Source organism: Porcisia hertigi, chromosome 26 (genome assembly GCF_017918235.1).
Source record: "Porcisia hertigi strain C119 chromosome 26, whole genome shotgun sequence".
In the NCBI taxonomy this organism is placed as follows: Eukaryota; Euglenozoa; class Kinetoplastea; order Trypanosomatida; family Trypanosomatidae; genus Porcisia; species Porcisia hertigi.
Genome location: NC_090585.1, coordinates 906,627 through 1,041,516, shown reverse-complemented (window position 1 = coordinate 1,041,516; position 134,890 = coordinate 906,627). Strand labels below are relative to the sequence as shown.

The 134,890-nt window shown below is 57.4% G+C and overlaps 36 protein-coding genes across 36 annotated transcripts in view; all 36 read right to left on the bottom strand.

Annotated features, from left to right (window-relative positions):
* The window catches only part of JKF63_04309 (uncharacterized protein), a gene marked incomplete at both ends in the record, with an annotated part of 1,536 nt that extends 1,055 nt beyond the window's left edge, over positions 1 to 481 (bottom strand). Inside the window, one exon of the mRNA XM_067900295.1 lies at positions 1 to 481. This exon is cut by the window's left edge and continues 1,055 nt beyond it. Within this exon, the coding sequence (XP_067756479.1) occupies positions 1 to 481 (481 nt within the window).
* A 1,979-nt stretch (positions 482 to 2,460) lies between these two features.
* JKF63_04308 (uncharacterized protein) lies at positions 2,461 to 3,933 on the bottom strand (the record flags this gene model as incomplete). Its single annotated transcript, XM_067900294.1, has 1 exon — positions 2,461 to 3,933. One exon carries the CDS (start codon positions 3,931 to 3,933, stop codon positions 2,461 to 2,463), a length of 1,473 nt encoding a protein of 490 aa, XP_067756478.1.
* A 1,896-nt stretch (positions 3,934 to 5,829) lies between these two features.
* Positions 5,830 to 7,287, bottom strand: JKF63_04307 (uncharacterized protein; the record flags this gene model as incomplete). The annotated part of the gene is made up of 1 exon (XM_067900293.1): positions 5,830 to 7,287. One exon carries the CDS (start codon positions 7,285 to 7,287, stop codon positions 5,830 to 5,832), a length of 1,458 nt encoding a protein of 485 aa, XP_067756477.1.
* Positions 7,288 to 8,466: 1,179 nt separating this feature from the next.
* On the bottom strand, positions 8,467 to 8,898 carry JKF63_04306 (uncharacterized protein; the record flags this gene model as incomplete). The annotated part of the gene is made up of 1 exon (XM_067900292.1): positions 8,467 to 8,898. One exon carries the CDS (start codon positions 8,896 to 8,898, stop codon positions 8,467 to 8,469), a length of 432 nt encoding a protein of 143 aa, XP_067756476.1.
* Positions 8,899 to 10,421: 1,523 nt separating this feature from the next.
* JKF63_04305 (uncharacterized protein) lies at positions 10,422 to 14,972 on the bottom strand (the record flags this gene model as incomplete). The annotated part of the gene is made up of 1 exon (XM_067900291.1): positions 10,422 to 14,972. One exon carries the CDS (start codon positions 14,970 to 14,972, stop codon positions 10,422 to 10,424), a length of 4,551 nt encoding a protein of 1,516 aa, XP_067756475.1.
* Positions 14,973 to 17,582: 2,610 nt separating this feature from the next.
* On the bottom strand, positions 17,583 to 18,263 carry JKF63_04304 (uncharacterized protein; the record flags this gene model as incomplete). Its single annotated transcript, XM_067900290.1, has 1 exon — positions 17,583 to 18,263. One exon carries the CDS (start codon positions 18,261 to 18,263, stop codon positions 17,583 to 17,585), a length of 681 nt encoding a protein of 226 aa, XP_067756474.1.
* Positions 18,264 to 20,522: 2,259 nt separating this feature from the next.
* JKF63_04303 (uncharacterized protein) lies at positions 20,523 to 21,203 on the bottom strand (the record flags this gene model as incomplete). The annotated part of the gene is made up of 1 exon (XM_067900289.1): positions 20,523 to 21,203. The coding sequence occupies one exon, from the start codon at positions 21,201 to 21,203 to the stop codon at positions 20,523 to 20,525; it is 681 nt and encodes a 226-aa protein (XP_067756473.1).
* An 827-nt stretch (positions 21,204 to 22,030) lies between these two features.
* On the bottom strand, positions 22,031 to 22,429 carry JKF63_04302 (uncharacterized protein; the record flags this gene model as incomplete). Its single annotated transcript, XM_067900288.1, has 1 exon — positions 22,031 to 22,429. One exon carries the CDS (start codon positions 22,427 to 22,429, stop codon positions 22,031 to 22,033), a length of 399 nt encoding a protein of 132 aa, XP_067756472.1.
* Positions 22,430 to 23,346: 917 nt separating this feature from the next.
* On the bottom strand, positions 23,347 to 24,642 carry JKF63_04301 (uncharacterized protein; the record flags this gene model as incomplete). The annotated part of the gene is made up of 1 exon (XM_067900287.1): positions 23,347 to 24,642. One exon carries the CDS (start codon positions 24,640 to 24,642, stop codon positions 23,347 to 23,349), a length of 1,296 nt encoding a protein of 431 aa, XP_067756471.1.
* Positions 24,643 to 25,487: 845 nt separating this feature from the next.
* On the bottom strand, positions 25,488 to 26,153 carry JKF63_04300 (uncharacterized protein; the record flags this gene model as incomplete). Its single annotated transcript, XM_067900286.1, has 1 exon — positions 25,488 to 26,153. One exon carries the CDS (start codon positions 26,151 to 26,153, stop codon positions 25,488 to 25,490), a length of 666 nt encoding a protein of 221 aa, XP_067756470.1.
* Positions 26,154 to 27,170: 1,017 nt separating this feature from the next.
* Positions 27,171 to 30,788, bottom strand: JKF63_04299 (uncharacterized protein; the record flags this gene model as incomplete). The annotated part of the gene is made up of 1 exon (XM_067900285.1): positions 27,171 to 30,788. One exon carries the CDS (start codon positions 30,786 to 30,788, stop codon positions 27,171 to 27,173), a length of 3,618 nt encoding a protein of 1,205 aa, XP_067756469.1.
* A 2,700-nt stretch (positions 30,789 to 33,488) lies between these two features.
* On the bottom strand, positions 33,489 to 35,417 carry JKF63_04298 (uncharacterized protein; the record flags this gene model as incomplete). The annotated part of the gene is made up of 1 exon (XM_067900284.1): positions 33,489 to 35,417. One exon carries the CDS (start codon positions 35,415 to 35,417, stop codon positions 33,489 to 33,491), a length of 1,929 nt encoding a protein of 642 aa, XP_067756468.1.
* Positions 35,418 to 36,598: 1,181 nt separating this feature from the next.
* JKF63_04297 (uncharacterized protein) lies at positions 36,599 to 37,927 on the bottom strand (the record flags this gene model as incomplete). Its single annotated transcript, XM_067900283.1, has 1 exon — positions 36,599 to 37,927. The coding sequence occupies one exon, from the start codon at positions 37,925 to 37,927 to the stop codon at positions 36,599 to 36,601; it is 1,329 nt and encodes a 442-aa protein (XP_067756467.1).
* Positions 37,928 to 38,838: 911 nt separating this feature from the next.
* JKF63_04296 (uncharacterized protein) lies at positions 38,839 to 39,522 on the bottom strand (the record flags this gene model as incomplete). Its single annotated transcript, XM_067900282.1, has 1 exon — positions 38,839 to 39,522. One exon carries the CDS (start codon positions 39,520 to 39,522, stop codon positions 38,839 to 38,841), a length of 684 nt encoding a protein of 227 aa, XP_067756466.1.
* Positions 39,523 to 40,136: 614 nt separating this feature from the next.
* On the bottom strand, positions 40,137 to 42,908 carry JKF63_04295 (uncharacterized protein; the record flags this gene model as incomplete). The annotated part of the gene is made up of 1 exon (XM_067900281.1): positions 40,137 to 42,908. The coding sequence occupies one exon, from the start codon at positions 42,906 to 42,908 to the stop codon at positions 40,137 to 40,139; it is 2,772 nt and encodes a 923-aa protein (XP_067756465.1).
* Positions 42,909 to 61,980: 19,072 nt separating this feature from the next.
* JKF63_04288 (uncharacterized protein) lies at positions 61,981 to 73,983 on the bottom strand (the record flags this gene model as incomplete). Its single annotated transcript, XM_067900280.1, has 1 exon — positions 61,981 to 73,983. One exon carries the CDS (start codon positions 73,981 to 73,983, stop codon positions 61,981 to 61,983), a length of 12,003 nt encoding a protein of 4,000 aa, XP_067756464.1.
* Positions 73,984 to 76,518: 2,535 nt separating this feature from the next.
* Positions 76,519 to 78,591, bottom strand: JKF63_04287 (uncharacterized protein; the record flags this gene model as incomplete). The annotated part of the gene is made up of 1 exon (XM_067900279.1): positions 76,519 to 78,591. The coding sequence occupies one exon, from the start codon at positions 78,589 to 78,591 to the stop codon at positions 76,519 to 76,521; it is 2,073 nt and encodes a 690-aa protein (XP_067756463.1).
* Positions 78,592 to 79,316: 725 nt separating this feature from the next.
* On the bottom strand, positions 79,317 to 81,938 carry JKF63_04286 (uncharacterized protein; the record flags this gene model as incomplete). The annotated part of the gene is made up of 1 exon (XM_067900278.1): positions 79,317 to 81,938. The coding sequence occupies one exon, from the start codon at positions 81,936 to 81,938 to the stop codon at positions 79,317 to 79,319; it is 2,622 nt and encodes an 873-aa protein (XP_067756462.1).
* Positions 81,939 to 83,308: 1,370 nt separating this feature from the next.
* On the bottom strand, positions 83,309 to 83,692 carry JKF63_04285 (uncharacterized protein; the record flags this gene model as incomplete). Its single annotated transcript, XM_067900277.1, has 1 exon — positions 83,309 to 83,692. One exon carries the CDS (start codon positions 83,690 to 83,692, stop codon positions 83,309 to 83,311), a length of 384 nt encoding a protein of 127 aa, XP_067756461.1.
* A 1,443-nt stretch (positions 83,693 to 85,135) lies between these two features.
* Positions 85,136 to 85,519, bottom strand: JKF63_04284 (uncharacterized protein; the record flags this gene model as incomplete). The annotated part of the gene is made up of 1 exon (XM_067900276.1): positions 85,136 to 85,519. The coding sequence occupies one exon, from the start codon at positions 85,517 to 85,519 to the stop codon at positions 85,136 to 85,138; it is 384 nt and encodes a 127-aa protein (XP_067756460.1).
* A 1,419-nt stretch (positions 85,520 to 86,938) lies between these two features.
* Positions 86,939 to 89,200, bottom strand: JKF63_04283 (uncharacterized protein; the record flags this gene model as incomplete). The annotated part of the gene is made up of 1 exon (XM_067900275.1): positions 86,939 to 89,200. One exon carries the CDS (start codon positions 89,198 to 89,200, stop codon positions 86,939 to 86,941), a length of 2,262 nt encoding a protein of 753 aa, XP_067756459.1.
* Positions 89,201 to 90,503: 1,303 nt separating this feature from the next.
* Positions 90,504 to 91,337, bottom strand: JKF63_04282 (uncharacterized protein; the record flags this gene model as incomplete). Its single annotated transcript, XM_067900274.1, has 1 exon — positions 90,504 to 91,337. The coding sequence occupies one exon, from the start codon at positions 91,335 to 91,337 to the stop codon at positions 90,504 to 90,506; it is 834 nt and encodes a 277-aa protein (XP_067756458.1).
* Positions 91,338 to 93,164: 1,827 nt separating this feature from the next.
* Positions 93,165 to 93,521, bottom strand: JKF63_04281 (uncharacterized protein; the record flags this gene model as incomplete). Its single annotated transcript, XM_067900273.1, has 1 exon — positions 93,165 to 93,521. One exon carries the CDS (start codon positions 93,519 to 93,521, stop codon positions 93,165 to 93,167), a length of 357 nt encoding a protein of 118 aa, XP_067756457.1.
* A 1,077-nt stretch (positions 93,522 to 94,598) lies between these two features.
* On the bottom strand, positions 94,599 to 98,318 carry JKF63_04280 (uncharacterized protein; the record flags this gene model as incomplete). Its single annotated transcript, XM_067900272.1, has 1 exon — positions 94,599 to 98,318. One exon carries the CDS (start codon positions 98,316 to 98,318, stop codon positions 94,599 to 94,601), a length of 3,720 nt encoding a protein of 1,239 aa, XP_067756456.1.
* Positions 98,319 to 99,073: 755 nt separating this feature from the next.
* Positions 99,074 to 100,291, bottom strand: JKF63_04279 (uncharacterized protein; the record flags this gene model as incomplete). The annotated part of the gene is made up of 1 exon (XM_067900271.1): positions 99,074 to 100,291. One exon carries the CDS (start codon positions 100,289 to 100,291, stop codon positions 99,074 to 99,076), a length of 1,218 nt encoding a protein of 405 aa, XP_067756455.1.
* Positions 100,292 to 100,798: 507 nt separating this feature from the next.
* On the bottom strand, positions 100,799 to 101,638 carry JKF63_04278 (uncharacterized protein; the record flags this gene model as incomplete). Its single annotated transcript, XM_067900270.1, has 1 exon — positions 100,799 to 101,638. The coding sequence occupies one exon, from the start codon at positions 101,636 to 101,638 to the stop codon at positions 100,799 to 100,801; it is 840 nt and encodes a 279-aa protein (XP_067756454.1).
* Positions 101,639 to 103,461: 1,823 nt separating this feature from the next.
* JKF63_04277 (uncharacterized protein) lies at positions 103,462 to 104,265 on the bottom strand (the record flags this gene model as incomplete). The annotated part of the gene is made up of 1 exon (XM_067900269.1): positions 103,462 to 104,265. The coding sequence occupies one exon, from the start codon at positions 104,263 to 104,265 to the stop codon at positions 103,462 to 103,464; it is 804 nt and encodes a 267-aa protein (XP_067756453.1).
* A 1,768-nt stretch (positions 104,266 to 106,033) lies between these two features.
* JKF63_04276 (uncharacterized protein) lies at positions 106,034 to 108,250 on the bottom strand (the record flags this gene model as incomplete). Its single annotated transcript, XM_067900268.1, has 1 exon — positions 106,034 to 108,250. The coding sequence occupies one exon, from the start codon at positions 108,248 to 108,250 to the stop codon at positions 106,034 to 106,036; it is 2,217 nt and encodes a 738-aa protein (XP_067756452.1).
* Positions 108,251 to 109,405: 1,155 nt separating this feature from the next.
* On the bottom strand, positions 109,406 to 111,862 carry JKF63_04275 (uncharacterized protein; the record flags this gene model as incomplete). Its single annotated transcript, XM_067900267.1, has 1 exon — positions 109,406 to 111,862. The coding sequence occupies one exon, from the start codon at positions 111,860 to 111,862 to the stop codon at positions 109,406 to 109,408; it is 2,457 nt and encodes an 818-aa protein (XP_067756451.1).
* Positions 111,863 to 116,289: 4,427 nt separating this feature from the next.
* JKF63_04274 (uncharacterized protein) lies at positions 116,290 to 117,696 on the bottom strand (the record flags this gene model as incomplete). The annotated part of the gene is made up of 1 exon (XM_067900266.1): positions 116,290 to 117,696. The coding sequence occupies one exon, from the start codon at positions 117,694 to 117,696 to the stop codon at positions 116,290 to 116,292; it is 1,407 nt and encodes a 468-aa protein (XP_067756450.1).
* A 1,148-nt stretch (positions 117,697 to 118,844) lies between these two features.
* JKF63_04273 (uncharacterized protein) lies at positions 118,845 to 119,096 on the bottom strand (the record flags this gene model as incomplete). Its single annotated transcript, XM_067900265.1, has 1 exon — positions 118,845 to 119,096. One exon carries the CDS (start codon positions 119,094 to 119,096, stop codon positions 118,845 to 118,847), a length of 252 nt encoding a protein of 83 aa, XP_067756449.1.
* A 745-nt stretch (positions 119,097 to 119,841) lies between these two features.
* On the bottom strand, positions 119,842 to 122,496 carry JKF63_04272 (uncharacterized protein; the record flags this gene model as incomplete). Its single annotated transcript, XM_067900264.1, has 1 exon — positions 119,842 to 122,496. One exon carries the CDS (start codon positions 122,494 to 122,496, stop codon positions 119,842 to 119,844), a length of 2,655 nt encoding a protein of 884 aa, XP_067756448.1.
* A 1,320-nt stretch (positions 122,497 to 123,816) lies between these two features.
* On the bottom strand, positions 123,817 to 125,412 carry JKF63_04271 (uncharacterized protein; the record flags this gene model as incomplete). The annotated part of the gene is made up of 1 exon (XM_067900263.1): positions 123,817 to 125,412. One exon carries the CDS (start codon positions 125,410 to 125,412, stop codon positions 123,817 to 123,819), a length of 1,596 nt encoding a protein of 531 aa, XP_067756447.1.
* An 885-nt stretch (positions 125,413 to 126,297) lies between these two features.
* Positions 126,298 to 126,642, bottom strand: JKF63_04270 (uncharacterized protein; the record flags this gene model as incomplete). Its single annotated transcript, XM_067900262.1, has 1 exon — positions 126,298 to 126,642. One exon carries the CDS (start codon positions 126,640 to 126,642, stop codon positions 126,298 to 126,300), a length of 345 nt encoding a protein of 114 aa, XP_067756446.1.
* A 1,408-nt stretch (positions 126,643 to 128,050) lies between these two features.
* JKF63_04269 (uncharacterized protein) lies at positions 128,051 to 129,316 on the bottom strand (the record flags this gene model as incomplete). The annotated part of the gene is made up of 1 exon (XM_067900261.1): positions 128,051 to 129,316. The coding sequence occupies one exon, from the start codon at positions 129,314 to 129,316 to the stop codon at positions 128,051 to 128,053; it is 1,266 nt and encodes a 421-aa protein (XP_067756445.1).
* Positions 129,317 to 129,906: 590 nt separating this feature from the next.
* JKF63_04268 (uncharacterized protein) lies at positions 129,907 to 134,574 on the bottom strand (the record flags this gene model as incomplete). The annotated part of the gene is made up of 1 exon (XM_067900260.1): positions 129,907 to 134,574. The coding sequence occupies one exon, from the start codon at positions 134,572 to 134,574 to the stop codon at positions 129,907 to 129,909; it is 4,668 nt and encodes a 1,555-aa protein (XP_067756444.1).
* Between the last annotated feature and the right edge of the window lie 316 nt (positions 134,575 to 134,890).

Here is a 134,890-nt window from a genome sequence, read left to right as displayed (position 1 = left end):
TAAAATAGGCTGTGAGGTGGCGGGTCTCATGGTTGCCGCGGAGCATGATCATTGTAGTAGGGTAGCGGATCTTGTAGCACATCAGCAGGAGAATCACCTCGACGCCGAAGCATCCACGGTCGACGTAGTCGCCCAGAAAAATGTACTTCTGCTGAGACGGATCGCCACCGATGGAAAGGAGGTTCACTAAGTCGTAAAATTGACCGTGGATATCGCCTGCGATCACCACCGGGTCCTCGAGACACAGCACGTTTGGTTCATCCTTCCATATGAGGGCGCATTTGGTGATAATTGTCAGAACATCCGCCTCGTGCAGTATTCCCTCTTTTGCGAAGTGCGTGCGCACCACGTCCGGACGCGTTTTCCCTGTCTCGTCGAAGAGAGCAGAGGTGCTCAGCGGCTCCCAGTTCGGCGGTGGCACCGACGGATCACCGCGGTCTGTGAGCAACATGCGCTCCACCTTGCTGGTGTGCTTAGGCATGGAGCTGGCGGAGATTTCGGGACCCTCCCTTTTTGAGGTTATTGGTGGTGTCGGCAAACGCCTTGGCAGTGGCCTCCTTTGTCAGCGAACTTGCGCAATGAGTGCGATATAATTTCTTGTGACGGGCGATGGTGGTAGCGGTAAAGGTGGGGGGGGGGGGTAGGAGGTTTAAAAAAAAATACTCGAAACCCGTCGCTCGTTGATGTAGAAGTGTGATGTGTGGCCGTGCCGGTCGACAGGGTACAAAGAAAAATAGACAGAAGGGAAACGGAGGCGATGAACAGATGTGAAACCAAAACAAAACTCCTCAACAACAGTGGGCGGCAACCGAAAGGGGAAAAAAAACGTTTTTATCGACACAGAAAACGAGGAAGAACCAAAAGAAACCGTCTCCCCTCCTGATCCCCTCACTCCTCCACTTCTTCCCACAACAAAGGTCAAGTTCGATGGCCCAAGAAAAATGAGTGGAAAAGGAAGAGGGGGGGGAGGGAGGAGGAGGAGGAAGGTACCACTCGTGATAAGGGGCACGAGAAAATATGTAAAAGAACACAGCCACAAGATCAGATGCAGCCGCAGAGATATCAAAGAAAGCAAACGAGGATCAAAACCGAGGAGCAGGTGGGTGAAGGTATGTGGAAAACACAACAATAAGCAGGGAAGGAAAGGCGAATTGGGGTCCGGGGAAAGGGAACTAAGTGTCAATGGTTGACCTTTGTCACGGATGCTGTGAGAAAACCTGCTCTGCAGAGGACAGAGAAGATGCATGGGAGAAGGAGGAAGCAACGAAGAGAAACCTGAGGGCAATAGGAGACGTGAAACGCGAATACGACAGTGGTGAAGTCGAGTCTGCCATGGAAACGGCGCTCAGCGCCGACCACACCACATTTTCGGATGAGGTGGTCCGCCATTGCAATACTGCCGCACCTCTTAGTCCCAAATGTGCGCCGTGCCATCGACTTGTCCTCCTTGTCTGTCAACTGATACAGACGTTTACAAACGGAAAAAAAGGGGGTGACAAGCACCCCCACTGTCTCCGCGTGAAATAGTAGAGTTTGTCTTTCGCTTGCGTAGGCGAAGTCAACATGCATGGACAATTCCCTTCCCTCTCCCCACTGACCGTGTCTCATCGCACAGACAGGGCTGCGGTAGCACAGATGAATATGTGGATCAAAATGAGCGAGGCAAACGGGGTCTTCTGTGAAACGGGCAAATCACGCCACCGAGCGTGAGTGGAAACTCTGCACTCCACAGGGCCATGCCCCACTGACCCATCCTTGTGAGCCCGAGGGGAAGGAGGGGAGGGGGAAGGGGGAGCAGCGCTGAACACGCGTCGGGGCACGACTACCTGGGTCATCTCAGCAGAGCCTCTGCGTCGACCTCCACCCACCACCGCCCTGCAAGCTGCATCTCAGCTGCTCCCACTTTGCCGCCCTCCGCGTGGCGCATCTCTCCCTCGAGGATGCTCAGGCTTGTCCACCAGTAAGCGGTTGAGGCAGGGCGTGCGACACCCGAGTCACGCAGACACCGTGTCCATCCCAAAGACGACGCAGTCGTGTCCGCTGCCGCAGCCTGACCCGGCGCAGCGCCATCCAGGAGTTGGGCCTCGAAGTCCGTGACAAGGGGTTGTTCTTGGTTTCTCTATTTCCTAGCTACATGGACTCCCTCAGCGCCAGAAGTGGTTGGGGAGTGGGAAGAAGATGAGGGAGCCGCTTGGCTTCACGAGAGAGGGGGGTACTGCAGCCGTGATACCCCCCCCCATCCCCTCCCCTCATGAGGAGGTGTCTCCCTCTTATCAGAAAAGGTCACACAAATGAACAGAGAAGCAAAATATCAGACATGCAATCATGCAAGCAGCCACAGCAACACCCACGCATACACTTTATAGAACTACCCAAGAAAGTACACTGGTGGTGGTGGTGGTGATGAGGGAACAACGCCAGACTATGCGTTGGCCCTTGACCCTATCATAGTGCGCCATACTACTCGTCGCTGCTGTCATCGTCGTCGTCGTCGAAGGATGACTCAGAGCTGACCTCATCCTCTTCAGAGTCAGAGTCGGAGTCCTCTGACGACTCGGTGTCGTCGCGTCGTCGCTTGCGCTTCAGCGGGGCCGCCGCCTTCTTACCTTTGGTGGTGGAGGACTTCGAGACTGCGGCGCGCGCGCCAGCCGAGGCGACAGCCGCTGTCACTGACTTGACCCTTGGCTTGGGGGTCGCCTTGGCAGCCCTGGGCCCCTGTGCCTTGACAGCTTTCTTTGCCGGCGGAGTGGCCCTTGATGACTTACCGGCCACCTTTTCAGTCGATGCTGCCCGTTCCTCTGCCGTCTTAGCCTTGCACTCTTCGACGTGGCTGCGGTGCTTGCTCTTGACGCGCCTGTTGCATAATGGGCATCTCTCCTCCATGATGCAGGTGCCTACGAGCAGCTGCATCTCCTCCTCCGCAGCGCTTGCGTCGTCACTAGCGCCACCGCGACGTGCTCTCGCACGGGCCTCCCGCTCACTCGTCTTTTGTCGATCCATGCGCTCTCGCCACTCCTCCAGCGCCACCTGGTCGATGAGATGCTGATTGACGGGGTAGTAGGGAAAGCCAAACTGCTTCTTGCATCGCTGGCACGTTTGAATCACATCGTACATGGAGACGTCGTATTCGAAGGGCGCGCTGCAGTGCGGGCAGGCGTGCAGCGCTGTGGCACAGCCAAATTGGAAGAGGCACAACTGACAGTGCACCTTCTTACCCCAGTGACCCATGAAAAGCGAGTACTGAGGTCGTGAATCACTCTCCCAGAGGGAACGGCACTTGGGGCATCCCACCGTTGTAGGCTGGTAGAGCCCACCAACACGTGGCTTTCCGATTGGTGTGCGGTTTGTCGAGACCTCCGGCTCCGCGCCGGCGGCGGCCCATGCCTCCCAGCCCTCCTCGTCAGCTGCCGAAGCGTCTGAGGCATTCCCCTCGGTGTCGCTTTCTTCCTCCTCAGTTAGCTCAGGCTCGCTGTCCTCCTCCTCCTCGCTCCCGGTGGCCCTCCTTGACTTCTTCAGAGTTGACGCAGAACGAACCTTTGACTTGATCCTCTGCATCTTCTGCGACTTGGGCGAGGCCGGCGTGGTTGGAGACGGACGCGAAGTTGCCACCTTAGTGCCACGTGCAGCGGCGGTAGCGGGGACCTTTGCCTTGGCCAGCTTCTTCGCGGCGGCGGCAGCGGCATGCTTGCGCAACTTTGGATCTGCGAAGCATTCGAAGGCACGCACGAGGCACTGGAACGCTTCTGTGGCCTTGTCGAAGCTGCTCTGAAGGCGATCAGGGTGAATGACGCCGGCTAGACGCATGTAATTGCGACGCGCCTCTGGTACCGGTGTCTCAGAGGTCACGGGCGGTAGCCCCTGAGCGAGCGACAGGGTCGCGAACGGCTGCCCATCGGCAGCCAGGATACTCTTGGCAAGTTGCACAGCGGCCATATCGCGTTTGTGTGCCCCTCACTTGAGTAGAGTAAGCAGATATCGCCGAAGTGAATAAATGATTCCCGTGCACGTTTGACACAATTCAAAATGGATCACGAGGTCTACCGAGGGAGTCACAGGAGAGAGGCGTCTGGGTGGAAGGAAACGATCGTAAGGCTTAGCAGGCGCTGGAGGTGATGGGAGAGGAGGGGGGGGGCTGTGTCGGTGTGGGCTTTGGTTTCTTTGGGAGGGGGGGAGGGGAGGGGGGATGAGGAGGAGGCAGAACAGAAACGAAACAGGAGAGCACAAATAATGTAAAACAATACGACTTCCGTATTGAAAGAAGGCAAGAAGGTGTGAGGAGAGCCGGTGTGGGGTAAGGGAACCCCTCAACACACACACACATGTATGTATGTAAGCATGTACACACGTGCGGTTGGCGTATGCGATGCCGCCGGCATCGCATAAGACACCGAGTGGTCACGTAAGCACACCAGCGCACCGATGGAGAAAAGAGGAATGAGTGATGGAGGCGGGGGAAAAGAAGAGCAGCTCAGCAACCGTGTGGGGTATTCATCTGTGTATGGTGCAGGAGGAAATGTGTGCGTGGATGTGGGTGAGTGTGTCAGCCTGTCCGTCTATCTGTAAGTGTGTGTGTCTGTGTGTCTGTATGTTCAGGCGATATGCTGGCGTACGCCTGACTTGTACTCAGGGCGCCGCAGTTTTATGCTTGTGATGCGGTATGAGCACCGCTTCTTGTGTGGGCACGCGTACGTTTGTAGGTGTAGGTATGCCACCTTTAACGTGAAAATGTGCCGGCAAAGGTCTTTGCCTGTGTGTTGCTCAGTTTATGAGAGAGTTGGTTATCGTACAGGATCTGTAGAGAAACGACACAAAGTGTCGTGCGCACCCAACAGTATGAGCCCCCTATACACTGCGCAGATAACCGTGGGTACGTGGAGGTGCACTTGGGCAGTTTTCATCCATCCTCAAAGGGACTGATGCACAGAAGACACAGCCAGAGGGACCACCAGCTTCCAATGTGCATTTGTCTGTGAGTGTGGCCGTGGTGTGTTGGGGAAGGGGGGGGGGGGGGTCGATGCAGATGCAGATGCAGATGCGCTTAGGGAATTGGTTCCCCTGTTGCGTCCCTTTAAGCCCTCTTCATCTAGTTGCCGAGCCGCAGGGAAGACGGAGGAGACATGAACCCCTCAAATATGACTCGGCGGAAGCAGCCACAATCACGTAAAGCAGTGAAGTGGAATAGAGAACAACAAGCCTCGCCATAGCGGCACCACCACCGCAAACTGTACGTAGAGCACGAGGGGGGGGGGGGTGAACGTGTGTGTGTGTGTGTGTGTGTGTGTGTAGAAAAATACAGCAGGGAAAAGACGAGAGTGCATCGAGCGAGCGGGTTGACACCGCTGTTAGTCGCATCGCTACCCTGGTACAATGATGATGCACCGACGACTCACTTAGTGTTGGAAGGCACTGGAAATCTCTCCTGCTGAACTTACAGAAAGAAATGCGTTGGTGGCAGAACTCAACCCAACATGTCACTCATCTCTACGGTTAGCAAACGAAAAAATTTTCCAGCAGCCGAGGCGGCTGCAAATCCCAGACTTCAAAAAGAATACAGTGGACATGATCAGCGTCCCTGCCCCAACCCCCCCCAACCCCTTTCCATGCAGCGGCCCTCTACACCTGACAACACGCCCACCCACAAACCACCGCGCCCACGCGTAGAGCGAGGAAGTGTATTCTGTCAACAAGCCTTCCACGAAGAGCAGCGAATTCACAACAGACGGACGGACGGAAAGACACGATATTGCTTTTTTTTTTGATTTTTCACCATGGCAACGACGGAAAAGCAGCAGCAAAACAAAAAAATAATAAAAGCGGGACGGCGATCACTCACAGGCGGTGCCGGGAAAGCCGCGGCAGGTACGCTTCGTACCAGGGCTGGGGATTCGGTGGTGGGAGCAGCACCTCGCTCTCCTCCTCATTCACCACCGTCCTCATGTTCGAAGGTTCTAGCGTTACCCATTCGGTTTGGATCTTCGCCTCGTCATAGAGAAGCCGGGCGTTCCGCTTCATCTGAATCGACCTCACACCCGCAGCGCGCCCTTTGATAAAGGGGTTCTCCTTGATGGCGGCGTAGTCAGGCCGCTTATCCGGGTCAAACGACAGGAGCGCCTGCACAAGCTCCCGCGCCTCGTCGCATATGCCGTCCCAGCGGGGGCCAGAGCAAGTGACACCACGCTGCATCTCCGAGTGCGTTTTCTCATAACTTTTGCTGCGAAACGGCCAGTAGCCTGAGAGAAGGTAGTGCGCAGCGACACCGAGACTAAAGATGTCGCCCTTGTGCATCGTGACCCCGGACTCCCTCATAAAATGCTTCCCGCTCAGCAGCGCGGCGACGGACTCCGGTGAAACGTAGTTGCGTGTCCCAACTAAAAAGTACGATTTTTCCTCGTCGTCCTGAACGTACTCAGCAAAGCCGAAATCGATGATCATTGGCGTGGTGTAGTCCGCTGACAAGACAATGTTGTCCAGTTTGATATCTCGATGGATGATGTGCTTCTCTCGATAGAGGTAATCAAGACCGGCGGCGACGCCTTCAATTATGTTCGCCGTGAACGCCTCCTCAGCGGCGCGGCCGTACTCGCGCACACACTCAGCCGCCCGATGCGCCGTGCCGCCATCGCCAGCCTCCATCACAATCACTAAATCCTCGCGCGTCTGGAAGGCGCTGAGAAGGCGTGCCACGTTAGGGTGGTTCACAGACTCTAAGATATGCAATTCTGTAAGGGCCCCGACCCACCGCGTGTACGTCATGTTCGCAGCTTTACGGATGCACTTTAGAATGGCTTGCCTGTTGTCGGCTGCGGAGCGGTCTTCGCACTTGAACACCGTGCCGAAGCCGCCACGGCCAATTTGCGCACCGGGGTAAAAGGACGGGAAGCGCTCCTGAATAGACTCGTAGAACGGGTAGCCGCACACAGGAAACTCGGACATCATGGTATGACAGCTCTGGAGGAGCGCCGTGATACTGCGCGGCGTCAGATAGGAAATAATACACTCGAATGGGGTACTGTCCATCCTTTCGGTGTGCGCGTTCCACATGTGCCGGAAAATGGGCGGCAGTCGGCACCGGTTACACCTGCGCAAGAACACCTTGTTGCGCATCTTCTGTTTCGGTGCACAGGAGTCGCAGTACACGCGACCACACCACCGACAGTGGTGTTTAGGGCAGAAAAGGCGATTGAACCGTCGGCCGCAGGTACGACTACTGCAGAGAGAGACGGTGTTCTCGTCCTGCCACATTGCACCGGGTGTTAAAAGATCACCCGCGCCAACACTTGACTCCATCAGTACTGAAACGGTGCACAGTGTGGGGGGAGAGCGGCACCGCTGGTGTTTTTTTTTTGTGGGAGTGGGGGGGGGGGATGGAAGAAGGACGCGCCCGTGTATTCCGAACGTACCTCCTCAGGGGGTGGGAATAGCGGAGTTGTGCGTGCACTAAAGTGGGCTAAAGAATGTACACGGGGGGGAAGAAGAATCAAAGAGACCAAATCGAAGGACTCGTGTACACGAAAGCAGACTAGAAGCAGTGCACATCAAGAAAATCTATTTTTACCTATCGCAAGCGCGGTGTGGCCACGCTTACGGCGCTGCACCGCTGTTCCTAACTGGTTCAACCGATCGCTTGGCGATACCGTTTTCGAGTGCTCAGAGGCGAAAGCGGTGGTGCGTGAGTTTATTTTCCCGGAAATTGGGGGAGGGGTGTCCGGATTTTTCAGAGAGTATGGGCTTGTCTGTCTGTGTGTGTGTGTGTATTTCAGCGGAGGAACAGCAGTCCAGTGTTTACGTGGACACCGCTGAGAAGCCGCAATTCCCCTTTCTTGTGGTTTTGGTTGTTCCCGGCATCGCCGTGTGGAGGGGGAGGAGGGGGGAGGGGAGGGGGGCAAGGGACGAAGAAAGGAAGCAACCGGGGGATATTTTTCAGGTATTTAGGAAAGCGGGAGAGAGGCGCTAGGGGGAGGAGGGGGGAGGGGGAGAATAGGATACAACGAGACAAGGAATGGGGGAACACACCACCCTCTTCGCAACACGCGTCTCACGCATGACACCTCTCCCTTTGATATCGCGTTTCCACTCTCTTGAGCCTTTCACGGTGAGGTAGTTCTTTCGGCCCTGTAGCTGAACGAAAGAGTAGAGAACGGGAAACCAAAGTTGTTTATCAACTATGGCCTACTCGCTTGTTACACTTATCTGGTGTCTGGAGCACACTTGGGTTTCTCTGTGACACGGAGCGCCATCAGCAGGTGAGCAGCGGGCACGCCTTGTGCCTCGCCTCCTCCAACTCTCTGCTTTTCCGTACTTTCTCTCTGTGATGACAGCGACAAGTGTCACAAACTTCAAAATGGCGCACATCTCCAGCCAGCTCACTGTCGCCCCACGATACACACGTACACCCCAACCCTGCCACCAAAGGACTCGCCACACAGTGGCTTGTCGAGGCCGACGCCACCGCTGTGAGCGGGGCTACTAGAGTTTACCGATTGCCTTATACCAGAGGCGCTTCAATCCAGTTGTATCCTCAATCTCCTTTTCGAGGTCTGCAATCGCTTCGTCGCCTTGCAGATATCTGCGCACCTCCGGATCAGCCCGCGCCGCACACCTCTTCAGCACGGCCATATCCCGTTGGCAGTGGCTTACCTCGAACATGTTCATCATCATGCACTGATGCAGCTTCTCTGCCTCGTGGCCGCATGACTTGGGGAGTTCGAATTGGGTGTATGAGTACGACTTGCTCTGCGTCCGCGCCGTCCAGTCCTTGACGCAATCGTAGAACTTTGTGCGGTGCTCTTCACAGGCGCCCTTCGGTTTGTCTGGTCCGTAGTCGTACTGCTTTAGGCACTCACGCCACAGTTTCGAGGGAATGGCGCACGGCGCCTCGTCCTCGTGCGACGCATGCATCGATGCAGCACTAAAGAGAGAAAAAAAGACTTTAAGAGGAGAGGGGAGGGAGAGAGGGAGGGAGGGAGGGGGGAGGTGACGCGCGGCTGTAGTTGTCTGAAGGGTGCGGGGGGGAAGAGGGAGGAATGGGAAGGAGGTATGGCATCTAGAAGCTCATGCAACAAAGGCCATTCCTCTGTTTCTTTTTTTCAACTGGTGCCGCGTCTCTGCCACGGTGAAGACAAAAAGTTGAGGCGCCCATTGCAACGAGCCTCCTCCCCGCTCTTCCCTCTGCAGGAGCAGCGCCCAATGGAATACAGACGATCAGCAGAGACTTGAAACTTTTGCACACCCCAGGAGAGGGGGAGATGGGAATGCAATGCCATGGAGGATGTGTGAGTTTGTGTATGGGGGGGAGGGGGGGGAGGGTGGCTCGTCTGGAGAGGCATGTGTAGGTTTCCTTCATGTCTTTGCAATGAGGTTGTAGGACAAGAGAGAAGAGAAAGCACCGGCTCAAGAAGGAAGGAGTCGACGTCAGCCTGGCACAATTTCCGTGTCGATGGCCACTCCCCCCCCCCCCCCCCCGCACGATGACCTCCGCACTCTCAACCAGTAGACGACATATAGAATAGCAACGAGAAGAAATGTCCAAGCAAACAGATGTCCAGCTATCCACAACCACCGCAAACACATCGACACACGTCAAGACGAACGCAAATATACCCGTCCAAGATCAACAGGTAAAAAAAAAAGAGTGGGGGAGCACCCAGGTGGGTGTATAAAAATATAAATATATCTCTATTGACATGTAATGGGGCTACGAGGGGGAGAGAGAAGCAGAAGAACCTAAAACAGAACCGTTTACTTCATACAACCCCGGGTAGGACGAGATGCGCATGAATACAAGAAGAAAAACCCCCCGAGGGTGTAGGGGGAATATCTACCGCTGCGTACTACGCACAGCCCCCCTGCGGCGAAGGGGTGTGGTTATGAATGACACTGGTGGCTCCGTGCCAAATTCAACCTTTCTCCCCCCCCTCCTACACACACACACACACACGACACACACACACACATCCCCTGTCCACCTCAACAAGCAACAAAACTCATCCATAAACAAAAAACACGGAGAAAGCCTGTGAAAGAGAGAGAGAGGGGGGGGGAAAACTACACACGTGCGCGAGTGGTCAAGCACAGATGCGCACAGGAACACGCACGGAACAGGACGGCGCCAGGGAATACACCTCGTGACAGAAATGCCCCCCGAAAACAAACCAAAAAGACCGGCTGAGGACATCGTGATGGTGCCCTCATCACACACATGCGAAATGAGAGCAGGAAAAACGAGAAACCGACATCACATGGCCGTAGAATGCGAGACGCAGTTCATGTCCACACATGGGGAAAAGAAGGCAGCAGCGGAGCCCTCAACAACAGAAACCTAGAGGGACGGGAAAGAGAACACCGCGCAGCAGTATACAATTCGGCGGACGGTGTCATCAGCAATGGGGGAGAGGGGGAGGGAGGGTGAAGCCTGCGTTAGTTCAAAGGGCGCGGCGCCCTTTCGGCGTGCGTGGTGGTGGAGAAACGACGTCACCTTGCCCATCTGAGCGGGGTTTACGAGGCTGCTGCGCTGCCACTGCCGGGGCGGAGACTGACCGAAGATTGATCGGCAAATGGAGCGCCTTGAGTCGAAGCACCGTCGATCCCCCTAGCTCCGGTGGGAAAGGGTACTGGAGTCCCAAGCGATCCCCCATCGCCATGTACTCAGCCAGTTTCTCCTTGGCGGGGATCAGCTGATCGGCAAGTGCTCTCATCTCTGCGTCTTTTTGTCTCAGCTGCAGCTGCAACTTCCGCACATCATCGGCCGCGCTTTTCTCCGACGCCGCTTCTGCCTCCACCCCACACGACGCTGGCGGCCCTCGATGCACTTCTCCCCTCTCCAGCTTGTAGCGTAGATTTTTGTTCTCCTTCGTGAGGCGCTCCACCTCGTCCTGGCACCGCCGCATCTGCATCTCCACATTGGCAATGGAACTGTCACGGGGGGAGCGAGCGCTCTTGACAGCGCCGCCAACGCCGTTCAGGGAAAAGCTGTCATCACCTGGCTGCCTCAACAGCTGCCGCTCATGCAGACTGGGCTCCGACGAATCGTTCAGCTTCTGCAAACCGCGTCGCTCCTCATCCGCTGCGGCCTGCACCGTTTTGAGGTCCTCCTGCAGGACCTGCAGACGGTCTTCGGCGCACTTCAGCTGATTCGTGAGCTCGACTATGGTGGCCTTGAGTTCGGTGTTCTCTGACTTGAGCTGCGCCACTTCACGCTGCGCAAGCATCAACGATGTCTGCAACTGCGCTGCATCAACGTAGTTCTGTGTAGCAGCATTGACGGCGTCAGATGAAGGGGCCGCAGCGAAGATGTCGTCTCCGTCCTCCATGGCGTTGACCTGCTCCATGAGCGTCTTTTTCTTTTTGGTCTTCTTGGCTTTCCGCTTCACAGGCTTACCAAGCGAACTTGAGTCGCCATCCTTCCCGATATCACCGCCGCCTGCAGCGGTGGCGGCCGCTAATGCCTCTTCAGCATCCCGTAGTTGCGCTTCCAGCTCTTGGACGCGTGCCTCGTAGGTCTCCGCTACCCTCGCTGCTGACGCCACCGCCGAGTCGAAGGCGGCCTGTTGAGTCTGCAGCTGAGACTGCAGCTGGAGCACGTCCATTTTCTGCGCCTCCGCCATTGCAACCGACGAAGCTGAAGCAGGTACGTTGACGACCGAAGCCTGTGCCACTCCTGTCTGCCTGCGAAGGATCGCATTCTCCTCCATGAGCGCCTCGACACTCTTCCTTAGCGCCGCCGACTTGGTGAGTTCGGCTTCGTACGCGTTGCGGTCGTTCGTCGACATGCGATTCTTTATCTGCGTCTGCAGAGCAGTAATGGTGCGCTGCTTATCCGCGGAGTCGATGGTGTGCTGCGCCTGCGTGCGCTTCAGCTCATCCGCCAGGTGGTCTCTGTCGCGCTTGAGGTCCTCGATACGTTTTCGGAAGGCATCAATGCAGCTCGCCTCTGGTGCGGAGGAAGCGTGGGGTGCAGCGGCATCAGTGAAGCGATCCGACATCAACGACGACACGGCGCAATCCGTTACCTTCACCCCCGCATCCGGCTCCGCTACGGTTGCATTTTCAAGTCCTAGAGCCGGCGCCTCGAAACCAGACGCAGAGACAGGGACAACAGCCGCTGCAATCGCTGTTGGATGCCCGTCGCCGTTGCTCCTGCGACCTTCCCTGTGAAGTGCGGCGCTTTCCTCGTTCGCCTGCAGAAGAACAATTTGACCATTTAAGCGCCGGATCTCGTCGCTGAGGGCCTCCTCGCGGCGGCACTTGTCCTCGAACACGCGCTTCTGCTTCGCAGTGGTCTGTTCAAGCTCTCTGATGGTGGCAGTCTGCTTTGCCGCAGCGGCCTCCATCATGGATACCTGCTCCGTCAGGCCTTCCATATCACTGGAGAGTTGCGCAGTGCGCGCCTGTTCTTTCGCGAGGCGGTCGCTGAGGGCGGCGCGGTCGCGCTGGTAGCGATCCTGCAGTTCCTCGATCTCTCTCACGCGCTGGTCGTTTTCCTGCTCGAGGTCGGCGATCGTCTGTCGATAAAGAGAAATTTCGGACTTGCGCTTCTCCAGCTCGACGGCCATCCGGCTCTTCTCCTCCGACGCTCGGTCGCGCTCCGCGACGACGGACTGATAAAGCCCCTCCGCAACGTATTGCCCGTCGCGGGCCTGAACCTCGGCTATGGTCGCCCGCGCCTGCGCCAACTCATCGCTGAGGGTTTGGATTTGTTTCTGTGAATTAGCTTCGGCAGTGGCTTTGGCACTAGCGCGATCCTTCTCCAAGTGTTCGGCCATTGCCTTAATGCCGTCCTGCATGTCGTTCATCTGCTGCTCTAGAGACGTGTTGACCTTTGTGAGGCGGGCGTTCTCTGTCGACAACATGGAGACCTTGTCACGCAGTTTCGCTTCACTCTCGCTTAGAGCCGTCACTTGGTCCTGCCACGCACGCACATTGCTGTTTTGTGTGCACGAGATAGCCTGCTGCGCGTCTGTGACGGCCTTGAGACGATCGATCTCCTGCTTGGCTTCCTCTAGCTTGCGCTCGAGCGGCTTCATCGTATTTTGCAGCCTTTCCTTCTCCGCCTTCAGCTCGGCATACTGGCTCATGTTGATTGTGCTGCTCTGCGCCAGCTCCATGTACGCGATGGTCTCCTTCGCCTTCACCAGCCTCTCCTCGACTTTCTGCGTCGCCGCGAGACGGTCTTCGAGGGCCTTCTTCTCCTTGCTCAGCTCATCAAATTGCCTCTGCAACTCGGCCATCTTTTCCGTCTTGCGGCGCTCCTGCTTGAGCTCCAGCGATTGCTTCTCAACCCGCTCCTCGAAGCTTTCGAGCTGTGCTGCTACGCCCTGTGCCTCGGCGGTGGCGACGGAGCACTTCTTGAGTAAAAAAGACACGCGCTGCTTGTCCTCCTCGGAGCGCGCCCGCAGCTCCCGCATCTCCGTGTCGAGAGCGACGGCACTGCTCTGGGCCTGCTGCAGCTGCACAAGCAACTCACTCCGCTCAGCTTCCAGCTTCGAGATATGTTTCTTAGTTTTGCGGAGTGTCTCCAGAACCTGGGCGTCGCTCAGCGCGTTCGCATCGGCAGCGCCGCTAGTGACGTTGCGCTTAGCTTCTAAAACAGCGATGTGTTGCCTGCAGGAATTAATTTCTTGGGACAGCGACTCTCGCTCGGCACTGAGTTCGACGTAGTCGTCAGTCAAGACTGAATGATGCAGCTGCTGCTGTTCCCTGGAGAGCTGCTCGACGCTGCCTGCAATCTTCTTTTCAAACGCACTCTTTTTCCCTTCGTGCTGTACCATGACATCCAGCATGCGAGTGCACAAATCCTGCACCGTCACGGTGGATGCGCTCGCGTCACGAATGATCTCCTCCAGCTCCTGGCGCAGCGCATCGCAATGCCCACATGCCATAAGGCTGGTGGAAGATTCAGTGAGCTGCTGGCGGAACTTACTCAGCTCCTCCGTATGCCCCAACTCCATCTGCGCAAGTGTCTGCTGGAGCTGTGCCGCTTTCTCATTATGCAGCGCCAGATCTGTTTCCTTCTCATCAGCGCAGCAACGGACTTCCTCAAGCGCACTTCGGAGTTCATCGCGCTCACTGGTGACGCGTTCTAACGCCCCAGTCGCAGCATTCTCGGAGAGTGAGGGAGCGCTACCAAGAGGCCGCCGTGACCCGGACGCCGCGGCCGCTGCGGGCACAGAGATCGCAACGAGCTCATTACGCAGTCTGGCGTTCTCTGCTTTCGTCGCATGCACCTCGGCCTCTGAGCTGCGCAGCTGCCTTTCAGTGAGCTCAGCTTGCTCTCGCACCTCTTGTAGCTGTTTCTGCAACTCTCGCACAGTGGCAGCGTCGCCGATGCTCTCATCGAAGGGCACGATGCGGACATTGACAGCGAGGGAGCCGCCACTGATGAGCTCCTGTTGGTTACTCACCACAGCGGACAGCTCCTGTGCGCTCAGGTGCGCGTTATGCAGGCCCTCCACAAGCGCCTGCACCTCCTCGTTGCTAGACGTGTGCGATGCCTTGTAAGTGATGAATTCTGATTGCAGCGCGTCACTCAGTTCTTGCAGCTGGGCTTTTGCCGCAGACTTTGAGCCACCAAACCAGCCCGTCTTCTCCGGCTCAAACAACGAGTGTAAAACTGAGGTGTTTTTTAGTGGCTCCTGCGCAAGTGTGCGCACCTTCTCTTCTAGTGTGGCGATTTGTCCGGATAGGCGGCTATTCTCGTCGCACACCTTCGTTAGTGTTTTGGAGAGCAGGGCGCTCTCGCTCTCCAGCTGACGTATGCGCTTGATGAGAGCATTGCATTCCTCCTCAGTGTGAACTACTTGTACGGCCGTGGTCGCTGCTGCGGGCAAAGTAGCAGTGGCAGTGGCAGTGGCGAGAATAGCGAGCTCACCACCGCCAGCCGGCGCCCGACGCGCGGGAAACCTCTTGACTGGTGCAGATGCGTGGCTGGGTGAGATGTCCTCCATTACGTTGGCGGGGTCTGCATGGAACTCCATTGTCGATGATGGCAGAGCCACACGTTTGGCTGACAAGCGAAAGGGACAACAGATATACCTGTTAAAACACAAAAACAAAAAGGAGGGGGAGAGAAAAGGGAGAGTCACACCCTGGTGGAAGGGAGGGAAGCCCTCACCGACGCACAACACGCACACAAAACAGTGCGGCGTGTGACAACGACGACGGTGTCTGAGACGATACCGCTCCCTGCAAGTCACAACCGACCCCCTCGCGATTAACCGAAGAAACGGTGGAAACACAAAAACGAGCCGACAAAGGAGAGACGTCGCACCGGACTGAAGGGAAAACACGGAAAAGGTAGAGCCCTTCAAATGAGTGCGTAGATCAGCGGTTGTTGGCGGGTGTGTACAACTCGGCACAAAGTAAAGGATCGCTGGCGCAGAGAATCAACTCAGCGGCGAAAGGGGAGGGAAGAGAGAGTCAGAGGACGCACACACAGACGCCACAGCGATACCAATACGCGCACGGGATTAATGCAGCTACTCGGCTGTGCAGCTTAAGAGAAAAGCGGACGGAGATGACCAAAAAGAAAAAAAACAGCAGCAGCAGCAACAGCAACAGCAGCAGCAGCAGCAGCAACTCCTACACCGTCGCGAGTGGAAGTCGTGGTCTTAGCTCAGAAGAAGCGTCGCTTCGTTTCGGGTTCCCATGGGGCAGGGGTTGGGGGAGCACTCACAAACAAACGGCGATGACTTCGAGGACTTGTCAAGTACTAACAAGACGATGTGAGTGGAAAGCGGCTGTTAGCTTGCCTTTTCTGAGGGAAGGGGGAGAGGGGGGGGGGAGGGGATAAGGAACGATCAGGTGATAGCGGGCAGAGGAGGCAGACAAGCGCACAAGTAAAGCAGCAAAGGAAAATGCGTTGGATGCCGAAAAGATGCCCCTTTGTGGCAAAAACAACTTCCGTTTGTCTGTCCTTGTCGTCGTCGTTGTTGTTGCAGTGGATTGTGTGTGGGTGTGGGTGTATTTCAGGCGAGGCTATCGATTTGGGGGGGGGGGGGGGGGTACGTTGTTCGGGGGGACGCCAACAGTCTTTCACTGGATCTCTTTGCTGTTTTCGTCTACTTCGTTGACGTGACGCGGCGGGGGAGGGGGCAGAGGGGCGCATCCACCCAACACAAAACATAGAAAGAAAGACAACAGTACAAGAAGACAGGGAGACCTTGAAGTAGGGAGCACACATGTGTTGGACGAGGAGGAGGAGGAGGAGGAGTGCGTGAAACTCCATCATCGCGTGTACCGTCTATGCCTCTCAAAGGCAGGAATAAATACGCTCATCATGTGCGTCTGCTGCGCCTCAGGATTAGCCGCGAGACGAAATAGGCTACGCGAGCCGCCGCCATCCATTTATTACGGCGAGTACGCACGCCCTGTGGGTATCGAGCACCCCACACGCACATAAAAACACAAACACATTCACTATACTGCGCAGGGCACATTGTTTAATCAGCCCATGTCATCTGCCCAAAAAGCGTGTAACAGCGATGAAAATATGTGACAAATGGTAAGGTGTGTGAGGACGCATGTAGTTTTGTATGTGAAGTCTGCTGCGTGTCTGTATGCGTATGCACGATAGCCTGGGAGCGTCCTCGCGAAAAAAAGGTGTTAACTCCCTCATAACGCCCAGCACCTCCTTTTCATCGCTTCCGCAACAGTGATGCGGTACAAACAAAACAGTGTACAGGCACACAGACACACACACACACGTCCACCCGCTTGAGAGCCTTGTTGGCGTATGTGTGTGTATATGTGTGTATATATGTGTGTATGTGTGCACACATGTGAGTGTGTATATGTGTGTATATATGTGTGTATGTGTGCACACATGTGAGTGTGTATATGTGTGTATATATGTGTACATGTGTGTACACGTGTGTGTAAAGGGAGAAGGGAAAATATATGCGAAACTGCCGACACCATCCCCACTCACCATGACGAAAACCAAGAGCGCCCATTCGATGGAGAAAAAAAGCGAGAGGATCCTGACGCGAAGCACACAATGTGCAGAGGCTTACTCGCGCGTACTCAAGAATCCGTGACTTTCCTGCAATCACTTCCCTGTTCACGCAAATGAGAAGAGGAGTGTACCAGTTGGGGTAGAGGCAGGGGCATAGAGCGAAGGCACAGAGGTCGACACAAGAAAGGGGGAGGGGATAGACGGGATAAGGAGGGTGGCGGTGTGTTCGTTTTTTTTTATGTGGGTGGGGGGGGGACCCCTGGGCGATACGGAGATATGAAATGAGGGGTGTGTACCCTTTCCCATGGAGGGATAAGGCACCTGCCGCTTCCGCTTCAGATTGCTCTCAGCACCGAGGGAGAGAGACGTCACAACTCCCATGGAAAACACACAATACATTATGTATCACCGCCGAGCATCACTGCCGTCCTCACCTCGCACTGCTCTCCCTCTTCCGCCCCCCCCCCTCCTCCTCCCTCCGTCAACCACACCCGAGCCCACAATTACACACGCCCCTCTCCTTACCTCTGTTTTCATCTGCATGACTCCTTCACCGACCCCTTTATGATGATGGCGGGCGGGGGGGAGGGGGGGGGGAGAGGCACGCGCGCCAGCATCGACGACGCAGTGCTTAGGCGCTCTTGCCTTGTGCGTGACGCTCCTGCGCATCCACACAGGCGATATGATAGAGGCCATCTACCAGCTGCTGTACGTTGACAACTTGTTTCAAGAAGCACGGCACCGCGCACACCATGAAAGCGTACCACATTATATCCCCCAACACCGCAACCCTCGCGTAGTTCGCCCAGGCATAGAGAAAAATATAGGCGAACTCCTGTCCTACACAGAACGCATCCATAACGCTGCGGTTTGAGTAGTACTTGCGCAGCAGCCAGAAGATGCTGTTCGACACATCCTTGTGGCTATCCTTTCGGATGAAGAGGGAGGCGTACATGCGGCAGAAGTGCGACGCCACGTCAAGAAAAACAAGTGTCGCGAGCACAAACGTGTAGCGGTAGGGCATGGGTTGCAGCACGCTGGCAAGCACCACCAGGAATCCCGCTGTCGAGGCGCGATCAGTGAGCATGTCCAGAATTGTGCCAAAGTGCGAGCATTGATCTAAGGCGCGGGCCGCCATGCCGTCAGCCAAATCCAGAACGAAGGAGACCGCGTAGAGCACGAGGCACAGCGCTGGGTAGTCGTGCGCCACCAGGAAGGCGGTAATGGACGCAGCCATGCGGACATAGTCCATGAGGTTCGGCACAAAGTAAAACACCTTCGTGGGTCTTGGGCTTTCTGTCTTTGCGGGCATTTCTAATATGTCAAAGGGGTGGGGAAGCGGTGCTGTGTGTGTGTGTGTGTGTGTGTGTGTCGGGTAGCGTGTGTTTAGGTGTGTATGGGGAAGGGAGAGTCAGAGGACGCACACACAGACGCCACAGCGATACCAATACGCGCACGGGATTAATGCGGCTACTCGGCTGTGCAGCTTAAGAGAAAAGCGGACGGAGATGACCAAAAAGAAAAAAAAACAGCAGAAGGAGCAGCAGCAACAGCAGCAGCAGCAACTCCTACACCGTCGCGAGTGGAAGTCGTGGTCTTAGCTCAGAAGAAGTGTCGCTTCGTTTCGGGTTCCCATGGGGTAGGGGTTGGGGGAGCACTCACAAACAAACGGCGATGACTTCGAGGACTTGTCAAGTACTAACAAGACGATGTGAGTGGAAAGCGGCTGTTAGCTTGCCTTTTCTGAGGGAAGGGGGAGAGGGGGGGAGGGGATAAGGAACGATCAGGTGATAGCGGGCAGAGGAGGCAGACAAGCGCACAAGTAAAGCAGCAAAGGAAAATGCGTTGGATGCCGAAAAGATGCCCCTTTGTGGCAAAAACAACTTCCGTTTGTCTGTCCTTGTCGTCGACGACGTCGTTGTTGTTGCAGTGGATTGTGTGTGGGTGTGGGTGTATTTCAGGCGAGGCTATCGATTTGGGGGGAGGGGGGGGAGGGGGTACGTTGTTCGGGGGGACGCCAACAGTCTTTCACTGGATCTCTTTGCTGTTTTCGTCTACTTCGTTGACGTGACGCGGCGGGGGAGGGGGCAGAGGGGCGCATCCACCCAACACAAAACATAGAAAGAAAGACAACAGTACAAGAAGACAGGGAGACCTTGAAGTAGGGAGCACACATGTGTTGGACGAGGAGGAGGAGGAGGAGTGCGTGAAACTCCATCATCGCGTGTACCGTCTATGCCTCTCAAAGGCAGGAATAAATACGCTCATCATGTGCGTCTGCTGCGCCTCAGGATTAACCGCGAGACGAAACAGGCTACGCGAGCCGCCGCCATCCATTTATTAGGGCGAGTACGCACGCCCTGCGGGTATCGAGCACCCCACACGCACATAAAAACACAAACACATTCACTATACTGCGCAGGGCACATTGTTTAATCAGCCCATGTCATCTGCCCAAAAAGCGTGTAACAGCGATGAAAATATGTGACAAATGGTAAGGTGTGTGAGGACGCATGTAGTTTTGTATGTGAAGTCTGCTGCGTGTCTGTATGCGTATGCACGATAGCCTGGGAGCGTCCTCGCGAAAAAAAGGTGTTAACTCCCTCATAACGCCCAGCACCTCCTTTTCATCGCTTCCGCAACAGTGATGCGGTACAAACAAAACAGTGTACAGGCACACAGACACACACACACACGTCCACCCGCTTGAGAGCCTTGTTGGCGTATGTGTGTGTATATGTGTGTATATATGTGTGTATGTGTGCACACATGTGAGTGTGTATATGTGTGTATATATGTGTGTATGTGTGCACACATGTGAGTGTGTATATGTGTGTATATATGTGTACATGTGTGTACACGTGTGTGTAAAGGGAGAAGGGAAAATATATGCGAAACTGCCGACACCATCCCCACTCACCATGACGAAAACCAAGAGCGCCCATTCGATGGAGAAAAAAAGCGAGAGGATCCTGACGCGAAGCACACAATGTGCAGAGGCTTACTCGCGCGTACTCAAGAATCCGTGACTTTCCTGCAATCACTTCCCTGTTCACGCAAATGAGAAGAGGAGTGTACCAGTTGGGGTAGAGGCAGGGGCATAGAGCGAAGGCACAGAGGTCGACACAAGAAAGGGGGAGGGGATAGACGGGATAAGGAGGGTGGCGGTGTGTTCGTTTTTTTATGTGGGTGGGGGGACCCCTGGGCGATACGGAGATATGAAATGAGGGGTGTGTACCCTTTCCCATGGAGGGATAAGGCACCTGCCGCTTCCGCTTCAGATTGCTCTCAGCACCGAGGGAGAGAGACGTCACAACTCCCATGGAAAACACACAATACATTATGTATCACCGCCGAGCATCACTGCCGTCCTCACCTCGCACTGCTCTCCCTCTTCCGCCCCCCCCTCCTCCTCCCTCCGTCAACCACACCCGAGCCCACAATTACACACGCCCCTCTCCTTACCTCTGTTTTCATCTGCATGACTCCTTCACCGACCCCTTTATGATGATGGCGGGCGGGGGGGAGGGGGGGGGGAGAGGCACGCGCGCCAGCATCGACGACGCAGTGCTTAGGCGCTCTTGCCTTGTGCGTGACGCTCCTGCGCATCCACACAGGCGATATGATAGAGGCCATCTACCAGCTGCTGTACGTTGACAACTTGTTTCAAGAAGCACGGCACCGCGCACACCATGAAAGCGTACCACATTATATCCCCCAACACCGCAACCCTCGCGTAGTTCGCCCAGGCATAGAGAAAAATATAGGCGAACTCCTGTCCTACACAGAACGCACCCATAACGCTGCGGTTTGAGTAGTACTTGCGCAGCAGCCAGAAGATGCTGTTCGACACATCCTTGTGGCTATCCTTTCGGATGAAGAGGGAGGCGTACATGCGGCAGAAGTGCGACGCCACGTCAAGAAAAACAAGTGTCGCGAGCACAAACGTGTAGCGGTACGGCATGGGTTGCAGCACGCCGTCAAGCACCACCAGGAATCCCGCTGTCGAGGCGCGATCGGTGAGCATGTCCAGAATTGCGCCAAAGTGCGAGCATTGATCTAAGGCGCGGGCCGCCATGCCGTCAGCCGCATCCAGAACGAAGGAGACCACGTAGAGCACGAGGCACAGCGCTGGGTAGTCGTGCGCCACCAGGAAGGCGGTAATGGACGCAGCCATGCGGACATAGCCGATGAGGTTCGGCACAAAGTAAAACACCTTCGCGGGTCTTGGGCTTTCTGTCTTTGCGGGCATTTCTAATATGACAAAGGGTGGGGAAGCGGTGCTGTGTGTGTGTGTGTGTGTGTGTGTCGGGTAGCGTGTGTTTAGGTGTGTATGGGGAAGGGGAGGGGGAAGGAAAGGTGTGGTGGCGGCGGTTGTGTGCACGTGTAGAGGCAGGAAAAAAAGACGGAAATGCGAGTCGTGAGCTAAGCGATCGACTGTGAAAGTGAGCTGTGCGGGGATCTGTGACGTGCTGCGCCTGCTGTAAAATACGAATGGTGGAGAGGATGTAGCTGCAGCAGCAGGGGGGGTATACAGCAGAGCGGGAAACGGAGGAAGAGCGCGCGTTCGAGGTCGTGGTGGTGGTGGTCGTCGTGGGAGGGGGCAGAGGTGAGAGGAGAGGGGGGAGAGCTGAAGCGAAATGAGCGACAGCAGCAACACCAAACAACTGAGGAGAGGGAAGAAGGGAAGAAAACGAACAAAAAAGGGGGCGTCCATCTATCCTTTTTCATTCTTCTTCGTGTGCGTGCGTGCCTGTGTGCCAGGGGAGGCAAAGCGTCTGTGCGTATTTGTTTCCGCAGACCTTCGTGTGTGTTTACGCCGATAGTTGTGCCTTCGGGATAACCATGGCGTCGTTGGAATGTACGGTGCCCACCCCCTGAGACACACACACACACAGAGAGGCATGCATATATATATTATATATATATTATATTATGTATATATATATATATATCACCTGCTGGGGTATACGTATATGTATCTACACACATATAATAGTCACAAAACACCGGCGGATTCGGACAAGACTGGAGCATACGCTGAGGCGACACAGTGCACGGGGTCACGCACAGCTCTACTCACGACCATCGGACCCCTGAAAGAAACCCATCTCGTTGAGGGACGGGCGGGTGCTGCTGCTCTTGATTTCTTTCGTTGCGGAGCTCGTCGCGTGCCTCATCAACACTAAACGGACAAGCGCGGTATTTAAGTATTGGATAGCGGAAGTAGACGTTCTCCTTAGCCACCTGCTGTTTTGCCAGGCACCGGTCGCACGTGTTCGAGTCTGCGTCGCTAAAACTGCTGCGCGGCTGGCGCAAACCACAGCCGAAGCACATACCTTTGCAGTCCACACAGACCATTGTGTTGAGCGGACCGTTCTTTTTTAGGAAGTGCTCGGATGGGAGGAGGCGTGTGCACTGACAGCACCGCAGCCGCAGATGCCTCTTCGAGGCCGCCCAAACGGCGGTGCGAAACATCTACGCGCCACCGAGCACACCAATTTTCCTTCCCCCACACCCCCGTGCAGACAAGTGTACGCTGCACACCTGAAGATTGTACAGCTACACGCAAGCAGTCATCATCGACGCATGCACAAATGAATACATGCGCACGAACCCGCCATAAAAGTGCGGCCAAAGGCGGCGCTCGAGATCGTCGTCGTCATGGAAAAGAAAACAAGAAAGGACGAAAAAGAGGAGAGCGATGAAGTGAGCAGCAACACTGACGGCAAATGGAGAGAACACATCATGAAGAAAAAAGAACACGAATGCACAATTTTTCGTTCCTACACACCCCTTTTCTGCCAAGTCCGCACATAGGCCCATCTCCCTCCTTTTCAAAGGAGAGGAGAACACACACACACACCCCTCAAAAAAAAAACACGCGGGGAAAGCGTTGAAGCGGAATGGAACGAAAACAACTGGGCGATGGGAAGACGATCCCAACAGAACCGCCACTCTACATCTCCCCGGTGCTACACTGGAGAGAGAGAGGGGGGGGGGCGTTATGCGCTACACCCTGACACCCTACTTTTTTTTTGCTGTTGCTGCGTCTTTTCCCCCTCCCCTTCAATACTTCGGCTCCCTCAACAGTCATGCCGTTCATTTGAGTGCGCGAGAAGATCAAACCCGAAATTCGTGCCTTTGGTGAAGCGATGATGGCGGTGGTAGCCGTGCGGGGCGGAGGGGAGGAGAGGGAAGTCCGGAAAAAAAAAACAGCTGCGGTAAAGCTGAGCGACCCTTTCGCTGATCCTCTCAGGCCCCTCTTTTTCTGTCTCGTGCCGGCACTCGGGGGGTGAGGGGGCCATACGGCTGGGTCCAGGTACGCGCACTGGGGCCGTCAACACGCACTCTTCCTCTCGCTAAAGCAGTTGAGCCCTCCTGAGCCCAATACACTATTGCATCCTGGCGATGTAATCATAAACGATGACGTCGTCGCCAAAGTGTACCTTCACCTCTGAAAAGACTTCTTCAGCAAACTGATGCAGGTCAGTCACCAGCTCCGTCAACGTCACGCCGTCACCCGACAGAAGACCATTGCGAATCAACTCTTCTGCATAAATCTTACGCAGGCCGCTGTTCTTCGCTATGCCCCTCTCCAAAATACGTGCGTAGAAACGCTCTTTGATCTTTTTCTGTGCGATGTGGCGAATCAATTGCTCATAAGTGCTCATGTGGCCCTTCTGGTACCCGTTCGAGGCGTCGCGCAGACGCACACTGCTCTCGAGCAGAATGGTGGTGGGTGCCTTCGGTTCTGTTGAGACCGCCGCCGAGGACACGGCTTTGCCATCAGAATTGGTGACAAGCGGTGAAGAGGGGACGGCTGATATGTTTTCTTCTCCACCCCACCACCGTCTCTGTGATGAACCCGTGCCTACACGATCTTGGTTGCTGTCAAGCAAGAGCGTGTCCTTTCGGAGAAACCCAACCGATGGGCGAGAGTCCCTGCCGAGGCTGTTCGCGCCATCTACAAAGCGGTACGGCTGCATTTCTGCTTGCGCGTCCACCATGACGAGCGAGTTCGTTTTCTGCAGGTAAAGAAACACGCGGTGCAACAACAGGTTGATGGGCAAGCGGCACTCCACAATGGCCGGCTTCAGGCGAGCAAAGCACACCTCATCCTCTTCTCTACGGCCCTCAACATCCGGGCAGGGTGACGGAACTGCCGCCGGCACTACTTCCACGGTGCGCCGCTCGCGAGTTAGCCTGTTTTCAACGATCGCCATGTCACATGGGAAGTGAAAGAACAAAGAGTTGCGGTGAGGTGACGGATCGGTGGTCAACACGTACGTGGTGGTCGTGAAGTAATAAACGACGTAGAGAAGCGCAACCGAGACAGCAAGAATGTGGATGGTGAGGGACACCTGCACACGCTCCGGGCCCGCTCCGGGGCCAGACACGCGGAAGCGCTCAATGAAGCCAAACCCTTCCCTGCCATAGACAGCCCGCTGTCGACGCTCTTGAAGCAGCGGATTGTGCAGGTGCGGCTGAGGGGAAGCAGGAATGACCACCGCGTGCCCATCCACGGTAGCAAACGTGGAATCGAGTTGTTCAACTCGCGGCTGTGGGGACGAGCAGAAGGACTCAGCGACCGCCCCTCCGGCTGCAAAGGAGGAAGAAGAAACAGCTGAGCCAGCAGTGCGCCGCAGCGTCGCGCCCAGGAGAAGCACCGATCGTCGATGTAGCCGCATGGTTTTCTGTGCGGGAGAGCAAGAAAACGAGAAGATAACGACCTCCAGCGCGTTACATGGAATGCCCACCTACAACAACGGCCACGCAACGCGATGTGGCTATCAAAGAAACACCCAGACGTCTCTCCCGTCTATGTATGTTGGCCGCTGTACTCGCAAAAAACGCGGAGGCGAGGGGGGCAGAGGCCGGGGAGTCACCGCCACTGCAGCGCACACATACACAGACACAGACGCGGGAGAGTGGGGAAAAACCTCTGGAGTGAACGGCCCTGTGTGGTGAAACGGCGGGGGAAGAGTAGAACAAGAGGACAGTTGCAAAAGACGGCACAAGGCACAGGGGAGAGAGTCGACAAGGGTGTGTGAAACATATTTCAATGTGTACATACACGTACACACAGACACACACGCATATATATATATATACATATGTATATATATTAGACACACATACGTACGCTTGGGGGGGGGGGGGCACACATGAGAAGGTGAACACTTTTTTTTTGTTCTTTTTCCTCCAAAGGGTGTGTGTGTATATATCAAGGGAGGAGGAATAGAAAGAAAAAAAAAAGAAGGCTCCTCTTAGCTATTTTCGATCACTGCTGTGGCTGGTGTTGCTCAGGCCCTCCCCTCTCTTCCCAACGAGAGAAGGGGGAGGAGATATACGCAATGCTGCAGGCAAGCGCAGATGCCCAGTTTTCATAACCCCCGCTTTGTGGCTTGAAGCCACATCACATTTTCCATATAGTTGCGGTTATGATGCCTCAAGTAGTGTTGTATAGCGTGGTGCGCCGTGCCATTGGGGAAAGGGGGGGGGGGGGGGGGGGGTTGAGGGCCGCGGAGGACGACTACACGCGGTATCTCGCCCTCGCAGGCTCTTCATCGCCCACCACAACTGGGGCGGGCCTTTGCCTTTTGGCTCCTACCTCCTCGCCGCGAACGAGGTCTTGGAGCCGTGCGAGGTTTTCTCTTTTCTCCTCCAGCTCCGCCTTCGCGTCTCTCACAGCCGCAGCAGAAAGCACGCAAAGCGCCTTTAATTGTCTGTAACATAACTCTCTCATCTTTTCTCGCCGTCCCTCTGAAGAGGAGGTGTCGATGCAATCCGCCGTGCCTCCACTCAGGATCTTTTGCAGTGCTGCGCGACGCTCCTTCCGCAGTGTACGACGAGACTCCTCCTCCTCAGTCGATACCATCTCCACCGGTGCCGCCTCCGTGTTGGGGATGTTTCCTTGAATGGCCAGCTGCTGTGTTGCCTCCGCCGGCGGCGCGTCGGTTGCTTTCCAGACGCAGATCCTTTTCGTGAGGTCTACAAAAGACAAGCCGTGGAAGGTGAGGGCGTTACTGACACTGTTCATGCTTTGAAACACCACAGTGAGACGGCCATCGACGGCGTCCCACGCCTCGATTGCGCCGCACCTCCTTAGCAGCATGTGCATCAGGTCCTCCTGCGAATCTTCTGGACAAGCCGTGATGTACACCGTGCGGTGCAGTTTGCCAACCAAATCGAGCGGCATGTTTCTCGCTCTTCCTTGTTTTTTTTTTCTGTTGTCGAATGAGAGGTGTGTGCTGCTGCTGCTGCTGCCTCTGCCGCTGTTGTGTTTGCTACAAAACAGAGGCAGCGGATGGCGGCAAACACCTGACTCCGAGGCGCTGAGAAGAGCAGCAGAACGTGAGCAGTAAAAATTTAAAAGGTGAAGAGTCGAACCAAGAGAACGCGACAGGGGAGACATGAGCCTGAAGTCGCGCAACATGAAGCAGGTAGTTGAAGCAGAAGAGCAAAATGTGGTCCGCGCACCACATCATGTGGAGGGACGTCAGGAGCAGGGAGACGCTCGGCGGCCAATCCCCCCCCCCTTCCTACGAGAGACTAACGCCGCATGAGGGGGCCTCAGCTGGCCCTGTATTCGCATCAGGTTTTGTTCTCGGCACCACGGCGTCTTGCGTCTCGCCTGCGCTGTGCAAAAAAAAAAAAATAGGGGGAGGAAAGAAGAAAGTTACATGCAACCTCGACTCTCCATCACCACCACCACAAGGGACACACCATGAGAAGAGATCGAGAGCGCCAGACAACACCGTTCCCTCGTGACGAGAACCCTGGCGTTGATAGAGCGTCCGTGTCGCGGTACGCGAAGCTGCAAGCAGGGGGTAGGAGCCAGCGAGACATGAGGGAGGTAAAGGACAGCTTAACCTCTGAAATGGGAGTTACCTATCCGTTCGGAAGAGACTGCCATTCCCGCACCACTCACTCGCCACCTTCGTTGTTTAACCTCTCAAAGGCCAGTGGCGGCGTGCATTTTGTTCCTTTACTTGAACGTCTCCCCTCTTCCCGTAGACTTCTTCGCGCGAAACGATGCGGCAGTAACCTCGGCTGGGTCGGCAGGGGGAGGGGGGAGGGGGGAGGGCTGAGGCGGGCAGCCTCGATAGTCAAGAGGTCCGGCCGGCCCGCCAGCGGCCACCGCTCTGACTGCGAGGTGCCGGCTGGCTGTCGTCAAGAGTGCAGCATGGTCAGTGGACTGATGCCGGGGGTGCGTCTATGGCACGTAAAGGAGACCCCCTCGACGAGTCTCCCCGCGGATAGAAGACGAAAGCGCTGATGAAGCCGTCGATGATGATACCGTCACCTCTGCGCCATCGTTGGCCCACTCTGCGCACACGCCACGTGGGGGACTCGCTGTCAATGTGCTCACGGTAACAGAGCAACCCTGATGGTCTTCGCTGTTCCGACTAACACATCCACGCGAGGTGTCGTCGTCTATACACCCCACCAGAGGCTCGTGCTGTTCATGCCTCCAGCGGTGAGAGAGACGGTGCGGCTGTGGTTGAACAGCGTAGGCATTCTCCGTGTTGGTATCGCCAAAGCCTGAACTCGGCACGACATGAGCGGCAGCGGTGCCAGTGAACGCACACCACGGAGCTGGAGAGGCGCCTAGTGCGGGAGTGGATGGTGGTCGCGTTGTCGAAAGAAAACTGGCCGACGTGTCGCTCAGAGTCCTCGTCGGGCTGACACGGCCGGTGGGCCCAGCAGACCTTGAACTTGCGCCACCCAGTCGGTGACCCAACAACGTCCCTGCCTCCTCGTTGCTCGGGGCACCAGAGTGAGAGGCGGTTGACGGAGCCGCCGAGGACGGTCGTGCTATACTCTGCAGCGAGTGTGTTGGAAGCGCAAAGGACATGAAGGGGGCAAGACAGCTGGCGGACGACAGAGACCCCGTTGAAGCCACCCGATCTGTGGTGTGCCAGGTCCCGCCATCGGTGTGTTTTGAAGCTCGAGCAAGACCGCCAGTGCCGGAGAGAGACGTGGCGCTCGGAGGTGAGGATGCCGTAGTGTAGGAGCAAAGCAAAGCGGCTTCGCCGCAGTGGTGGTCTGCGGTGTCGACCGCGAGCGTAGGAAAGATGGAAATAGGGTCGCCGCAGTGAAGGGCGGTCTTTGTGCCCGTCGACAAAGCAGTCGTCACGGGGCGATGACCTCCGCTGGTGCTCCTGTCGACGTCTGTGTTGGTACGCACGGCAGCGAGCGAGAACGTGCTCAACAAGTCGCGATTCACAGGCTGCGCCTCGGCACCTACGCACGACTCTTTGGAAACGGTCCTTCTCTTCGACGACGCGCGGACAGGTGGCTCGGAAGATTGTGTGCGGCGACTTGCTGCCGCGTCGAGCACGGCGCACACCGGTGCAGTGGCGGCGGCGGTGGCAGCAGTGGCGGCCAAAAACGGGTGTGCCAAAGCCGCTGCTGCGCTGCTGCGTGCCGCCTCATCGACGCACAAGAGCGACCGCACAAATGACATGCCGGTGTGGGAAAGTGAATGGGCCGAGTAGAGGGCGGCGCCGCTGCAGATGAGCCGCTTCGTGCCTGTTGAGGAGACATGGTCGAAGGGGTGGTAACCCCATAACATCTTGAACACGAGGACACCCAAAGCCCACATGTCGGACTTGCACGACCAGCCGTGGCCGCGAACAACCTCTGGCGCTGCGTAGTCCACTGAAAACTTTTGATCAAGTGAGCTCTCCAGCTTGCCGAGCCAACGAGAATGTCCCTCGGGAAGCTGAACAGCGAACGCAAAGTCGCCAAGCTTAACGCCTGTGCTCGTCTCGCCATGGTGGAGAAGCACATTGCGCCCAGTCACAGCACGATGCACAACGCGCCGTTCGTGCAAGTACTCCAGTGCCAGCACCAACTGATAAACAATGGACCGGACCTGAGCCTCGGGCAGGCGCTGTTGCCGCTGGCGATGAAGGTAGCTGGCTAGGTCGCCGCCATCAACGTACTCCAGCGCGGTGTAGCAATGTCGTGCGTCGGTGAAAAACGCATAAAGCTTTACAATGTGCGAGCAGTGCCGCCCTGCCGCCTTCTGGAGTCGCACCCCCCGCTTGAACAAGCGAGCCCCTCCATCGTGGCGCCGTACGCTTTCCTTGTCAAAAACCTTCAACGCAACAACGACCTGGCTGCGCTTCTCCCGCGCCAGGAACGTCTTTCCAGAGTGCCCTTGACCGATGCGGCGTCCGATATCGAAGTTCAGAAGCGACCATGGGGTTGCCACAGCGGCCGGCAAGAGGGAGTGTCGTGGGGGATTCCTGACCTCTCTCTCGGAAGGCGCTGGTGAAGGCGGCCGGTCTATTTGGCGTTTAGTGTTGACCGGCTGAAGAGGTGGCGAAAGCAAAATCGAAAGACCCGGCAAAGCTGCGTCGTCAATGCCATCCGCGTCACCGTTGGGGTGGCGAGGGCACCGACTCCACGGCGATACGCCCGTGATAGAAGAGAGAGTGAGGTCGTCGACCTCATCAGCTTGCGCGTCAGCAGCTGCTCCGGCTGCTTTGTTGAGAGCACAGAGCGAAGGCGCTGGAAGCGTGTCACTACATGGACAACTAGGCGACGAAGCCTCAACCCTGGGATGTTCGGAGCCGGTGCCTCCCCACCTGTTGCCTACCACCGTCACCGTCGCTCGTTCTCGCGTACCCACGCCCTCCTGATCTTTTGTGTCAACGGCGTCGTGTTTGTCATCGGACATCCACTCGTCCTCATCATCGCTCTCCATTAGCGATGCACGAAAAAACCTTGAGAAGCGCAGAGCCTCCTCCGCGTTCAGCGACACCGGCGCCGCCTCCAACAGCGCAGTCGCTCTACCGACGTCCTCGATCATTACTGGGTCAGTCACAGTGGGGTCAGTTGTTCGAACGAGAGAAGCGCACCCTGGCCCCATCCACGTGTGCCTCGGCCTTCCACCAGTGAAAAGGCACTCCTGGACCTCTTGTACCTCCTCATAGGAGAGATCTCGAAGTAGATCCACGGCGAATAGATCTGCTGCCGAGATCGGTGGTGACGGTGTCGCAGTACATGGCGCCTCGGCAGTGTGAAGGGGAGGAGCTCCAGGCGCCTTCGGGGTGCCGATCGGCCTGTCGAACTGCACGTGCTGCTGCTCTCTGTGCTTCTGTTGCGTTCTTTCTTGCTGCCGCTGGAGCTGAGAGTGCCGGTTGCGCGTCGATGGCGAGGGGAACGGCAACGCCGCCAGTGGCGGTGGCTGCACGTCCGGCGAGCAAGCGGTGGAGGACGAAGTAAAGGATGGCTCAGGCTCTTGGAGTGGAGGAGCGGTGGAGAAAAGGGGGGACGGTGGATCTGGACAGACGGAGGAGGGGCAATCGTTGCCTGTCACGAACACCTCCTTCTCCTGCTGAGCCTCACTATGGACCGTGGACACGGATGTTGGAGAGGGGCTGGTGGCAGCGCCGCCGGCGGACGTCCTCGTCAGCCCGCCGCTGCTGCCGCTGGCGCCTCGACTCTGCGTGGTCCCACGGGAACTACAGCTCTGCGCGTTGCCACAGCTCTGAGAAGTTGATTTGGTGCTCTGTCTGAGAGTATCCGCCAGTTTTCCGTCGCACAAATCCTGTACGTTGTCGTCAGCTTGCACGGATATCGGGGGGCTGGCGTGGGGGTCCGGGCTGGGCTCGGTATGGCCAAAGCTGATGTCGGCAGAAGACGACGCGCGGGGTAGAGCGCGGTCGCTCTGAAGAAACAGTTTGGCCTGCCGCAAGGCCTCAAGTGCTTGTGTCTGCCCCGCCGCAGGGGTGGTCCATGAAAGCGCGGCGGCGCGTGAGGGGGAAGACGAGGGCGCTGAGGATGCCGCCCTCTCCGCAGCAACTCTTGCAGAATTCATCTAGCGGTTTTCCCGTGCCTCTTCCCTGGTCGCGTGACGCAAACTATCCTCCCACCCTCCCCCGCTTTCTCTCCTCTTTGTTTCTGTCTCTCGCTTCACGCGACGGGAGGGAGGGGGGAGGGCAGGCGGGAGGGCAGGCGGGCCGCAGAGGTAAGAAGATCTGTGTATGGCCTGGGTGTGATACCCAACGAACGCCAAAACAAAACGGTAGCACGACGGACATGCACCAATAAAAAAAAAGAGTCGTTACGATCTCTCTTTTCCGTTTTTCCTTGCTGGGGGAGGGAGAGAGAAGGGGCTAAAAAAAAAATTTGTCAGCTGTGTATATATTGGGTAATATGTTGTGGTATATGGTTTTGTGTGTGCAAGCTGTCTATGACTTGGTAAACATCGATCTTGGCGATGAGGTGTATGAGTGCGCTTGCATGAATGTGCGTCTATGGTGTGTAGGTGTATGGGTGCAGATACAACACCCCCTCCCTCGCTACTGTGTGTGTATATGTGTGTATGTGTATATGTGTGTGTGTATCGAGACGCATGTCTGTTGAAGCCCTTTTGGAAAATTCCACAACATCCCATGAGAGGAAAAATAAAAGTAAACGCAGTGCGCAAGAAGACAGACGATGCGGCTAAACTCTAGAAAAACGTCAAGTGGAATGAAGGGAGCAGAGGCCCTCACGGCAACGGGGACCACTGCGCCGATGCGAAGAGTACGCACTGCCAAAAACGCACACCAAGGGAAAGGGAGGGAAGTAGCTCAACTGATTGCGGCCTTGTTAGATAACCGCCAGCAAATACACACAAAGCAGTCCCTTTGCTGGTTCGCTGGCTCAAGTTCTCAGATGGTGTGCCATGCCTCCCCCACTCACCCACCCATCCACCCACCGCTCGTGCAGACTTCAAACAGTCTGGATGCTGGAAGAGGCAAAACTCCAATAGGTGGGAAGTAAATCGAGGAGAGGGGAGGGGGGGGCCAGTGGTGCACGGGTTTGACACCAACATATGACAGGCGCAGTGGGATAGTCAAAACGGTGCTCCATCCAAAACACATTTTGCAACACTTCACAGGCACACATGTATCAAACCAAGGCTGAGGTGGTGCGAATCGTGTGGACTACGCCAGCACCGTCTCCAGACGTGCCACCTCACGACGAAAGAAGGGCGATGAGCTTGTGCTCTAGCTGTTTGCGCGCCGGCTGTGGAACGAGGTAGTCCATCTGAAACAGCTACATTTTGGCTAGCCCACGTGCCGCGCACAGGGAGTGGGGTGGGGGGGTGGGGGGGACTACAACTCAGTGCAGCCGAGCAGTAGTCCCATGATCACCTGATTCTCTTTCGTGAAGGCCTGCGGCAGGCAGCTCTAGTTCACCCTGCCATTGACGTGAGCCTCCCGCAGCGGCACCCTTCCATCAGCGTGCTTGACGAACGTATCAGACATTTGTGCAGCGGTGAAGATTGGTGGGGAAAGAGGTCTCCAGATCGTCTCCATGTGGAGAACGAGCTGGGAAGAACGGGCCTCTGTGCGCCACACATAATGAGTCTGTGAGTCTGTGCGCTTGGCAAAGAATGAGGGCGCACGAACACGCGAGCATGCGCGAGTTGTAATGGGGCTGGTCTGCCCTCCCCCCTCTGGCGCACATGACGCAGAGTGTTGCAACAAATTGGTGGGCTACCAGGTGCCCATTTAGAGGAGAGGCTGATGAGAGCGGGAAGTGTGAATGGAGTGAGGCGAAAGAGAACGTGTCTAGAACAGAGTCACTGCTCAAACGAGAAAGGCAGGGTTCAGGCAGCAAGTAAAAGCAAGGCGAGCGGCCAGCTCACAAGACGAGTAAAGCGCGCCCGAGGAATGCAACTTCCTTTGAGGTGCCAGAAAAAGAGCGGGGCTGCCCGTCACCGCCACCTCATGCACGCAGACGCGTGCGTGCGCACATTCCCAAAACGCCTACTCGCTTCGCCTCGCCGAAGCGAAAGAGCACGCTTGGGGGAGGTCGGGGAAGAAGAAAGGATGAAGCCTGGCACAGTCATCACGAGCGGCGCAGGGGGGCCCCCCCCTACCGGCGGAAGCAGAACGAAAGCGTCGCGACTGCTGTGCCTTGGCATATCGCATGTCATCGCGTGGAAAGCAGAGTGGTGAGTGGGGAGGTCACTCCGATAGGTTCTAGCGCGCAATCTACGAGGAAAAACAAAAAAAAAGATGAGGGAAAAAGAAAAGAAAGCGAAAGGAAAAGATGAGTCCTTTGGGTGCGAAGAGGAGGTTGTGATGGTGGGGGGTGTAGTGGTGGTGGTAGAGGGGGGGGGGGTGGAGGGAAAGAGGGAGAGGAGGGGGGCGACCCCAATGTTGGCGTCATCACGATGACTCTCCGCAGGTTCCAGCCGCAGAAAGAGGAGGAAAACGAGCTTGGCGACAGCAGCGCCTGCGGCAACAAGAAAAAAAAAGCCGCTCTCGCACGGACCACGCGCGCCTCTCCTCCCCCCTCCCTCCCACCACCATCACCACCACCACCACCAATCACAACCTCACGGACGCGTGTATGCCTGATCATACTGGCATGCATTCAATGAAGCGGAATGTGACTCACGCTTTCTTTTTTTTTTGCCCCAGACACGCGTGAAGCCAGTCGCTCACCCTCCTCCCCTTGCGCGCCCCACCCTACCCCACACACACAGAGAAAATAAAAAATCGTGAATGCGGTAAGCTTTCTACGATGATGAGTGCTCTGTCACCGTTCGGAAAAGCGACACTACAGCGGCCTGCGGCAACTCACTGATCAACTCCCACACCTGTGGGTCACTGCGAACCATTGCGTTGAAGTTACTCGCCACGTAGCCGATGGCGCGCTCGTGTAACTCTGGTACTTGATGCTTCACTGCGAAAATGAGGAGGCGCAACGCATTTGTGTTAGTAAACGCCTCATCTGCCTCGCGCTTCAGGTGTCCGTCCATGATGAGCACTTGCTGCATCTTGAATATGATGGCGATGTCCTCCGCCGAGAAATCGCGTGCGGTGTCAAGGTGGCGACGGTATATCCCCACCAAGAGCTTATGCCAGCTGCGCAGCGAGAAGTCGAACTCATTAGTGGCAAACGACGGAAGTGGTCCTGGGCTATGTTGGTTCATTGCTTGCGAGAAGAGCACAGAGCGGCAGGCGAGTATGTAGCGGTGTGCATGCACTGCGTAGTTCTGCGGCCCCACTACCCACTCGTAGTCGCTGTACTCACCCGTCTCTGCTAGCCATGCAAGCTGCTTCCCCAGGGTGTTCTTCATGGTCGGGATCGGTGCGTTCGGCACTGGCTCTTTGCGGTAGAGAATCAGTGATAGACGGCGGAAGAGGTGGCCAGGCATCTCTTCGAACTGGCGATCTTGAATGAGAATATCGTAGTTGTCCAACAACACGTGCAAGTAAAGCGAAGTGAGCACCTCATCCGCGGCATTGTAGCGCGTCAGCACAATAGGCAGAATGTTCTCCGACGTGAGGAGCGGGCGGACGTAACGAATGCAAACCACACCGAGGTCATAGAATTCGCACGCCGCCGCGAGTAGATACAAGTCCAACAGTGACTCCGGGGGCAACACGCCCGACTCAGGGTACTCCTCCGTGTACACATACCGCAGAAAGGCTGTGAAGACGTCGAGGGGAACCGCAATGGCGACGATGCAGCCGGCTTGCAACGGTAGCATCTGCTCGGGAAGCAGCGGCTGCATGCGCGCTCCAATCACGCAGCGGTGAGCCTTGACGCGGACACCCTGAACATCAAAACTCATGTCGCACAGGCTTTCCAGGTGTTCGAACGGGTAGGTGAGCGTTGCGCGCACAACGGCACCCCCGGCGGTTCGACCACCGCCACCGCTAAGAGCGAAGGCGCTGTCTAAAGTTGCCACCTGACCTCCGTTCGGATCGTCGTAGAATACGCGAGGCTGCCTCACCGAAACACTTCCACCACGTCGGTCCACACTGCCCTCCATCGGGATGAGCACACCCGCGGCTGGTCGGCCAGGCGACGACGCTCTACTGTACAGTCCGACTGGTAGGCCACTGCCACGGCCACCAACAGGTCGGGCGCTAGGACCTCGGCTTGGCGATATCCGTTGACCATTCATCCCCACACTGCCAGCGCCAATGATGCTGCGGGTCGGAGTAACCGAACGCGTCGCGCTGCGCACTGGCGGGGCCCGATCGTTGTTGCCACTATTCTCCACCTGCAGCACTACCTCGAAGTCCACGCAGCGGGTGCCCGTCTCCTGCACCGTATACACGAATCCGTTGTCCGGATGCAACAGCTGCTCCATGACAATAAACTGATGAAGCCCCCAGGCACTTCCCGCCTTCTTGAAGGTGCAGTTGAACGTCTTGCTGCGCGACTGCAGCGGATCACGCATGCTGACGGCGGTGAGCTTAAAGTGGACAGAGATAGCACCCGGTGTGCAACTCTGCAGGTGCAGCGCCAGGAAGCGCTGGCCCTCAGCGACTCGCTCTTGGATGTGGAAGCGCCAGAACCACCCACCGACGTTGAACTGGGCGCTGTAGCGTGAACCCTCGTACTGGAGCTCGCGGAGCACGCTCACTGGAACGCGGTAGCGATAGCGTGCGCTACCTTCGGAGAAGATCTCCACTGCATCTACGGACTCCATTCTCATGCTCTAGGAAGGACAGCAGGACAGTAGTCTAGCCGATGCCGCCTGCGGTGTGAACCGTGTTCTCAAACGAGAGGAAAAGGGGGGGGGCGATGAACGCAGCGGGGGAGGGGACACAGGCCCCCTTTTCTGTGTGTCTCGCTCCCTGTGTGCGACAGCAATGGTTGCCTCTCGGGGGGATCTATTATAAGCGTAGCCAACGCACCGCTGGAAGTGATTTGGGTGTTGCAAGTCAGTGCAACGATGTGTGTGTGTGGGGGGGGGGGGGGGGTTATAATATTTTATACACGGCTTGCTATGAAAGACACGCCTATCGATGGAAAAAATGGGTGCACACGACACTCGCCGAAACCCCCAAAATCTCCTGGGCGACTTGTCGTCGTCGTAGGTGAGTACTGCGTAAAACGCAAACACTGCAGCCGAAGAATCCACAGGAAAGGAGATGAGTGGAGTAGTCGAGAAAAGTGAATAGAGAGAGGGGGGAGGGGAGGAGACAAACGAGCTGAGTGCAAGTCGACAATCGCGATGTGCGCCTGGGGGGGGGGGGGGTTAGCTGCTGTCGTATCCCTCCTTATGCCCCCCCCACCACACTCCTCTGCTTCCCGCCTTCCCGATGACAACAGCTCTGCCCATGACGTCGACACACAGACACACGCACATCTCACATACGCCCCAGGAAGGGGAAGGGGGGGACAAAAAAGGAGAACGACGTGCGCCGCCTGCCTTGAGACCCAAACCCATCACAGGCCGTGGCGCCCCTCCTCCCCCCCCCCCTCTCCCACCGTTCTGTCCGGTAGTGCGTGAAAACAGGCGCGGTGTTTGCAGCAGGATGCACGTGAGAGGGCGCTGTAGTACAGCGCCTGAGGGTGTGACGACGAACGTACACAACACAAAAATGACAGAGAAGAAATCACAAGACAGATGCGAAAGGAGTCTAACGTGGTGCTCAGAGAGAGATGACAGATAACGAGGGACAGGAGTACGGATGGTGGGGTCCGAAAAAAAAGGGGGAGGGGGCAGAGGTGTCAACACGGCATCAACTATGGGAAGGGGAAAGAGAAATCCATCACGCCGTAAATGACTGGGGCGGTTCTTCTTCAACAGCTTCTGCCTCGCAGCGCCTCTGTCCACCCACGTCATCGTCTCCTCTATACCCCTTGCAAGAGTAATCCTACCCCCTACAATGTGTCATCGGGAAACAGCACATCGGCGTGCTCCTCGATCAGAGCTTTAGTCGTCTCTAAACGCATCAGCAGGTTTTTATACGTTCCCTTCTGCGATTTGACGTCGATCCACTCCTGCAGCTCCTCCACACGACTCTTGTAGTCCGCCTGCCCAGCCGCTGAGTCATACTGCGGGAAAGTCAACACGGTCGCCGTGAGAGACGACTGCAATTCCGCGCTCAAGGCCTCGGCGTGAGGCCTCACGCAATCCTCACGCACTGTGAAGTCGGTCAAGTGTGTACACACGATATCGTGTGCATCATGCTCCTTGAGAACACTCTCGCACGTCGTCAGAAGCCGCCTGGCCTCCGGATCCCCGTTGTCATCTGCAAGAAATCCCTGCGCGAGCAAGAGTAGGCGACGAAGCTGCAGCGACATGGTTTGGGTCCACTTCGCACAGTGCTGCTCCACCGAACTGTTCGCGTGCGCTTGAGAGGCGGCGTTTTGTAGTTTACGGTAGGTCTCCAGCGCCAGCATAATCCACTCTCGGTTCACGTCCTGAAGTGCGTCCTGCACCCGCACGATGTCCATGAGTGGTTCACTCTGCTCCATCAACACAAGAAAGTTGCTATCCATCACGGGAACGTTGGAGTGAAAAGAGTCGGTGAACTCGATGAGATCCTCTAGGGTCGTCAGCTCAGCCAGAGTTTCGCGCTGCTTGCGGCACCACTCCCGCAGTTGCTGTTGGCTGTCCATGAAGCCCTCGACAAACTCCTCGTTCGAGGAGCTGCGGCGATAGCGCTCGCGGCCCACAAGCGTGCGAGCCTGTAGCTGCAAGCGGCACACCTCATCCAGTGCGTCGTAGAGGATCGCAGTCGGGGGCAGTGTGTTCGCATTTGCCGACTCCCGCTCAGGTTTTTTCAAGGCACGAACTGACGACTCGGCAGAAGCGAAAAACGTCGTCCAGGTGTCGAGCCAGCAGGAGACGGTGCTCAACTCAGCCAACTTGAAGTCCTCGGCAGAATAAGACAGGAGAAACGAGAGGATCTCCTTGCGCACGCCGAACTCCTTCAGAAGCGATGCCCACTCCCTACAGTACTGCTCCTGTTCACTCACAGAGGGATCAGAGGGCAGCGAAGAGCTCTGCCGACGCAGCTCTTCGATCTCCTCTCGCAACCGAGCCGCCTCCTGCTGCGCCGCCGTGGCGCGCTCGTCGGCCTCCAGCTTGTTGCGCAGCTGCTGCTCCACGAACACCAGCTGTCCCGATACGAGGGCATCGTAGTTCTCCTTGGTCGGCGCCTCAAGAGCCGACGCCTGTAAACGCTGCACCTCCGAGAGGAGCATGGGTGGTGCGAAAGTAAAAGCCGTGCGACAAGCACTCGCAGGGAGAAGCACGTGCTAGCAGATACGCACCCGCACACGTACAAAGCACTGCGGAAGAAGTGATTGTGCTGACGACTTACGAGGGTATAGCCACAAGTGCACTTGCAAAAATGCGAATGTTCTCTTTTTGCCGTGTGTGTGTGTGTGCGTGTGTGTGTTGCATTGGAGAGGCGCTCAGGGGCAGTGGTGTGAGGCCCGGGGGGAGGTGGAGATGTGCGAAACGCGCAATGCACACGTAGTACCACGTTCGATAGAGAATGGAGTGTATGAATACATCAAAATATACATATACATACATACGCATAGGTAAATATCGAAACGAAAGAGGGAAGGAGAGAAAGTGTGAGAGGGAGAAGGAGGGGGGGGGGGGTACCACAAGCGCACGGAGCGTAGCAGACGACAGGGGGGGAGGGAGGAGGGTGCTCTCCCTAAAAAGCGGCCCCAATATTGGTGGCAAATAATGTGAAGGTGGTGGGGGCCTTCCAGTGTGTGTGTGTGTGTGGGGGGGGGGGAGACTGAGCTCCGGCGCAGTAAGACCACATGCGCTTGTGAGTAGGGGAGGGGAGGTGGAGAGGGACTCGCAAGGCACGAGTCTGTGCGACGCGTCATGGCGGTGAACGTGTCAGGGAACTGTAGTGGCCGCACTCTGTATCCACTCTGCCTTGGCTCCTCCTCGCTCCTTGCACCCTCTTTGTGATGTCCTTCCCTCCCTCTCCCCCTACCCTAAACAAAAACAGCAGAGAAGCATCAGCCTCCTCTCGTTCTCCGTGTCCCTCCGCCGCCACCACTATCCTTTTTTTTTTGCAACCCGCTGAATGTTAAGTTTCACTTTTGCAATAATCCCAGACGGTGATACGCCGCCGATGCGCCAACTACAGTGGTGTGTCCGCAGAGTTGACCACGAGGAGGTCGTACCAGCTACTGAACCTGCCACTGTCCTTGAAAATGTACTCCAGGGACTGCATCATGGATGACTGCAGCTTGTCAGGCGAGTACATCAGGAACATGATCGCCAAAGACCACAGGCAGCCCATGTACAGGCGGTAGGCCACTGGAGGAACGGACAGGCCGTACTTTGAGACGAGCAAATGGTAGACAGCGCATATGATGCGAGCGAGCATATACATCATCATCTGTATGTGGACGCCGTTACTCGGGTCCCCCCAGAAGATAGAGCCCACCATAAACCCCGCCAAGGCGTTGTGCCACATGTGTGTCGCACCTTGAAGGCGGCGCAGGAGTCCGCGCACAATGGCGAAGGTGACCGCGCTGTACCCGAGACCGAACGCATGCATCCTGGTCACCTTAAGGATCTTGGCGGGCATCGAGCTATAGGGCGACTTGCTCCACACCAAGTTCAGTACGAGAGCGTGGGGAGCGCGGACACGTGCCCCATACACAACACCGTTGCGGAACCCCTTGAGCGCCGTAAAAAACACATCGAAGTTGCCGGAGGCAATCATGCGGTTGATATGCTCCAAAACAGCGCCGTGGGGGCCGGAGAAACACGGCACCGTGTGCCGTACCGGTGTGGATGTAGGCAGAACGGCGGTCATGGCAATGTCCACCAGAAGTAAAGAGCGGCTGCTAGACCGAAGGCGGAGAGTCGGTGGACAAGCGTCACTGCTAGTAGAAGACGCCACTCGGAGCGATAAAAAGGGGGGAGGCGCGGGGAATTACTGCGCTAGCGAAGATGAAAACTCACCTGGTAGCTGTGAAGTCGCGAGACACCAACGCAGACAAACAGACACAGTGAAGGGGGAAGCGTGCAGATGAACATCTGTCACACGCGTGTTCGTCGTGACCCATCACGAGAAATGTGTGGAAGCAGGAGCAGCAGAGGGAGCGGGTGCCATGAAGGAGGCAGGCGGTGATGATGATTAGTGGGGAGGGGGGGGGGGCGAAGAAAATCGGATTAACAGAACAGCGTTGATTTAGAAAACGAAGAGGGGGGGAGATGCAGTAGACCGCGTAAGGGCGGCAACTAGGTGAACTCGTAGTGCTGCGCCTGCCGCGGCATAGGCGGGACTTCCCCTCCAAGGAAGACATGCACCCGTGCGCGGGGAGGAGAAGGGGGGGAGGGGAGGGGAAGGAAAAACTGTCACACTTTCTGCTCAGCTGGCAGCCGCTCATGCGGTAACCCCCTTTCTCTAGTTCTTGCTCTTTCCTCTCAAGACGGCAACGACGCCTCCACCACACAAGACACCTGTAATGCAGCATCCCCGCGCACCCAAAAGGACGACTGATGGCAACGGGGGCAACAGGGGTACACCTTCCACCCTTTCGCCTCCTCGCCGCCGATGACAAACGTTTTGTAGTGGCAGTGTTCGCACTTGATGTACTTCTTCAGTGCCGTCTTCAGCTCCATGCGATGATGCTGCTCTACGCAGGTTGTTGGCGGCTGACCATACCAGCAGCGGCACGCATAGCAGTAGTGCGCCTTGATCTGCTGCTCCGTAATCGCCTCTAGCGCCTCCAGTGCCTTTTCTTTGGTGATCTGCTTGTCAACAAAGTTGAGCAAGCGCTGCCGGTCGGCTTCGCTACGCAGGTGATCTTGTGCGCTGTGAAGGCTATCCGCCACCGATCCAAGCAGCGTGAGTGCCGTCTCTGCACCCTCATCCGAGTCGCATAATCGCGCCGACGCATTCCTGGGCGCCTTTGAAATCAGCTCCGTGCAAGTGGTCGACCCCCCCGCGAGATCTCTTGCGGCCTTGGTCGCCGCACGCAATAACGCGCACTGCGACGCAGAGGCGCCGGCACCGGTGGCGGGGGCCCCTGGAATGACGACGTTGTGGCGGTAAGTTCTCTGTCGCGGCGACGCGATGACGGCGTGGGTGGCGCCATGGCTTTGAAGAGGTGTAAAAGGAGCGGATGCGCCGCGATGGAGCGGCTGGAACTGCCGCCGCAGTGCCTCCACTCGGCTACCATCCGCTCCGCCTCCCGGGGCCTCGGAGGCGTTGTGGGACATTGAGGCGATGGGCGCAGGCAACGACGTAGAGTAAGAGGCGGTGGATGTCACCAGACCTGAGAGGGGGGCCGGTGAAGAGCACAACGGCGCCTCCGCACGCGCACGCTTTAGTGCGCCAGAGGTCGACGGTGTTCTAGTGCTCTTGCCAGCTGTAGCGATTTGGGCGCTACGATTCTGGACTCCAAGAACCACATCGCGAGAGTCAGCCCTGGTACTGCCGCCAGGGTCAGTGTGCGCGTCGTTGGGCATCCCTTCCATTACAGCACTAGCGGTGTGCGCGCCACGCAGTGATGACCGCAGCAGCTTTTCCTCCTCGACGTGAACCGCCTGCTGCCGGGCGGCCTCCAACACATCACGGCCACGTGATGTGACGCCAAGTTTCTGCGCCGAGGGGTAGCTCGCGGCGGGCTGCAGACCCACCTGCTGCCGCAATGCCAAGGGTGCACCAGCCTGCACACCGCCATAGACACCGGAAGCGGCACAGTTCACGCCGCTGCGGAGAGCCGCATCCTCGACCGGAAGCCCACTGGCGCCGCGCACGGCAAAAAACGTCGTTTGTCGGAGCATCTGCTGGGAGGCAGCCAGCCTGCTGTTCACCACTGGGCCACTCAGTCGTGATGCACCACTGCCGCTGCCTGTAGGGTGATGACCTGCGCACCTGGATGCGATTCTGCCTGGAGCCAGAACGGCGAGGCGGTGCTGTGACTCAGCAAGGGTGCGGTGCGTAGTGAGGGCACCAGCCCGCATAACTGCAGGTGGCTCCGAAGATGGTGCACCCACACCACGCGTACGCTGCCTCGAGTTTTGATCCTGTCCTACAGCGCCGCCGCTGCGCGCGGACCGGCGAAGGTCTGCGACATGGTAAACACAGTGCGGCGACCGCTGGGTGTTCACCATGGCGTGGCAACGCTCCTTCGACTTGTACGACACGGACGCGCATGTGCCGAGGTCGGCTGCGAACCCCAACTGACGCACAGCCTCGCCATCTGCGACACGCAAAAAAGCCTCGTCGGTCTTCTGTTTGGGTGCAGGCCTTTTCTGTGCGCACCGTCCAACGTTGCTAAGAGCCACGACGGAGCCAGTCACCAGACGACTGTAGAGAAGATCAAATGCGCTGCCGCAGAGCAAAAAATTGAGCTCCGTTTCAGGGGATGGCGAGATACTCTCCAAATTCCACAGGGTCAATACTGCATAGCGGGAGGAGCGGGAAGCCGTCGTGCTCTGCTTCGGATCCGACCTCCGCGTCACAACACCGACGCAAGTGCGGCCCACCACCCCATCGCTGCGGCACAACATGCTTCGAAAGACGTCAAACGAAGCGAATGGAAACTCCGCCAATCGCACGCTGAATTGCTCGAAGCTGACAGTGGCACGGCGAATGCGGATGCGGCTGAGCGTCTCCGTAAACATCGCCGACGGCGGAGGTGCGGCTGTTTTCCCTGAGACCGCATCCTCTCTGGGTGCAGTGCCCATCTCTGCGCCGACTGGTAACCGCAGTCCGTCCCCCCCTCCATGCAAAGCTGTAGATATTGGGGCAGCATTGATTACCGTGATGCCGCCACTCCCACTTCCCTGTAGAGGCGAAGGGTTTGCACAGATGCTGCGTGGTACTCGAGATGCCGCGCGGTGCTCGTGGGGTGAGAATGACTGTGGCAAAGTCCCTGGTGAGACGAGAGGACCCGATGCTGTGTTCGTGGGAGGGGGCGCAGGAGATGCCGGGGACAATGTGCACGCAGACGGGAGTGGAGTTGACACCGCTAGTGCTGCAGAAGAGCGAGCACGAATGGATGGGGTGAGATCATCGCCTGTAGCAGTGAGGCGCTTCTCTGGTGTCACCGAGGCCAGCGTGTCGGTCCGCGTATCAGGGGCAATCACCGACGGAGCAGGTGGACCCCCAGACTCCGGCAAAGCCTCGACTGCCGGGGTCAAGGACGATACATCGTCGTTGAAGATGTCGAAGAGGTCTTCGCTCATCCCGTCGACGCTCAAATACAGGGCAGTTCCTCACGAGGGGTAGCGGCGAACATACAAAGAGGCGCACCCAGAGACGTGCACGCGCTCAAGGATGACGAGCCCCTCCTCCCCCCCCACTCTTTGTTTTTCGATGAGCTTTTTTTTTAGGATATTGCCCAGATGCCCTTTCTCTGTCTCTTATACATGAGCGAGTGGAAAGCGCGCTCGGCCTCTGATCCAAGGGGAATCCTATGATGGGCGTGTGTGCTTCCGTTATCTCTATAAGTCGAACGAGCAGAGGGCCCGGTCGCTTCACACCTTCGACACCACTTCTCTCTCACCGATTGATGGATGAACAAAATGTAAAAGGAGTGGGGCGTGCCGGTAGCCGGGCATGTCTTCACCCTATTCGAAGCTCTCCTCCTCCCGACGGGTAAAGAAGGGTCAAAATATGCGTGTGTGTGTGAGGGAGAACGCGTAACTGCGAAGGCGGCGAAAACACCCACAGACACCTACGCGCAGAGACACACCGTTAGGGGGGATGGGGGGGAGGACAGAGGTGAGGCTCGTCGTTTTTTTTGTTTTAAATATATATGAGAGGAGCGTGGCGGCTCTGGGGTGACGGGGATGTGAGAAGAAGTGCGTGAAGGTGCGGAAGCTGCAGGAATCAGATGTTCATTGGGGCCATAAGCGCTCGGGGGCCAGTGCGGTGCCGTTCGGAATGGAAGGCGACGGGTGCAACGACTGCAGAGACGCCGGGATAGGCGCCCCCTTATGGCCCCAGCGACCTTCCCCTCTTGAGTAGACCGATAGTTTTGAAGACAAGGCTGCAGGTCTGCACTATTGGTTGGCTGGACACACCCCTGAGGGAGGCTCGGTAGCACAGCGCGTCGCTGTAGAACCGACAGCTAGTGAAGAGTGGGAAGAGAGCTACCCCTTCTTGTCTCCTCCACAGTCACCTGCTTTATCACATACGATGCGACGATCCCCTCTCTCGCATACCAAGGGAGGGGTCGCAACGTCACTTGTAGGTTGTGTGTGTGTGTGTGTGTGTGTGTGTGTGTTTCGGTTCCACCACGCCACACCAACCCCCCTCCCCCAACACACACACACACACACAGAGATAGGGAAATCAGACTTTTCCTTTCCCCCTACCGGTAGCTGTTCTTTCCTAGAGTGTTCACGGGTGGTGACTAGTGTAATAAACAAAACGTACGCTGTACATGGAAAGAGACGACACAAAACAAATGACAGCCTCAAGAAAACAGGAAGGCCCACGATCTGTGGTGACACCAAGTGACAATATATACACATGCACACACATACATACATGCATATATATATTTATATATAGATGAGAAAGTCACGCATACACATACACATATACATACATATGCATACAAGGCTAGCTGAGGAAGCCATGTGCAGAATCGCTAAGACATACATACATGGCGCACTCGCGGTATACCACCTCCTCCTTTATCTTTCTGCGTCCCTCCACCCAACACCGAACCGCCGCCCACAAACGGCTCCTGCAGAGGCAATGAAAAGGGGAGGGAGGGAGGGGGTTAGAGGAGGAGGAGGGAGGAGAGGGGGTGAGGGGAGTCGAATCACCACCTCACCCATCATCAACGGTATTCATTGCGCACGATTGGATAGAAAAATGATGAACAACGATAGACGAGAGAGAGAGAAGGGGGAGTCTTCCGAATGGGCAAGGGGTCAATCAACACATGAGGCACAGACGCTAATCACCTCACCCCCCCCCTCCACATCGCTGCCCTACAACAGAGGCACACAAACACTCATATATATGTAGATATACACGTATATGTGTCTGTGGCCCCAGGCACCGGCACGCACACCTACACACCAAGCGCGCCGAAGCCAGGGGCCACAGACAGATACACGCACACACAAACAAAACAAAACAAATAGAACAAGAGAGAACAGAACGATGTCCTGTCTGGAATTCGATACACGAGGTGGCGTTGGTAGTGCTAAAAATCGTGGGGTGGCCGCCGTGGGTTTACATTGTACATGTCTGTGTGCACACGACAACGCGCACCTTCCCCCCCCCCCCCCAGCCACATCATCTTGCTCACCGCCTCAAATTCAGAATATTACATCATTTCAACTTTTTTGAAGACAAAGTAAAATTTAAAAAAGGGAGGAAGGGAGGGGGAAGGAGGCCCCTCAGTTCTCTTCCCCTTCTCCCCCTCCCCCTCCCCTTCTCCCCCCCGCCCCGCTTCTCTTCGAATGCAGAACGCACAGGCCTCTTGTATGAGGCGGCATGAAAGGCAAGGCGTGGCACACGACATAGAGATGAAGTGTGTTTACAATGCCAAGGACCATGCACACGCACACGAGCACGCAGACCCGCGCCCACGAATCACCTCTGCCAGAAGGTGACCCATGCGCACGGAACCCATGCACGCGAACTGCACATGCGTACACCCGGACCAGGAAGAGGCATCTGCAACCCAGGGATGCCCCCTCCCCCTTTTTACCGGGAGGGGAGGGGGGGGGGGAAGAGGGGGAAGAAAGTGAAGTGGTACAAAAAGCAAACAACACCTCTGTTTGGACGGGAAGGCACGACACCTTTAGAGACAGCGAATATCCACGCATGGTGCCACCAAGCAGTAGACCAAGAGGATGAAACACGCTCAGGCAGATACACATACCTGCGGGCTCTACTGCTGTTACACGGAGGAGGGGGGGGGGGCAGGGGAGGGTCTACAAAGTCTTCGCTAGCTGAGGGAGGAAGCTGCCTGGTGATGTTGATCCTTCACGGGCCGTCCCAGTCGCTGCCCGCTTGACCGCCGTGCTGCCTGATCGCTCACCGGAAGGGGCAGATGAAGAGCGGCTACGGTTTTTGGATTTGCGCTTTTTTGAGCCGCTTCGAGACCCCCCAGACCCGCCCCGCTTCTTCGAACGGCCTGCGCTATGGCCTTTCCGCTTTCCGCCCGATTTGCGACCCCGACCGGCCCGGCTGGTGCCAGTTGGCCGACGAGAAGTCGACGAGCGTGGTGGAGCGGGAAAGCGTGACACAGCCGTTGGGATATCAGCAAAGTCGTCACCGCCGGACGCGATGTCATCCTCGGTCAGAATGGCACGAGGGCCGTGGAACAGGACCACCTCAGCCAGTGGTGCGGCACTCTCCGCCGAGTTGGAGTTTGCATCGCCACTGTCCTCATGCCGGGAAACGGTGTGATCATCCTCCGACTTGGTTCGAAAAAGAAGAATCGGGTTGCGGAAGCTGACGCCGTCGGGGTTCTCTGCGACGACCTGCACCGTGTACGTTGTGGATGGCGTCAAGTGTGTCAGGGTGTACGAGGGTCGTTGGACCGTCGTTAGCAGCACAGGATAAGGCTGGTCTGTCGTGTTCGCCAAGTACACACGATAGATGGGGCGCGTGTAGCGTCCCGTGGCGGCCTCAGACGGCTTCGGTGGCGGAAGCCACTCAAGCGTGGCCGCATTCTGAGACAACATCACGAGATGTGGATCCACCACGCCTTCCGGGGGGGTGCCGCTGGACACCGCGACTGCCTCCGAGTAGTCGCTGTACGGTCCGAGATGACCCAATCGTATCGCAGCGCCTGCGTTGGAGTCCGCACTCGGCGCAGATGCTGGCGGTATGCGCCGTGCGCACTTCACACGACACCGCATGCGGGAAAGCAGCCCGCTGATGCGCACAGCGCAGACGTTGGTGTCCTCGACTGTGTCTATGACCTGCCAGCCAGCGCCCGTGGGGACGGTTGCGGCACCACTCGTGGCGCCTCCCCCACCAGCCTTGCGCGCACTCGCGCCACCGCCGCTGCTGCTGGTGGCGTTCCCGACCGGCACCGGCCCATCGGCATGCACAAAGCACTGCTCAACAACGTAGTGGTAACACCCACGCGGCACGGTGGCCCCGGTATCGTCAAGCGACTCCCCGGGTGTGACCCACTGTAGGGTGCAGAACTGTGCATTCACGCGCCGCAGCGTAACCTGCGCTGGGGCCACTGGCGGTGTCACAAGCCGCACCTCCACCGGCGCCCCCCAGTACCCGAATAGGTCCATTGCACGAATTCGTGCCACGTATGTCGTGTCTGGTGTCAACCCCTCAATGCGCTCGTGCATTGAGAAGGTAGACCATATCCCGGCGATGCCAGCAACGCCGTCTGCGGAGTTGTTGCCCCGATCCAGAGGATTAAGCAGCATCGCTGCGTCCGCTGCATTCGTCAGATCGTACTGCCTGCGGAAGATCGAGTTTGGCGATGAGGTGAGCGCGGCGTTGCCATCGCGGCTGGCGAGCGCTGCCATGTCCATGTCTGGGATTGTCGTCGTAACGGCGTTCGTCAGGAAGTCCACCTGGCTGCTGGTGCTGCTGTGAATCCGTCCAGGCGTGCTGCTCGCAGTCGTGTCCTGCGGCTGCCGGTTCCTCAGGGATCTTCTCCGCTGCGACGTCGCGACAAGACTTTGCTCGCCAAGACGCCCCTCCCCCCTGGGTGACGCGTGCGGGTATAAGAGCTGACTAGAGTGCCGCTGATCCATGCTGACCTCCAGCGATGACGCGGACGCTGGCAGGGTGGCCAAGTCGGCCTCACGGCCCACCACCAGCTGGTAGCGAGACACGGTGCGAGAGCCAGCAAGCGTTGAGCCAGTAATCGCGCTGCTGACATCTTCTGGTAAAGCGACTGCGGGCACCAGTGATGCGCGAGCGGTGCTCTTGTCGCGAGACACCTCTGGGGCCACCACGGGCAGCTTGACATCCTCCATAAAACCGACGGTCGGTGTGGGGCAGGAGCGGCCCCAGCTCAGTTCCACTGCATCCTTGCTCATCTTTGCATTCAACTGCACCGGGTACAGGGTGGTGAAGGTAGCCACTTGCGACCACAGACCCCAGTCGTGGCTGCCACCATAGCAAGGCTGCAGCGCGACAGCGTACTCGGTGCCTGGGTTCAGCTCAGAAAGGCAATATGAGGAGGCCAGGCACCCCTCCTGCGTCGGCATCGACGTCGCCGACACGAGACACTCCTCGGCTGATATCTCCCGCTCCAAAGTGCCGTATCGTGTAGAGCGAATGGCCATGAGATACTTGGTCGGTTGCATCGGTGTGCCGTGAGCACCACCAGCGGCCCCCACAGAGCCGCCAGCGGCGCTGCAGGAATCGTTCTCGCGCCTCTCCCACACCAGCTCGGCATATGTCTCACCGACGCTCGAGACGGTTGGCGCCAAGAGTTTTAAAGTGCGGAAGGTGCGCTCCTCGCTCCAGAGGCCCCAGTCGTTGGTAGCCTCACAGCATGCACGAACGATCACGACGTACGGTGTGTCAGCAGCCAGCCCAGCCACGCGGTAGTGTGACGCTTCCTTGCGGAATTGCTTGTCCAGCACCGCCACGGACGGCGTCTCCTCAGTGTTGAAGACGCATAAGTGAAACGCGAGAGAGCCCGGGTTGCCGAGCTGCACAGCGCTACTCGGGTGCAGCGCAGCCGCGGCTGTGGGGGAGTCTGGTGTGGTGTGGGTGCCTTCGTCGCTGACTTGCTGCGGCGGCGGAGTGGCCGCGTTTTTAAGGGCGAGCGGTGACGATGGCCCCGCTGACCCCGCCTGTTGTTCGAGCCGCATCGTGTACTCCTCCACTGTCTGGGGCGGCCGGCACCATTGCACATCGACAAACTGCTCGGTTGGCATCGACACCACCACCACAATCGGCTTCAACGTAGCAAAGCAAGCCGTGTCGCTCCACATGCTGCAAGGCTGTCCACAGTCATCGCCGGAACGCACGCGCACCGAATAAAGCGCGTCCGCCTCAAGGTGTTTAACTGTGTAGATCGTGCGAGAGGCCTTGAAGTGCTTCGAGACCTGGTAGTTGAAGCCCACGCCAGAGACCTCGAGCTGATACGAGCCATCCACATCCTCCTCGTCCCCGATAACAGCCACCTCTCCGTCAGGCAGCGTGAGGGGCTTGTAGGGTCGGTGCCACGTAAGTGTCGCACACTCTTCGCCAATGCGGCTCACATCCACCTGCAGGCACGGCTGCGTGATCACGTACACCGGGCGGCTCCACCGACCCCACGTATTTTCGATGCAGCACCGCACTTCCACTTTGTAGAGGGTGTTTGGTTTTAGCGCTTTGTTGAAGTACGAAGTCTCCGTTGGCGCCATGAGTTCATCCATGTGAAACGTGTTGCTTCCGCGGCTCGCTTCAATACCTGACCCATCGCGCAAGAGTTCATCGATGCGCAGCTGGTAGTTTTGGATGGGCTTCACCGGAATCGGGCGGCGCACCGGCAGCGCTGTCGCGCTCGGGTCACGACCCCAGCGGAGTTGGAAGTACTCCTCCCCGACTCGCTCTACCCAACTCACCATATCGCGCAGTGTCACTACGTACTCGGAGTCGCTCCAGACACCCGGAGCCGCCTTGGCCTTCTCGATCGACTCGCGCAGGTTGGCGTCCATCACAACATGCACCGTCTGCTCGTAGAGCTGCAACGCTGTTGACACGGCAGGCGACAGCGGCGACGACCCCGCCACCTCTTCCATCACCTCCTTTTCCTCTGCCGCGCCATCCTTGCCCTCCTCGCCATCCCTGTCGTCCCTCTTGCCCCCATCGATCATGTTGGGCACGGAGCTGCGCAGCGTTGAAATGGATGTCGCCTGTGGGGACACCAGTTCACCTTTGGCGAAGCCGTCGTTTGGCTGATACCAGCGGCGCACCGAAAGGCGGTAACGGTGGTTCGACAACAACTCCCGTATGATACTGTGACGCTGATTGGAGTGAAGGAAAACGCTGCGACTCTCGTTATCGCGGAGTTGTGCCGTCTCGCCTTCCTCCTCGCCGAGGGGGACGTCGGTGTAATCACGCACACGCACCTCGTAGCACACTGTCTCCTCCACCTTGCCAATGCTCAGCGATGCCATATTAAAGGAGTTCGCCTTGCGCTGCCAACTGGCCGAAACATAATCCTCGCCAACCTCCTTCACATCCATAGTCAACAGATTGTAGGTGCCGCTACGCACAACGTCGCTCCACATACCACGCTCCCCACTCTTGTACTGCGCGCAGACACGGATGAGGTAAATCGAGTCAGGCTGCAGCGCGGGCAGTGTGTGCTGACTCATGTGCCCGGGCACCTCGACCGTGTACCCCTCCGCCTCGTCAGAGAGGCACACGGAGATGCTGAAGGAATGGATTGAGGTGAAGGCGCTACAATACACGGCACCGACGTCAGCCGGCTGGTCGTAGAGTCGGAAACGACGCTCCTGCTGCCACACCCGCGACGTATCTGGCGAGTCCGGATTCAGACTGTGCGCTGAGGCCGGCCGCGTTGCGGCGTCAGCGTCTTCTGGCAAAGAAACCCTGCCGTACACCGACGCCATGTCCTCTGCATCCTCGCCGTCCGTCGGGGTCACAATGCTCACAGTGCTGCGCCTGTGGCTGCCGCCTGCAGCAGTGCTAATGGCAGTCGCTGCGCCTGCTTTGTAGTGCAGCTCCTCCGGAGCCTCTCGGGCCCACCGGAGACGAACAAAGTCTTCGCCGACGGTAGCAATGCTGGTGACTAGAGGCTTCATTGTATAGACGCAGCGACCCTCCGACCACTCGCTCCAGACGCCATCGCGGTTGATGGCACGCACGTAAAGCAGGTAAACACTGTTCGGTGCGAGCGAGTGCACCGGGAGCCTCGTCACGTTTCCGTTACGGTGCGTATCCAGGATCATATGCGGCGAAGAACGATCCGTGACGTGGTAGGCACGAACCTGATACTTGACCGCCTCGCGGTCGCCAATGCATATAAGCGGTTCACGGCGCATTGGAGATGTCTCCAACATCGCTGGCGCAGCAACAAGCGCTGCGTTCGACTCCTTGCTCACGACTGCCGTCTCTAGGCGTGCGTACGGCAGGTAGTGCCTTGGAATTTGCTCCGGGCGACCCCAGGTCATCTCGATGGTACTCTCGGTGATTTCCTGCGGCTGGACGAGCAGCTGTTTGAGCGTCACAAAGGTCAGATCAGGGGACCAGAGACTGGCCTCGCCCGCGTCGCTGAAGGAGCGAGCTCGCGCAACGTACACCGAGTCCATAGTCAACCCCGTGACGCGGAAAGACCCGCTTGCGAGAACAGGCTCGATGCGGGTGGAAAATTCGAAATCGACCCCCAATCCGCCACGCACCTCCAATTCGTAGTAAAGCACCTTCGAGGTTGACACCGTCACCACCGCGCCGGCTGTCGCCATCCCAGAGGATTGCCTCCCTTCATCGGTGCTGCCGAGGCTGAGACATCCCGGGGGGTAACCCAATGCGCCGCCGTTGCTGGCAACCCCACATCCAGTGATCTGAGCCACTAGCGGGACCAGCGGGCTCCGCCCCCAGTTCAGCGAAACGTAGTGCTCATCAATCACATCGGTGGAGAGACGCAGCCGCGGCGTGGTAATGAAGAAGTGCGGGGTTGACCACGGTCCCAGCTGCCTCCCAGTCGTCTCCGCCATCACCTGCACCTGGTACACAGTATGGGGCCTTAGATCTGCGAGATAGTACTCGACTTCCGTGCTCGACGAAACCCGCGTCACCAAGAGGTAGTGTTGCCCTTCATGGGACGGCGGCATGGCCACATCGCCGCTGTGGTCAGGGTGGTGGTCAGGGACAAGTCCGTCGTAGAGGTTTGGGGGCGCATCTGGTGGTAACGGGCCGCCGCGATGGAAGGCAAACGAAACCATGCCTTCAAGCTCGTCAGCGTCGGCGGGCCGCGTCCCCTCCTCCAAGGACGTACCCGCGATGTTTGGGGGGGAGATGATCGATATGCTGGTATCCCCCCCCAAGCCTTTCGACGCGTCTGGGCTCTTCAAGATCGAGTCGGAGACGCAGATCAAAGAAGAATGGCTGCGAGTCAAGACAGGCAACGCCGCGTTTGCCGCGGTTGGTGAAGTTTCAGAAGAGCTCGCGCGCAGCGGCACCTCCTCCACTCGTAGGTAGAACCCGGTGATCTCGGAGTTTCCCTCAAGGACATGCATGTCGTTCTCGTAGTCGATTCGCGGTACCATGCGCTGCCAGGACAGCAAAGCGCTGTTCTCCTTCACCTCCGTTACAGTTGTTTCAATGCTGGGCAGTGTGACGCACGAACACGTAGCCGACCACAAGCCCCAGTCCCCCTTTGGGTCCCACTCCCGCACGGCAATGGCGTACTTCATGTCCGGCAACAGTGCATCGATTCGCAGAACGTTGCAAGCCCGCATCGTGCGGAATTCCTCCACCTCTTCACCAGTGGTCGCGTCCTCGTGCGTGATGCGGAGCTGGTACACCTGGACCTCCTCGGTGTAGCGATTGCTCAGCAAGGTGTCCTGTTCGTCCAGCGAGGAAAGTGGCTTGTTGTCCATCCGCCACCATTGCAGATCAACGAAGATTTCGCTGATGTATGTTATTTCGAGCTGTATGGTGTTGTGGGTCATGTACTTGAGCGGCACAGTCCAGCAGCCCCACACGTCGTCGCCGTAATGCGGGCAGAGGCAACATACGTACAGGTTGTTTGGCTGGAGCCCCGTCGCAGTGAAGCTGAGCGTGGGTGGTGCGTTGGGCTCGTGGTATTGGTCGTTGGGGAGGTAGTGCTCCGAGATGGTGCCCAGCTCATCGATAACGCGCAGCTGGAAGCCCTGCACAGGGCACGAGGGATCCACCAGCAGCCCCATCTCGCCATCAGCGTCTTGCTTCGCGCGCGCTGCGGAAATTCGGCGCAGCATCCGCAGCCGACGCAGACGACTCACGAGTGACTCGTACGCCGCTGGCTCCAAGGCGCTCCGCCGCTCCTCCAAGTCGCGCTCCGACAAGTTGTGAAACTCGCGCTGGAGTTGCCGGAACTCCTCCGCCTCCTGCGCCACCGCGGCCATTGTGGCCGAGTCGCTGCGGTACCAATATAGGTTGATGTAGTGCTCCCCGAAGCGGCTCTGGTCCAGGTGAATCAAAGGCAGCGTCTCTATCTCGACAGATTGGCTCCACGGTTGCCACGAGTCCGGCACACCGCGCGCGCGGACCTGCGCGGAGAAGACGGCGTTGGGGCTCAGCCCCTGCAGGAACACCTGCGATACGGAAGAGCGCAGATGCACATCCAGCAAAGCGATGGCACCACCTGTTGACGACGCAGCAGTAGCGGGCCGACTCTCTGCGCACGTTGGGGAGCAAGTGGTTGGCGTCTTCACCGACTCGAGGCGTTTGGAGTCACGGAAGCTGCCGTTGTCAACGCCACCAATGAAACCGCGGTTGCTGTTGGTGGCTGTGAGAGCGATTTGCACGCTCCGCTTGGCAGTAGCCATCATGTCACGCAGGCCCGTCTCCTTTGACGTGATGCTTAGCCGGCGTCGCCGCAGCTTCTCGATTTCGGTGATGAAGGGCAGGCAGACCTCTCCCCTCACCAGCGTCACACAGAGCTCATAGCCTGTGCAGTCTACGTCGCCGACCACAACGCGCTCGGCCTGGTAGTGTCGTGTCGTCTCCTCCCGTAGCAAGGCATTGTGCTCCTCGCGCGCTGCCGGGTCGACCCAGCCGGCCGCCGCCGTCGTGGACTCTCCCTTGCTCTCGTATTCCTGAACCTTTCGCTTCATCTCCAGCAGCTCACGTCGCTCGCGGTCATCACACTGGTGCAGAGCGTCTCGCTGATGCCGTTCCAGAATCTCTGCGAACTTGCCCACATCCGGCGGCGGTCTAAACCACTCCAGCCGTGCGCTACACTCCGTGCGCTGCATCACATGAACCTGCACACCGGCCAACGTTAGAAATGTCACCTTCGTCGAGAAGCGCGACCAGTGCTGCCTCTCGCTGTGAGACCGGATAGAGAGACAGTACAGCTGGTCCTGTTGAAGATTCTCGATTACGGTGGACTGGGTTTCGTGTGTGAAAGTCAAGCGCCGGTGCTCCACGACGCTGATGCCCTCGAGAACGAGCTCGTACTCATGCACCGCGTCATCTGCCTGAATCACCGGCGGGCTGAGAGTCCCTTCCGTGGTCGCGTGACCCGTTTGTGGCGAATTGGTCGACCCTTCAAGCTCCTGGGGGGCCTTCTCACCCCTCAAGTCTTCTTCGTCCTCGACAGGCGCAGCCGTCGGACACCGCTCGCGCCTCTCAGCTTCGTTGTGGCACACGCCGTCAGAGAGCGCGGGGATTAAGCGAGGGCGGCACCATGAAAGATCCACCGCCACCTCCTGTACCCGATCCACACGCAATTCAAGCCGACTCTGTGTTATAAAGCGCGTCGCCAGGCTCCATAAACCCCACTGCGCGTTCTCTATCTTCGCCCGCACGCGGACCTCGTAGACTGTGCTGGGAACGAGGTTTGAGATGTGGTATGTGTTGACGCTGCTCGATACTGAGATGACGGAGTCGAAAGCGAGATTACCTGTGAACGGGCCCCCTCCACACACACTCAGGCGGCGCGTTTGGAGCTCAAACATCACAGCCTTGTAAGCAGCCGTCGCCGAGGAAGCGGCGGTCAGCATCGTCGCCGTCGCTGCCTTGCCCTCCGCTGACATGTATGCTGAGTCGTGCTCGAGGATGTCTGCAGCGGATGCCACAGCACCGCGGTGCCACTCAACCAGGCAGTAATCCTCGCCGATCTCTTGGAGATCCACCTGCAACTGCGGAACCGTCTGCGTGCAGATAACCTCTGACGGCGCGCCCCACTCCCCCTCAAGAAGACGGCACCCCTCGTCTACTTGCTGTTCCCGCACCGAAATAGCGTAGCGAGTGCCAGGCGAAAGGTTGCCGAGGCGTAGTGCCGGCTGCGTTGTCTCGTATACACGCGCACCGTCGACCAGCGGCTCGTCCGTCTCGTCAAAAGGAGGCTCCGTCGGCATTGGGCGGATGGTCACCTGAAAGTTGTGCACGTTGGAATCTGGTGGAAAGCACAGGTACGCTTCGAGCGGCCTGTTGGTGTAGTACGACAGTCCGGAATTGTCACCCTCGTCGTCGCTGCCCTCCTGAAGTAATGCGCTCACGTGGGGATCGACGGAGCTCATGGTGTGTGGCTCGCTTTCGTCGAGCTTCACCTTGTTGTGTGTGTCCTGATCTTTGCGGCGGAAGCCCCCTGACGCACCCATGCCGACTCCGTCGTTGTTGCCGTGCCCATACACTGCCTCCGTCATCTCTGAAGCGTTTCGCATCGCTGGCCGATGCCACGAAAGCTGAAGGAACGTTTCTCCAGCTACCTCGATCCCGACCTTAAGCAGCGGGCACGTGGAGACCACGACCGCAGGGCTCCAGTGACCCCACTCACCGGCGTAGTTAAGGCCGCGCACGACGATAGAGTAGGTGGCATGAGGGTGTAGACCATCAATGCGGAGCGCGTATACCCCCTCGTCAGCGTACAGGTCGCGGTAGTCGTCCGTTTTCGGCATGCCTGCAAAGACGCGATTGCACGACACACGTAAGTGCCACCGCATCACACGGTCATCAGGGTGCAGAACCCCCTCCTCATCCACCACCATCCCCGTCACGTCGCTGACATCCTCAGCGCTCTTCTGCGTGTGCACATTATGCATGGTGCGCAGCCATTGCGCGTCAACAAACGTCTCGCCCACGCAATGCACTCCCACGGTAACGGGCCTCAACGTGTAGAAGGACACCGGGTTAGTCCAGAGCCCCCACGCATCGTACGTGTCCTTCGCCCGGACTTGAATCGTGTAAAGCGCCGAAAGGCGAAGACCAGAAAGTATGGCGGTGGTTTCGCTGGAGGTCGTCGTCCTGGTGGTGGTAACCATGCCGGCGGCGTCCAGCACCCGAATCTCGTACCCGCTGACAGCTCCGTCAACCTGCCGGACCTCTGTTCCATCATTCTCATCCATGCATGCCCCCTCCCACGGCCCTCGCTTCCACTGGGCTCGGATGTAGTCCTCGCCAATATCGAGTACATCCAGCCTCAGCTTCGGCAGCGTGCGCACGCGCGACTCATCGCTCCAGAAGCCCCACACGCCCTCATACCCTTTCGCACACGCCCACACGCGGTATTCCGATGAGGGCTGCAAGTCGCGAAGTCGGAACTCACACACAGTGGGAGCGATGTTGTAGATGACGCTGTGCGCCTCGCCGACGCGTTGTACCTTGAAGCGGTAGAATTGAACAATGTCCTCGGTCTCCGCGATCGCGAACGGCTGGTGGGCCTCGGCGCCGGCGCTAGCGGCGGAGCGCCCCCCCAACGCCGCCATGACGCCATTGTTGGAGTTGGGGTGGCTCAGCGGCGCCACAGCCTGAGTCTGCGAAGAGGTTCCGGAGCCGTACGAAGCACCGGCGCTGCCGTTCACCAGAAGCAGTCGTGCCTCCGCGTCCGTCGGTTTTGGCAGGTGGCGACGCCATTCCAGCATGACAAAATGCTCGCCAATGTTTCCAAACGTGACACGAATACGTGGCTTCGTGCGGAAAGCTTGCGCCGACCACAGTCCCCAATACTCCGACTCCGCGAAGAGAGCGCGTACATAAATCGTGTACACTGCGTCTGGCATCAGCCCGCGGAAAAAAAGGCTTGTCGACTCTGTCTCCTGCGTGTAGGTGAAGCCGCCCTCCCCGACAAAGCACACCTCGTACGCACTGGCAAAAATGTTGACGTTGAAAGCCGTATTGGCATCCTCGGTCATTTTGAGGTCGGTGCGGCGTGACCACGACACCCAAAGCGCGTCTTCTGAGACGTGCTGCAAGTGAATGTCCATTCCTGGCGCCGTGCGCACCTTCTGCTCCTCGCTCCACATGCCCCACTCGTAGTTGTCGTTGAAAGTCTGCACGCACACCATGTAAGTGGTTGCTGGGTTCAGGTTGTCTATGCGCCATGAGTTCGTCGCACCCTCCAGAGTGGACGTGTGCTGTCGACCGCCACCGCTTTCACGCACCCGCACTCGGGAGGCGGTCACCGTAGGGATGCCGAGCACCACCTGCTCCGGGTTCTCGATGTGCGACGGAATGACCTGCGCATACCGTGCCCACTCCAGGCCGACAAAGCTCTCGCCAATGCTGGTGAAGGAAACTCGTATCGCTGGCACTGTGGCGAACATAAGTGAGGGGGACCACATACCCCACTCCCCGTTTTCCAACTTGGTGCGCGCCGATACACTATACACTGTGTTACACTTCAGATTTGGAACCTTGTGTTCTACTGTTTCGCAGCTGCTGAGCAGCTCTGTTTGATAAGTGAGTCGCTGATTAGCTGCATCAGGTGGGAGATTATCGTTCAGGGACGCCGTCTTCACCTCATTGGACATGACGGCAGCACTGTTGTACGGTGCCTTGGATGAGTACGACGATGTGACGCAGAGCATAATAGTCGGGCGCAGTTTGCCGTGCGCCAGAACACGATCAATTGTCTGTGGATTCCCGTCGTCCTCAGGCAGGCGTCGCTGCTGGCTCGGACGTGTGAGCCGCAGATAGCAGAATTCCTCGGAGATCAACTTGGTCTGGATGCGAATTGGCTGCATTGTCAGGCACCACAGCGGCGTGCTCCATAGACCCCACTCCTCATCATTGTAGTTCGCCTTGAGCTCGACACAGTAGTATGTGTTCGGCTTGAGCCCTGTCACGCGGTACGGGCAATCGCCGTCGCCCAGAAGAGTTTCCATGTGTACCCCATCAACATTGTAGACGCGCAGGCGGTACGAAGTAACGACGCCACGGCCGGTAGGGTAGTGGCACGGATTTTCCACCCGGCGCCGCTCCCAGCGCATCGTAATGAAGTCCTCGGCGACCTCGTCCGCCGTGACGGCAATTGTGCCACGTGTCAAGATCGGGGCCGGCGCAGACCACAAGCCCCAACTGCCCGACCGCCCACGCACTCGAATCTGGATCGTGTAGGCACAGGCCGGCAGAAGCTCGCCAACCTTTAACTCCCGCACATCTGGGTCGAGGGCGTACTGCCTCGCATATTGAGACGTCACCCCGTTGATGCGCAACTCCTGCCCGGTGACAGTCCAGTCGCCGAGTTGCACTTTTTCGTCGTCGGTGTCTTCACCCTGCGCGGCAGCCACCTGTTCGAGCAACTCCGCCTCATCACGGCTCCACGTCACCCTCACGTAGTTCTCGCCAGTTGTCAGCTGATTTGTGGGAATGCGAAACTGCGGGTTTGTGCGGAACCGCACCGGGCGACTCCATAGTCCCCACCGCCCGCTCGCTGTGGCAGCCCGAACCACGGCGACGTACTCTCGATCTGGCAGCAGCTCGCGGACCCGCAATGATGTGTGCTCGCTCGACACAACTTCAAAACGAGCAATGTCAGAGCGACCGCCGCCGGCCTCATAGTCGCTTTGGGAATGGGGCACCACCGGCATACCAGGCACTTCCCGCCCATACACTAAGACGCTGTACTTGGAGACGAACATATCGGCCACAGTGACGCCGTGCAGATCCACGTCGACCGGATCTACGCACCGCTGCCACATCAGCCGCACAAAATCCTCGCCAATCTCGTGAATGGTGGTCTTGACAGAGGCGAGCGTGCGCACCTTGACACAGCTCCACGAGCCCCACGTCTCCTGCTCGTCGCACGCGCGCACCGAAATTGTGTAAGTGGTCGAGGGTTTCAATTGAGTTACGGTGTAACTTGTCTCCAGCACGTGGCGATGCAGCAGCGTATCCTCACCGGTCTCCACGCACCCTATCACCACCTCATACTTCAAATCGTCCCACTCGGGCAGCGCATCCGCTGCGACATCGCCGCCAGCTCTCGTGGCGTCTGCCAATGCTGTGCCTGCCTCTGAAAGCCCGCGGCGCCACATTATGTGAATGAAATCCTCGCCCACGTCCCAGACGTGCAGGGCGACAGACCTTAGCGTGCGCATCCGCACCGGCGCGGATAACTCACCCCAGCCCTCGAACCCGGACAGAGGGTTACGCTCCCATATGCGGCATTGAACGTCGTAAGTCGTGTCAGACTCGAGGTGGTTGACGCGGAAGCCGCGCTGGGCAGGGTCACGTGTGACACGCTCGTTGAGCACAGCAGTCCGCTCTCCAAGACCGTCCACCTTTACTACGATGATGTTGTACACCGGCAGTGGATCAGTGGCTGTGGCGCCGGCATCGCCCTGCATCGACGTAGCTTCGAGCCCGGTAGAGGGCCAGTTCAACACCAGAAAGTCCTCGCCACGCTCAAGGTAAGTCAGAGCGAGGCTCGGTGCGGTGGTGAAGCGCAGCGGCTCCGTCCAGATTCCCCACGTGCCTTCGATCGCAATGCGGAGGGTGACGTCGTAGTCACTGCCAGACCGTAGATGCTCAACGTTCAGCAGACGTGGTGGGTGTCCCTGAGATGATGAAAGCGATGCAAGGTCGATGGTCGCGGATTGGTTGTACGCAGAGGTCATGCTCTGCACACGGTACTGCAGCTGGGACTCGTGCGGCTCCTCCCTGGACTTGCGAGACCACGCAAAGGACGCGAACGACTCCCCGATCGCAGCCACCGACACGACAGGACGACTTGCCGTGCATACTTCAAGTTGGTCAGAGCGGCTGCCCCACCTGCCACCGGTGGAAAATGTGCGCACGCAGACCGCGTACGTCGTGCTCGGGAATAAGTCTGACATGGTGTACTGGCAGACGGAAGCGGGAACCGTTATTGGGTCGAATCGGAGCCCAATGCTCTCGATACTGATCTCGTACTGATGCACGGTAATCTGTGACTGCAGGTAACCGACGTTGGCGACAATGGACTGGGCGTTCTCCTCCTCGCCTAGCATCCGATCTTCGGCAACACAAGCCGCAGTTTTCTCGTCTGCTGATGCTTTCCCGGAGGCCCCCTCGACTCCGCAGCCCCAGGAAAAAGTGAATGTGTCCTCGCCACGAGAAATGAGACGCACCTCTAGAGGGCTCGCTGTGACCAACCGCGCCACCTCCGTCCATTCTCGGATGGTATGGATTACGGTGCGGTACCGCATGAACACAATGTAGCGCGTGCTCGGCCGCAAATTGTGCACCGTGACAGACCGGCATCCCGCACAAAAGGATTCGTGGTAGTGCACCGCCATGTCGGATTCCTGGAGAAACCGTAGCTCAAATTCAGGGATACTCCGTGCCCACGCCGTCGTCTCAGCGTCTGTCTCGCGTGTGAGGCCCTCTTCATTTCGCTGCCCAACACGATCCCAGGTGCAATGCACGTAGTCAGAGCCAATCTCAACAATGCGTGTCTCAACAGGGAACATTGTAGCGGTGTGAATCGGCTCTGACCACGCACTCCAGCAGAGATCGTTGCGGCTGTAGCAGCGCACGCGTGCTGTGTAGCGGCGTCCCGCCTCCAGCTTCACTACTTTGGTCATCTTTGCAGCCGGCATCGTCTGCTGGAAGTACAAAATAGCGTCATTCGGCAGAGGACACTCATCACACACGCCCCCCTCCGTGTCGTCATCTGCTGCCCCTGACATGGCCCCCGGGCGGTGAGAACCTTCACTGACGTCCCCATCAGTGTACCGGCTTCGAGCACCAGATAACCTTGTGTCGCCCGGGCTCCTAAGAGGCCCTTCGTGTCGCAGCGCATAAATGAGAAGCTCCCAGCGAGGCACGCCTTCCACCTCGCAATTCACGGGGGATCCCAAACCAGATGCCTCTGGGCCTTCCGCCCCCGCACCCGGTGAGGTATTTATGTTGAAGAACGTATGTTCGCTCACCGCACCAGGGGCTGTGGCGGCGGCGGCGGCGGCGGCGGCACCCTCGTAGTCTCTGTCATGCTGTTGATCCGCCGAAATTCCAGTGTGTGCTGCGGCTTCCAGCAAAGATGAGGGCGCGCAGGTTCCCTTGGAAAGGGCCCGAGGCGCCGCATTCGTCCGTGACGCATTCAAGGGTGGAGTCGCGGTGCCGTGGGTATCACGGCGACCGCCAGCGCGGAACACACTGCACGCGAACTCGCCGAAAATCTCACCCATGCGCACCACCGCTGCCTGGCAGTTCAGCGATGGTGCGTTAGAGCGACAAATTTCGATCGATTCGGCGGTTGCTGCTGGAGCAGCAGCCGAGGCGGGGGGCGAGGCGCCATGCGCCATCTGTACATCGTCCACCCCGGGTGCTGTTATCTCTGCAACCGTGGAAGCGACCGCCATGTCTCCCTCGCGTGGAGCGGCCGAGGCTTCTACTGCTGTTAAGCTGTTTGAATCCATTGTGCGAGTGTGTCAGTGTGATGGTCTGCATGCAGATATTAGAAACGTACGCGCGTATGACGCTGACGGAGTGAGAGCAGCTGTAAAGTGTATGTATAAAGCCCCCAAACACCACGCAGCACAAGTGTGCAGAGACGGAGAAGTGTAAAAAAGCAATTATATATATATAGATATATATGATTGTGTATCAACGCTCCTCTCTTGACGGTTGGGCGTTGTTATGGGAAGAGGTCATGCATTAGAGGTGTGCACGTGGGCGTGCATTCGAGGTGTCCATAACCGAGAAAGAAGGGTGTGTGTGGAGGGGAAGGGGGGGGGGGGCGGGGATACAAAACGGACATGCATACATACAGTGTTGAGTCGCGCAACAGTACACAGAGAGAGAGAGAAGCAATGTGGGTAATTTTTAAAAGAAAAAAGGAGGAGAGGGACGGGAACAGAAAGAGAAGTGCGTTGATGGTTCGACAAGAGAGCAGCGGTTAGGGAGATGGAAATAGGAGGAGGCGGGCGGAGCCGGATGCTTCACGTACACTCAATGACTCCCGAATCGGGTCATGGGGATGTGTCCTGGGAGACTGTTGTGTTTTTCCCAGTTCTTGCTGTTGGGCTTCTACTCGGACAGCACAGGCACACAAGGCATTGTTCCGACGCTCACAGCGAATGTGACAGGGAAAGCAAGACCGAGGCAAACGCACATGACTGACATAATGATGGAAGGCACACATACGGACATACCGAAAGCAACCCTACGACGGGGGGGGAGAGAAGGGGGGGCGGCAGCAAATACAAAAGTCGAAACAAAAGCGAAAAGAGTCACCAACACAGTTCATGTGGCCAAGCAAACATATCACCACCCCTCTCTCGATATAAATATATATATATATATATATTTGGCAGAGGATAACACAGAGGAGACGAGAATAGGCTGGGGTATGGGGGATTTGAGGGGGGGGGACCCAATGCCAGAAAGACTCCACCCTCCATCAACCATAACGACGATGCCGCTATAACGCCTCTACACAAACCCAAACTCTGCCGCGTGAGTGAGACATGTCTCGATGCTGGTCTGCAAGTCGGCGGCTGTAGTGCATGGCTGCAGCAGGAGCGAAATCGGGGAGCAGGTGTGCGCTGTTGGCAGTCGCCCCGGCTCGTCCCCACACTCGACCAGCACCTTCTCCGGCAGCGGGATGCGGCTCTGACCGGAGCAGAAAAGCAAGAAGCGCGCCAGCTGGGACTTGGAGAAGCCATTTAGAACCTCTGTCAGCATCGCGCGCATGGACGGGGAGAGCGGCGACATGTCGAGCTCGGCTATGACATGCTCGCTCGAGGCAGCTCCGCTGCCGCACACGCGCGCACGCAGGTCCTCCCAGGGCACAGAGCGCAGCGAGGCAGCAGGGACAACAGAAGTCAGTCCAGCCCGAATCGCCAAAAACGCGGGGTCATATTGGTGAAGCAGAGCCTCCTGGGCGAGGGCACGGCGGCGGCCCACCTCCGCAGCCTCCTCGCTAGCAGCCATCTCCTCCAGCTCTTCCAGTACTAGGTGGCTCATGTCCTGCATGCTCCTCTCCGGTGTCATGCAGGCATACGGCCGCAGCGGACGTGCAGGGAGCGGCGCGGCGGCGCTGTCTATCGCACTGCTGCCGCCGCCTTGGAGACTGCGTAGAAATGCCGACCCTGCCCGCACGTGCTCAGGCAGGGAGGCGAAGAAGCCATCACTGAGCACGAACGCCTCGTCCTCAAGAGCCGCAGTGATATTGTCATCGATATCGTACGCATAGTCGGCTAAGGTTATCGTGTCCTCTTGAAACGTGAGCGTCTTCCACAGCATCTGGGGAAAGCTGAAGGGAACCTTCAGTGTCCCACAGAGCACCATGTTGCCCATCATTTTGCCAAGCCACTCAAACATGCGACGCAGCACGCTGCCCTCGACGCCGTCGCCAGCCGCCTCGCTTGCATAGAAGGCGGACATGTTCGGGACAACGGTGAAGATTGTGCTATGACTGCACAGCTGAAACAAAGGCAGCAAAGGATCGACGCGCACGCCACGGATAAAGCGGTAGCTCATCTCGTCGCCGATCATGCTCATGACGGTGCGTGTCACGCCACCGGCGTCCAGCGCAAGGGTGCCCTGCAGCTGCACCGCAAATATGCGAGCTCGCTGGTAAACCCGTGTCCTCTCCAACTGTGAAAAAAGTTGCCCTGTTACGCTGAACCGCAGACGGCGCCCCTCTGGCGATAAGAGGGAGACATCACCAAAAGTGTCACGCAGTCTGCTGCGCCAGCTGCTCTCCGCGTTGTCTGTTGGCATCGACAACACTTCCTCGTTCTCCTCGACGTCCTCGTCTTCGTTGTCGACAAACCCCACAAAGTTGTCACGGCCGTCTTCTGTGTCGTCGTTGTCGACGTCCTCGTGAACGTGGACGCCACCGGTGAAGGCTGTCGCCAACCCCTCCTCCATGGATGGCGATGGCGCCACCGCTGCTTGGGCTACCTCCCTCGTGCTGTTGAGCGATAACGGCGCGTTCTCGGAGACGGCCTTGGTAATGACGTGAGATTGCTGGTGCGAGCGTGGCAACGACGTCGAAGGTGCAGATGAAGCGGGAGGCAGAAGTACAGGGTGCTCCGCTAGCCATGCCGCATCCGCTTCGGCTCGCACCTTGTTTGCCTTCCGTAGCGAAACAAACACACGAAACGCGTGCCCGCTGTGGTACTTCGGTCGGCCGCCTTGCTGCAATTCAAAAATCGTCCAGCGACCGCTGCTGAAGAGCAGATCCGTTGCCTTGCGGTGGAACGACATGAGATACGGCGACGTCTCGATAAGCCGCAGGTGGCGAGCAACAACAATGGTCAGCTCTTGCACACTGCTTAGCTGCTCAATGTAGGGAAGCAAGCGGCGCATGTTCACCGGTTCGGCCAAGCTCTTTCTGCATTTGCCGAGAGTTGGCGAGCCAACCACCGCCATCAAAAGTGGGTACTGACGAACCACGCTGTGTGCCGTCGCCGCGTCTAGCAACGGCACCACAGACGACCCCTTAAGGGATGTGATAGAGGCCTCCTCCAGTGCACGACTGAGCTGCTGATAAAACTCATAGGTTTGAGGCGCGGGAGTCGTCGTGCCGACGTTCGCGTTGTTCTCATCACTCTGCTCGTCTTCACTGCCCCAGAGCTCCTTGTCTGATGGTGGTGAGTAGTCCTGATAGCCAGCTGGTTTGAAGTGTGTGTTGCCCAAACGAATCTTGAGGCTGTGCGGTTCAACGGAGGCGCTCACGTAAGGGTAGATCTCCTCCCCATCACCCTGCGCTGGCACCGACACCCACGAAATCTCTTGCCCATTAATCGTCCAGCACACCATCATTGTCTCAAGGTCAATCATAGACCCAATAACGTCGCCGGCGCTCGGGCGCCGCGGCACGGGTATCGCTTGCTCCGTCATCATTAATCGCAGGTGCTCGCGGCAGTTGAACCCCCATGAATGCAGGTCGGACCCGACGTGCTGGGCTGAGGCGATGCGCTCATGCTCCAATGTGCCCCATCCCATCACCACCGTATTGGATCGATCAGTGAAATCCAGCGGCACCTCCACCTCGTAGTAAAACTTGCCCCCCTTTGTCGGCGCCACGCCAACGCTGCCGCGCACCTGGCCCACAAGCAGCTCTCCAGCCTCATTGAGCCGTGTCTCCGTCAAGGCTACAACATATGGGAAGGGTTTGCCCAGCATCGGCGGTAGAGGGCGTTGCCGCTCCATCGCGTCCACAGTGCGTACCAAGCACGCACAGGCCTTCGCGATCGCGGAAGTGGTTCGCATGGACGCGTGGTGGAGAAGCGCCAAGATCGTTGCCCGCTGTTGGCCCTCCACAAGGGGTTCCATGCCCAGCACAGGCACCATCGGCTGCGCATTCAAGCGAGCACACGCATTGTCCTCCATCAAAGCACTCAGGCACTGGTAGCTCGCCTTCCGCAGCGCCGCATCACCGTGTCGCACCACGTTCAAACACAGCGCGTAGAGTAGCGCATCCTTCTCGGCCGCGAGGTGGAGCGGCTGTTGTCGGATCAACGCCAAGGCAATGCTGGCTATCGTGGAGACCAACTCCGGCTCCTGGATACCATCCTGCAGCATCTGTAGGCACTGGAAAAATATGGGGGTGACAGTGGAAGGCGAAAACCGGCTCCAACTCTCCAACCAGTCCGTCGAGCAGACGCGAATTCGACGCAAAAAATCCGCTCGGGAGAGCTGAGCAGCAGGCAAAAGGGCGGCGTTACGAAGAATAATGGCGCTCGCGTAGTAGACGATCGCATCGACCAGACACGGCTCGACAGTCACCGACTCCGCCGATAAATTTGAACGAGCTTGTGTGGTCGCGACATGTGAGGTGAGCGGGCGCTCAGGCATAGGACAGACATAGCGACCAACCTCCACAGCAGCGCATGACCCAACTCGCTGCGCTGCTGCCTCAACCAACGCCCACAACATGTCAGCATTGTACGCACGGGTGTGCATGCCAAAGGAGATGATCTTGGAGCCATCCAGGCTCCACTGGTACTCCAAAGTGGCGCCGTCACCGATGAGACGTGCCTCAAGGGTGGTAGAGAACTTATCCTTCGGAAGCCACCGCGTCACGCGGGAGCAGGCAGTACAGAAGTGGCGGTGGCGCAGCGCGTGGAAATCACGGACAGTCTCACGCTGATAGCAGACAGTGCAGTAGCAGCACAGACCCGTCGTCTCCTGCCGTCGAACGATGCTCGGACGCATGCACCCGCATGTCACGCATGTCGGTGCCGAAAGAAGATTGTAGGCGAAGCTGCACATGGGACACGCCCAGGACGCGCCGGGACGAGCGTTCGAGCAGATGGCGCATCGCACAGTAGAAGGCTCATTAATGAAGGTACACATGGAGCAGGCCCACTCCTGGCTGGCAGCTCCATCAGCACCGTCACTGTCAGGGAGCTCGATACGGTCGAACTCCATCCGCCCACGCAGAACCGCCGAAGAGACAAGGTATCCAGTGAATGTGAAGGAGGCTTCCTTTGATTCACCGAACCCCTTCACTAACGTGCGGTGGTCCTCCTCGTTGGCATTGGCTTGCATTGGGTGGATCGTCAATGTCAACGGCGCCTCCACGCCCTCTCTGCCCTGTGTTACAGTGTCAGTATGGGACTCGCGTGAGGCGTGGGTGGCCGCTGTAGCAATCCCTCCAACGTCTTCTTCCTCCCCGTCCTCTTCGACACTCTCCTCGTTGCCAGATAACTCACTGCGCTCGTTCGACAGCTCCTCAACGCTGGAGGCCACCGAGTAGCCGCTTCGCGTCGCTGTCGCTTCACCAGAGGTATCTTCCCCCTCCTCATCCACCATTCGCTCGCCAGGACCGTCTGCCGCCGCCGCCGCTTCTTCGCTGGCCCCACTATTCCCAACCTCCTCCTCAGCGTCCTCCCACAACGTCGCATGGGAAGACTGGTCAAACGTCGGGCTACGGTCATCGCTGTCACTCGCCACCCCCTCGCCCCCGACAACGGTGACCACGGCGCCGGGTGCAGTTGCTGGTGCAACGGGTGGAGACTTTGACGGACCACCAGAACCAGCAGCATCACTTGTCCCCGTGATCGGGCCATCCGTCCACTCAGTATACCAACTACAGTAGGGTGAAGTGCACGGGTCCTCCCGCTGTGGAGACTGCTGCTGCTGGAGTAACCGAAGGACGCGATCAAGTAGGTCACACCAGCTTGACGGTGTAGAGTGACGTGCCGTGCAGGCCGACCAGCGTTCTCCGCAGGTTGGGCACAAGAGCGCGTCTCCGCGACGCCGATGTCCGACAAGACGGTCGTCGAACCTCTTGCCATTCGTTAGCGGGGTCGTACCCGCAGGCTCAGCGTATGTGCTCACACTTCCCGACGTCGCCTCTCCCTGGGTCGCCGCCGACGCGCCCGCCCCAGAGGCGGTGGCTTGAGGAACAGTGATGGGCAGCTCCTTACGCAGGTGGGGGTTGCACCAGAGCTCATTCCACGACTCGCGCAGCAAAACATGTGGAGGCAAGTCCAGCCGTGCTGCTGGCAAAACCGCGTCCAGAAAAGGCAAGAGGTCGTGTATAGCCTTCTCCGCCACTGCTGAGAGTGGAGCCACCAGGAGCGTCGTAGGACCATCGCTCAAAGACTCACTGGCGTCACCGCCGACTGCACCTACACCGGAGTCGCTGATGAGGTTGTTGCCTCCCTTGCCTGGGAAAGAGCTGTGCAGCGAAAATAACAGGCGAAGTGTACGCAAGAGGGACGCTGGCTGCGCCAGCACGACGCGTCGAAGTGCCACACCGGTTGAGACTCCTTGCCGCGAGCTGAACAAACGCGACGAAGAAGTCGAGGGTGCTGGTGAGGTACGCTTTAGCTCTGCAAGACACAGGGCAGCAAACGAGGCGAGCTCTGGCACGCATGCCTGGATGCATGCACGCACCGCGGCCGACGCTGGAAGCGAGTACACTTCTGTTGTGGTGTCTGGCTCTAGGGCAGCCGCGCAAACTCGCTGAATAGACCCGGCCTCGTCTCTGACGACGGCCATGCAGCCCTCGAAGCGCTCAAGGCGCACAGACGTCGCACGGCCACTGGGCTGGTCAAATTGTGGGGGAGCAATGTACACCATCTGCATCTCATCTCCATCTGCACCCAACACACCCAGAGTTACGTCCCGATCCGGCCCACAAGAGGGAACAGGAACGCAAGGCAAATGTTCCTTTACGAGCGGCAGCACCAGGGGGGTCCAAGATATCAGCATTGCACGCATCGTGTATCGTGCAGTCAAGGCGGCCTCGTCAGGCGCGTACATCCACTTGGCCCGACTGTCGCCGTTGTACAGCTCCACAAAGGGGAAGATGTATCGCACGGAGGAGTGGATATCGCGGTGCAGGATGTTTAACGGCAGCCCGTTGCGCTCGAAGCCAATGCAGCGCTCCTTCACGTACACGACAGCCGTCATCACATCACCAGAGCCAAAGACAATGCCACTCTCACGGTTGAGGTAATTCTCAGCACGTTCCGTGTCCCACTGCTGCAAAGCTGTAGCAGGCACCTCAGTCAGGTAGTCCGAAACGTAGTAGACCCAGGGCTGCCTCGACCGCTCACCCGGGTAGGCGGTATACTCGAGGCTGCCGTTGGATGCTGAGAGATGCGACAGCCTGCTGATCGCCACCAAGCCGAAGTAATAGTAGCGCCCGAGCGTCTCGCACTGGAATCCGCGCTGTATTCGCACCGACACACGCACGATATCGGGGGTGGACGGATCTTTCAGATCAATGGGGTTGCATGCGTAAGACATGCTGCGAACATTGTTGGAGGCGGCGACGCCGCCGCCGCCGCTGCTGGTCCCCGTTCGCTTGTGCTCAATCCGACGCCCACCCGCAAACACGGCAACGCATGACGACGGGACCGACGCGGAGCTGAACCGCGGCTGGTAATCGGGGGTGACAGAAGCGAGCTGGTGACAGGCAACCCAAAGACGCCGCACGGCATTCGAACTCACTGGCGCAGCGGCTTCCGCAGCGCTCGCGGACGCATGGAGCGAGGAGGATGGGGCATCACAGCTGTTGGGGGCAGAGCGCTGCGAAATGGCGTTGTACAATGCACTCAAAGCCACCGAGCGAGTCTTGCGTGCTACAGCGGCGCACTCAGCGACGCTAGTGAGAACGTCCACATGCGTGCAAAGAAGCGCTGGCGTCGCTGGTACTGCGATGGATAGCGTGACAACAAGATCGAGAAGCATCGCATTTGCCACGTTTCGGGCTGCAGTGCGCTTCACGTGGTACATGGCTCCATCGTCAGCAGCACCTGTGTCACTGCTGTCGGTGATGGAAAGCCCGTCCAGCAGTTGCACCAATTGCTGCACGCTGTGCTGTAATGGGGCGGTACACGCCTGAATTAAGTTGACCTCTTCCATTTGCCCTGCAGCAGTGGTGGCGGCGGCAGTGGCGAGAGCTGCGCGGGCGTGGTGAGAACTGCGCAGCGCGAGGTGATGAAGGACCAGCGCCAGGAACAGAGACACGCCAAACAAGGTCAAGCGTGCGAAGGGCGAAAGGCGAACGTCGGCCGGCGCTGACGCCAAAGATAGCGGAGATGACAGCCCTGGGACACGCGTATGCTTACCTGCGCCCCCAGGAGCTTTGACCCCCCTGTTGTAGACTGGGGTGACAGAAAGCACGTGGACATGGTCGTGGCCGTGGCGATGGCCTGGCATCTGCTTGCTGCTTTGACGGTTTGCCGCCACAAGGCGAAAGTCTCGCCGCGGGAGCTTCAGCCGCGTCAGACTCACGTTATTGAGTGCCATCACGATGTCCCAGCCGCCACGCCCAAAAACAAAGCTCAGCTCCACAACATCGCCGGCGCGCCACTGAGGTAGCCGCCGCTGCCGGCGCGTCACGTCACCATATTGCACAGTGCCGTCCCCCATAAAGTAAATACCGTTGGCGTCCGTCTCAGGCTCGCAGCGAGCGATTGGGACCTCTGCGGAAGCGAGGCCGATAAAGAAGCCGCTGGCCGAGCCGCTCCACAACTCCACTCGCACATGCCCAGGCGTCCATGACGCGCCAGCGGTGCCCTGTGGGATGTCCCAGAGACCACCACCGTCGCCCAAGATGGACGGCATTGAGCTGACACACGTCACTTTGTTTCCGTTGGCGGTTTCTTGATATCGGCGAAAGACATGATGCTCGCGGGAGGCGGGTGTCTCACTCTCACCAAGATGAGCGCCGCCATTGCTATCGGCGAAGCCGCGGCCGCCAGATGGCGATGGCCCTGGTGGTAGCCGCCCTCGCACGTACTTTGCCACTTCCACCAGGAACTCCTGCTCAGCTGTCTCGCTGGTAAGCAACAGCGACTCCGTGCGGGACAGGCATGTAAAAGAAGGCAGTAAGCCCGTCACCACCTCCGCGAAGTGCGGGGCGCACACATGCACGTCTGCCGCATCCATCGGCGTCGACATCAACGACACCGTGAAGACGGCGAAGGCACCATACTCCCATGGCTCCATCAGGAAGCGATGTGGTGCAGCTTGCGTTGACTGAACGCGGTGCAGCAGAGCGCGCAGCAGTCCAAAGAGCTGTGAAAGAAGGGCATGCATACCGCGGCGGAGGTTTGCTTCAGTGGCACGGCCGCATCCGCTCACCGCACTGAGGTAGTGACCAGCGACAGCGGTAGCGCCGGAGGAGGAAAGGGAAGCGGTGCCAGCAGATGTAGTCGCCGGCGCCGTAGAGGTCCCGGCTAAACCATCAGCAGTAGTGGCGCCGCCAAAACGGTGCGAGAAAAAATGAGACTGGTGGCTCTGGGTCACGGCTGTAAGCCCGGTGCATCCGAGAAGCAAGAGCCGTCGGACTGCCTGACTGACCAACGCCACGTGCTTTGGGGACCGCCACGTCGCCGAGCACTTGGTGAGAAGATCCACCACTACCCACATGGTGCCGCCGAGTTGTCGTCGGTCCTCCAGGGCTGCCTTGACAACCGCTACGGTGATACCCGGAATGCTAAACAAATCAATCGCCGCATCCACCACTTGCGCCGATGGTACAGTCGAGGCAGTAAAAAGAAACGCAACGTTGCGCATGATGAACAAGGCAACCTCCAGCGCATGCTCACCGCTGTTGCTGCCGCCAACAGTGGTGCTGGCAAGGCTGACGCGTCGCACTGCGTCCGACCAGATTGGAGAGCGCCACGTGAGCGGTTCCCCGTGAAGGTATCCGGTGCGGTCCTGGAGAAACGCGTGGGCAATCACCAGAAGCACCGCACGAACGCAGTCCACGTGAGCTGAGTAGCATCGCACCTGCGCACGCAGCGCCTTCACCGGCATTTCGTAGAGTGCCTGAGTGAAAGGGTCCGCCAGTGACGCAGTCGCCGCTGTTGCGGATGCGGCGGCGCCGGTCCCCGCTGGCGTAGCCAGCGCTGTGCTAGGCGCGTGGGAAGTGCCGCTGCCACCTTCTGCCATTGCTGCCTGCGAACTGTCAGGTGCCAAGGCACCGCCGCCTGTGACAGCCTTCAGACCCCCTCGCAGCAAGAGAGACCCAGCGACACGGCAGCGCCGCTGCTGCGGCTGCTGCTGGTCACCGCTCACGTGGACTCGTTGCTCCATCCACGCCAAGAGCCGCACTGCCACGGAGCGCTGCGCAGTAGACAGAGCCACTGTCCACTCGTTGCACCAGCGCGTGTCGAGGCGCAGCTGCAACTGAGCGCACACTTCACCAGAAAACGTGTGCATCGCATCCTCCGGCAAGCTCGGAATTACAACACGGCACGGGCCAGCGTAAGTGAGAGAACCATTGCTGTGTTCTTCCCTAAAGCTTTGTAGAGACAGAGGCAGGCGAACATCCTTCTTGGCCTCCTTGCCAGCCGTGGCAGATGTCGAGCGGCTCTTCAGCGCCCCAGCCACGCCGGAAAACGTGCTTGGGAGCGAAAACCTCACGGGCGCAGGCGAAGGCTTCTCCGTGCAGCACGCATCGCTCTCGAGTGACAAGAGAAGCACATCAAGCCCGCGTGAAGCCTGGTCCCACTGCACTGTGTCCTTGGTGTGCACTGACACACGCGTGGCGCACGGCAAACATAGCTCTATCATCTGCGTCCGGCGACGGCGACACGGCAGCGTATCAAAGTCTCCATGCATGCTGCTGATTGTCAAGCGTTCAGAATCGTCAACTCGGCCAGTGTCATTGGTGTCGTTGTTTTCGTAGCTACCTGCAGAGACGTTCAGCGCGCTGCCACGGGCATTCCGAGTCAGCGATGACGTGCCTGTGCTGGTGGATGCGGTGGAACCTTCTTCGTAGACGTTATCACTGTCGGTCTCCATGTCGGTCGATTCGTTTTCATCAGTGTCTTCGTCCACGAGAGACGCTCCTTCTGTTGTTGTTGTTGTTGTTGCCGCCGCCGCCGCGCCTGAAAGATCGGTGCTGTCGTGGACTTCAGGCACCTCGTGAAACGCTGAAGACGGATAGGATGGGTAGCGATTACTGGTACTCGGATGGCTCTCGCTTGTGTTGGCCACCAGCGCTGCAGGCTCGGTGAAGCTGGGCTCCCCAATGTCGCTTTGCATAACATTAGGGCTCGTGCCTGTCGGGGTGGCTGAGTCGTGAGCCAGATTCTTCAGGCGCTCCCTTGTCATGACAGGAGGCACTGAGAGGCCAATCTCAAATGGCACGCGTATGGAACAATGCACCACAACCGCCTCCTCCGCACCTCCACCGCTCACCAATGTCGGCGCAGATGTCTCTGCTGCGGGGAAAAACACGGAAGACTCTTTTTTTCGTCCTTGTGAGGAGCGTTGGCAGCTCGTGGCATGGCGAGCACCAACACCACCCACTTTCTTGTTGCGTAGCCGCTGCTCAGGCTGGTGCTGTTGCTGCTGTTTCTGCTTCTGCTTCTGCTGTTGCTGCGCATGCTGGTGCTGTTGCTGCTGTTTCTGCTGCTGGACCAACGCAACAAGCCCCGCGGGTGCTGTTGCCGTCACCGTCTCCAACACCTGTCCCAGCTCCATCAAAGTATCCTGCGACCACTCGACAAGGGACACGAGGTGCAGCAAAGGCAGCACCACCTCTACCCACAGAGCGGCCTGCTGCTGTGCGAGAGAAGTGGGTTGCGGCTGTAGAGAAGCGGCTACAGACGACAGACTCTGCTTTACCAACCCGCGCGCCTCCCGCTTTTCGATGGGCTGAACAGTCGCTGCTCTTTGTGCCGGCTGAGATGGCGATCTCTGGTTGTGGTACGCTGATGACGACGACGGAGGTTGCAAGACGGGAGCAGAAACAACAACACCGTCCGCACCTCGAATGGCGTCGGTGGCCGATACAGCGCGCAAGGCGTGCTTTAATAAACACGCAAAGGAGTGACCCGCCTCAGCGCATGTGGGGGCACGACTACACATCACCACGGCTGTGCGTAGAATTTTTCGACGCAACAGGGCTCCCGCTCCCTCTGATGGCGGCGACGTAGCGGAAGCACAAGTGGTGCCACTGGCGCTGTAGCATGCGCCGCCGTCCGGTACCAGGGCGTTCGCCACTACAGACTCCCACTGCACGTCCACCTGTTCCGCGAAAGACCGACGCGTCTTGCGCTCGTAGTTCTCACGGTTACTGGCCTCATCGCCTCCATAGTTCAAGGTGATGCCGGCAGTGGCGCGCGTGGCGACCTGCCTGCTCTTCCCAACGGTGGCCGTGGTTGCCGCTGTTGTCGCTGTCCTGGGGTGGACATCGCCTCGGACGTGCTCTGCCGATGCAGCTGTCGCGCCGCCCGGGAAATCCGCTGCACTGTTGTTGTCCCAGTTGTTGCTGCCTAGCTGAATGGCCGAGAGATGCCTTGACGTAGCGACAGTGTTGGTCGCGCTCGCTCCAGTTGGGGTCTCAAAGGTACTTTCCGAGGGGGCAGTGACGGCGCCAGCAACCGTGTTAGTGCGCGATGTGCTGGGCAAGGCTCCCATGGACCCGCCGCTGATCGTGATGTCACCCCGATCTCTTTCTGCTGCCTCCGGAAGCGACTGGATGGCAAACTCAAATACATCCGACAAGGCGGTAGCTGGTGGAGGGGCAACGAGTTCAGTCTTGCGCAGCTGGTGAGCGGCGGCGTCCGCTCCCTGTGCGCCAGTTCCAGAAGTCCCGGCAGCAGTGCATGGCGAGGACGTCTGCAGCACCTCTCGGGAGAGTGGCGATGCGCCAATAAAATAAGCAAGCGCGGCAGCGCGCAACTGCGCAACGGACAGAGGAGTCTCACCGTACCGCACCTGCGACAGGTTCTCCGTCAGCTCCGTCACGCAGTTCTCGATTCCGGAAGCAAAGGCAGCCTCTGTTGCCCGCGGCGACGCGCTTACGCGGATGGGAGGCGTGAAGTACACGTCTTTCATGGACAAAACACGCTCCGCGTTCGTCAGCAGCGGCCACGCAACCCGCACCAACTGATCGGCTGGCATGGTCATGATGTCCTCCACGCGACACGTGGAAATCGCTGCGCTACACTCAAAACGCGCATGGACGCCGCGTTCTACCGGTGGCGGGTGAGATGATGACTCCATGGTCGCCTCCTTTTTTATCTGTAAGAGTCTCCTCGGCTGCCCAATGTGCCTTTGTTGTGGAATCACACTCTGGAGTGGAGTCGAGGTTGTTGCCTCTTTTTTTTTGGGGGAGGGAGGGGGAGGGGGGGGGAATCGACCCCAGACGTGCAGAGATCAAAAAGCCAATTTATATAAATTTATAATATATGTACACACACACACACACACAGAAATGAGAGGGTGCGGGACACAATAATAAGCGAGTGCGTGAATACAGGAAAACGCGTCTTGTGGGGGGAAGGGGGGGGGCAGGGGGGAGAGGGTAGGCGGTGTCTGGTAAGCGGGACAGGGCAAGAGTAGCACAAAATGAAAAACGAGTGAGACGAGAACAATCAGCGGCCTCGTAATAACACACGGAGACAACAAAATAAAACCGAAAGGAAAACTGCACAGGAACGGAAAGAAAAAAAGACACAGCGGCCCAATCACGTGATGGCGCAGCACCTGGGGGGCGTTAACAGTACTGCCTCACTCGCAAAAAAATTGCAAAGGAAATCGGGTAGATGTGAGTCCAAGGTGTGGGGGGAGGGAGGGCGAGGGAGGAGGAGGAGAAGAGAGACTGAGGGAGGGAGGGAGGGAGGGAGGGAGGGAGGGGGGGAATCACAAGCACACGAATTGTCGTTCCCCTATGACTGTAGAGGCCCTACAGGTGCACCCGAGAAACCGGGAACAGGGCCGGAGGGGAGAAGAGAGAATGGAACCTCTACTCACAGCGACAACGAAAAAACAAGGCGAATTTGCCCTCCCCCCCCCTTTTTTTCCACAAGAATGACAACAGCAGCAGCAGCAGCACAACCAGTAGCAGAGAAGCTACGGCGTGCACATACACGTACACGCACACACACACACACACAGAGCTTACCAACTTTCCAGTTGACACAAAATACAAGAGTAACCTCTGGAGAGGCAGGGGAGAAAGATAGACAGGGATTGGGAGGCGATGACACGCACAACAGCAAAAATGAAAATGGCCTGGCGCACGTACCGAGCGTACACCCGTAGAAGCGGAAGGGGGAGAAACGTTGCACTGAAGAAACACAAGAGAAAAGCAGAACAGAGAATGACAGAGAAAACCAATAAAGAGCGGAAGGGGGGAAGAAAGACTTGGTGCGAAGCGCACCAATGGACAGAGACGTGCGAACTGCACGCCGATAGCAAGGCCTCTGCAATCAGTCGTAAAGAGATGGAGACACTAGTCTTCAGACTCGCTCTCAGAGATCAGCAATATATGTAGATATGGGTGTCCAACGACACGCGGGTCCAGGTGGGCACAACAGGTAAGTCCACCAGTGCCTGCCTTTTTACCGTCTTTGAAATCCAAAGGCGTGCGTTGAAGCATGCGCACCGTCCAAAGGAAAATCTGGAAACTCGAGAGGGGGTGACACACGCACACACAAACACGGGAGAGAAAGATGAAGGGGCGGGACAACCAAACACAATCGGAGGAGCGTTGGAGTTGGTAGGCGTTATAGAGGGGTGGGGTCTCTCTCTCTTCAACCTTCTCTCTTTATGTGTATGTACAGAAAAACAAATAGATTGCCCGTGTCTGTGTGTGTGTGTGTATTTGATGTGCGCCACCCTATTCGCTCCTTGGTTCTCTCCTCTGCTCTCCCTCCTCTCTGGTGTCGTCGCTGTGATGAACACTCAAGGAGAAAAAGGCAGAGAGGGAGAGCTCGTACAAAAGAGATGGTGAGGGTGGACTAAAAACTGTGGAAGTCGCGCTGTACGTGAATGATGCTATTCGTTGTATGTATAATATATATATACATCATGTGTGTGTACGTGTGGAGTGGGTCGATGGGGAACACGATACGCATGCCGTTAATCATCGTGAGCACACACACACACACACACACACACACACACACCACACAAAGAAAGAGGGACATGTGAGCAAGAAAAGGGAGAGGGGGGGAAGGAAAGAGGTTCGAGCGTGAGACGGCGGCAATACTACGACGTCCTGGAGACGCCCCTCCGTGGTGTCAGTGAGGCATCTTTATTCGAGATAACAAACGAATCGAATTTTCCTCTGCAGACTCAAACGTACATCACGCTTTCCTACGCTGTGATGACGGCAAAGCGAGAAGAGAAGTGAAGGATTCCAGTTGTCGGTTAATTGGGATAGTACAGATAACGACGTCCATTTTGTGGGGTAGGGGTAAGAGAAGTGGGGGGAGGGGGGGGGATACAGGGTGCGTGTAGGAGAGGCAATCAAAACCCCCAGTGCGCCCTTTCGCTGTGTCTGCTCGAGTGGAAGGGGGGGGGGGGGAAGAAGCGAAAATACACGAGGAGTAGGAATGAAGCGGAGTACCAAACGTATAATACAGAAGCGGTTGTGCTTGCACACGCCATCCATCACGATTAGGGGAAAAAAACCTCTACAACCGCCAATAACATCAGTCATGAGCCCCCCCACACACACACACACAACTGTCACATTTTCTGTTTGGATACACCTCCCCCCCCCCCCACAAAAGAGCACGTGAAGTAAAGCCACTACGACTTGTGCGACGCGCCCAGATTAGTCAGTTGCCGGAGCATGTCCTCGCCAGAGACCACTGATGTACAGCCATACATCACCGACTTACGCGGCTTGGTTGCCTCCCACATCTTCAAGTTGTCGTACTCCGCTACGGCACCACCGCCGAGGGCAAACACAATCGCTTGCGAGAAGGCCGCCTCGTGTAGATTCACCGCCTTCTTCGTGCGGGGGTCGTACGCTTCGACACTATCCAATAAATTGGTGTGCAGGCTACCGGTGGGACCGCCGTTGCTGCCGGGAAAGCCTGTATTCGTCGGGCTGCCATACGGAACACCACCACCGCTTGCGGCACCGTTTCCTGACGCGCTTGGCACGCCACCGGCCCCCCCGTCATGCATAAGCGCGTCCACCAATTTTGTGAGCGGCAGCATCGTCTCCGTTTTACTCCCTAGTGAGCTCGCGATGTTCTTGGCGATTTGCTGTGCGAATCCCCAACCAAATCCCTGGCTGTTGTTCGGCTGTGCGGCGCTGGGGCTATCCGGTCTTAGAGACCAGTTCCGCAGGTGCTTCAGATACGCAAGAGCCGGGAACCCCGCAGCCCCTTCGCTGACGGCGCTCTCGTGATTCTGTACGTGACGCACCTCCTCCTCTTTCGTGCACATCAGGTACGCAATGAGGTACAACCGCTGTCGGTCCTCTGCGGTGCCGAGGCTGTTGGACAACAAGTTGTGAAACTCCTCCTCGTCGAGGCCCTCCTGCCGGAGTACGGCAAGCTCAACACCGTGGTAGTGATCCAGGTGCCGCGAGCGAATCTTGCTGAGAAAACTGAAGGCAAGCCTTGTGTGAGCGTCGAGGTAGCGCTTCCGCTCCGCCAACGCGGGTGCGTTCGCCAGCAGCTTCGACATGTCGTTGCCCTCACCGCTGTCGTCCAACATCCCACCAGAACCGCCCGGTGTCTCTTGTGCCAACGCAGCATACTCTTCCTTGTAGCGGCGAAGAGCAGCCTCAATGTTGCCGCCGACCTCTCCGAAGCCGAGGCTGGCGTTCTCGCGGTAGACCTCATCCTTGTCAGGGTCCAACTCCAGCGCCTCAACTTTCCCGTCAGGTGTGGTGATGACGCACTTGTTCAGCTGCATGCCACCGATCTCGACGAGGAGGCCGCGGTACGTGAAGGGGTGGTGCAGCGCTGTTGCGATGTCACTGGAACGATCAACAAGCAGCAGCAGTGGCCGTCCCAGGACCGAGGAGGGCGCTGGGGTCAGCTGCCTGTCATTCAACGCGTCGTTCAGCCGTAAGGAGAGCCGACGAGCGACCTCCGCCGCGGCACCTGAGCGAGAGTACACCAATATGGGCAGGACCTGCAGTGACAAGCAAACGTGCGAGATGCCCAGGACGACCTGATTAAGGTGTGCTTCGATTTCCTCATCCTTTGTGCTCGTGTTGTTCAGCAGCGGAAAGGAGTTGTTCAGCATGAGTGAGAAGAAATCATTCTCCAAGGCTACGTAGCTCAAAGTGCGGTCGTAGACGTGTATGTGCCGAATCGACTGCAGCGGCGAAGCGCTGAGCTGCTGCGCCAGAGACTCCAACTGGGGTCGAGGTATTTGCGTTGTGAAGTTGATGTAGACCCACTCGTACAGGCTTTGGGCGCAGTCGTTTGCGATACGGGTGATGTTCTCCTCGGTCGGTGCACAGAAGTAGATGGCCGGGGCCCCCGGCACCGGATCGCGCTCTGTGGCAATGTGTAAGTAGAGCGTGACACCAAGTTCACGGAGCTGGCCGACCTTGAGGAGCGGCGCAATGATGTCGCGACCCCAGTCGTCGAAGATGAGAAGACGCCATGTCGTGATAACCGGCTCAGGAGACGCGGCGGCGGCGGTGGAGTACGGCTCTGCCACCGGATTGCCCTGCGCGTCCAAAGGCAGGGCCATCTTTATCATCTCCGCCAGCACAGCCTTCTGGCGCTGACGAAGCCAATACTGACTGTGTTGCTGCCGCGTAGTCACCGCTCCGGGGTTGCCGGCAAAGACGCTGCCGAGTGGGTGAGCCGATGGGCCACCGCCCATGAGAGAGCTGGACGTGGTGAACATTTGCCAGTCAACCAGTGAAGGACTCGCACAGCGCAGCAAACGAAAAAAAAAACACTACTTCGAAACCGAAGGTGACGCACGTGTAGGAAGGAGAGAGAAGGGGGGAGGGGGGGGGGAAGGGGGGGGCCACGTAAACCCCTGCTGTGCCGAACGAAATGAAGTGCGGATGGGTGGCCAAACTACCGATTATTGTGATGACTCTCACCGTGGGTGGATATCTCTACGGGAATTAAAAAGGAGGAATAATAGGCAGATGATGGCAGGTGCGCTGCTCCTCAACCTGAGGATAATCCAACACGCATACACCTTACCCTTTTAGCGCGCTTACGTATTGGTGGGAGATGGAACCAACGCAGCATGAGACACAGGAGCGATGCCGTAAAATCTACAGGAGCGCTCCCAAGAGGGCAGGTGGGGGGGAAGGAGAAGGGGAAACGAAATAGATCGCACGCGAAGATAATGTTGTTGTTGTTTTTCAATACGATTTCACTGCGGTTGTTGGTGCACCATGTGCGTTCGTGCGTGGGCGGGGATTTGGTGAGAGGTGGGGGTGCATTTAGTGGAGAAATGAGAGATTGAGAGACGAATGCCAACGGAGGGGGGCGGAGGGGAGGGGAGGAGGGGGGGCGGAGGGAACTTCCTTCACATTTTTCCGCCTTGCAGGTGCTGAGTCCACTGTCCCCCCTCCCCCCCCCGCCGCCTCCCGCGATCTCTGCTCTCGGGAGTCAAGGGAAAAGAATGTCCCAGAATTGGTGAGGCGTGTTCTGTGAAAGAGGCGGCGAGGGCAACGGCTCTGAGATATCGCACTCGGCGTTGTCCCGGTGAGCGTGCTGAAGGACTTGCGAAGACGCAGGTGGCAGTGGCCCACACGCTGCGCGCACCGCGCCAAAGACCCGCTCTGCGTGTGCAACATCTTCGATCCGCCGTTCACGGGTTCGCACGTAACCACCGGAAGCGTGCTCTTCCTTGAACATTGTGGGTTCCAGGCCATTTCTCCTGGTGCCGTGTTCGATCGCCGACCTCCGATGTCGAGCATCATTGAGTTCCCCACACACCGATTGATCCAAAGCAGCGGCAGCGGTCCACGACACATCCACACCGAGAGACGGCAATCCTGCCAACGGCTTCGGTCTAAATATCCTATCATCCATGTCGACACGACTTTCCCCGTCACCCTCTCTCCGCATCCGCTTGTACGCGCCACGTTGTGTCCGTTGATCGTCTGCCAGCCCCACACACCATTTTCGTGCAGCACCAGGGACTTTGCCGCCCCGGTGCGCGGATCGCGCTAGGGCACGCCTTGAGGGCAGTGACGAGGGAGACGGAAGCGGAAGAGGGGTGATTGTGGCTAGTATGTCGGTGGCAGTCGACACACACGTCAGCCCTGGCAACGGCAATGACACATGCGCATCGTGCTTGACGCTAGCCGTTTGCAGCGACTCAGCGTGTCCCCTCTCCTCCGCGTGCGTCGATGAACCAACAACCACCCCCGTGCACCTCTCCGACTCAAGCGCTCTCGTTGACTCACCACCACCACCACCACCACTACCTTCGTAGTGATCACCTTTAGGTGCAACATGGAGACGAAGAGTCGTACTTGGGGCAGATCGGTTTGAAGCTTTAGGAGAAGCGCAACCGCCACCGGAGCCTCTATAGGCCCTACCATTGTCGCTCATGAGACGGTGTTGAGTTGAGAGCCCTGGACCGCTGTCGACACCGCGATGCGCCCTGAGAGGCGGCGTAGGGAAGTACATCTCCTCCTCCCCCGCGTCGTCAAAGTCGGAGGGAGGGGTGGCGCTCAGGGGCTGAGATAAACGATGCGGCGACGACTTCAGCCCCCGCGGGGACGGGGGTGGTGTGGGGGTGTCCTGAGTGGCCTGTTCTTCAAGGCTATCGCGGCCCCCGCCTTCCCTTGGACCACCTGGAGTGTCCCGGTGTCCTGTAAGTGGAGGTGCACACACGAGCATGGGGCCGCAAGGCGCCCCCTTCACCACGCATGACAAGGACTTGTCTGCCGGCGTCGTGGCAACACTTGCGGGTGCTGTTGGGGTGGATAATGCCAGCCTGCGCCCACATTCGCCTTGGCTGCTGTGGCCAACCCCCCCGTCTTCCCGTGCATCAGTTCGCACCTCATCCGCTGCCAATTCCGCAGACACCCCTTCAACCGCACAAACACGTGAGATATCTGGGAACCTGGCCACCGTCTCTGTGGCACGATAGGTCGTCTTCTCGACGGCAAACCTATCTGGTGATCCATGAGATGGCGTCGGTGGCGAATCGTGCACTCGCGTTCCCCTCAATCTACTGTTGCTCAGCGAGCCAGTTGTTTCTGTCGAGGCTTCCAGTTTAGGGAAACCACCTGTAGCGGGATGTTGGTGTAGACTCCGCAGCTGCTGTGGCGGGTACGGCGGACAGTCGACCACCTTCCTTGGAAACACATGCGTTTGCCACTGCGCCTCAACGGTGTCGAGATGCCGTGCAGCTGGTTTGCCTGCAGCCCGAGCCCCCTCTTCGGCAACTGTGCACGGTGCAGTCAGCGCCGCTACGCCACTGCTGTTGACGGCTTGAGAGATCTGCGAGATGAGTGCAGGAGGTGTCGCATCGCACTGCCCGATAAACTGAGGGTGTTGCGGTGTCCTAGCAGCAGGGGCGCACACGTTACGAACAGCTAAACCACATGCTCGGTCGGTGCTGCCGTCAAGGTTACAGAAGTGTCTTGCAAGGATGTCGTGTAGAACGGTGTACTGCTCCCTTGTGGCTGCAGAGAGACCCGCCAGCGGCATAGCAACGCGGCGCATCACGATGCAAGTATCTAGTTGTGTGTGCGTCACCCCGCCAGCCCCCACCCTGGGAGGGTAAGCGATCACGGTTGGCAGAGAGGCCTGAAAAGTACCTTCATTGGCGAGCGCCCTGTCCTCCTCGACGTCGCCGCTCCCGTGAGCTGCCGTTGTTTCCTTCCCCACGGCGCCCACACTAGTAGAGGGGTGCAAGGCACTGATCAACCCCTGCGTGAGTAGTTGTAAGCGAACCAGCACGCTCAACTCTGCCTCTTGTGCTTGCCGTAGTCGCGCCTCCGTGGCTCGCAGCTCGGCAACGGCGTCGCTGCTGGACTGGGGGGGAGTGGCGGTGGCGCTGCGCATGTGCATGTGCAACTCATCAACGACCGCGACGTGGTTCTGATGAACATTGCCGCTGCTCAGCGAGCTCGACACCGAGGAGAATCTCCCAGCAACCAATCCGGGATGCTGTGCAGTGCAGCTGACGGCGCTGCTAGAGAGAGGTGAAGTCGGCAACTGCACCTCCGCTGGGAGAAGGCCATCATCAAAGCCCTCGATAGAGTGCGACATGGCCCCTGCCGAGAGAGAAGAAGAGCGAACGGGAAAAATGAGAAACAGTTGGCGCGTTTGTTTGTGAGCCCGTCTGTTACCTCGTGTGACAGTCACAAACCGTGACTCCGCCACCTCAGCGCCCCTCCCCTCCTCCTCCTCCGCCGCCACCGGCCGCTACAGATGGCACCGGACCCGAGGAAAAGGAGAAGGTGATCGTGGCGCCGGGGAAGGCCGCCCAGTCGGTGTGCTATGTACCCGACGTCTGAATGGAGGCAAAACAGGAAAACGACAAGCGAGGTGTGCACAAGTACCAGCAGCGCATAAAAGTGTTGAAGAGAGGGGAAAATGCGGGCGAAATCAAAGAGTTTGAGTGTCCATGGTGAGGAGAAAAAAAAGGGGAGGGGCACATTTGTGTGTCAGGCAATCGACTGTCAACGCAGCCTGGCACGACCCTGGGAGATGAGCTGCATCAAATTTACAGGAGGAACACCCCCCACTTTGCAGCCGCTCCGTAAACAAAAAAAAGGGAAGGTGGAGACGGACACAAGGCCACATTCATGAATGGGCGTATGTGGCCGGTGAGAGGTGGGTGGAAAACACGTGGAAGAGAGAGAGAGCCACTGCGTACCCCTCTCCCTCCTCCGACATACACACACACACACAATCTAGAGCTGCGCAAAACAGCAAATAGGCGGCGGCATGTAGTGTGACACACTGGCCGCCATCCCCCTCAACGGGGGGAGGGGGAGGGGAGCGGCGGCAATCGCTCCTTAAAGCGATCCATGCCCATCCCACAAGGGGGAGGGGGCTCTTTAGCTGTTGGACGATTTAATGAGATGAGAAAAACGACGTGTAATAAAATGAGAAGTATGCAAAGTCAGCAAGAAAAATTGCAGAAGAAAACACAAGAGAGCACACAGAAGCGGGTGAGGAAGAAGAGCAGAAACCAGTGTGTGAAGGGTGCGCAGACGCGGGTACACACATACACACACGCACCTACACAGGGGAACAGGATGCACTCCACCTGATGCGATGGGGCACGGGGGCAGCCGCGCTTACCCTGCAGTGACGGGGAGGGAAACAAAAGGAAATCGCAAGCGAAGGGAGCGAAGGAGCAACGCGGTGGCTGTAGCCGTGCATATTGATAAGGGCAAGCCGCCGCTTCCCTCAACCCCCCCCGCCTGCCCTCCACCTTCGTGATCTCCTCCCTGCAGTGTTTTAGTCTACCTCTACGAGAGGTCAGTCTGTGCACTGCGCTAATCACCGTGTACTCATCACCATCCGCATTCTTCTGCGGTCACAGAGAGGCGATCCTTCTCTTTTGTTCTCTCCCCCTCGGTCAGCCACCCCACCCACGGACACCGAAGAGACGCTATGTCTAGCCCGTCTTAGATCTTGACGGCGTACACGCGCTTGGGGAACTTGTGCGCCTTGCGCATCTGGCGCAGCGTCTTGCGGTTCTTCTCGTTGTCGCTCAGCGCAAGGCGGCGGCGGTGCGTCAGCTTCGCGCGAAGAACCTTCGGCGTCTTGTTGCGCAGCTTGCGGTCCGAGTAGAACTTCTTCAGGTTGTCGCGCTCGTTCTGGTTCAGCACCGTCAGGATGCGCGCGATGCTCTTGCGGATTGAGCGGATGCGGCCCAGGCGAGTCTCGGCGCCACCCGTCTGCTGCACCACACGCAGCTGCGACAGCTCCTTCTTGTACTCCGTCAGCGTCTTGAGAAGATCATCCTTGCTCTTCTCGCGCAGATCCTTGATCTTCATGTGGTGAGACATGGTTCTGGGTTACTTCAAGTGCACACACTCTGTATTTCGTTGAAGTTCAGTGCAAGATAAGCACACAGAAAGGCAAAGGATAATGGGTGTGATGCAAAGTTGTAGCGCAGGGGTTGCGAAGCCCGACGACAAGCGTGATGTGATTTCGAGAGAACGGCGCACGCCCCCCCCGCACGGTTCCACCCCAGCGGGACGCAGAAATACGAACGCAAAAGAGAGAAAAAAAAAGGAGAGCACGACAAGCAATGAGGGAGGAGAAACGATGAAAGAGTTGAAGTGTGGTGCACGCAGTCTTCAATGAGTGCGGCTGAACATACATCGTTAGCAGGCGAGCTCTCCGCTATGTGTGCGCACGAAGCCACGCCTCCTGAAAAATGTATACAAAAGCATCGCCGCCGTTGCCACACCCCATGACTGCTGCACATAATAACCGCTTCCCCCCCGCCCGCCAGTGCATCCCATGCACCTCAACCGTCTCGAAGTATCAAAGGAGGTTTGGGCGTTGGGAATGTCGAGTGCGGGTCGCATAGCCATAGGCGTCGATGCAAGTCAAGAGGAGGCTCAAACAGCTAGCTTGGAAGCGACAACGCGATGTGCGTCCACCGACACCCACACAGGACACCCCATGCAAAGGTGACAAAAATACGCGCCCCGTCTCCGCAACACTACCGCGAAGACGAAGCGGCACATAGCGTGCGAGCGGGCGTGTGCCGACAACGGGGGAGCAGCTGCGATGCAGTCAACAAGCACAGCTCCGTGTCATCACGGGTGCGTGGCCATGAATACCCTCGATCCTCTTTCGGGTCCTTTTTTTGTTATTGTGGAAAGCAAGGGTACAGAAGAAACGAACAGTGAAAGAAAAATGAACAGGGAAACGGAAGGAGGGGGAAGGGATGACAGGGAAGACGGCGGCCAGCGGAGGGCGGGTGGGAGGAAAAAGAAGCAACCAGCACACGCCATGTCGTCACGGCTAGTGTAGTGGGCTAGCGATGCTGCAGCTCCTCCTCCGTCACCGCAACTACCGAAGAGAGCTTGCAAAACACAGGCTCACGCGGCGGTGCCGACCGTGATCATGCCGCAAGAAGAGAACGACGAAAGAAAGGGGAAGCGAGCGGCGGGGACGTTGGCAGAGGCAGGAATCTGAGAGTGCACGATAGCAGGAAGAGGGTGACAAGGGGGCGAGTGAAGGGAGTTGACAACACCGCACCTTCCGCGAAGATATAAATATATATAAGTATATATATGCACCTCAGCCATTTTCCTCTACAGACACTCTCGCCATTGACACCTCACACGCAAACTCACCGCGCCAACCTCATCCCCTCTCGACTATCCCGCAGTCGAATACTTCGGCAGTCGACCTCCCCCTGGCAAAGAACATCGCTGCTGCGCGCTGATCCACCCCACCCACGGACACCGAAGAGACGCTACGTCTAGCCCGTCTTAGATCTTGACGGCGTACACGCGCTTGGGGAACTTGTGCGCCTTGCGCATCTGGCGCAGCGTCTTGCGGTTCTTCTCGTTGTCGCTCAGCGCAAGGCGGCGGCGGTGCGTCAGCTTCGCGCGAAGAACCTTCGGCGTCTTGTTGCGCAGCTTGCGGTCCGAGTAGAACTTCTTCAGGTTGTCGCGCTCGTTCTGGTTCAGCACCGTCAGGATGCGCGCGATGCTCTTGCGGATTGAGCGGATGCGGCCCAGGCGAGTCTCGGCGCCACCCGTCTGCTGCACCACACGCAGCTGCGACAGCTCCTTCTTGTACTCCGTCAGCGTCTTGAGAAGATCATCCTTGCTCTTCTCGCGCAGATCCTTGATCTTCATGTGGTGAGACATGGTTCTGGGTTACTTCAAGTGCACACACACACTGGGAAAAAGGAAGAGACAGCAAAGAAGCTGAGGTGAATTCCCTACTATGAGTGTGTGTAAGGGGAAGGGAACCAAAGTGGTGGTGATGGGAAGCGCACGTTGGCATGAACGCACCAGGGGCGGGGGGAGAGAGATCACATGTCGTGTGTGTGTGTGTGTGTGGGGGAGGGTATTTGTTGAGCGATGCGTCACAGAACATGGTGTAAAGGGGTCAAAGAAAAGGGAGGAGGAGACAAGGGCCGTAGGTGTGTTGCGGAGAAAGCGATGAAGACGTTGGGATACATATACATATACATATACACATACAAATAGGGAGACAGACAGAGGCAGGGGGGGAGGTACGTGCTAGAGTAACACTTTGGCGCATGCCATAAACGACACCACATCGTGGGAAACTATAGGGCCACAAACATGATTAGTGGGTCTAAACACAGACACACACACACAGAGAGAGAGAGACGCATACAAACACGCTCACAGTAAGCGGAACAGGAGTGCCCAGAACGGGAGGCTAAAGGTGTAGGCGGTGCATCTACGCACCAACATATCACACAGCGAGACACGTGGAGAAGGGGCACACACCCACACACAAAAAAAACAAAAAAACGAAGGCCTACATAGAGGTGTGTGTGTGTGTGTGTCTGGTGAATTTGTCCCCCCCCCTCCCCTCTGTGCTGCTGAGCACGTCCATTGAGTTGTGTCGACCGCGTCGATACAACCAACACTTCACAATTTTCTCCTCTACCCTTTTTGGTTATGTGCGTGTGCGCGCGCTATTCACATGTATGAGAGGCATGTGACGAACACATATATAAACGTAGAGGCGGCGGCAAACAGTTGCGTCCATTAGTGCTGATGCGGTGGGTTGAGGAAAGGCGAAGTGACATCAGCGAATGAGGGAAAGAGAGAACAGTCGCGCCAATGTGTGCGGGGACGTGTGCTTTGAGAAACAAACGAAGCGGATGAGCAACAGCGAGGCCCTCACTCGCACACACACACACACACACAACACACGTATAGGTATCTATGTACATGAAGACGAAGGTACAGGGGAAAGAATTCGAGAAACAAAAGCACGCATACATCGTCCACGGGAGCCTGAGGAGGGAGGAAGGGGGGGAGAGTAAAAAGAAAAGGAAGACGACCCAGTGTAACACACATACAAAACCAATCAGGTGCTCTCAGCGGCACAGATCACAAGCGCCGCCGCAATCCTGAGGGAATAGCCACAACAGCGAAGGGTGCTCGCGAGGCTATGGAGGGGGAGGAGGGGGGGAATACCCCTTTGCTTGAAACCAACATGGGAAATTGTCGGACTGAGGGTAGAAGGAGACAGCGCGATAACCCCGCGATAACGCAAACGCGTAGACCGAATCCTCGCAGAGCTCACAGCTTTGTGATACCAAACTGCACGGAAACGGCCGCGATGGAGTTGCCCTGGGTGACGTAAACTTTATCGTACCCCGGCACCAGCGAAGAGGACGCTAGCGACATCACGGCCGATCCGTCACGCACACAGCCTACCGTGGTGTAGGGCAGATTCAAAAACTGATCACGAGAGCGATGATACGGCGTCTTGGCGAGCGGCCGCAACTCTTCTAAACGGGCCTCTACCGCCTTCCTGAATGCCGCGATGCGCTCATCGCGCTCTTTTTCCTGGGTCGCGAAAAGCGTCTCGAGGGCGGTGCGCTGCTCCTCCGTCAGCCTCTTCCACGAAGCCGGTCGACGAGGTGGAATGATCCTCTCGGTGAAGATGAAGGGTGAGTTTTCAACGTCGTTCTGATCGTTGTCTGTGGCCTCGGCGGAATCCCCCCGCTGCTCAGCCTCCTCCTCCTCCATGACCGCCTCCTCTTCCTCCTCCTCCTCCGCTTCTTCCATGTCCTCCTCCTCTTCCTCCTCCATGTACGCCTCTTCGTCATCCTCCTCGTCGTAGTCGCCGCTATCTTCTGAGCGCTCCTCGGCTGCGGCAGCTGCAGCGGCGCGTCGGGCCGCACGACGGTCCTCAGCCTCCTTCTTTTTGGCAGCCCTCTCCCTCGCTAGCTGAGCCTGGCGTGCCTTCGCTGCCACCTTTAGCTCCTTCGCCTCCGCTTCCCTCATCTTGGTCGCAGCGGCCTTGGTGTAGACCTTGACACCATCCTTCAGCGTTCGCTGCACACGGCGCATCTCCTGCTGGATCTTTTGGAAGTTATGTGCCCTGTGCTGGCACACGTTCTTCACGAGACGGCGGCCCTTAAGGCCATACACGTAGCCTTCGGCCGCGCCGATGAAGAGCAGTGATGAGGCACCACTTCCGCCGTCATCCGTATCGCCGCCACCTATGCCAGATGACGCAGCTGAACATGCAAAGGGGGTGTGAGGAAGCTCAACTGTGCCGAGGGCGCTTTGGTGTGGGACGGTGCGGCGCTCCGGTGCCTTTAGGGCAGATTTCGCTGTCACTCCCGATGCCTGTTGCTGAAGAAAACGCAGTTTGGGGTTGATCGGCTCATGCACCGACTCTGCGGCCGCGGTCTTTGGCGAGTTGATGGCACCGGCAGCGGTGTCTTCCTCTGTGGCATCCTCAGAGACAGCACCGGTGGCGGCGGCGGCGGGGACTAGAGACGCACCGTCGGCGTCGCCCTTCAGAGCAGCTGCCACTCCCACCAGTTTCTCCGCGACCCCTGCCACCTCCTTGCTGCTATCCGGCTCTTGGAAGCTGATGCCGCCGCTTCGACGATGGACATTAGAATTATGCTCCGAGCTTTGACGGTGGTGTTCGTGTTGGTATTCTTGCTCCATAAGGTCTGCCTCCGCCACCGCATCGGGCAAATCCGGTAGCAGCCAAACCTTTAGTGTGCAGTCTTCGGAGCACGACAAGAGGCAACTCGCAGATCCGTCGCCGCCGCTGTTTTCATCGGCATCCGCATATACGAGTACGTCCGTCCCTGTCACCGATGACGGCCGTGCAGTAAAGGATCCAATCGAGATCTCAGCAGGGGTGCGCTTCGACCGCACCACCGGGATGCTGGGTGGGACCGGAACCACGATGAGCGCAGTTATGGGGCCTGTGTGCCCCCGTAGCTCACAAACTGGACGACAAGACTCCATATCCCACACGTAGATGATCCCGTCTGAACTGCCGGTAATAACGGATCCTTTGCTGTTCCAGTCGATTGCGATGGCCGTCAAAGCACTACCGTCGTGCGCCGGCCAGCTGGTGCGGCGTTCGCCATCCATCAACGTGAGAGAGCCGTTCTCGCCGCCGAGGTACAGCCGCTGCTGGCCTGAAGAAGCACCATTGCCTTCCAGGATCATGGTATGCACTGCGAAGGGAAACGTAGTCGTCCTCACAAGGACGGCCCGCACCCTGGACCCGCCAGTGGGAGGCGACGATGCAGCGCCCTCGACATCTTCCAGCGTCCACTGCTTCACGGTGCCATCCAAGGAGCACGTGTACAGATCGGCGGGTGAGAGAGGCACAATGGTCGTGACCGCCCTGCGGTGCGCGTAGAAAAATACAGACGGAATACCAAGCTCGGCATCTTTCATGGCGTCATATCGCTCAACTGTGCCGTCTTCGCGGCCGACAAACAGCGGCACAGGTCCGCCCCCGTTCTCCTCGGCCTCACTGGTGTAAGCTGCCAAGCAGCGGATCGTCACACGAGATGGCATACGCAAAAAAAAGGGTCAAGTGGTAAGGGAGGGGTACGTATTGTTTATCTTCTCATGTGCGCATGTATGTTTGAACCGCTCAGTGGATGTGAAGGCACCAGAGAAAAGGAGAGAGAGACGGGAGAGACGCGAGGTGTTGACCAAAATGCGCTGAGTCACGCGCGACGTCGACTTGGGCCTCGTGTCCGTTTGCCGGAAAGGAGGGGGAGTCTGGCAGTGTTCACGTCACTTTGATTTTCAGCGTCTGCCTTCTGTGAGCACAGGCATACACTTGCACACCCTGATCTGTCGTTTACGAGAGGATGCACTTGAGAGCCACTTGTTGGTGCCGAGAGGGGAGGTGGTGGTGTTAGGGGAGGGGTGCATGCAGGTGTGTGGGCGGTGTGGGTGGGTGTGGGTGGGTGAGTGGGTGTGGGGGATGCGGTTTAGCAGAGAGGCGAGGAAGAGTGTATAAGAGGGGGGGGGAGCAATGAGGAAGGTAGGAGAGCGTGCGTGCCTCTGTCGCTGGTGCCCATGTTCGCGAGACCACCTCATCACAGGGAAAAAGCCGATGACACAAGCCTCTGGGAGTTGAGTTTAACTCATTTTCAACACGCACTCCGCCTGCCAAGAGTTCCCCACCTTGACTCAGTGATGGGGATGATGAGAGAAAGCAGCAACGGAGATATGAAATCGGGGGGTCTAAGATACGGCCTCCCTCCCCCGGTGTGTCTCGCACGACGCCCCTTCAACCTCCCCAGCATCACATGATAGAGTCGTCTCGCCGTCCAATAGCGCGCCGTACCCTTGTCAGCTCAATTTGTGCACCTTCACAGAAATCTATTCGACTCTTACTTGTTTCGCCTTTCTTGCTTCTCGTGAGGACAGTCCGCCCTCATGTACGCATGTGTGTGTGTGTGTGTGTGTGTGTGTGTGTGTCCATCTACAGACCCACGCACATACCCTGAGAACATAAACCACGAAAAGTACCAGGAAGTCGAGCACACAAGAAGAGCTGTATACGACCACACACACACGCAGAGGAAAACAGCAGCACCTCCACAAAAGAGGAGTGAGGTGCTTAGTCGCGACACCAGGGGGGGGGGGGGGGGGGCACACGACAGGGAAAGATCAGCAAGTGGGCGAAAAAAAAAAAAGAGGGAGGGGAGACGGAAATGGGGCATACACTCCGGTGCTGCCCCTCCACCCGTCCAACACGCACAGACACGTACAGAGGTAGCACACGGAAACAGAATGTTTGAGTGAGGAAGTGACAGAGCCGGTCACCAACGCTCTCACACGAGCTTTTAAGGATGTCTTTCCTTCAGTCGTCGTAGGAAATCTTGCGGCTCACGCGGAACGGTGGTGGACTGCTATGCACCTCAGAGTGCACCACAGGCGAACTCACCCGAGTCGGGCGGGAGAGCACCTCCAGCCGCGCCTGAAGTGCTACCCGCTCCTTTCCAGTCAACTGCCGCTGCTTCAAGTACAGTTCCGCATGCTTACGAGGATCGCTGTAGTAGTCGTACTGAGACACCAACAGGCACCGATTGTCGTCGTGCTCGACAGACACCGACGGCGGCCGCCACCCTTTCTCTAACTGCCTGTAGTAATCTGCAACTGCACTGAGGTCGGGGTTACCGCGGGTCGAGGGGGCTGACCGTGGTGACGACCCCGTTAAAGCTCGCGCAGAGGACGTGGGCAAACGATAGTATTGGTAAACTGTCGCCTTCATGACCTCATCAGAGTCCTTGTTGGCGCCGAAAATGCGGCGGATCTCTGCCTCCCGTGCCCGGCGCACCTTCAGTGGCTCATCGTACATGTGGTGAATATGGTGGGACATCTCCTTCCTGGAGAGGTAGCGCGGCGTCTCCTTGGCGTCCGGGTACAGCTCCTGTTGCAGCGCCGCCCGGTGCTGCTGTCGGCGCAGCAGCTCGCCTTGCACGCAGTTACTCAAGTACTCTTCCATTTGTGCGCGGGTGCGACGAGGTGAAAGGGTCGGTGGGTATGCTTTCTCCGCCGCACGCGCCTCCGCCCGCTTTTTGCGCTCCACACCGCCGTAGTAGAGTCGATTGACGGAGCTGTTCACCATACGCGCGGATGCGTAGTAGTTCACGAAAGCCGCCGCCTTTTCATTGCCGTTGTACGGGTCAGGCATTTTGACTGAGTATTGCACTGCACCCCCCCTCCTCCTCCTCTCCCCTCCTTTCCTCGTCCTCCTCCTCCCCCCTTCAATAAAATGATGTTGGCTCTGCAGAAGAAATGATGGATATAAAAGTGCTGGGGCGAGAACAAAGGCTAAGAGGAGTAGTCTATACCAGGAGCCTCGGGGGTGTGCGTGTGTGAATGAAGAGTGGAGGAAGTATCCATCTATGTTTGTATGCGCTCCAGCAGGCCGCGTCACAGTGCACGGAGAGGAGAAAATAATAAGAAGGGCAGACTCAACCAATCGTGTGTATGTATGTGTGCCTCAATCTTGAACGGGGGCGGGGGGGGGGGGGGGGGGGGGGCCAAACAAGAAAAAAAACAAGAGAAAATAAATGGATACGTCAGTAAGCGGGCGTGGAATGGGGGAAGAGGGACAGAACGTGTGGTACTTGTCGTGTTCTCTCCCATCTCTGGGGATTACCCTACACACGCGTCACCAAAAATGAAGAAATATGTGTGAATATGTGTATACATATATGTATATGTATATATATAGGGTATGTGTGTATTGATATGTATACACCGTAGTCCGTCGCAGCAGTAGAGTGGCGACATCATCACAAATGAAACCCCAGAGAGGGAAAGGGGGAGCCAAGAAGAGAGGAAAATGGGGAGGAGGGGGGATAATGAGGGGAAACGAGTAACCAACACGGATGTGTTTGCTCAGCAAAAGTATCAAGGGAAAAGGAGAGAAAAGGATCGGCAAACACGGAAGGGAGTGTGTGCGTGCGTGCGTGTGTGCGTGTGGGGGAAGGGGAACCGGGCTAACAACAAAATGAGTCGTGAAGAAAAGCTAAGTATCATCGCGATTCATGCTTCTTCCCCTCCCCTCTCCATTTCTAAAGTCCTGTAGTCCTCTACCAAGTCACTAGCACAGCGAAAATGGGCTTCTGATTTTGCACCTACGCCGCTGCCCTTTACATGGGGAAGCGTCAGTGCACACCTTGGGCCTCCCTTCCTCTTCTTCACACCTGAACCACTATTCTTTGGTGATGATCATCGTGTCCATTTTTTTTCTGCGGGGGGGTTGATGTGAAGTCTCTTAGGTGAATATAGATATAGATAGGTATATCTCCGTTAACGAAAAAAAAAAGAGGGAGTCCCTTCGCTTATCGCCAAAGGCAGGAACCAAATCAAATAAAATGAAAAAAAAAGAGAGAGAAGTGGAAGGGTGAGGTGAAGGGCCAAGACAGCAACACTCAGACACATGTGCAAGCGAACCAACCCACGTCAGACAAAAGCCAAACACTGAAGCGACCCACAATGGCAAAAAGGAAAAAAAGGAATAAATATGTGACGTCGTTCACGCAACTCCCACCAACCCCTCCTCGAAGCCTGAAATCCTCCCTCGTCCTCCTACCCCCCCCTTTACACCAACCCTCTCGTTTTTCTCCCCAGATGAGGCGTGTACGCCCAACCTCCATGCAAACCCAACTTGAGGATCGTCGTCGGAGATATATATATATATATATAATGGGGATCGCTGGTGTTTTGCTCTTCCCTTTTCTGTCGGAGTCTCGACCTCGCCAGCGCCCCTCCCCTCCTCCTCCCCCCCCCCTTCGCTTTTGTCGCAGCTGGCAACGATGCACGTCGCTAAAAAAAAACACTGGGTGAGGGAGCAGGACAGGAGAGCAGGTTAGAAAACCTTCCTGCCAAATCGATGAAGGGGTGAGGAGGAGCGGGGGGAGAGGCGAGGCGAGGCGAGGAAAGGAAAGGAGACACACACACACACACACACATACACATACATACAACGAACCAAAGTAAACACTTGTCACTAGCGGAAGCAGTGAAGAGTCGAAACGGGCCTTACATATGCTGTATCTACCATAGCGGTTGCTCTGATGATGCCCCATAATTCAAACAATCGTGAAAACCCCAGCTGCAGCGGGGAAATATTTTCCAAGAGACTCTTGAGTGACGCAGGGATCTGTTCGCCCATCTCTAAGGTTGGCATCGACTCCAGAGATCCCTGCACAAGGGCGTTCACGCCACCGACAGACTGCGACAGCGACGGCGTGAGCGGCACAAGCATCGGCAACATGCGAGCCGCCTGCCCTGGCGAACTGATGTGCAGCCGAGTGTACATGCAGCGCGGGATGGCGGTGCTGCCAAAAACACGACGTCCAATCATCTTCAATACACGCTGCCCCTATAGAAAAGAGAAAATTGAGACGGGGGAGTATGATGAGCGTATGCAGAAGAGTCTCTCTTTCACACACACACACACACACACACACACACGAGCTTCTAAGAAGAAGCGGAGAGGGAGGGAAGGGGGGGAGGAGGAGGAGGAGACGCTATTTGGTGAAAGGACACGGTTCACAACTTCTGCCCAGACCCCCTCTAAAGCGTACAGGCGCACGCGCGCGCGCACACACACAGACTCAGGTGAATGGTGGTGGGATCAAGTTATCCACGGAGCTGCTGCTTCCGGACTGTCCAAGAAAAACTGGGGAATGGAGAAGAGGAAAGAGGAGCGACCGGGGGAAAAAAAACGACATGTAGCCGAAAGGAAGATTGGGTGAGAATGTTTCACACACACACACACACACACACACACAATAGAAGCGAACGATATGCCAAATGGGGTCAATATCCGAAGAGGGAGATGGAACACAAGGAAGAGGAGAAGATGATGGTACGCCCAGGTGAAAACGCAGGCAGGCGCCAATACATATGGGCAAACGACGGAAGGGTGGCGCGATACGTGAAAGGAATGCCACTTTGTCGGCAGCTCTCCCGAACATCGCCCCCCCCCTCCTTTCCCCCTCTCCTCCGCTACCCTCGTCGTTCCTGAACCCCCGGGGAGGTTGCAGAAGAGGGGGCTAGAGCAGTGCTGAAGCTCAGCGATGATGTGTCATTATGGCGACAAGCGCTCAAGCGACCAATCGCACACGACGGGAATAGAGCGAGTGGTAAGTTGGCAGTGCAAAACCCAGCAGTGTACAGAAGACAGCAACACACGCACACACACACACACACACACACGCACAGAGAGAGAAACACGGCGAAAGAAACGGGGGAAGAAAAAGAAGCAATACAAAGTGAGAACGAGGAAACGCATGCAGTGTATGAGCATGTGTACACTAGGCACTGTCCCTCATCATCCAATCTCCTCCTCCTCCTCCTCCTCCTCCACTCCCCATCTTGTGCAAGTGAAGCATTCCATCTCATAAACGCAGCAAACACATTTTTGCTCGCATCCTCGTCAGATGGTAGCATCATCGGAGTCTGCGTCTGAGCTGGAGATCTGATGCTCCAAGATGTCCTGCAGGTTTGCCAAGCTCGCCTTCTCCGCAAGCTGATTTTCCAACTGCTCCTCAATCCGCTGCAGTTCAATCTGCATCTCTTCCTGTATGAGCTGATGGAGGCCGTTGAGCTTGTCGTGCACCGCGCTGACGTCCTCTTTGCGTGCAAGGAGGCCAATCATCGAAGACCATATGTTCTCCAGTCGCTCCTCGAGAAGCGCCTTTGTGTAGTAGTTGGCCTGAATGGAGTCGAGCATCTTCTCCACCCACGCCTTTGTGGCAAAGTCAGGGGGCCTCTGTGCCCCGTCACCCGCCTCACACGACTCTGCCACTGACACGACGGTCGACTCCCTCAGCCTAGCGCGCAGCTCTTCAACTTTGGTCTCGGTGCCGCTCACCAGAGTCTCGAACTGGTGCGACAAGTCTTGCAAGTGCCCTTGGTGCGACGACTGCGCTCTTTTCAGTTCACTGCAGAGTTCCGACTGTGCGGTCCTCAGCGCACTCAGGCCGTCAACAGTAGCACCAAGGGTCTGCGCGAGCTCCTCGACGCGGCCACGACCCTCCAGCAGAGTGGATATGTCCCCTTCAAAGGTGTGCTGCATCCCCTCTACGGCGGCCTGCAGGACCGCCAAACGCTCTTCGATTGCGCGTACATCTACTGCAGCAGTGGAGGCGTCAGCTGCAACTCTCAGCGCGTCCTGACAGCGGAGTACAGCGACAGAGGCTGCAGCCTCCACCATGGCTGACTCCGCCTCACACATCTCTGAGCGAACCTGTGACGTTACAAAACCGTGTATGCTCTCCTGCAGTTGTCCCAGCTGCTCCTGCAGACCATGCACGTCCTGATAGTGAACATCCCTCTTGACCTCACTCGTGCACCCGCCATCACTCGAGCAACAGCACGCGTTCCTGGTAAGCTGCTGCTCGACTACGTCAAGTCGCTCATGGCACCGCGACAGCCCATCGACGCAGCGTCCCAGGGCAGCCGGAGTGGCTATCGAATCCTCCTTATCCGCGGGCGGGGATGTCGCTTTCGGTAGAGCAGACAACTCCGAAACACGGCTCTCTACGGCCAGCAGCCGTCCTTCCAAAGCGTGAAATGCCGCCTCTGCCTCACGGCGCGACGACTCCTCATCATCGATGCGGCGACGGAGCTCTTGGTAAGCGGCCTTCTCCCTCTTTGTATCGTATGCCCCAGCAGTGTGCAAAGAGACGTCATCCTTGTCGATCTTGCGCGCAGTAGCAGCAGCACACTCGCTCCGCAGTGCCTCGAGATCGGCGCGCATCGCTTGTAGTGTACCTGCCTCCATCCGGGCAACATGCACGGAAAGGCGCTCCACGGTACCCGCCAGCTGGGCAGCTAAACCGCTCTGTCTCTCGCAAACGTCACCGGTGCTTGTTTCAGGGGAGGGAGCGCCATTCCGCTCACTGCACGGCGGCTCCACGGTCGTCGCAGCTAAAGTCAGTGTCGCTTGTGTACCACGCCTCCATCTCTCCAGCCACGTGTGGACCTCCGCAAGCTGCAGGGCTGTCGAGCTCTCGTGGCGACACAGAGATTGCTCCGTGTGTAGCAGGCTCTCCAACGCCCCTGTCAGATCCGTGCCTAGCTTGAGTGTCATTCGCTGCTGTTCCTGAAGCTGCACTTCCATCTCATGGGCGCCACGGACGAGGTGGTTGCACCGCTGGTCAGCACTCATGACATGCTCGCCGAGCTCGAGTAACCGACGTTTGAAGTCGTCAATCGCCTCCTCAGCAACCACAACACGCTGCAGCACGCGGTCGGTCAAGGAGAGGCCGACGTGCTCAGCCTCCGTGCGCATTCGGTCAGCATGCGCTGACAGCGTCTGCAGGCTTAGCTCCATCCCCGCTACGCGACGCTTCACCGCCTCCACCTCGACCAATGCGGGTGTCACCTCACGCAGAGCGGGGTGCACCTGTAGCTGATGCGTCACCTCATCCCTAACTGTGTGCCGCATCTGATCCATCTGCTGCGACACGATGGCCTGTGTGTACTTGGCTCCGCCGTCTACCTTCGCAGTTAGCTCGTTCAGCTGCTGAGACACGCGCTCAAGTACAGGTGATGGCGTGTGGGGCAGAGAGCTCGATGACACAGCCGCTGCGATCTTCGCGTCCACTTCCTCCGCAAAGGCCGACCGCCACGTTTCCCACGCCGCCAGAACCTCAGCGTTTGAATGACTCTCTGGGGAACTCCGTTGGGTGGGTGATGCCGTGGGCGCTGGAGAAGGCGCCGCTGCGGCACCGCACCCCTTCTGCAGCGCCTCAACAGCGACGGAGAGATTATGCACAATTTCGCACAAGGACGTGACTTGCCTCTCCTGCTTTTCGCGCTGTTGTGACGTGTAACCTACAATCGTACTGAGGCGACCTAGCTCGTTATGCAACCAGTCATTATCCTCTCCTTGCTCTGTCCGCATCGTCTTGACAGAGGCGGCGAGCTGTTGCGCCTGAGACTGAAAAGCTGCCATGGAGTCCGCTACGGATTTCCGGACTTCATCAAGCGAGTCCTGCGTCTGTCGCTGCTCCTTCTGATAATCGCGGCGGCTGACTAAAGTTAACCCAAACTGCTCCAATTCCGTCTCCACACTAACGAGACGCACAGAAGTGTCCTTCAGCTGCTTCGCCGCGTGCTGCGAGCCAGTCTCCACCTCATTGCCTACCGTAGCCAGTTGCTCTGCCAGGCACCGTTGTTGCTCCTTCAATATTCGCAGCTCCTCTGCCAACTTGTTAGTGCGATGTTGTGATTCGGTCTGGTCATCTATAACAAAACTACGAAGTTCCGAATAGAGCGATTTGGACTCCTCTCGTGACCGGGACTCGCACCCGCGACACATATCCTCCGCACGCCCCATACGTTCCCCTAGCTCAGCGTGCTGTGCGCTGCACAGCTTCTCAAGCTTCTCTACCGTATGAAAACACGATGTGAAACGGTCTTGGCTCGTCTTTCGATCAGACTCTACAACCTGTGACAGCTCCTCGCACTTGACGCGAATTCTGGCGCTCTCCTCTTTTTGAAAACTGGTAGCTTCCTGAAGGCGCCTCATGGTCTTCTCTGCACCTCGTAGCTGTGCGCTGTAGGCATCCAGTTGACCTTTGAGTACCTTCTGCGCGTCCCTAATGGCCGCCAACGCGGCCGCCTCAACAAGCGATTCGGAGGGCTTCTGAACTACAGTTTGAGCGTTGATGTAATCCTTGAGAATCCCCTCTGTCGTTTCCACCTTCGTGGTGAGACTCGTGACAAGCCCTTTCAAGTCATGTAAGCTGTCACTGGCGCCAGGTGGGGAAAGGGTCGATTGTGATAGCCTTTCAATATTTGCAGAAAGAAATTGCATCTTGTCTTCAAGTCTCTCTGTCTTTTTGTGTAAATGGTGGATTTGCTCTGCATGTCGCTTCTCGGTGGAGATGTGGACAACTTGTGAGGCGTGCTGATTCAGTGACATTAAATTACGTGCGTTGTCTATTTCTAAATCTGCTTGCTTTTGCATTACTCGGCGGAGTAGCACATTTGTTTCTTTTTGCTCTTGCTGTAGTGTGTGCACTACGGCACGGGAGGCTTTCGCCTCGTCATTCAGCTGCTTCATAAGCTCGCGTACTACAAATGGGATATTTACCCATTCGCTGGCGTCGTCCAAAAGGACGCAGCGACCCTCGTAGCCCATCATGGTTCTATGAATGATATACGATGTATGCGTTTCTCTCCACTCAAAGACGCAGCACGGCTTCCCTTAGCCGTCAAGACAAACGGCATGGAAATAATGGCAGAGAGAAGGGAAAAAGGCACGTTGCTCTTTTTAATTTTTTTTCGCGTCGCTTGTGAAGATCTCTATAATAACTCCTGCGAAAGCCGGAGAAAAAGATTAGGAGCGCAATTACCCAAGTGTGCACACACACACGCGAGCTCGTATAGCACACGCGCTAAAGCTCAAAAAAGAGAGGACAAAGAGGAAAAAGGATGCTAACGTATTGAAAAGCACCGGCGGTCACTGAGGCATCGAGAGTGAGAGGCCACGCGTGGTTGCAAGACCACCCAATGTACAACGAGCGTAGTGACCTTGATACCAGTGGCAGGGGCTTTCTTACATCTGCCTCTCGTGATCGGGCAAACGACAGATGTGTAGCAAGACGATAGGCCCTGACTACCTTCACTTCGCAATGCTCCTGTATATAAGTGTGTGTGTGCGTATTTTCAAAATATCAAAAGCTGCGAAACATAAAAAAAAACACAAGAGCATGCCAAGAATACATCGCGCCGCCACAAATCAGTGCAATCAATATACTCATGCTCCCCCGCATCGTAAAGTCCCAACTCTCCCCTCTCCACCTGCGGGGAAGGGGGAGGAGAAGAGGTAGCGATACAATGCGATGCTTCCAAAGCGCTCACTCATTTTTTCTTTTTTTTGGAGGGAGACTGAAGTCGCTAAACAGAATAGCCGCTTTCTGTGATCATTTTCATGTTGTACTTTCGGAAATAGAGCATGTAATTCCAGAACTCCTGCGGATTAATGGCGTAGTAGACTTGATGATCCCGCACATCAGCAAAGTGAACATTCCTAAGAGGTGGACGCACCCGTGCCATGTCTAGCATAAACTTGAACTTGTAGTACCAGTCCTGTTTCCTCAACAATCCAGGCACATACACAAGACTGTGGACACCATTGTAGTTCTTCACCTTATCTTGCGCTCTATCAAGCGGTCTAAAAGGGGAGCCGCTACGGCCTAGAATGGCAGTGACACTAAGAACCAAATCCTTCTGCTCCAGCACAGTTCGCAGTGCCACATAGCCACCATTGCCCTTTCCGAAAAGATGTACCTTTCCATTCTCCACGCGGAAATTGTCCGTTACCCAATCGCAGAATCGCGCCACCACCCCTTCCGTCGGTATTTGGATGTTGTGGCGAAGGTTCACAACAGGGGAGACGATTACCCATCTCTGCTGTGCCATCAGTTCGTAGTGAGCGGGGCGCTCAAAAAAGTTGGCACACACATCCTCAAAGTCACGCTGAACGCCGCGATGATCCGGTAGCACAATCATATATGGGTACTCCACATCAGCCCTCCAATCTGGAGGTGCAAGCATGCTGTATGCAATGGGGGACGGGTCTTCGTCAATGTTGAATGCGCTGTGATCCACACAGTCGGCTTTTCCTTCGATAATCTTTAAGCTAGTTGACATTGGATAGAGCGCGCGCAGCTCAAACTCATTGGGTAGTATGTAGTCTTTCGGGAGGCGCCTAAATGATGTCTCGTTCGGGCGGTACTCGATCTCAGGTTGAGGAACCCGAACGATGTGTCTACGTTTACGGAAACTCACTTGATCTGGCGTGTGGTCCTTCGTCCGTGAGCCAATAAATGGCCCGTCCTGCGAATGCATGTACTGGAGTTTGTGCAGCTCGATGCATTCAAGATCCCTTTGGTTCAAGATGTTCACATCCTCTGGGTCGACGTTGTTATTCTTCACTGCATCTTCGACCTTGCTTTGGTCAATTGTCTCTTTGAGAACCTCAGCAGGTTGTACCAAGTTTTGTTCCGCCCCTGAGTGATTGACAGCGGTGAAGCTTGATATGCTTGGCGTATGATTGTTCCTACGACTCCATAGTGCATACAAAAGAGTCAGGTGCTGCGCGCGGCGAAGCATGGGCAGATGCTTTGCTTTTCTGTCTTGTCTCTTCTCATATGTACCCAAGAAAGCTGTCTTGGCATCTTTAGGAACGTAGGATTGCATGCGAAAGTGTTGAGGAGCATAGGTAGGTAAAGTTGAACCACAGGAAAAAGGTCAAAACCCAGAAGAATGCAGATCCCGGTATACTGGAAAAAAAAAACTGGGATCCTTTTCTTTGCACTGCTCGCACGACGGTGCACATGCCACGTACAGGAAAAGACAGGAGGTGTGTATGCTCGATTTAGTCCTCGTTTTTTTTTCTTTGACAGATATATATATATATCGGTTTTCCCATGTTAACTGAAATAGGAACAGTTGCGTTTTGAAACAATACCGGTATAAAAATTGATTGAAAGAGTATATATGGGCACCATGACACGAAATATATATATACATATAATAAAACCGTTTTGAGTGGGTTAGCTTACGTTAACACCAAACAGATATCCACTTCTTTAGGGGAAAAAAAAAGAGGCAGGTCTACTACTGCTTCCACTGTAGTGCGTACAAGTCGTTACGCACACCCTTCAGGATGGGAATTCGGTTGCGTGTCTCTGGGACAGCGCTCAGGTCCATTTTGCAGTCAATGAATCCCTCATGTTCGTCCAGCTTCGAAAGGACGTTGCCCAGGGGATCCACCACCATGGAGTGTCCCCATGCCACGTACTCTGCGGAGGTATCTCGGGCAGGAGAACACAAGAACACATATTGTTGGTTGTCAACAGCGCGAGCACGCCCTGTCAGCTCCCAGTGCGCCGGACCGGTTACCATGTTGAAGGCGCCGGGGTACACAAGAAATGAAGTGCCTTGTTCGGCATATTTCCACGCCAGCAAGGGGTACCGAATATCGAAGCATATGCCGACACCGAACTTTGTGTTCTCATCCAATGAGATGGCAGTTGCATCACTTCCAGCACTGAGCACTTCACCCTCATCGAAGCGAACAGTCTCCGTGTTGATGCGGAACAAATGCACCTTGCGATGCACATGCTTCAGTGCGCCATCCGGTCCAAATATCATGCTTGAATTGAATAGTTTACCGTCAGTGGACTTTTCAGGGATGCTGCCCGCCACGATCCATATTTTGTTCTCTTTGGCACAGTTGGACATCGCATCAAACGTCTCATTACCCGGGGCAAGAGTCTCAGAGTAGTTGTCGAAATACTTTGTGCCATACGGGCAATTGAAGCATTCCGGCAAGATAGCCAGCTTGCTGCCTCGCGCCGCGGCTTTGGAAATCATTTCAACAGCCTTTGCAATATTGGCTGTCTTTTCTCGCGTTACAGCCATCTGGCAAAGAGTTACGGGCAGAATAGACGCCATTGCGGGTCAAGAGAATCTGGGTTAGCAAAATATGTGTGTATATATGTATATTCTTTTAGATTCTTGAGGATTGCTTCCGTGGGGATCGCGGCTTAAGAAGGGGTGGGGGCGGGAAGGAGGGGATCGGTAGGGGTGGGTGCGGCTGTGCGCGGCTTTGTGTTGGGGGGTGGGTCAGGGTGGGCGCGGGGGCCAGGCGCCCCCCCCGCCCAGCGTGGCGGTGGCGCCACCACCCACTGCCGCGTGGCCCGGCTTGGCGGCGCCCGGGCGATCATCGCCCGCCCGAGGCGCGCAGCAAATGGCCCCCCCTCCCGGCAGCAACGGCACGGCCCGCGCCGCCCGCCCCCCAACCCCTGGGCCGTCTCCGCAGGACTGGGGCGATGCCCCCCCCCCCCCCAGGTCCTTGCGTGGCTCGGCATTTGAAGGAGTCGGCGCTCACGGGGTGATCTCGCGTCGGCCCTCGCCATGTTGCTGCTCACCGCTGTCGCGTGGTCCATGGCCGTGCGGACTGGAAGCTCTGAGGAACCCCTCTCCCCCCACCTTGCTCGTCGTGCTGCGCGTGCTCATTGTTTCGGCGAATGCAGCAGGAACGTCCCGTACTTGAGCGGGACCGTCGCTGACTCTACCCCCCTGGTGCTTCGGGCGCCGAGCAGCATGCTGTGTGGTCGGATGGCCCGGGGAGCCATGCGTTTATGTGTAGAGGACGCCAGGGCAGGTGATGGCGTGCGCAGGTAATGGGCAAGTCGGGGGGGGGGGCAGGGAATGCCAATGGTGATGTGACCTATCTAAAGAAAGCGTGTGTGGAGGGGTGGGAGGAAGGCGAAGGTGAGCTGATGGATGCAAGGAAATGAGACGCTGTAACACATAGCACGCGCGTCGCGGCGCAGAGGAGGAGTGCGCGGGGGGCAAGGGGTAGTGCCACCACCCTCACAGCCGACTGTCCTTGCACAGACGCACCTCTACACATACACACGAAGCTCTGCATCCTCTCTGTAGAGGGTGCAGTCCTCTCCCTGGGAATATCCAGTTGGTGATTCAACACTGTGATTTCAGCACTCCTCGACACAACGTCTTCCCCCCGCAAAAAAAAAAGACGAGATGGGAAAACTTTAACCGCCTTTGCGACAACAAACAATTTGGTGGCGATGGCACTGAGAGGGAGAAGGGGAGGGGAGTGACGCGCAGCCTACGGCTAGCTTTACGTATATTCGTGAACACGCGAGAATTGCTGGTAGTGCGAAGCACTGCGCACACAAAAAACACGTTGAGGCACGCGAATCAAAAGGCGACTCACCAACACCACGTGTCCGCACGCACTCTACACTACTCTCTCCTCATGGCCATACACACACACACACACAGGAGCTGATAGACGACTAAACTCCTCCCCCGAAAGCCGCACACATATGTGCACCGAATTCCTCCTCGGGCGTGTGGCAACGCCCAACGGCGTTTTTCAACCATCCGAGAAACACACAAGGCAGAGGAGCGTAGACCCCCGCCCGGAGGGGGCATAGAGTGGGTTGATGACAAGCACGTCCTGCGAAGGTGATCAAGGAGAAGCGAAGGGCGACACACATGAAGCAGCGACGCTTCCGACTCTGCCCACTCCCGCTGCGTTATCTTCTTTTCTGTCGCAGTCTGAAGAAACAAGTACCACGCCAAAGACAAACAATTACAATGCCATCCACAGTCGCTGACGCTGACGCGCTGCAGACACGGTAGTCAAGGGAGGCAGCTAGTGGAGAAAAAGGAAGGGGGAAGGGGGCAGGGCAACAGGCAGCACCAGAGGTTTGTGTTTGTCGTGTTTCTCTTTTCTGTGCGCCTTAAGCGGAGTCCTTCGACTCGTAGTGATGCGAGCCGTCTGCGCCTGTGCCGTCTGTGAAGGCGGGCGCCGCATCCTCTGCAGGTGCCGAGGCGTCCATTGGCAGGTCCGGCAAGACACCGCGGTCCTTGAGCAGGCGCTCGACAAACTCCGGCGGGTTCGGTGCATCGTAAAAGGGATATGCTTTCAGCCGATAAGTGGAGGGGTCTACCGGCACGTCCGTGCCAATGCTCGGAGGCGGCGGCACGACGGCGTCGAAGGGGACGGCGGCGTCGTCGTTGTACTCCATCTGCCAGCCCGGTGTGTCAGCGTAGCGGATCTCAACAGGTCGGGTGGTTGACTCGCCATGGAATGTGATGTAGCCGTACGCCGTGCCTTTGCTGCCCTCTCGATCGAAGTCAATAGCGGCTAGGGTGACGTACTTATCGTAAGTACCTTGTCGCCATTCCTCGCGGAAGAACACTTGTCCACGACCGTGGAAGCGCGTCTGGGAGGCGAGCTGGAATATGTTGAAGCCGGTAGATGTGTTGTAGGCGCGAGTTGCCACAGCGGCCTTGAGTACTTCAAGAGGATCCACCTGCGAGGCTCGATCGATGTGGTCGAGCTCCACTAACTGCGTCCCATCCAAAACGAGCTTATCCTTGCTGTTCAGGACGACACCGGGCACGTATTCCTTCGCTGCTGTCCATGGCATTCGTCGACGATGAGCTTCCGGAGAGGGGCGCATGCCTTTGCTGCCCAAAGTCATGGAGCTGCCCGCATTCAGCGCATCGCGGGCTAACAGCGTCAGCGTTCGGCACCGCATGTCTCACAAGAGCGACGGGGGGGTGGGGAGGGGGGGGGGGGGAGAAGAGAAGCAAAAGAAAGGCCGCACCCCTAAAATCCGGCGGGGCCTTCGATACGCACCTCTTCTTTTTTTTTTTTTGTTCTACCGCACTCTTTTAGTGGTCGACCACTGGGGTCACTGTCACTCTTCTTTCCTCTCCAGGGGGGGGGGGGGATGCAGCCTGACAGGACACCTCACGAAGAATCGATTTCTTTGTGAGAGGACCTCTCACCCCCTAAAAAAAAAATGAGCAGAGGCGACCGCAGTGGTGTCGGTGACAGGGAGTCACTTGTGCTTACTGTACTCACGCGTGTAACAGTGTTCGCGTGTTGATGCGCGCACTTGTAGTTGCAGAGCGGCTCAAACGGTGCGTTGAGGGGCAAGGCCGTCTAGAGTCCAAGAGTTGAGTGTCGAGGGGGAGGAGGAGGAGGAGGAGAAAATACACGTTGGGGGGCATACGGTGTCGCCGACTAGGTAGCAGAAGAGGAAGGCGCCGACCGCTCCCCATAGTCGGTGCGAAGCCGGGACAGTAATGTTGCTCAAGTATGCGCGTGTGGTTGAAAGGCCGCTATCTCACTCGCCCTAGTCACTTCCGCGTGTCCCTCTCTACGTGATATTGTCGGCGTTCCCTATTGCGTGGCGGCGAGGTGGTCATCCGTGATATCCAATGCGCACAGCACCACACATCATGGGAGACATCAGCCGATAAAGGTCAAGTGTGATGTGGTGCGGTGGAGAACACCCCAAAAACACACGTCCACACTTTTAGTATTTTCTTTCCATTTTTTGTGTGCTTCTCACCCTATCGTTACTGGTGTGTTTTTTTTTTGTCCGACGTGTTGAATGCCCAAGCAGACAGACCCACCCATCAGCAGCCCATGATCACATTTGTGGTTCTCCACGGCGATGCGCATGTCACGCCCCCCCACGCCCCCCCCCGCCTCCGCGCGCGGCGGGGGGGGGGGGGGGGGCGGCGATGAAGTGAAGACGACCCAGGTTACCATCACACACATGCACACTTCTTAGCCATCCAGGGACACGCAGACTCACGCATACGGAAAGAAGAGCGCAGTGCTAGAGGGAGAAGGAGCGACAAAAATAAGCCATGCAATTATATGAGCCGAGGGTGAGGGTACAACAGACAACCGCGGTCACACACAGAAATAATAAAAAGGAGAGGGAGCAGCAGCACAACGAGCTAGCCAACTGAAAGTCACCCGCGTGTGGGTGGGTAGGTGACTTGAGTTGAAAAGGGGGTAGTGGTGTGCCCGTAATGTGCGGGCACACGTGGTATGCGTAGTTGAAAACAGGCACCCCCCCTTTCAGAGTTTTCCGAGGACATGTGGGGCAAACTCAGTGTGTTTGCTGGTGCACGCACAGAGGGGGGGGGGGGGAGTGGAATAAGGAGCAGCAAACATAAACATATCCGAGCGCACAGGAGCACCCCCTTCCATCCCCCGAAAAATAAAAAAGCCACACGCAAACAGCAGCAAAACAGGCGAACGCCTACACCGCCCCAGAGTGAAGGGTTTTGCGCTATGGTCATATAGGAGGCCTGTATGTGGAGGTAAAAGCATAATATGACACTGACAGTTGCCAAGACTGAGTGTACATGAGGTATCCGCGTGCGCGCGCGCGCGCGAACAGGTTATTGACCCCCTTTCCCCTGAACTCTTCAAAGCAATACCAAAAAAAAAACAGCAACAAAAAAGGGGAGGTAGCTGAGTTGTGTTTATCCTCCTGCTATTTAACGTAGGGCGGCCAGGCTGGAGAGAAATCTGTCTGGTGTTAGAAGTGAGGTGCCACCTACAAACACCTCCACATGCGCGGCCTTCGAGATTTCGTACGCGGCACGCGCCTCGCCGTAGGTCACGCCACCCAGCACGAATAATACAACACGACGTCGTGTCTTTAGCGCAAACTGTCCCTCGTGACCCAGATCGAGCGTCGCGGTGGCGTCTGTATCGCCTGGGCCACGCAGACTCATTCCCACGTCGCCGCCATCACTGCGAAGCGCACGTCGCTGCTGCGCTAACTCCCCGAGGCTACCGCCATGCTCAACCTCGACGCCTGTGTTGAGGACAGGGAAGTCCGACGTGTTGAGTGTGTTGCTCGCAGCAGCGTTAAGAATCAAGTATGCTTGATTCCGGTAGGGGTCTGGCGTTGGGCTGTTCGTGCTGTTGCCGTCCTGGGGAGTTGTGTTCTCCTGCCCACAGGCGCTTGTCGGATCACTCGCGCCCTGGCGAGCGAAGCGGTTTGTGCGCAGGGTGCGGCGCACAGGGGCGCCAGGGGAGTTCTTGCCATCTCCGCAGGCGCCGTGACCGTTGCTCACCTCTTTGTGGGTTCCTTGCCCTGCCGTCTCCTGCGGTAGCTGACCTACTCGTGAAACAAACAAGGCTAGTGCGTTGGCGCGGTCAGCCTCGTTGCTGAGCCCGGCCCCCTGCAGTAGCATCAATTTCTTCGCCTCAGGGAAGTCGCGCGTGTTTGCGCCGGCGATCAGGAGCAGAATAAGGCGCACGCGCACGCCAAGCGGCAGCGAGGTGTCCGCCGTCATGCGGTAGGTGTAGTCAAACACTTCTTTGAACGGCCGTCGTCCGGTAGCGATGTCCTGCTCCAGCTCACACACTTCTGCTAGTTTCTGCTGCTTGTAGTGGTTCATGATTTTGGTGCAGATGTCGATGTGCAGGGACAGCTTCGCCTGCCGCTCTCGGAACTCCGGCAGTTCACGAATGGCGTTGCTCACGGCCCCGAGTTTGTTGCTCGTGCCATATCCGCTGTTCAGCTTGCGCATACCCATCGCAAGGGTCGGGTTTTCATCCATCAACTCCTGCAGCTTTTTGGGAATTTCTTTGAAACAGAGAGGTAAAAACTTGTGGCGGTATTGGCACCAGTATGGATCCTTCTCGTCGATCGGGCAGCTGCGCGTGCTCTCCCCACCGGCGCGATTCTCGAAAGTCTGCCGATAAATGTTGTTCTCGAGAGGCATGAGGTCGTAGAGCAGACACTGGTACGTGCGTTCGTGCAACAGCGGTTCCACGGCGTCAAAAGAGCGATCCACAAGGATAAGCAGAGGAGGCTCATCGGGGCCGCCCCTAGCGGCTGCCGGCGTTGCCGCGCTGGACATGCGAAACATGGCCGGGTTGGTGCGCGACGCTTGGGAGGCCCGATCAAGGAAGATACGCGCCACCTTCTGCGCGAGTGGGCTTCTGCCCTGGTACTGCACCGTCGGCACACCGGCGCCAATAGTGAAGAAGACGGCTATCAATTGTGTGGCAACCTGGGAAAGGATATTCTCGCTACTGCCCAAGAGAGCCGCGTCCGGTGGGAAGAGTCTTGGGATGTCACCGTTTATACAAAAGTTAAAGAGCAAGCTTTCCGGCACGGCAAAGTCCAGCAGCATGTCCTTTAACGTTTTGATTGCCTGAACGAGACGCGGCTCCGAGGCTATGAGCTGAATGAGTCGTTCCGGTGCAGTCGATGTGAAGAAGACGTGCGCCTCGCGGTACGAATTCTTCAGTCGCCAGTCATTCATCACCTGGCGAACAGACTCGTCGGTGGGCTCGATGAAGTAGATGGCGGCACTGCTGAGTACCGACTGCCGTGGCATGCCGAGATCCTCGATGAGTGTTACTCCATGATCCATCAAGTCGTGCATGCGCATGCATGCACTGAGGATCTCAGCTCCTTTGTTGTCGCACACCATAATATTGTAGTCCCCTGGGACGGGGTCAAGCATCTCGGCAAAGATGCGCTGCTTCACGCAACCGAGTATACCGCCGCGGGTTACAGCGGACACTTTGACCTGTGGGGCCGGTTCATTGGCACCAGCCGCGGTTGTTGGGAACGGTGACACGCCAGCGTTGCCATTTTTAAGTGAAGCCAGCGGGAGATCGCCATCCGGCCCAGAGTTCTCGGTGAAGTGGCGGCGGCTGTCAAACGCCTGCGACAGATTGGGGCGGAGCATGGGCTGGTGTAAGTGCCAACGATTCTTTCGGTAGAAAATGCCACGTAAGGGGGGATGGGGGGGGGAAAGATATGCGCAAAAAAAAAAAAGAGGGGCTAATGATTTGCTGTACTGGAACAGTGGGGGGTGGGTGGGTGGGTGGGTGGTGGGGAGCCACAAGAGTATCAGAACGGTGGACAGGCTGGAAAGTTGACACACATACACGCACAAGCACAGAAGGGCAAAAAGAAGAATGTATGACGAGGAATAGTGGTGTCGATGTCGTAGACGAAGGGCCCTCGTACGACGGGCATGCTGGACTTCTGTGTGAATGGAAACCGGGAGGGGAATTAGCGAGTTCGGAGAGGGTGGGGAAGCCCACTTCAATCGACAAACAGGATTTTCTTTGATCCTTCTTTGCCGTGGTTCTCTGTTGTTGGTGTAGCGGCCACCTTTCTTGGCAATACCCCATCCTAGAACCCTCGCAAACTCAGTGACCGTGACGGCGACCCAAATCCCATCTTCCCTAACAGGCCCATTTTTTGGCCTTTTTTTACATTCAACTAAGTGATGTAACCTTGCTCTTGGGTGCACGCAAACGTGATTGAGTGGATATCAACATACGCTTCCCCCCCCCTCCCCCTTACGCAGGCCTCTCCGTTCACTGACGCCCGTGAACCCACGCCTAGAGATACACTTGAGCATGGTACCGGCAGTACCAAGACTGAGGTAAGACACACACACACACACACACACACACACACACACACCCCGCGAGGCGACGACACGAGCAAGACAAGGATCAACTGAGTACACTGTACACGAGGTTATTGTGCGCGTGTGTGTGTGTATGGGGTGAGGCGGGGGGGGGATGGTTCTATGGGCTCCCCCCCACACTACGTAGGACCACACGGTAGAGAGGAGCCGATTTTTTTTTTTTAAAGCGGTTGTGTGCCCACGCACGCAGACATATACATACATATCTCAGGTTCAATTGTATATATATATATAAATATAAATATATATAGACACATATTCGTTTGCTTGGTCATACATAGAATCATTTCTGCACATACATGTGTTCATACAGAGAAGGGAGGGGGAGAGGGAGAGGGAGAGGGATGTAATCCTTTGCGTTTGTGAGTTGCCCCTCTTTTCTTTCCACAGCTCCACTCGCTATTCCACCTGAGAGTAATTGACCGTGTAGTGACCAGGCCCAGGCGCAGAAGGGAAGAGCCGACGATACCGCTCCGACTGGACCCGGTGGCCGCGGAACTCATACTCCTTTGTGATCTGTTTCTCAAAATCCGGCACGGACTTGGGATGTGGGTTCAGGTAGTTTGTTGGGTTGTACATCACTGGGGCACCGCAGCCCTCCTTCGCCGCCCGCGTGCGCACCTGCTGGCGTGTCACTGAGCGGCCTATCGATGGCGTGCCCTTCACGCGTGGCCCAGTCAAAATGTAGCCTGGCTCCGCATTGTACGTGAGGTCATGGAGGGGTAGCAGGTGTGTCGGCCTGGGTTTGCCCTTTCCAAGATCGGTCATACACCCACTCCGTGGTTTCGTGAGAACCAGCGAGGGTATGTTTCCGAGCTCCGTAGCGTTTGGAGAGTGCAAAAGTTGATGACCCGGTGCACTGGGGTGAATTACGGCAGAGGGACTACGCCGCTGCGTCCACTCAGACGCCTCTTCGGCGTATTCAGCAAGCACACCGTTGCCCGCACTTCTGCCCGTGTTGCGTGTCGCCTGCGCCTCCCACTGTTCTCGGGTGAGAACCTTGCCGAAGTCGCGAATGTGGGCTAGCTGCGCTGGGTCGCCAATGGAGGACTGTGGGTAGGCTAAGTTGCGTTCGATCGAGACGCTTGTATCCACCACAGACTGTGCACATGCTGGATCTGTCTTTGCGCCACTCCCGTGCGTGCCGGGCGGCAGCGTCGCGGCTTTCTCCTTTGGTCGTGTCGCACGCAGGGCCCCGTCCACGTCCAGTGGCTCGCAGGGGGAGCAAGTCGCTTTGGGGCCGTACCAATGCGTGTCACGCCCAGTCGTCTGCTCCATCACCACTGTCCGTGGCTGATTAGCCGATATGTCGCCGCACACGTTGTACACCGAAGCCGGCACGCCCGAGACGAGCAGTTCCCTGCGGCGCTGAGTGACAGGGTGGTCAAGCTGCACAAAGCAATGCACTCGCGCAGAGGTTGATCGCACATCGGGATATGGCCAGTAGAAGACATCAGGGGCAGCAGTGCCGTGCTTCATCTGCCGCGGCGACTCTGAGATGAACATAGAACTTCCCTTGGTGTTTTGGCCGTGTGTACTGCCGCAACGACGCGTGGCAGCAACAGCATCGGACGAGTGCAACGTACACGTGTTCCTGTCCGTGCGCTGCGTTTGACTCAAGCTCGGAGCATCGTCAGTTGCAATACACTGGGTGTGTGTTGTGAACTCTTCGACGCTGAGATTACGACACGTGCTTGCGGTGTCTTTAGGCTCTCTGTGCCTCACAGGGGCCTGTGGCTCCACGTACCCACCAAGAACACGCGGCTCGACGACAGTGTAGCGCATGTGGTACTGTCCTATACACGGTTTACGATGACCGATGCGGCGACGGCAAGAAGGAGCAGTGCTGCTCTTTCCGCCAGCCTCATCAGCGCGGCCGCTGTATTGAGCGCCCATAATGTCCGGACGTCCTTGGCACGTGAAGGGCCACGTGCCCCTCGATGCAGTAGCCATAGACTTGGAACCGTCCGCCAGCGGTGGAGACTCAGGGTTATGCTCTGCGGCCTTTTCGCCCTCGCCCGCTGCCCCTGCGGGTACATCTGTTTGCGCCACCGGCATCAGTTGTGACGCACGGCCGCGTGCATAGCGCTGGCGTAGGTGATAGGGGAGTGTCTCTTGGTCCACAAGTAGATGTTGCTGAGCTCCCTCGACACCTTGCTCCTGATGGACCAACGGTGCCAGTTGCTGCAGGAGGTCGGGGTGGGGCGCTGAAACATCACGGAGTGCAGTTTGCTGCTCTGTCTTTAGTGCGTCTGTGCGATACGCACGAAAGCTGCTGATGAGCTCGTAGTTGTCTTCGATGAGTCGCGTTGTGTTGTAGGTCGGCACTGCACTAATAAGGGTCACATATCCGCGGTCATCGCCTCCGATTTTTGTGCCGCCGAGGGCCTCCGTCCCATCGTCAGCGGCGGCCGTCATGGACGGTGCCATTGTCGGCAATGCCGGGATGAACAGCTGCGATGTGTCCGCTGTGTTGTTCACTACTGTATTCGTCTCTGGGGGTGTGGGTGTGGCGGTGGCGCACCGTGCCGTGACTGTTGCCGATGCCGCCAATGGAATGCCATCACGCAGTTGCTTCTGCGTTCTCGTCGCGCGCAGGTGAACCTCGTCACATAAGTCTTGCATCTCGCTCTGCAGTCGCACCTGGCGCTTCCTCTCGCGCCAGCTTATCGTCAACGCGCTCGGCTCCATCTCCGCCCCGCCAAAGCGCTGGTGTGACAGGTTTGTGTCCAGAGCGCGGCCGAGAGTGCTGTGTGCGCTCTTGGCAGATTTGATCAACTTGCGGAGCAGAGCTGCGTCATCCAAGTTGGGCGTGGAGCCCGAGCTGTGGATGGAGTCATGTGCATAGCTCTCCATGACTAATGTGAGCGAGTTCGGTGCACAAAAGATCTCTGGTACTTGCGGGAAACAAAGTATGCGTGTGTGTGTGTGTGTGTGTGTGGGAGGGAGGGGTGCGAGAAAGAAGCGCGGATGGGGTAAATGCGCGGGCGGACTGCTACACAGGAGGGTTGAGATGTGCAGAAGCGGTCGGTTGAGATGAAGGACGGAGTGAGGGAGCCGCTCAGGGGGGGGGGGAGAGGGTAACGGGGGATCGGGTGGCATAGAACTAGCAAAGCGCCTTCGCTGTGAGGGTGGCAGTGGTGTTCTGTAATTTTTTTTTGTGTGTGTGTGTGGGGGGGGCAGAGCAAGCAAAGCAATCCACCGTGGTGCCTCCGCACCCGCCCTGCAGACCTATTGTGTGTGGAGCATGCGTTGGTGCGTGCGCGGGCACCTCAATCACCACAGCTGCTTCAGTACATCAACACACTTTGCGTCTGATAGGAGAAAGGCACAAACATGAAAAAAAAAGGAGGGATGCATACAGAAAGAAAGCAGCGCCTAATTGCACCCAGGGTCTGATGCGCACATTGGCGTAGCCGGAAGTCTGCCGCCCTGAAAACCTGCTGCGTTGTTGACTGAGGCCCCTTCGGCCCCCTCCACCACCACCACCACCATGCTGCTCGCCGAAGACGAGAGTGGGGGGGGGCTGTGTGTGTGTGTGTCTGTCTGTAGAGGGGCTGCTTGCACCTCCGGGGCCGTATGTGCACAAACACACACACATACACACGCACACGGACAGACCCCTCACACACACAAAAAAAAAACAATGGCAAAGATACAATTGGAAAGGGAGGAGGAGGCGGTGCGCAGACTGGCACATACACACACACACACACACACGCACGGCATATTCGATGGAATCGTCGTCGTGCGCAGTGAGCGGCGCGCTGACCACGTGTATCCTCGGTAGGTGCTGGGGAAGGGACGGGGACAACCGGACAGCAGTGTAGTGAATTACATTGGGTACTGCATGCCCACGACAGACTCTGACAGGGGTGCGCGCACAACTACGACCGCCACCTACATGATTGGCCTCTTCTCAACACACACACACACACAACAACAGCAACAACAAAGAACCACTCCGTTCCCAGTACACGTGAGGCAAACGCGAAGGCTCTGGGCAACGAGGTAAGTAGATACCGGAAGCGCAGAGAAAAGGGGGAGAAGAAGTGCAGGGAAAGGGGGTGAGGTCCACGGGAGAGCAGAAGGCGGACAAACACCAAGCTAGAACAAGAGTGAGTGAGTGAGATACGGAGAACGGCAAGACGAATTCTTGTGGGAACGGCGTAGATCACTGTGTGAGAACCCTATCGCCTCCACATTGACAACCGGTTTCTTGTTTTTTTTTTTACGTTCACTTCTTCACGTGTGCATGAATGATGCTGAACACCTCATCGCGTGGTAATGTCACAGGGGGTTTTGAGTACCCTGTTCCTTCCTCGTTTGGTGAGGAGAGCCCGGAGCCCTCTAGGCTCTGCCTTCTAGTATGGCGGTCGCGAGCTTTTTTTTTTGCGGGAGGGGGTGTCGGCGGACATGTTTGGTCTGGGGCTGTACTGGAGAGGCTTGCGATCGGGCAGACACTCGTGCACCGGGGCGCTCAAAGCAAACCGCGTTTTGATTTCGACCTAAGGAAATGTGTGTCTGCCGCTTGCTTTTTGCGTCTTAAAAAAATAGAGAAAAGATATTTTTATCATGCGACGTTGCCGTGTCTGTGTGCGTGTGTGATGGTGGGTGACCGTTGTAATCCCCCCCCCTCCTCCGCCCTCCCTCTACCCCTGGCCAGGAGACCACCGCCTGAGCTGTGTACGGTGGTGGGTGATTGGCACCAGCCCTTGGCAAACCTGCGATGTCAAGAATTCTCTGCGTGTGTGTGTGTGTGAGAGGGGGCGGGGGCTTTCATCGCCTTACACCATACGCGTGTGAAACACACTTCGTTTCCTTGGGTTTGCATCATTCTGGCGTAGCGAGAGGAGGCGCGACGGTGGGGTCTCCGTGCTCTCGCAACCGAACAAATGTGAGCCCCCCTCGGAGGCTTCAAGTACAAAGCTTAAGCAGTGAGGGTCTGGCTATGCTGTGATGCCATACCTGGCGACGTCGGCACGGGGGCTTCGGGTCATTTGAATGGCCACCGGCTTGCACCACCTGAGTTGGAGTGCGAATCGACGACCTTGCTGGGGTGAGCTCTCTCTGCAGAATGAGCCCCATAACCACTAGACGGGCGCAAACACGAGGGTGGTTCCCCGCATGGCTCAGCGCAGGCGGTGATGTGTGCTTGTTGGGGGGGGGGGAGGAGGGGGGAAGGGGCAGCGGCGATGTCACCGAGCACCCGCCACTTTGCGCGCGCGGGGTTAACATCCATTATGAGAACACGGTCACCACAGGGGGCCGCGCGATCACTGGGCGACTGCGTTCGATGGCCACCTGGAGGGAGGGGGATGGCATCCCTCCCCCCTCCCCTCCCCCCCCCAATGGGGCTGATGAGGACTGAGGTCCAAGTCATCTTCTAAAAAGCGAAAACTGGGAATCTGTGCCGTATCCAGCTTGCGATGTCGATCTACAGAGACGTTGCCTACCACATCGACAGATCAGCAACAGTGCTCGAGCTTTAGAGTAACCCCAACTAGCATGGACCACCACCACCACGACCCGTGGAAGGGGAGGGGGAGGGAGGGGCGGGGAGGGACAGTGCGGATCGTTCATTCAATTACACCTTCCCCCCTCCCTCCCCCTCCTCTTTTTGCGCCGTCGACTGGGGTAGATCGGGGGGGGGGGAAGGTGTTATCTTCGCGGCACTCAATAAGTTCAGCGCAGAATCCCCCCCTTTTTTTTTCTCATTTGCTACATCACAAAAATTCTCAGGCAATCGTCGTGTGCCCATGTTCACATTGCAGAAACCCACAAGGATCGGCACGGGGCGCACTTTTGGACACGGCGGGCGAACCGCTGGGTGCGGGGCTCGAGGAGACGCCCAAAGATTAAACCAGAGCCTCTTTACGGATGACCGCACACACACACACACACACACTTCTCAAATCCCCCACGGAGAAAGGGGGGTCAGCCGGGCGACACTACGATTCTTCTTCCCCTCCTCCCTCACCAAGCCACCAAATGCCCGGAAGTCGTGGACACATTGCAGATATCATGAAAGCAGCCACGGCTCGATTTGCCAGAGCTAGTGGCAGTACTTGCTCGTCTGAGCGGGGTCTGTTTGGGGAGTCATATATATATATATATATACTGTTTGTGGATGGCACTGGGTGAAACGGGGCTTACTGGACCGTGACTTTGTGGTGGGGTGACAGTGTTCTACCCACAGCTGCCGGGGAGGGGGGGCTTGTGTATTTGCAGTCCACAGGACCCGCTGCTGTAGTGAGTACCCCGAAACATGCGGGGCAGTAATTCTCCCGCTTCGCGAAGCACATACACTTGTATTCTTTGCTCAAGGCGGTACCGGTAGACTCCCCCTCCCCCTCCCCCCAAACCAGGAGCGGTTACCGCGGACGACCAATAATGACGCACTGGTGGCTGCCGCAACAGGAGAGGAGGCTGCAGCCCCCCTCCTCTGGGTTCATCGCGCTGCCAAGCCTAGGTGGTGTGTCGCAGCACATGGAGACCCAAGGCATCCAGAGGTCTGAAGGACAGGAGTAGCAGATGAGCGAGACTGGTGGTGGTGGTGGTACGCGACACCAATCACCCCCCTCCCCTTCCCACAGCGTTTGGCATGTGTGCGGCGTTTGGAGCACTTCCTGCATCCGACGGGGGTTGGCTGGTGAGGACAGAGGAGCCGGATGAGTGATGGGATCACTCCTGAGGTACGCTGTCGAGTTCCCCTGACTTTTGTGTGGCCGGCTCCCACCCCGTTGTGTAGAATCTGGGATCCTCGAGTGACTCAAGGGATGGGAAGGGGAGGGAGCAAGAACGGAGGGAAAGAGCACGGCATACGGGCTGGGCACAAGAGTCTCCCCGGCGTGGCACTGATCTGCGGCTAGCCTCCCTCCTCTCCCCTCGCTTGTCCCCTCATCCCCTGCGCGACAGACGTCGCCGCCTCTGCCATCGAGGAGGTCGCTGGCCGCGGTCTGTGTGGATCATGAGGCGCCGTCCGCCTACACGCACGTCTGGCGGTGATGACATAGCACACGCCCCCAGAAGGTGGTGAGGTGATCTCGTCAGATGCGTGGCCCGATTTGGCGACAGGAACGGCTCGTGCCCTCCTCCTTACCCCCCCCCCCTCCTCCTCGTCCAAGGGGGGAAGGAGAGATTTCGCTGCGCTGCGGTTGGAGGCAGGTGAGCTACGGTGATGCTGGGGTGTGTGAGGGTGTGTGATTGGCTCTGGTGACAACAAACACGTCGAGGCGTGTCATTACAGAACCTCACGTGTTTTCTAATATACGTGCGGTCGACTAGAAGAGTGAGGCGATAATGCGCACGGTGCGAAGGATATCGGCAAAGCTTGTGTACATCGGCGCCGGTGCCGCGGGTAACACGTCGGGAGAAAACTTGTCAATCATAACGCCCTCGGCCAGCAGCCGACGCTGAAGAATAGTGGCGTCGTCCATCTCGGCAGCATCGTGAGCACCGCACTCATACGCCGGAGCAATCGTCTCAACACATTTGAGTCTATTAGGCAGAATGCGAAGCGAGAGAAGGGCGCCACGCTCGTTCGGGTCCGCCGGGGTCACAATCTCAATGCACCCTGGAGGCACAAGCTCACTCACAAGAAGCTCCAGGTAGGCTGTGAGCAGCAACGATTTCTGTCGGATCGCTTCCATGCCAACCGAGACCATTAGCTTTAGCGACGGAGCCAACATGACGTAATATGCAGCGGGTGAGTTGCTAATGAGCTGGGCGGGGGCGTCCGTGGCTGAATCAAACTCACGGCGCTGCGAAAACCGGCTTCTGATGTCGCTTCCCCACCACCCTTTGAGATGCTTGAGCGGCGTCGTGCCAGACGTGTGGTTCGTATGAACAAAAATACTACCCACGTCACCGGGACCACTGCTCAGGTACGTAGACGTGCACCAACAGGCAAAATCCACCTCCCAGTCGTGAAGCTGCAGAGGCACGTTGCCCACTGCGTGGGTGCAATCAACGCCGACGATTATATTTTTGGCGTGCGCGACCTTCACGATGGCCGGGATATCAAACCACTGTCCTGTGAGATATTGCACGGCTGACAAAATGATGATGGCTGTCTCATCTCCGCGCTTCTCGATGGCGGAGAGGAACGTCTCCGTTGGAATCACAGAGGTGGGGTCTCTCCAGTCCTTGGTATCCGGTGCGGTGATCCTTATAAGGTCCTCGGCAGGGTTCAGCCCACGCATCTCGAGCTGCGAGACAAGGCAGTTCCTGTCGCTGGGGAAACTATGGGGTTCTATCATGATCTTTTTTTTACTGCCCTGTGGGTGGTAGAAGGAGCTCAGGAGAAGATGCAAGTTTGCAGTGGGGGTGTTCATGATGGCCACCTCCGTGTCCTTGGCACCCACAAGGGCCGCCATGCCCTTGACGCACGTCTGCTCAGTCTCGAACCACGACATAGGCGACATGAGCTGTCTACCAAGCGCTTGCTCGCGCCACCCCTTGAGGAAGTCTTGTATAGACGCCTCCACGCCGATGTGCTGCAGCCCCAGCGAGTTCCCGGCCAAGTAAGAGTACTTGGTACCATCGCGCATTGTTGGAATGTGGTACGATGCTCGGTGCTCACCAAGCGGGTCAGCGTTATCCATGTACTCCGCAAAGCTGTCCTCTGTCAAGGCCATCCCAGTGGCGTTGACGAGGCTTAGAAGCGTTTCTGTTGCTGCGTTGCGCATGATGAACTCTGTTGCGTGTTTGCTTTTTTCAAATCTTCCCAAGCGCCTTGCCAACCCCTTTTTTGGTTGTTGAAATGTCTTGCAGCTCCGTTTTTGAGCACTCTTCCAGTATATATATATATATATATATATATATGTATGTGTGCGTGTGTGTGTGTGCGTGGGCGTGGGCGCGTACACGTGCACCCGTTGACGCGCGTAACGAGGGCGTTACGGTTTTGATGGCGGGATGTGGTTTGGGTGGTGTGTTAAAATGTCAGAACCAAAAAGCCCAAAGGCTCTGAAAGGAAAGGAGGAAGAGGAGAAATACAAAGCACGGCTACAACTGTGAAGCGCCACGCCACGTCCCGTCCCATAATCCACGAGAAACCGATGAAAGGACGCAAAAAAAGAAAGAGAGGGCCCGAGGATGGAGGGAAGATGATTGCTGCACCGCCTACGTGCGATATCGTGTATCAAAGCAGAGGCAGAAAATGGAGGCGATGACTCTGCGCCAACCAGAGGTGATGTGCGACGTTCGAGTGGAGAATGGACAAGACACATAAGGGGGAGGAGGAGGAGGAGCGGGGTGCGATATTCTCACGATGTCCTCGCCCACCTTCTCTTTCCCCTCCCCACTCCCCTTCTACGTATCACACACAAGCGCGGATGTGTCGTACCCCTTTTCGATGAAAATTTACACGACCGGACTTCGAAGTTTGACCAAACAGTTTTCCATTTTTTGTTTGTTTGTTTGTCGGGTGATGGTGGTGGTGGTGGGAGGTGAGGAAAGAAAAATGAACAACGGAAAAACAGCAAAACAAAAAGGGGGGGGGGCGAAAGGTGTCCACAATGTTGCGGTGTGTCTACTCCCACTCCCACTCCCTCCTCGACCTCGCCATCCTCATCCCCCTTTTTCGACCATGCGGAGAGGGGAGGGAAGGGGAGGAAAAAGGGTGAGGAAGAGATGTGGGTAGACACCACAGCCAGCACACCATCACCAGACCACCGTATTGAGATTTCACAACTCTATGTCTTCCTCCGTTGGCGCTCAAGCACCTCCTTCTCGAGCTCTTCTTCTCCCTTCTTTAGCGCATGTTGACTGCGCCAAACAAGGGAGAATAAGAGCGGCGCCTTGTACTATTAGGCGGGTCCTGGTGCAGGCAATGTTACTGCTTGGCGCCAGCGTTCGTCTTGGCGTGGGAGCGGGCAGTCACCGCGATCTTCTTCACAGACGGATGAATGGAGCGCTCGATCTTGTCGGCCTTTTTCTTGTCGTTCACAACCAACGTGTAGAGGTAGCGGCTGCAGCGGACCTTGAACTTGGTGGCGCTCGGGTTGCGCTTCACCTTCACGCACCGCGCATCCTTGCGGGAGCAGATGGCGAGGAACTCCTTCAGGGTCTTGATCTCACGCGGCATGGTGTCGAGGAAGAAAAAAGGTGTCGACGACGGATAGAGACTGCACCGAGGTCCAGATACGATGTGGAAAGACGATGTGTTTGTATGTGAACATGTATGTGATGGCGCAAGATGGTAGGGGGGCAGAGAAAAACAAGAGAGGGGAGTAGTCTGTACGGCAAAGGCGAGCACGATGAAGTAACCCCTCTAAAACCAGAGAGAGAGGGGTGGGGTGGGGTGGGTGGGGGGGGGGGGGGCGATGCGCCATCGTCACAGTGCCGCCGCCGCCGCCGCCACTCAACATGTTCACTGGGAATAGCAAGGAAAGGGGCTAGAGGACACACGGGGGCCGAGCACCCGTAGGGGAAACAATAGCACTCACACACAGATACGAGAGAGAGACGAGACTCACTGGTGTGTGAGGAAAAAATAAATGTACATGCACGCGGTGTTTTTCATAGAGGCTAGGAAAACCCGAGGAAGAAAAAATAAGTGGTGGGTGAAAGAGGAGCGGCAACACACGTAAGCGGATGTGCACAGACACGGCGAGCAGTACACATGCACATTATTTCTTACACTAGAGTATGGATTACATGTGAGCACGCTGCGCGTGCCTGTGTGCGCGTGCGCCCCTTAATCTTTGTTGAACTTGGATTTACTCTCTCTCTCTATCTATATATATCGCCAGACGCACCACTCATTGCGTCACTCAGCACCTTTACTGAACGCTGCATTTCAAAGAGATGCCCACGTCGCGCACTGAACTCTACTTGAGCAGGTTCGCCAGCTCGCGCAGCACCTCTTCAAAACGGTTCTCCATCATAGCCCCCGCACCAGCTGCCATGCGGTCCTGCTTGATCGCCTCACCGCGCTTCACAAGTGCGGCTTGCATGGCGGGCAAGGTCCATGTCCCGTTTAGTGAGAAGACGCGGTCGTTTCCGCGCTGCTGTGGCCGCGTCAGCACCCCAAAGTCGGCGAGGCAGTCCACTTGTACAGGGAAGCCATCTGTCCGCATTGCGGGGAAGTGCAGTTTTGCCATGAGTCTTGTGTAGAGCTGATGAACTTCATGCATCTTCAACGACAGCGTTGGCGCTGCGCGCTGTGCCCCTGAGACTCCCGCTCCCGGCGTGCGAGCCGTGCCGATGCGGCCGCCAACACTCGTCGACGCGTAGGTGCGCTCCTCCTGCTTGTGCAGAGTGAGGACAACAATGCAGCTGAGGACGTAGAGAGTCTGCTCTGGCAGCGTACCAACGTGTTTGTCAATGTCGCTCTCGACTTGGTTGCTCTGCAAAACACGGACGCTCTTGGCCAGCGTCATCACACCGGAGGAGGACGACAGCGAGGTCGCTGGAGGAGGCGGTACTGCAGCAGGAGGTGACGCTGAAGACGCACCGGAGGCACCGCTGGACCGTGTTGAGGAGGCATCCTTGAGAGCAGCGGCATCTGAAGAAGTCTGCAAGATGCCAGAGGATGCCCTTGTCGTTGGCGCAGCCACGGCTGTAGATGTGGGGTTGCTGTACGCATCAACGGCAGCCTCCAACTTCGAGGGCAGGTTAGCAAAGAGTGTATTCTTCACAACCGCGGTGCTTTGATTGCCTTGTGCAGTCGCCGTGGGTGTGGATGACCTCGTAGTTGCCGCCGCAGCCCTCTGGAGCCTCGCCTCAGCCACCTCCTGCCAGGCCACAGAGACGACACGGTGGCACATGGCGATGACTTGCCGAACATCCCCAGAAAACTCAAGAAGCGCTTTCCGTGCGACGTAATCAAATAGCCGGGGTTTGATGTCCACATCAGAGGCACTAATGTGATCCGGTCCCGCGGCTGAGGAGCGCGCCGCGACCTTGCGCACCTTTGCACTTCCTGCACTTCTCTTCGCCGAGGCGGTTCTGGAGGTGCGACGACCGTCTACTCTGGAGAGCTGCTCGCACCGCTGCAGTTCGGCATTGGTGACACTGGCCCCAATCTCTCTTAGCCGTGCCTCACTGTACGGTTGGAACAACAACGGCTCCAACATCATCTGCGGCACGTGCACGAAGGCGCGCTGGTTTGAGATAAAGATGAGAGCGAATTGCGAGGGGTGCTGGAAAGCGAGCTCGGCGAGTTGGGTCAGCGTCTTGGCACCACCGCCGCGAAGGTACTCCACTTCGTCAAGCGCCACAACGTGGAGCGCTGGCAGGGCCGCATGGCGTTTCGAAAGCGCAGAAGTTGAGGCACCGTGCGATGCAGTAGCTACACCACCGTTGGCGTGGCTTCGACTCGACGCTGCCTTGCCAATGGATGCGATCCACTGGAGGAGCAAAAGTGTAGCGCTGTCAGTACGGGTGCACGTTGCCCGGATGCTGTCCTGTACCGCTTCGATCAAGAGCGGGCCACTGACATCGGCGCAGTTGATGTAGTGGCCAAGAACCCTCCGGCCCTGCAACGCAGATTTCGAAGATGGCGACGCCGTTCCACGAGTGCAACTGTGCGAGAACAGTTCGGGGTAGCGCATCTTGAAGTAGCTCAGACTGTAGGGCGCTGGATGCATGCTTAGTGGTGACCTCGGCTCCAGATCCTCTGCCCGCTCCCTCTTGCCTGCGTCTTGTGTGAAGAGTGCCGTGGCCAACCTGTCCAAATCACCTGAACGCCTGTTGTCTCCATCGGAATCACCCGCTGCACGACCGTGCTTGACGCCGCTCGACACACCGGCAGCTGCGAGAGCTGTCGCTGTGGAGTCGATACTGCAGACACTAGGCCGACTCGATTCGGGTGATGAAAAGGCGGGGCGGGCACATGTGCTCCAGATGACGGCGTTCAGTGGTAAAGCTGGCGCAAGTGGCGTGTCGGGCGATGTCGTGTGTGACAGTGCAGCGGCCAGAGAGGGCGATGATGGTGGTGTGAGCCCGTTTTCATTGCTGGGAGTGCTGCCTCCTTCAGCTCTCAGCTGCTCAGAGCACCGTGGAGTACAGGTGGGACGAGCTAGCTGATCTTCACGAGTCTCGCCCATTCGATCCGCAGTGGCAGTTGCGGCATCCTCACCCCCTTCGGTGCACGTTCGCCAGCCGCACTCTTCGAGGGTGCTATGCTTGATGAGACTGCGTGTTTTTGCATCGCACGGAAGCACACGCGCTGACATGGCGCGCAACGCACGCTTTACAGTGGACGTCTTGCCGCAGCCACAGCCGCCGCACACAAATAGGGATGTGTTCGTTTCGTGCGACAGCCTCCTTGAGACGTAGGCAACCACTGACTCGTATTCCGCCTCACGGCCGGCATGAGGGGCCTCCTCTAGAAGAGTCTCCGAGCAGAAGACCGCATCGGGCACGGAGGCGTAGGTGTCGGGCTTGGCATTGCTGATAGAGGAGCGTTGTGGTCGAGACGAGTTAACACCCTCACTCACACTTCTTGTCCTCGGTGTAGCAGCGGCAGAGCGTCCGGGCATTTTCCAAAGATGTAGCGGTTTGCGTGAGAGCGATCTAGGGCTGAAGAAAGGGGATTAATGCGCAACGGAGCCACCGGAAGACGTAAGCGATGCGTGTGTGTGTATGTAAGAGGAAGCGCTGTGAAGTTTCTATATATGTGTGTATATATGTGCGTGTGTATATATATATATATAAGCTTGTATGTGTGTGCGTGTCTATGTGTGTCTATGTGTGTGCTTGCCCCCTCCCCCTCCTGCTCGGTAGTGGTGGTGGTTTATAGCGACTGTTCCCCTCGTGGACAATATTTGTACGCCACAGACGCACCTTCCAGGACAACGTGGTGGACCTAATATCTCGACTGTCACCCAACAAAGGCCAGAGAGGGACGACGACGACGACGTCAGAGACGGGGAACGGACTCTATCCACTACTATAATGGTGGTGGCGATTCAAATGTATGTCTATCTTGACCAAGAGTGCGAAACGTGGAGTCGAGATGATGGGCTAAGAGCTTGTTTTTCCCGCACGTTTGTCTGTTTGGCTGCCTATAGGAGTCTAATGTTTGTGTGTCTGTGTGTGAAGTCCCGAGATGGCGGTGTGGGTGAGAAAGAATTGAATGGAGGAAAGGGATGAAGGTGAGATGCACGAGAACCGTACAAAGGCAGGGGGGAGGGGTAGTCGTGAGACAAGGCCGTCCCTCAGTGTCTCTACGCTCCCCCTCGCGGTTGCTCCATTTTATATGGTTTGCATGGCCTGACATGCTCTGGGGGATCCCCCAGGCAGGCTGGAGATGCAAACAAGGCGATAAGCCCACAGCGGCCAGCTATCAGGCCGGCCACGCACACCACTTCACATAATCTGAACAATGGAGGGGAGAGTGGAAAGAGGGCCATCGCTTTGGGATGCACACGCATACAAAGATAAGAGCAGCGGACGGGAGGGAAGGAGGGGGGAGCCGAGAGAGAGAGAGAGAGGACGGACCTCATAGGATGAGGGGCTTGTCCACCGAGTTTTTTTTTTCACTTCACACTGAGCCCACTGACATCTGCGAAAACTGCCGGCTGTATTGCCCTTTGCCCACCATCTTTGCATACCTTTTTTTTCACCTTCTAAGTTTTGATTCGTGGAGTCAAGAGTCCCCTGGTTCTTCTCCAAACACTAATGAGCACACACACACACACACACACACATTCCAGACATGTGCTGTGCGGGATAGTGGTGGTGGGGGTGATGGTGGTGTGGGAGGGGGCGGGGGAAGAGGCGATATCGCCGCGTGCCCTCGGGCATATGTACCACCACCTTTTTTTTTCACCCCCTCCCCCTTTTTTCGCTGTTTTTTTCTAGTACACAGCCACCGCATTGAAGGCAGAATATAAGAGAAACATCGGGTACAAGACGAGATAGCGCTGCTCCGCCATCCCTAACCCCTTCACGACGAGTGTCGTCCCGCACCACGCCGACCACGCCACCATCAGCAGCGTTAGAGGCAGGACACCACGGAGGACCATAAGCCACGCGCCTACGCTGCGTACAGCCGCGAGCAGCACCGTCGGGAGCAGGCCGTAGCCGATTGTACTTGCAACAAATTGTAGGGGTACATCGCCGTTCGGCTGCATCAGGGAGAGGAGCATCTTGAAGAACACCACTCCGAGCACAAAAAGGCCGTAAATCGCGCTGAACTGTATTTTTCCACGCAGCGACAACAGCAGTGCCAACGAAAAAGCGAAGACGACGGGACCGGCCAGGTCGGTGTCCTTCGCCGCGTCTACGCTTATCGGTTTGAAGGGGTTCAGCACGGCCCGCGCCTTGTCTAGTATATGTCGAGGGGAAAAGCCGAGTTCTTCCAGCAGCGGCAGGTCATCGGCAGGGTTTCCGAAGCGGAGCTGATACAGAGGGCGCTCGCCGATAGCGGCTACACTATCAAAACCAGTCCCGCTTTTTGGATCTCCGGTCTTGTCGTCTAGCGCTGGGAGAACCTGCGACACCAGACGCCCCCAAAAACCGCCCCTGACGTAGCCGCTAGACATCCCGCCGCCGGTGGCGCTAGGGTTTGCCGAGGGATCGTAGGCCGCTCGCACGCTGGGGCTGCCCGGGTTCCCTGAACTCGGAACGTATGGGCCGTTGCGCTGCAGAAATAAAGCCGCCGGCGGCGCCACCCCGCTCATCGTGACCCGCTGCGGGCTGCTGGTCGAAGACAACGGCACTGCCACGGCGTACGGCTGTTGCTGTTGATGATAGTTTTGCCGATGACTATGCTGGGGGGGCAATGGCGGGGACTGCATTTGGGTTTCCGACGACAGAAACGTTTGCTGAACCGGTGGAGGCACTGATCCGCTGTGGTTCGCAATCGACACAGCGCTCCCTTCGCTGGAGGCTGGGTGAACGCCAGACCCCCGCAGCGGAGGGGGCAGCTCTGAGGACTTTCCGTTGCCTGTAAAGAAGCCTTCCACGCCAGGCTCTGCGGCCCATGTCCCAGGGGAACCCTCTACCGAGGTTGCACACGAGCCCCTAGCAGGGCCTTGGCCAGGCCCCCCCACCACCACCTCAGGGGGCTGTAGAGTGGAATTCGGGATTGGGTACCCGCTTCTGCCGCCACCTCCGTATAGCGCATTGGATGCCGAGCTCCCGACATCGCTGTTGTAGCCGCTATTAAAATCGACCGTGCTACTCTGCCGATGAAAGTAGCCGTACGAGTTGTGATGGCCCGTCGCGTTGGCACCGGTTGACGCGCTGGACGCGGCAGACGCGCCAGCGTGTTGCGCGGAGCGCCTAACAAGGCCGGTGGTGCCGGAGAGGGAGGGGGCAGGGGTAGGCGACATTCTCACTCCTCCGAAGGATGTACTTGCACCGCCGTCGTGACTGCCCGTCGCTACGGGCTGGAACTCGGTGGGGTACGCATACCCCTGGTACTGTCGGTAGGGTTGCTGTTGAGCCATTTTAGAGTTGCGCTGTCACCACGATTATGTATCTGCGCGTGTGTGTGTGTGTGAGTGTGTATGGCAGGATCAATATAGAGAAAGCTAAGAGGAATCTCCCAAAAAGAAAAAAGTGTACGCTACGCAAGGTGGTGTATATTGGGGGGGGGGTGTGGGAAGAGGAAGAGGAAGGATGAGTGTGAGAGAGAACAGAGAGAGAGAGAAACGGACGGGTGGGATGAGAAAATGTTCGTTATGCTAGCGCTGTGTTGGGCATTCCACTCCTCTCCCTCCTGTGAAGAAATCAGAAGGCGCCCCCCCCCCTACCCTACCCCCCACCACAAAAAAAAACCATGGCTTTGCGGGCAACTTACTGGACGGAGCACCGCAGTGTGGCCCCACAAAGGCCAGTGCGCGCCTACACATTCTTCTGTGCACATCTGGTGTGTACCGTGTGGAGGTTTGTATCAAGAGGGTCTCCACGCAACACGAAAACCCCATAGAGATGCGCTATTAGCTGTAGCGAGGGAGATTCAATTGAGTTGCACTGGTGCCCAATATGGGGAAAAAGTTGATTATGCCTTCAAGATGCTGGATGCGCAGGATACACGCAATATGTACGTGATAAACCAAAATGTCAACAACAACGATCACTTCCCCCTGCCATTTACAACGTCGGTGCTCCCCGCAGCACAAGCAAGAGGAGAGAAGTAATAATAGTGTCACTCCTGCTGTACACCCGTCTAAATCATTGAAACGGCACACAGTGCACATCTCCTTCCCTCATCGTCCGACAGGACCGCGACCTCTCGCACCCTCCAAACACTGGTACCCCGGCGGCAGCGGAACGAGGAGGGGGGAGGAGGAGGGGGGCAGCAGTCAAGAAAAAACTCGCTTTTATTTTCTTCAGTCCAGACCCTTCAAATCGCATTCATCAGTTGTCACCTGCGGCTCAGGCAATGGTGTAGAGCTGAGGGCGCTCTCTGGGCTATTCACCTTCTCTCGGTCTGTGCCCTCAATCAGGCACACAAGTTGCATAATACCGTACCTCGTACCACGTGCGCCCCAGTAGCCCAGCGCTGTCATCAGCAAGAGTTCTCCTACGCGCTGGAAAAAGGGTGGGTGGCCTAGAAAGAAGAGCAACACTTCGTATGCGGCAACGATGCCGAGTATTACCGATGAGAAGTGCGCCATCAGAAACTGGGGCGCACAGCCCAGCATCGAGCCGACTATTTTCTTTGTATCAAACATATGAGCCCCTTTGCTCTCTCTTTTTTTTTCCTCTCTCTGTGTTGTTGTTGTTGTGTTCCCGTAGAAAAAAGCGACTGGGGAAGGAAGAGCGGGGGAAGGAGGGGAAGGGGGGGGGAAGAGAGTTCGCCAAGAAAAAAACAACCAAAAGATGCCGCGAGCTCGTCACTGCTGAACGAGACACAAACATACAAAAGGTGGAGAGAGAGAAGTGGCTAAGGGTTCGTGAGAGCCTTGCTGCGCCCGCAAGACGCTCGTTAGCTCGTGTATACCTTTCGCTGGGTTCCAGGGAAGTGAAGACATGTGAAGGCTGACGGGTGAGAGATGATTGTTGGGAAGAGCAGGCCATGCCTGCTCAGTTTCTTCCCCCATACCAGGCCTGCAGCTCTGTCTATCCCCCACAGTGGTGATGTGTGTCTTCGCTGTGTGCAGGAAACGAAGTGGTGGAGTTTCTTCTTTAACCAAGGCGAGTAACCCGCTGTACGTATGCTGGGTGTGTGTGTGTTGATGTACAGGTTTTTCTTCCCTTTATCGTAATTTTGTTTTTGGTCTTTGAAGGGGGCGAGTGCCTGAGAAATGTGCAAAAAAAAAAGAAGAACGTGCGTGTGCGGGTGTGAAGAGAAGAGTGGGGTAAATTCAGTGCCACGGTCCTCCACACCACCCGAAAAGATGGTCTCCTTGTTCAACTCTCGCAGCACCTCACTCCCCGCCCCCCACTCCCAGCCCGCTTCCCTTGGTGGTGGTGGAGGGGGGAGGCATCGGTGTGGCACTTCCCCCCCCCCTCCCCCTCCTCCAGCGAGGAACACATTGCGAGAGGTAAGGAGATCGGAGGTGGGGGAAAAAGTACGAGCGCCCCTTCCCCCCTCCCTTTTTCCAGAGGTGAGAAGGGCGACTCAGCAGATGGAGACCGACGTCAGGCGCCAGAGAATTAACGACTCGCTCGCACGGAAAAGCGGGGCCGAGAAAAAGAAGAAGGGAAACAAGGGCGAAAGGTGGCGAGGGTCTTGACGGGATGACGTGCAACTTGTCCCCCGCTTCCTTGCTTTTTGGATTATCTCCACACGGCGGGTCTGTGATGTTCCTCTGTGTGTGTGTGTGTGTGCGGGTGCGCGCTTCTCCTCTCTACTCCAGATCGAACGGGATCATTATGGAGGGAAAATGATGGAGGGGAGAGCGTCGAGGGATCTGAGACTTACAAACATTTGTGTGTGCGTATAGATGAAACAAAAAAAAGGGGGGGGGGGACGCGTGGTGGTGGTGGTGTGCTGGAGGAAAGAGGCTGGCACAAAGCCACCATCGCAATATCTGCTGGTGGTCTCCACTTACACCTCCCTCCCTCCCTCCCCCCCCCCCCGCGAGACCGCAGCTTACGGTGAGTTTTTCTTTTTCACGGGGAGAGTGCTGAAGCCAACTAGACATTGGCATCCACATTTCGCGCACGGTGCAGCAGCTGCGCCACTAGCCAGTCCATAGCCCCCGTCACTCCCATACCGTTGAGCGCGCTCACTTCCATCACTCGCATTGAGATTTCTCCGAAGCCGCTCGCACCCACCTGTCGCTGCGTCTTCTCTGAGCCGGCGCAGTGACGGGAAAGCGGTTCACTGGTAAGGGATACACTAACGTTTGGACTTGACGACAGCAAAGGGCTCCCACCCTTCGTATTGCAGTGCTGTCTTCGTCGACACTGGTCCGCCCCGTTCACTGTGTCGCTGTCGCCGCTGTGCTGCGGCATGTAGAAGGTTGGATCAGACGCCAGCTCCGCCAACCGAAGCGCTTCCTGTAAAGATGTAAGCGATATGTGGGACACGTTGTCCGCCTTGTTGCTAAGGAGGAGTACAGGCACGTCCCGAAGCAAGGGGTGCTGTAGGAGTCGCATGAGCAGCTCACGGTCCTCCTTGTACACCTCCTCCAATTCTTGTCCGGTGAAGTGATCGCGCGGCGGCGGTGCTGCGGCAGGTGCCTGTGACGACGACGCGCACAGAACTCGGGAGGGCAGCGTACTGTCGACAACGTAAACCAATCCTTGACTCAGAGGGTAGTACCTTGCCCAGAGGTTGCGCAGTGCAACTTGACCACCGAGGTCCCGCAGCACCACACGTGTCAGGGCCTCACTTGGGGCGCTGGCCATCAGTGCTTGGTGGCGTGCACGTTGCTCAGCCAGGACATCCTCCGGTGGTGGTGGCAGGGAGGCGATGGCTCGCTGTGACAGCTGCGATTGCTTCACTCGCGAGATAGACGAGACGGGGGGACTAAAACGGTGGTGCACCACGGCGTAGTTGAGACCCACAGTGGGGCGGATGCGCTTCTGCGCCAGGTGCTCTGGCGTGGCAGGAAGTAGGAGGCCGGGCGGAAGCGGCCTTTCGCGCAGCTGCTGCTGTGGTTGCTCCAGTGGTTGTGGTGGTGGTGCCACGAGGGCGTCCGTCGCGTCGAGTTTGGTTGCGGTGGTGGGCTTTGAACCTCCATTGCAGCTTGGTGTGACCACCCATGGCACATGTTGCCGTCGATTTTCTCCCTGCGATATCGCCTCCGCCTCGCGCTGCTGCGTGGCTGGGGTGTAGAGAAACTTGAGCTGCTCCATCAGCGTCGACTTGCCAGCGTGCTCGCGGCCGACGATTAGCACATTGAACTCGGGGGTGCCAAAGAGGTCATTGTACACACCCGAAAAGAAATGCAGCATTCATTCAAGCCTGTTAATTGGAAAATGCCAGCACGTGTGTGTGTGTGTGTGTGTAGGGAGGGAGAAATATAAGGGGAAGGATGCTCACACATGGGAATAGAGGATCGAGAAGAGCAAATGTGTGGCGAGGGAGTGATCCCCCTTAGCCGCTTGAGAAAAAAAAATGACGGGGGCCGAGTGTGTAAAAAAGAGGAAGAGAGGTGTGTCGCTTGGGGGAAAGAGAGGGAGGATGGAGGAAGGGCGGGAGAAATAATGTCTGTGCATAAGCGAAAAAGAAAACCGCAAGAGGCGCTCACTAATAGCCGCAGTGTCGGCGCGAGTCCTCCAATGATTGCACGCATGCATGCGCATTGTAGAAAGCCGCGTGACGCAGAAGTGTGAGACTGAAAGGGGTCCAGGAAACAGAACAATGGGGGAAAGGGAGGGGAGAGTTCAACGAAGTACACACACACACACACACACACACACGAAGCTTTTCTCCTTTGACCACCTCTGCTTTGCTTTGGATTCGGACGGAGGATCGGTGTTTTTTTTTTCTACTCCTCGTTTTGCTGGAAGACGGAAAGCGCACACGTGTGGTGCCGAGTGCGTCAGCCGTTGTCGCCGTGACCGCGGTAGGCGGCCCAGTAGTCATAGACGCGTCGCGGTAGCGGCCGCATCGCACTGCGGAAGCGCTCCTCCGAGGACGTGGACGACGAGGCCGCAGAGGAGGAGCGTGAAGTTGTAGAGTGGTCGCCTCCATGCCCGGGGCGATGAGGGTGATCCCTGCCATCGGCCTTGCGTGACACCTCGCTCGGTCGCCCACGAACGGGGCATCGTGAATTCGCCGCCGTCTGTTCATCCCCTGACAGGTCCTCTTCCTCCCCACTCGCACCGCTGTCCCTAGCCGCGTCGCTTCCTCCGAGCTCACTGGCCAGTTGCGCGGTGGCATCCTCGGCGGTCCCGCGTGTATTCCCTTCCGTCGTGCTGCCCTGGGCGACAGCCGCGACACGTGCAGCCATCCGTCGTGTGGCCATGCGGCCACACCGCGCCAGGAGGCGCTCTCGCCGAGTCTCGGCTACGCAGAGCTGACGCACGTGTTGCTCCAGTAACCCAGCAGCAGACCATACCAAAAGACACTGTTGAGCATACGGCAGGTCGCCAAAGGCCAATGCCTGCGGCGACGGCGTGCGCTGCGCTGAGTTACGGTGGTGCTGCTCAGGGAGAAACGCCTCCCCAGCCGTGGTGTTGGTCGCGATTTTCTCTGCTTTCGTGGCTGCGCGGAATGAAACGTGCGCTTCTGTGCCGAAAGATGAGCCCGTCGCCGGAGCTGGTGAGTCGACCCCGGAGCCAGCCACCTCCGCTGCCGTCGCCACGACATGCGTTTTCTCGCCAGGCCCCTCTTTTTCTTCACTGCTGCTGCGCCGTTCCCGTTTCACCTGAGCCATGTTTGACGCCACAGCGCAGCAGGCCTCTTCGCCGCTTTGAGTGACACGCGACTCAGCAGCCTGCTGGCACTCTACTTGTTGTGCCACTCGATCGTTCACTCGTCGCTCCAAAGCGATCTGGTCATGCCGAAGAATGTTGCCACGCAAACACGGATCAATGCCACCCTCAATCCTGCGCCTTCGGCCACGCTGTCGTGTGGTGGGGACAGCCGCTGTGGCGATGGCGGTGGACAGGGTAGGCGCGTCGCGGTCCGGCAACGCGTCCTCCCTGAATGGAGCCGCTACCGCAGTTTCTCGCTCCGGTCTGCTAGAGCCAGCGCCGCTGCTGCTGGTGGATGTGGACTCGTTCGCCACGACGATAGGAGGAGCCTGCCCATACCAAAGCACGGGAGCCGTTATAGCCCGCGGCACAGCAGCGTCGCCACCCGAGCTTATGTGCGTCCCTGTAGCCGTTTTAAAGGAAGAGAGGAGAAAAGTGTAGGATGAGTACACTGTGGTCCGCTGTGGGTCGGGGCTGGTGTCGTGAGAGGCGGTGCCGGAGGAACTGCGTGGTGACGCCGTCGCCAGAAGAACGCCCATGCGTTGTTGGATACGTGAGCGCACGGCGCGTTCGTTGGGTGACAGGTGTAAGGGAATGCGGCACACAGGGAATCGACACGGGGTCGCATCCTCGCCAGCCTTGGCCAGAGCAGAGGGGGGAGAGACACCAACAGCCCTGCCAGCTGTATCGGAGCGCTGATCAGGTGCAGCTGTCTCCGACGAGGTCCCTCGAAGGACGGCGGTGGAAAACACCCTGCCGTCACGCCGGCGCTGGCTGTTCTGCGCGACACTGGCAAGCACGCTGTTACCCTCCTCCTCCGGCGCCGTGGCGTCGATGCGAGGCGTCTTGAGGCCGCCACGGGGACGTCCTCGGTGCTCTTCGCCACGGTCACTTCTTTTCGAGGCCGTCGCGGCAGCAGCAGCAGCAGCAGCAGCAGCAGCCTTGGCAGGAGTAGTGGTGGCAGTGGTGGGGTCTGTGAGGGGGACTGTGGTTGTGCCAGGAGGACTGATAGTCGCTGCTACCAGCTCCATCGGTGTCGTCACAAGAGTAGAGATGTTCGCCTTCTCTGATTTTGGCGTTGGCCTCTTTGCGGTGACCGCAGCACGGTTCTTGCTCTTGCTGGCATGCCCCTGCAATGCTATTTGTGGTGCTTCGGTGCTCTTTCTCTCCTCTCCTCCTGTCATCCGTTCCCCGTCCCTGTCAGCGTCAGTGTCGCTGCCTTGATTTCCATTCCCTTCGGCAGGGTAGGTCGAGAGGCTAGGGCTACGCGCCCGCTTCGAAGCGGCATTTTTTTTCCGCTGCGCCTTGGATGCTGTATCACCGCAGGCGGGTACCGAGGGTGTCACGGAGACGAGTGTGGTATCCATCTCCTTCAGCGTCGCAGTAGCGGATGCTTCTCCCTTCGGTAACTTGGCCGCCGTCATCCGCGACACTTGTGTTTTTTTGGCGGAGGGCAGCGCATCGGTTAGCTTGCGATGCGCCATGGAGTCGGGGCAGCCTTGCAGTTCCAACTGCGCGGCGGCCTTGATGGCCGCAGCACGCCTTCCTGTCCGCGTAGAGACCCACGTTTCCTCAACGGCCTTGTTGCGTTCCGCAGCACAACGGCGACGGCGGCGAACGTCACCACTGCTGCTCTGCGAGACGCTACAAGCGCGTGACGCTGTCGGTGAGCTCACAGGGGACACAACGTTGCTCTCAATCGGTTTGTGAAACACATCCGCTCCGCTGGCGACCGCGTCGTCCACACCTTCCTGTGAGGCGACCGTTGCCGTCTCTTCGGCATCCTCCATTTGCAGTGCGGCGGCGAGATCTTGTGTCGCGGCACTGCTACTGCAACCAGGAAGGTTACAAGCAACTGCACCGCGTCGCAGCCTTGGTGCGGTGCTCGCACGGTTGGAAGCGTTCTCCGGTGGTGGAATAGCAGTTCCCCCTCGCGTCGTCATTGGTGGAAACGCATGCTGGTCATCGGCCTCGGTGCCGCCGATACCACCACAGTCTTCAACGGAACACTCGTCATCACTGTTGGACGCGACGAGGTAGTTATCAGCCCGATCGAGCTTCATTGCCGTGGCGCTGCCCCCAGTCCCCAGTCTCCTTGAGCAGCCCTTATGTCGACTGGGCGCTGCAGACGCGACACTGGCGTTGGCCGTGTGAGAATCACGAGAGCAGTTGCGGGAGAGTTGACTCGTAGCATCGGCGGGCGCAAGTGCATCGCCTGCGTCGGTACTGTTCATGACGACCTTGCTGCTCGCGCGCTTAGTGTGCGGTTCCATGTCCTCAGCCATGCCTCGCCCATCCCCAGTGTCCGTCACGCCCACCGCTCTTGGCACAGTCGCCCGGCCGCTGGGAGGTGCCACTGTAGCGGCACTGCCTGTTCCCTCTAGTTCCTTTCCTTCAGTGGGGCTCTTCGCCGCCGCCACTGCCGTCGTTTTTGCCTCTTCCGCCGAGAGCAGCGTGTAGTAGAAGTTGCGCAGGGTGATCATGAGTGCCTCGCGTCGCATCGGGCCGCGATTTTCAAGGGCGGCGACGTCCATGTTGCAACCCAGCACCCACCACACAAAGGCGAGATCTTTGTGGTTGTAGCGGTCAAGCACGACGCCCCTCGTCAACATGGATTGATAGTACTGAATGATGGCGTTGCAGACATCGCACGTGTGGACAATGTCCGCAGCGCAGCTGCTGCTGCTTCTGCCGCCGCCGCCGCCGCCGCCGCCGCAACCGTGGGTGTGGGATGGGGTTGTAGCCTCGTTCCCTTCGAGGTCCAACGGTTTCGGTGAGAGGGGTCGAACCGCAGCCGGCGTCGTCTCTAGTGAATCGGGCTGCTCCTCTAGGGGAAAGGGAGTGCCTGTTTCGGACGCTTTGGTGGGATTACTCTGGCGATACCCATCAGTCTCCAGCTTAGAGGCTTCATGGGCCACAGCAGCGGCAAAGTTGTTCGGCGCCACATCCGAATCTCTTTTGGTGACCTCATCCGAAGGACCGGCGTGCCTCATCAGCGGGGGGTGGCGCAATGGCGTGCTGTTGGACTCGATGTACGCGTCCAGCTCTATGCCAAGTGACCTGGCAGCCGATGATGAAGAAGCGGCAGGTGGCACGGCCGTTACCCAGACGTCGCCTGTAGTTCCAGTGCCCACCTCTCCCCCACAGCGGCGGCGGCCCGCCACCCTCGCCTCCGACGAGAAAGGCGTGGTCGTGGTGGACGCCATGGACGGGGTCAACATGACATGAGGCGAATTTACTAGGCGTCTGGGTGAGGTGGAGGAAGTGAACGATGAGGCGCCAAAAAAGACTGCTCGTGCGCGGTCGATTGCGCACTGCGTGGACGGTGTCGCAGTAACGGACACAGCAGAACCCCTCCGTTCAACAAAATCTCCATTGATGTCGCCCTCATTGCCGGAGGTCGAAGAGGGAGACGGAGGAACGGAGGCGGGATTTGGCGATCTTGCGCGCTGGGCATTCTCATCATCATCATCACCTAAGCTGTCCTGCTCCGCTTGACAACACCCTTGTGTCTCCTGCTTCGATGCTCCCCGCTGCTGCGGACGCGACGGGGGCTGCTCGCCGAGGCAAGGCCGGTGATCGGGATCCGCCCTCGGCAGCAGTATGAGATTCCGTGCACGCGCCGTGTTGACCTCTTGCACTGCAGGCATTGGCGCACCCGCCGGCAAGTGGTACGCTCGCAGCCGCTGAATGGTGTTGATAGCCACAAAGTCACGCACGCGATCATCTTTCCACGGATCCATGCCGGGCACGCTGACCACATCGGAGACGATCTGCCGACGTGACCGCATGGCACCCACAAGAGTCTTAGCTGTGCCCTCTGTTGTCTGCCTTTATGTTTTATAGTGGTTTTTATGTCATTTCTTTCATCGCATAGTTGCCTTCTGCTGCCTTTTCTTGGCAGGACTCGTGTGCGGCCGGAGGAGGAACAGCAGCCGGAAGCAGCGGAGGGGGCAGGAGGATATGTAAAACAAGGGCAGCAAAGGAGTCTACAGATGCTTGGGAAGGCCCGTACGGCTTTGAAGAGGGGGGAGGGGGGGAGGCACGGCTAGACGCACTCGCAGGAAGCACATACGCGCACACGCACGCATACGTGAAGGATGTGAC